Source organism: Canis lupus, chromosome 5, assembly GCF_011100685.1.
Source record: "Canis lupus familiaris isolate Mischka breed German Shepherd chromosome 5, alternate assembly UU_Cfam_GSD_1.0, whole genome shotgun sequence".
Lineage (NCBI taxonomy): Eukaryota > Metazoa > Chordata > Mammalia > Carnivora > Canidae > Canis > Canis lupus.
In genome coordinates, this window is record NC_049226.1 from 54846371 (window position 1) to 54959828 (window position 113458).

At 48.2% G+C, this 113458-nt stretch overlaps 3 protein-coding genes and 1 long non-coding RNA gene across 12 annotated transcripts; 2 read left to right on the forward strand and 2 right to left on the reverse strand.

Annotated features, from left to right (window-relative positions):
* Positions 1–10483: 10483 nt before the first annotated feature.
* Positions 10484–19489, forward strand: PARS2 (prolyl-tRNA synthetase 2, mitochondrial). 2 transcript variants are annotated; one of them, XM_038537436.1, is made up of 2 exons: positions 10484–10940; positions 14780–19489. In XM_038537436.1, exon 2 carries the CDS (start codon positions 14808–14810, stop codon positions 16233–16235), a length of 1428 nt encoding a protein of 475 aa, XP_038393364.1. In that variant the 5' UTR covers positions 10484–10940; positions 14780–14807; the 3' UTR covers positions 16236–19489. The 2 variants fall into 2 exon arrangements, with proteins under 2 accessions (XP_038393364.1, XP_038393365.1); XM_038537437.1 differs by lacking the exon at positions 10484–10940 and adding an exon at positions 10947–11145.
* Positions 19490–23732: 4243 nt separating this feature from the next.
* On the reverse strand, positions 23733–49000 carry TTC4 (tetratricopeptide repeat domain 4). 2 transcript variants are annotated; one of them, XM_038537438.1, is made up of 10 exons: positions 48841–48999; positions 47849–47966; positions 46708–46869; positions 43032–43109; positions 40973–41097; positions 31704–31790; positions 29566–29783; positions 28654–28735; positions 27227–27309; positions 23733–24905 (listed from the first exon to the last, which is right to left on the reverse strand). In XM_038537438.1, exons 1-10 carry the CDS (start codon positions 48949–48951, stop codon positions 24803–24805), a joined length of 1167 nt encoding a protein of 388 aa, XP_038393366.1. In that variant the 5' UTR covers positions 48952–48999; the 3' UTR covers positions 23733–24802. The 2 variants fall into 2 exon arrangements, with proteins under 2 accessions (XP_038393366.1, XP_038393367.1); XM_038537439.1 differs by lacking the exon at positions 46708–46869 and having other exon boundaries at positions 48841–49000.
* A 78-nt stretch (positions 49001–49078) lies between these two features.
* On the forward strand, positions 49079–61548 carry LOC119871883. Its single transcript, XR_005359757.1, has 3 exons — positions 49079–49194; positions 54969–55184; positions 60873–61548. It is a non-coding gene; the product is annotated as an uncharacterized LOC119871883 (long non-coding RNA).
* Positions 52287–107559, reverse strand: MROH7 (maestro heat like repeat family member 7). Of its 7 annotated transcripts, none has more exons than XM_038537441.1 (24): positions 107454–107559; positions 99296–99330; positions 97290–98595; positions 89867–89940; positions 86290–86373; positions 85059–85138; positions 84717–84846; positions 82765–82860; positions 82131–82235; positions 81782–81917; positions 79529–79641; positions 78969–79145; positions 78374–78528; positions 76023–76161; positions 72439–72629; positions 67488–67625; positions 66290–66428; positions 60996–61136; positions 59539–59718; positions 58815–59078; positions 58424–58546; positions 55506–55608; positions 53136–53198; positions 52287–52612 (listed from the first exon to the last, which is right to left on the reverse strand). In XM_038537441.1, the coding sequence occupies exons 3-24, from the start codon at positions 98518–98520 to the stop codon at positions 52368–52370; spliced, it is 4107 nt and encodes a 1368-aa protein (XP_038393369.1). In that variant the 5' UTR covers positions 98521–98595; positions 99296–99330; positions 107454–107559; the 3' UTR covers positions 52287–52367. The 7 variants fall into 7 exon arrangements, 6 of the variants coding, with proteins under 6 accessions (XP_038393369.1, XP_038393373.1, XP_038393370.1 ...); XM_038537445.1 differs by lacking the exon at positions 107454–107559 and adding an exon at positions 107256–107447 and having other exon boundaries at positions 58815–58970; positions 66314–66428; XM_038537442.1 differs by lacking the exon at positions 107454–107559 and adding an exon at positions 107256–107447 and having other exon boundaries at positions 66314–66428.
* Positions 107560–113458: the final 5899 nt, after the last annotated feature.

A 113458-nucleotide genomic window follows, 5' to 3' on the forward strand; every position in this document is an offset into this window, starting at 1 on the left:
TTGCCCTTGCCTTCAGGGAGTTCACAGTCTAGACCAGGCAGTGTGGGTTATGCAGGGCCTATGGGCCATACTGGGAACTTTGGAAGAACAATGGAAAGCTATTGGATGTTTCAGCTGGCAGTGCTGGCTACCCCTACACCTCCGCACCTGTCATACTCATCCTGAGTTAGTGGCCTTTCCCCAAGATGGCTGTCCCTGGGGCTTGGGACCCGGCCCTTGGCTGCACCTATTCGGCAAGTCACTGCTAAGACAGGGCATGGAAGTCCCCCCTGGAGGAGGCTAGTGGGCGGGTGATATTTGATTACAGCTTGACCCTGCAGAACACCTCTGTCCGCTAGGTGGCTGGGAGGACAACTGTCTGTCATATACTTGAAGCAGCGGGAGTTCCTTAGGGGAGCATCGCAGAGTAAAAGCCTTAATGACCCCATAATTGGAGCAATGAAGATGAATCACACCTCGTGCTGCTGGCCCACTCCTTCCTCTGGGTCTAGCAGCCAACACCGGGCAGCTAGAAATTCCCGCTTAGCCAGCGTGAGCAAGGCACCCTAAAGATCCTGAAAACGGGTAAGATTTTTTTTCAGTTCTGGGTTTCTAGAATCTCAGTGTTGGAAAGAACATTAGTCCTCACCTCTCCAGCATCTCCATCTAGATCGGAACTCCGGTCAGCAGTGAGTGTTCTGGAAGGATTTTCTGAACCATGTGCATGCCCCTGGAAGACAGGCAGCTCCCTATCTATTGAGGGAACTGTTCCATTTTTTGGCAGATGTAAGTCTTCGGAGCCTGTCCTGCTATTGAGTTGAGATCTTCTCTTCTGTAATTACTACTATGGCTGTCAGTTCGTCTCCAGGAGCCACACAGAACAGACCCTAATAAGCACGGTGAACTTGAACAAGTCACTCTCCTGTGGCCTCCACTCTCTCTTTCCCTGGTGGCGCCCATCGCCGCAGTGTTTAGGTTGTTCAGTGGGTGGCTGGCTACTCGGTCGGCGGGCAGGCCAGGCTCTGACCCGGCCTCCAGCTGCTGGCGCCCGGCCCCGAGCCTGCACGGAGCGGAGGCTGCAGCAGAATGCGGACGAGAACAGGGCTCCTGCTCATCCCTAACCAGGCCCCGAGGGAGCACCCTGTGCGGATAATGGTGGCTGGATGCCAAATGAAGTGAAATATCTCCTTTTCTCAGGCTGTTAACTTTTTTTCTTGTTTAAGGAAGGGGAGGATAATGATATTTAGCACTTTACAACTCAGCAGTAAAATGAGCAGATGGAAACAGATCCCCGGCATTGCGGGCGTGCTTCCAGCCCCGGCGGGGCTCTGTGGGGCCAACTCACTGGCAGGGCTTGCTGGTGGAGTTAGTGGACACCCTGACAGCCAGCTCCTTCCTGCCTCGGCTCCTCCCCGCAGGCAGCCACTCAGGCCTGCACCCTCTTCCACCTTCCCTGGGCCACCCTTCCTACCTCTCCAGTGCTGTGATGAGGAGGAGAGGCAGAGGATATTCTTGGCCACAGAGGTGAGCAAAAGCTCCCGTGAAGATGTGGAAAAGCTCCACCAGGTCTCTAGGTGGCCACAGAAGAACAATTTGAGCAGGGAAAGCTCCCCCAGAGAAGCCTAAGAAAGTTATCATCATCATCACCATCGAAACTACTTACTGAGAACGTGCCATGGGCCAGTCGTTCTGGCACACATCTCGCACGCCTCGCCCCAGTTAATCCCCACAAGCCCGTGAGCTGTGTATCAGCTCTGTCCCCTTTTTACAGATGAGGAAACTGAGGCTCCAGGAGGTTGGGTGACTTTCCCGAGGTCCCTCCACACTGCCTGGAATGTAGGCAGGCTAGAGAGTCCTAACGAATGGCTCTTTAACTCTTTGGAGCCTAGGTTATTCTCTCCTGTATCACATACGTTGCTCTATAAACTGAACACTTAAAAAAATCTGAACGCATTTTTCATGTTTATGTTTCCCAGTCAATAGCTCTGTGATGGAAGCGTGTTCTATTTTGGTGTGTAAATTGTTTCATTAAACTGCAGCTCCTCTGTGAGGTTTGTTTGTCATCCACAAAGTGAAAGAAACAAACAAAAACACCCCCACTGCTGTGGAGATCTATTGTTCCATCTGCCCAGCATCCTGCTCCGCCGGGGACATCACACCTTCTCTTCCTGGGCTACTGATGTCTCCTTCCCCACTCTGAGCAGTGGCAGAGAGCTGCCAATCATAATATGGACCCTCCACCCCCAAATGCTGACATGACCCAAGTTAAGCCAATTGGAGTCCTTCCGACACAGTGTTCCATCTGGATAAAAGGGACAGAAGACATTCTGTCTGCTGGAACAGCTATTAGCAAATGTCCCCATTAGGATTAAGCTTAGGGGATCCCTGGGTGGCGCAGCGGTTTAGCGCCTGCCTTTGGCCCAGGGCGCGATCCTGGAAACCCGGGATCGAATCCCACGTCGGGCTCCCAGTGCATGGAGCCTGCTTCTCCCTCTGCCTATGTCTCTGCCTCTCTCTCTCTCCCTCTCTCTCTCTCTCTGTGACTATCATAAATAAAAAAATAAAAAATTTAAATAAAAAAAAAAAAGGATTAAGCTTAGCCATGGAGACCAAAGACCTGAAGACAGTATCCTAAACAAGATGGCATGTATTTATCTTATAAGGCCAGCTCAAGTATCATCTCAGTGCCTGCTCATGTTCCCTCCTCCCCTCACCCCCCAAGTGCCTGCCAGAGTCATCCTACTGCATGCACCTGCCACCCTCCACCTGGCTGGACACACTGGATATTTGATGCTTCTGGGAGAAGCCTTCAACCAATGGGGAGTGGAAACTAAGGGAAAGTCCCCCAGCCTCATCAGCAGGGTTGGGGTGGGGGGACAGGATAGATCTGAGGGATGTTTCATAGACTCTCTGTGGTCCTGTTGGGACTGATGACCCATTGCCCACAGAAGGAAACTGCTAGTCCATTACCACACCCTGTATTCACTTCCAGCGCTTTCCATGCTCACTCCCTCCCCCACACCCATGCTTTCTGGGATCACCTCCCAAATAAACTGCTTGCCCCAGCATCCTTGACTCGAGGTCTGCTCTGGGGGGGATCCAACTTTAGATACCTTTGAAGTCCTTCCTCATCACAAGAGGAAGAGTCTACCATCACAGTATTCCCAGGGCACTTTCATTGTACCTCTAATGCAATACATCATGACCCATCTTGTTGTATTTATTAAGTATAAAATACAAAGGAATGTGCATTTACTGAGTACCACATATGTACCAGTCACTGTACCAGGTGTTTTGTGCTCCTCCATTCATTCATTCATTCATTCATTCATTCACTAATTCATTCATTCAACAAATATTTACTAAGCATTTCCAATGTGTCAGGCAATTATCTAGGCCAGAGGTTGCAAACTATGGCCCACAGGCCAGATCCAGGCCACTGCCTGTTTTTGTAAATAAAGTTTTATTGGAACACAGCCATGCTTATTTGTCCACTAGTCTCTATGGCTGCTTTCATGTTATAACAACAGAGTTGAGTGGTTGTGACAGAGATCACATGGCCTGTAAAGCATGAAATATTTACTGTCTGGGCCTTTATAGAAAAAGTTTGATGCCCATTGGTCTAGGCAAATAAACAAACAAACAAAAAAACTAAGTAAGACATTTACTATGTTAAATGGTGATAAATGCTGTGAAGAAAAAAAAAAGCAGAGAGAAAGAGGATCAGGAGTGATGGGGGAAGGGTTGGGGATTGCCATGAAAATTAGGGTGTCAGGAAGTCCTGGCTGTGAGTGACCTTGGAGGAAAGATCTGGAGGAGGAGAAGGAGTAAGCCACGTAGCCACATAGCCACGTAGATGTGGCAGGAAAGAGCTGCCAGGCTGGAGGAGTGGCAGAGAAGAGGGCCACACTGAAGTATTAATGATTGTTAATTCTACACTGAGTGCTATGTACCAGACACCCTCCCAGGGCTTCACAGACATAATCTCATTTAATTACTGAAAAGTCATCATCTTATTACACATTTAATCTTACAAAAGAATGTTCTGAATATACTTCTTTTTTTCAAATATTTTATTTATTTATTTGAGAGAGAGTGAACTCGAGCACAGCAGGGAAGGAGGGAGGCAGAGGGAGAAGAAGACTTCCCGCTGAGCAGGGAGCCCAACATGCGGTTCAATCTCAGCACCCCGGGACCATGACCTGAGCCAAAAGCAGACATTCAACCGACTGAGTCACCCAGGCACCTCTGAGTTTATTTCTATTACTAGTGTTCATCAAAACTTTCAGTTTACAAAGTTGTTCTACCATGTTGTTTGCTCGCTCTTCACAACACTTCAGAGAGGTTACTGACCCTATTGTATTATAGCCAAAGACCAGAAAGGTCAAGTCCTTTGCCCCACGTCACAGGGCCAGGAAGTTTCAGAGCTGGAAAGCAAACCCAGGCGCGTTTAGATGCGGTCTTCTTCTCTCTGAGCCTTCGAGAGGTACAAACTCACATCTAACCCAAACAGTGCACCGGAGAGAAAGGGCAAGGAGGACCTGTTGGAAGGAACTCAGTTCTCTCTTCCATCTGGATGACAGTGACCAGATAGCCTGCTGGAATCACACCCACACTCACAGGTCTGTGATCCTTTGCTCTGTCCTGGGGCACCTACACTGTGCCCAGGGCTTGAGCTGTGCCCAGTGCTCTGAGGAACTCACCCAAAGGACTTACTGGTTGACAGATTAACTACTGTTGGGATCTTGTTGTGTTGCATTTTGAACAAGGCATTCCCATGAATTGAGGGAATTATTTAGAAAGACATTAATCCGGCAAATAGGTATTGAGATTTACTCTGTGCAGAAAAGAGCAAAACCTCTTAGCACAGTAAGATGATTTACTGTGGCAGGGCTAGAAACGGACATGACCTGTGCCCCCCACCCTGGAGCTGGAGGTCTAGCAGTGGGCGGGAAAGATGACTTTTTTGTATGTGCTACACTGACCTAGTGTGTGCCAGACACTGTGCCAGCCACGACCCTTCATCATCAATAATAAGAGTAATAATAGCAAACACTACTGAACCCCGACTCCACGCTGGGCACTGCGCTGAGCCCTTTTCATCTTCATCAAACGCCAAGGGAAAGATGTCACTGTTCTTTAAAGGCTGGGGCATGTGAGCCTCAGGGAGGTTAAGTATCCTCCACAAGCACATGGTTAGTGAGTGGAAAAGTGAGGACTTCCACTCTGGTCTCTTTGCCCCACTGCGTGTGCACACCCGGCTATAATCCCAGAAAGGGAACAAACATAATTTTGAGGGGTCTCAAGAGAGGGAGAGTCCCTGCCAGTGGAGGTTTCAAGGAAGAGTCTCTAATAAGATGCCCTTGAGCCAGGCCCTGAAGAGCAGGCCTCCAGACAGAGGGTACCCAGCTGAAGAGAAATGGTCTGTTCGAGTGATCACTCCTACAAATTTGGTTATGGATCAAGACATATCTGATACTGATAAGTTGCCATTGGAGGCTATGAGTGTGGAGACCAGACTTTGCACCAAACAGACCTGGAGTTGATCCTTTCTCCCCCTTTTACCAGTTGTGTTGACCATGGACAAGCTAACCAATCTTTCCAAGCCTTGGCTGCCTCATCTGTAAAATGGACATAATAGTGATACTTATACCCTCATGAGACTATTGTGAGGATTAAATCAGGTATGGTGTAAAGTGTTTAATATTGCCCCTGGCTCATAACAAATACTCTAAAAATGTGAACGATGATGATGATTGATGATGATGATGATGATGATGAATGGCAGTCATACTCTTCAATTCCGAAGAATCTGGATAAAAAATGGGCCCACTGGGGCACCTGGGTGGCTCAGTCAGTTAAGTGTCCAACTCTTAATTTCAGCTCAGGTCATGATCTCAGGGTTGTGAGATGGAGCCCCACATCGGGTTCCGTGCTCAGCACAGAGTCTGCTTGAGATTCTCTCACTCCCTCTCCACTTACCTCTCCCCTCACTTGGCTGCACACTCTCACTTTCACTCTCAAAATAAATAAATGAAATATTTGAAAAATAAAAGGGGAGACCCAGCTTCTCAGCCCCCTTCTGGTCTCTAATGACCCTAGACTTAGGCACCAAACAAGTGAACAGGTAATTCACTCTGGGCCCAAGGAGAAGAGGCCCCTAAAGACAAAAGGGAATGGATCCTGGGCGGTTGCTGGAGACGAGAGTCTGAAGGAAAAACGCAGCAGCAGAATGAGGGTTCTCTCCTTATGGTGAGTGAGGGGAGCCATGGGGTCCCCGGAGTTGGAATGGATTGAAGGATGAGCCAGATGCTTTCCATTACATCTCTCACTGAACCATCTCAAAATATAGCCAGTGGTCCCTTGCTTTCTCTCTGATTAGACTATCTCCCCTATCATCCTGGGAAGCTCCTGGTATCCTTTAAGGTCCATTTCCATGTCCCCTCCTCCAAGAAGCCCTCCCTGATGCTACTCCCCTCCCCCATGCAGTATAGCTCTTGCTCTCCTCTCTTCACAACTTCTTACTACAGGATTATGGGACCATCAATTTGAGAGGTAGACTTTCCAGGCAATTATGAGCAACTTGAGGTCAGGAAGTTCACCATGAACTCTGACTTCACTTGTCCACTCAACACATATTCAGGGTCCCTCTGGCCAGACCATGGGCTCTGGATAAGAGAATGACTCAGTGTGTCCTTGCAGGGGGTCTGACCTGAGGAAGAGACAAATCATTCACTGATATATTAAAACAACAATTGGGGATTCCTGGATGACTCAGGGGTTTAGTGCCTGCCTTTGGCCCAGGGCACAGCCCTGGAGTCTCGGGATTGAGTCCCGCGTTGGGCTCCCTGTGTGGAGCCTGCTTCTCCCTCTGCCTGTGTCTCTGCCTCTCTGTGTGTCTCTCATGAATAAATAAAATCTTAAAAAAAAATAAAAAAAGAAAGCAACAATCAAAAAACAAATTATTTTGTTAATCCCCAACTGGGTCCAGGCCCTCAGGTCAAGGTTAAGGATACAGAAAAGTGCAAAACCTATGCCTGCCCTTAAGGAGCTCCCCGTCTGACCTATAGCCATTGGAAGCAACGTGTTAAGTGCAGGGTGTGTCTCCATGGCTGTGGAACACCGGTACAGGTGTGAGGTGTGGGATCCTTTTGCTTTTTTTTTTTTTTTTTTCCTATGATACTGAATGAATGAATTTTTTCTGTGGGCTCTCTTTTCCGTTTTATGGAACTTGTAGTGTTCTAATCACGAATGAACTCTGTAAATCAAATACCCAATAAATAACTGGTCGAGTAATTGACTGAAATGTCACACCAGAAATTGCTGTGGCAATAGTGCTGGATTCTGGGTCTCTACCACACCTGGACTTTCTCAGTGGGAGCAAATCTGCTCTGACCATGGCTGGATCAGGCTGCAAAACCTCCTGCAAACTCACACTAAAATGCAGCAGTTCTCGGCCTACCTCCCAAGGGGGTCGTAAGCATTAATTACTTACCATTGGTAAAGTGCTCTGAAGGTGTGGGGGTGTATAAACACTGCAAGTCATTAGGCCTCTCCACGCCACTATGCTCTACAGCCTGGGAACTGCTAATTGAGAAATAATTAACACCTCAGGGTGCAGAGGACGGATGCCTGGCGTTTCCAGGATTGGAAGGGATGTAATAACATGCATGGAAGCAGGAAGAAATATAAGGTTACAGGGGATCCTGCTACTGAAGATTATTCACCTCCTGCCTCCAGAGAGGAGACATGGGGCGCATTGCCTCAGTAAAACCTTTAGGACTGCACTCCTTGGGGAAAGCCTGGACTGCTGAGCTGCAGACGCCCAGTGACATTCTTAGACCAAAGGAGTTCAGGTCCAGCCCAGCTCTGCCTGGCCTCCTCGCTGGAGGGCAGATACCAGTCTTGGGGTTCACCCAAAGCTGTATTTTCTCCCACTGTAGGACCAAGGTGATGACAGGCATAGACACCGCCCCCTGCAATCCAATGCCCCAAACCAGGGTGTCCAATTCCTTTCCTCTAGAGCAGCAGGGCTAGCCCTGACTGCACATTAGGATCATCTGGGGAACTAGTGATGCTCAGGCCCACCCCAGATTGATACCCAGCATCTTGGGCCTGGGGGATTGGGACACAGGGTGAGTCCAGTACAGTTAAGGTTGAGAAAAACTGCTTTGGCCTGTGTGTCAAGCGCTGTTGGTAGCAGTGGGAAATAAAGATGTAAACGCTATGACACCCCCATGGCTCCCTCATACCAACTCATCATTTCCTGATTCCCTGCCCAAGTATCCTGGTCCCTCAGCCTGGCCATTCCACTCCACTCCCACCACCATTCTTGTCCTGGTAAACCCGACTCATTCTTCAGGCTCAGCTCATAGATCGCCTCCTCAGTGAAGTCCTCCTTCCCTACATTCCCACAGGGCTTTCAATGGCCCCCACTACACCACTGATCATACAATGTTGTTCCTGGCAGATTTTGGGGTCTGAGAGCTTCTTGGGGTCAGTGTCTTGCATTGGGTTTGGTACCTTTTAGGCACTGGATAGACTAGCTCCCTCCTCAGGACATATGTACTTGGTTCTCTGTGTCTAGAACATTCTTCCCCTATATATCTGCAAGGCTGTGTCACCTTGAGGTCTTTGCCAAAATGTCACATTCTAGATGAAGCTTTCCCTGATCATCCTATTTTAAAGTGCAACCACTCTGGCAGCCCCTGTGGCGTAGCGGTTTAGCGCCGCCTGCAGCCCAGGGTGTGATCCTGGAGACCTGGGATCGAGTACCACGTCGGGCTCCCTGCATGGAGCCTACTCCTCCCTCTGCCTGTGTCTCTGCCTCTCTCTCTAGCTGTGTCTCTATGAATAAATAAACTTTTTAAAAAATTGCAACCACTCTACATCCAGTCCATTCCCTTTTCATAGTTAATTTTTTTTCTATGCATGGATACTGATGGATTCTGTATTTAAAACTTTTGTATTTTGTTCACCACGGATTTTTACATTAATTTTGGGTTTTTTTAGATTAACTGCATAAAAATACTACTTTGGTTACTGAGTTCCTGGTCCCCTCCTAAATTTCACTGTATTAATTATATGGACTCTTTTCACTAGAATGTAAGAAAGCAGGGAACTTTGTTCTATTCCCAGTTTCTCCAAGTGGTTGGTATGTGGTAGCTAATCAAAAAAGTATTTTGAGGGATCCCTGGGTGGCTCAGCGGTTAAGCCACTACCTTTGGCTCAGGGCCTGATCCTGGAGTCCCGGGATTGAGTCTGATGTCGGGCTCCCCTGCATGGAGCCTGCTTCTCCTTCCTCTTCCTGTCTCTGCCTCTCTCTGTGTCTCCTATGAATAAATAAAATCTTTAAAAATTAAAATATATATATATATTTGGGAATGAACATTTGATTTAGTGTCTTAAAAACTGTCTTGGGCTTTGTAATGAAGGTATTTTTTTTTCTACTTAAAAATTTTAAATGGGGGGGGGGGGTTACCTGGGTGGCTCAGTGGTTGAGCGTCTGCCTTTGGCTCAGGTCATGCTCCCGGAGGCCCAGGATCAAGTCCCACGTCAGGCTCCCTGCAGGAAGCCTGCTTCTCCCTCTGCCTGTGTCCCTGCCTCTCTCATGAATAATTACATAAAATCTTTTAAAAAACATTTTTTTTTCTAATGGGGGTGCCCAGTGGCTCAGTCGGTCAAGCGTCTGCCTTCAGCTCTGATCACGACCGCAGAGTCCTGGGATGGAGCCCAGAATTGCATGGGGCTCCTCGCTGAGCAGGGAGTCAGCTTCTCCCTCTTGCTCTGTCGCTCCCGATTTGCGCTTTCTCTTGCTCGCACAGTCTCAAATAAATAAATAAAATCCTTAACAATTTTAAATGCATTTAAGTGGAAAGCCTGGGGCAGCCCCGGTGGCGCAGCGGTTTGGCGCCGCCTGCAGCCCGGGGCGTGATCCTGGAGTCCCGGGATCGAGTCCCACGTCGGGCTCCCTGCATGGAGCCTGCTCCTCCCTCTGCCTGTGTCTCTGCCTCTCCCTCTCTCTATGTGTGTCTATGAATAAATGAATAAAATCTTAAAAAAAAAGTGGAAAGCCTGTGAAGTCCCAGGGTAGATTCCGACCGGAAAGGCTCACTGCCGGCGGCCGTCCCACTCCAAGAGCGGGGCGCCACGCCACGCCACCCACGCCGCGCCAGGCTCTTACCATAGAGTTACACCTCCCCAAGTCCTAGAGGGGACTTCCGGAACGGTAATTTACTCCTCGCTGTCCCGGTCTATCTATGGTCGTGGAGGAGAGCGGGGCTCTAGCTCCCTCGCTCAACTTCCGGAAGGCCTGTCCCGCGCGCCTGGCTCCCCGTGGGAGCGGCTCTCTGATTGGCACGGCGGCCAGGAGGCGGGGCTTGGCACCCCGCTGGCGCAGGCGCGTTGGGCCGGCGCGGCGGGCGCGCGGGCGGGCGGCGTTGACTGCGGCCTGGGCTGGTGAGCTTGGGTGGCCGCGAGGATCGGGCGGGCCCGGTGGGGCCGGCGGGGTGGAGAGCGCGCTCGGGCTCGGGCTCGGCTGTGAGCGCGGAGACCGAGGACCGCGGGGGCGGCGCGTCCACGTGCATCCCGTCGCGGCTGTGCGGCGCGGTCGCAGTCGCCTGAACTCTCGGATAACAGCGCTTCCTGCGTGGAGGACCTCGGGCCTTGGGGGCCACGGCGTTCCTGGGAGCGCCAGCCCTGCAGGGACCCGCTGGGAGCGCGTGGGGGCCGGGCCGACGCCCCCTCCCCCCATCTTACGTGTGGGGAGACCGAGACCCCGAGACCGAAGTTGGTTGAGCAGGGCCAGCCGGCCAGTGAAGGCCGGGCCGCGTCGGGAGAACGAGGTCTGGGGCTCCTTTGCTGTCCCAGACGGACACCGTGGAAACCGGGAGGCGGGGAGCTCCTTCCCGTGCTCCTCTGCTCCTCTGCAGTGACCTGGCCTCCCCGAGCTTGCCTCTTGGGTGAGCTGCGCAGGAGGGCAATAGCTAGCACGGTGGCGCTCGCTCTGTACCAGGAGCCTCACGTACAGCTTTGCTGGTTGGATTGCAGGCCCGCGTCAAGTTCACCCTGCAAGAGGCCTGTGCCTCGAGCACCCGAGCAGCTGCTCCGTGAAAGTTTGTTGAATGAATGACTGAGTGACTCAGAGGCTCTTTGCCAGAGTCTGAGGTGCAGGACACATTAATTCCTTTTTTTTTTACTGGGGGCACCTGGGTGGTTCAGTGGTTGAGCATCTGCCTTCGGCTCAGATGGTCATCCCCGGGTCCTGGGATCGAGTCCCACATCGGGCTCCCTACGAGGAGCCTGCTTCTTCCTCTGCCTATGTCTCTGCCTGTGTGTCTCTCATGAATAAATAAATAAAACGTTTTTTTAAAAAAAGATTTTATCTCCTACAAGAGAATGCACATAAGCAGAGGGAGCAGGAGAGGGAGAAGCAGGCTCCCCACTGAGCAGGGAGCTGGGTGATGCGGGACTCCGTCCTACGACCCTGGGATCATGACCTGAGCCAAAAGCAAATGCTTAACGGATTGAGCCACCCAGATTGCCAGGTCCCCTGACACATTCATTCCTATACTGCTTTCAAGGTACTGTCTGTAGATAACCTTGAACATTTGAGACGAGTAATTTATTCCCCCATCTTTGTAAGCTGAGGGGTCTGAGGACAGGGACACATTGGGGGTGAGGACAGAAGGCTTAAGGCTTTTATTTAAACTACCTGGATAATTGCCGCATTGCACTCCTTCACTTTGCTTTTCATTCACTTTTGATCAGCAAGCGTTATTAGTAGTAGCCCAAATATTAGGCGTTGTGCTAGACCCTGAAATCTGACAATATAGAAAATATCATGAACTCCTCATTTGATGGAGGAATAGGACGGGAAGCATTGCTCACTCCCAGTGCCTGGGAACAGCAGTTTCTCAGAAAAGTTTTTGAAAATTATTCCGGTGCAGTAGACTATGAAGAGGTGGGGGCACAGAGAAGGAAGTGATCATCTCTGTTTCGAGGGGTTGGAGAAGCTTCTTGCGAAAAGGAGCCTTGAATGATGCAGCTGACTGGGGTGAAGCTGGCCTCTTCGGGAATGATGAGCAGTTTGGAGCATGTTAGGAGAGTGGTAGGATAAGAAGCTGGAAGAAGCTGGAAGTGTGTTAGAATCAAAATATGAAGAGGCTTCCTCTGGAAGTACCATTTCAAAAAAATTATGATGGGGAGCCATTAATGGGTTATAAGCAAGGGAGTGATTGGATTAGCTGTCTTTTTAGCTGTAATATAGAGACAGGACAGACGGGTTCAAGAGTCATTCAGTTCAGTCATTGATGGGCATGTATTGAGGATCAACTATGTGCAGGCATCATGTGGGATGTTACTTGGAATAAGACAGATATGGTTACTGCCCACGTGGAGTTTATAGTGCTTTTCCCAGAGTGGTCCCTGGGCCAACAGTAGCAGCATCACCTGGAAACGTGTTGGAATTACAGTTTCTCTGCCCACACCCCAGGCCCACTGAATCAGAAACTCTGGGGCTGAGGCCCCACAATCAATGTTTTAACAAGTCATCCAGGTGATTCTGTTGCTCACTTAAGTTTCACAACCACTGGGCTACTGTAATGGACCAAGCAGTTGTGAGGAGCTAACCCAGGGTAGAGGCAGTAAGAGCCAGAAAAGAGGGGGGTGGACTTGAGAGGAAGATCAAAGATGGGCTCATCTGCTTTAGGAGGAGTCAATGGTGAAGGAGTTTTTGGTGTGGGCCCCTGGCCTGAGGTGGGACCTGAAATGAGGGAGCCGGATGTGAACCATGTGTTCTTAACCTTCGGGGCCTGCACTTTTCCACTCAGGCACATTAGAGCTCTGTGGTAGTGCCTCCCAACCTGCCTCCGGCCACAGGCCACGTAGATGATAATATTTGTACCGTGCATGGGGGAAATGGGTGAGGCTGCCCGAGGTGGCAGGGGACCAGCCGGAGGCCTTGAAGCCACTGGGAAGCTATGGGGGGCCGCCCAGGGGTTCCCCAGAGCTGAGAGGAGTCAGCAACCCATTGCCAGCATACTGCAGGGCAGCCCTACTTCATGGGAGATGCTAAAAGGTAGCGGCGCTCGCTGAACTTGGCAATATAAATCAAGAACCTTAAAAGAGTTCATATGTGTTGACTCAGTGATTCCATTCCTGAGAATCTCTGCCAGATGTACAACAAACAAACAAAAGCCTTCTGTTCATTGTAGATTATATATAACAGAGAAAATGACAACTCTCTGTAGTAGGAGAATCATGTCTGATATGCTCAGTAGAATGTTGTACTGACATCAAGAATGTGAGCATTTTGTAGAATCCTAGAGAAACACATATGCTCATTCAGAAGACAGTGTCTAGGAAAGCCCTGCCCCATGCTGAGTGGCAAGCAAGTTAGATGTGGTCCTTGGCCGCACAGAGCTGAGTGTCCGGGGGCAGCAACCCGAGCGGTCACTCTGAAAGTGATCAGGCTCTGAGAGTATGGGCTGCTGTGGGAGAAGCTGGCCTTCTGGGCATGGGAGTGGGACCAGGAAGGCATCCTGGAGGACAGGATGGTGATCCCAAGACTGGGGGGATAAGTCGATGTTGGTATGCAAGGGGCACATGTGTTAAAGAGTGAGCATGGTACAGCTGGAGCGTAGAAAGGGCTATTGATGAGGCCAAGCCTCAGGGGGCCATCAGCCAGCTCGTGTGTGGAGAGGTTCAGAAGCTTAGACCTGATTCTAAGGGCCGCAGGAAGTCCCTCGTGGCTGCAGCATGGAGAATGGATTGGAGGAAGGCAGCGATGGAAGCTGGGGCCCAGGGTGGAGGCTGCTACAGTAGCCCAGGGGAGGGATGGTGGTGTGGAGGTGGGGAGGAGGGACAGACTGAACAGCAAGTGAAGGGGCAGGATGGCAGGGCTGAGAGGGTTGGTGCGTGTGGGCCATGAGGGGGCAGAGTGGATGAATCCAGGTTTCTGGTTTGGGCTTTTGGTGCCATTGAGAGTGATAGGCTGCACGGAGGGGACGGGGGTGGGGAAAGGGAGGAAGGTGCTAAGTGCCTTCCGGGTGCATCGTGTTCTCCAGGAGACAGTCGGATAGGTAGGTCTGGAGCTGGAGTGCAGATGTTGACTCAGGGTCGTGAGCGTGAGGCCTGACAAGGAGCGCTCTGAGGAGGAAAGAGGCATAGACACTTAAGGCAGGAGCGGGGTGGAAACATGGGCAAAGGACAGAGCTTGCAAAAGAGACAAGGGATCGTCAGCAGCAGTTGTGTCCAGGCTGAGGGATTCGAGTTGGTTTCCTTTTCTTTTTTACTTGTTTCTGTTTTTTTCCCAGTTTTCTGTAGTAACCATAGCAAACATTGATGGCACTCATAGAATGTGCCAGATACTATTCTAATAACTTTTTATAACTCTTCTAAATCCCCACAACGAGCCTACAAGATAAGTCCTGTTGAATTACCATTTTGCAGATGAAGAAACTGAGCACAGAGGGGTTAAGTCACACATCCTGGGCACAAGGGTGTAGAGTCGGCAAGAAGCCCACCTGGAGTCAAGGCTGCCTGACACCAGAGCCAGGGCCATCCCCAAGCTGTGGTGTCTCTCCCCAGTATGCTGTTATATTTTTATAAATGGGAAAGTACTGATTTTCTTTTAAACAAAGGTAGTACTTGAATCTGCTAGAAAATTAGAAATGAAAGGGTTCACATCTGCAAAATTGATGGCTGGCTTAGAAGTTTGTTGGGGTCCCGACTGAGCTGGCTCTGTGTCGGTGTCAGAACACAGTTAACGCGGATCTCTGCTCGGCTCATTTCTCTCCAGGCGCAACTGCCACTCTGTGCTAGATGTCATGGAAGGGCTGCTGTCAAGATGCAGAGCACTGCCCACCCTGGCCACCTGCAGCCACCAGCTCTCTGGGTATGTTCCTCACAGGTGTTACCACTGTGACCCCGAGAGAGGGAAGCGCTTGGTGTTATCCCGCATGTTCCAGCCCCAGAACCTTCGGGAAGACCAGGTGCTCTCTCTCGAGGGCAGATCTGACGACCTGACCTGTAAGAGCCAGCGGCTGATGCAGCAGGTAGGCCTCATCTACCCGGCAAGCCCCGGCTGTTATCACCTCCTGCCTTATACCGTGCGTGCCATGGAGAAGCTCCAGCGGGTGATAGACCAGGAGATGCAGGCCATCGGGGGGCAGAAGGTCAACATGCCCAGCCTCAGCCCAGCGGAGCTCTGGCGAGCCACCAACCGGTGGGACTTGATGGGCAAGGAGCTGCTAAGACTTAGAGACCGACATGGCAAGGAATACTGCTTAGGACCCACTCACGAGGAAGCTGTCACAGCCCTGGTCGCCTCCCAGAAGACACTGTCTTACAGGCAGCTCCCATTCCTGCTGTACCAGGTGACGAGGAAGTTTCGGGATGAGCCCCGGCCCCGCTTCGGTCTTCTTCGTGGCCGGGAGTTCTACATGAAGGACATGTACACCTTCGACTCCTCCCCAGAGGCTGCCCGGCAGACCTACGGCCTGGTGTGTGGGGCCTACAGTAGCCTGTTCCACAGGCTGGGGCTGCGGTGCATCAGGGTCCAGGCGGACGTGGGCAGCATTGGGGGCACTGCGTCCCATGAGTTCCAGCTGCCGGCCGACATCGGGGAGGACCGATTTGCAGTCTGTCCCAGCTGCGGCTTCTCGGCCAACATGGAGACACTGCGCTTGTCGCAGACCGACTGCCCGGCCTGCCAGAGCCCACTGACCGAAGCCAGAGGCATTGAGGTGGGGCACACCTTTTACCTGGGCACCAAGTACTCCTCCATTTTCAATGCTCAGTTCACTGACGCCCAAGGAAGACCGTGCCCGGCTGAGATGGGCTGCTATGGCCTGGGCGTGACTCGGATACTGGCTGCCGCCATTGAAGTGCTGTCCACGGAGGACTGCATTCGCTGGCCCGGCCTCCTGGCACCTTACCAGGTGTGCCTCATCCCCCCAAAGAAGGGCAGTAAGGAGGAGGTGGCCACTGAGCTCACAGGACACCTGTACGACCTTATTACAGAGGCAGTGCCGCAGCTCCGTGGGGAGGTGCTGCTCGACGACAGGACCCATCGAACCATTGGAAACAGACTGAAAGATGCCAACAAGTTTGGGTACCCCTTTGTGATCATTGCCGGCAAGAGGGCCCTGGAGGACCCTGCACATTTTGAAGTTTGGAGCCAGAACACAGGGGAGGTAGTCTTCCTCACCAGAGAAGGAGTCACGGAATTTCTGAGCCAAGTGCAGGTGGTCTGAAAGCCCCCGAGCCAGCCCCCCCCCATTCTGCAGCCTTGGCGTTCATATTAGTGCTGCCTTTTCCTGCACTCCCTTCCAGGGCCAGTCTCTCCAGAAACAAAGCAGCTCGCCGAAGATGGGAGCGTGTTAGGGAAACCGACTTTTATCCAGTCCTTTGTTCACACTATTTATATGTGAAGTCGGTGGTTCCATTCTCTGGACCGGCCATACTGCCACATAGCATTCCTCTAGTCCATTGTGAGGCTTCTGTTAGGAGGCAGAGGGGCAAGAAAGAGCTGCTCATCCTGGCCCTCAAGTGAGTCACTTCCCTTCTCTCTGCCGAGGTTCCCACTGGGGGATGGCAGTGGCCAGTGGCCAAGACCCTTCCAGATCCAGCAGTCTGACCCCTGGCCTCTTGCTGCATATGGTGTGGACAGTAGGCGCACCATCCCTCCTCCCCCTGGACACGTCCCTTCCCCTGCTGGGGCCTTGGACTCCCCATCTGTGGCATGAGAAGGTGGAACTAGATCCATAAGGTCCTTACAGCTATCACTGGCAGGTTCCACAAGAGGTTCAGGACAGGCAGATCTGGTTCCTCTCCTCCTCCAGAGTCTAAGCTACACGAAAGTTGATAGAATTAGCTAATGGCTCCAAAACCACCTCCAGAGAGCTGGCTCTATCCGGGCGGCTTAGCGCAGAGATGGTGTTATATTGATTGAATAAAGTCAGACTCCTGGGATGAGCCTTGCATGCTAAGGTGGAACGGTGGTAATGCCTGCCATTTTAGCCGGCAGCGGCTTCCTACCTGAGACTCTGCTTGCCTTTCTTTCTCTGTTATTTCTGCAGTCCACTCAAAAAAAAATACACCCCACCTATGCGGTGCTCCTGGACCTCTGCCTGCCCCTGCACTCTCCCGTTCCACTTTGATAGCATTGATTCTTGTCTGGCGCACACACAGCTCCTTGTTCAGTAGGCTCACCTCTTGTGGTTGACGGTCAGTTCCCTGAGGCCACCGTCCTAGGCCGATACCCAGCATACCGCACTTCTGGTCGCTGCCAGTTGTCCCACCTGCCGAACAGCTTCCTAGCGGCGTGTTATTGCTACGGCTGTTACTGCCCGAGTAGTGCATGCCTGAGCACACAGCAGCAGGTGTCCTGGTTAACAGGACGGGCCTCAGGCCTACCATTGGCTCTCTGGCCCAGCATTCAGGCCAGGACATGTGCATTCTAAGAGCAAGCCTAGAGAGGTAGGATTGTAAGTCAGGGGACCTTCCCCTCAGCTACACATTGGTCCCACACAGTTCTGCTTAGGGCCTGGAGTGTGGCCTGCGCATCGTGCAGTTTAAAGCTCCATAGATTATTCTAACGCGCACAGTCGACTCATGGTTCCCAGCATACTTCTGGGCGGCAGCTGACCCTGAGCTGCTTTGTAGCTGGGCATTTCTTTGAGTAATGCCCTCTGTACATCATCAGACTGATGGGAGCTTTCTGCTTTTCATGGTCTGCTCATTCATTTGTTGAGGGCCTGCTGCACACCACTGTGCTGTGAGGCATGTTCGTGTATCATGTTCAGACCTAATGCTCTGCAAGGTGGGTGCTCTTCTCCTTTTACAGATGAGGAACCTGAAGGTCCATTCAACAACTTCCTCGAGGATGCAGAGCTACTGAGCATCAGAGCTAGAATCCGAGTATTGACCAGCACAGCACCGTGCCATTCCTGTTAGGACTGCATGGCCTCTGCTCAGACAAAAGTGATTCCAGTAAATAAAACTGAATTATTTATATCTTATCTAGTCACGTCAGTCTCAGATAGATGAGAAATTAGAATTTGTGCGGATTGGTGCTTTAATATTTTTAAAAATTTAATTCTTATTGACGTATAGTTGGCACATAGGGTGACTTCAGTCTCAGGTATACACTGTAGTGACTCAAAAACTGTTATGCTGTGCTCACCACAAGGGTGGCTCCTATCTGTCACCATATGCTGTCACCGTACCATTGACTAAATTCCCTGTGCTGTGCGTGTTATCCCGGTGTCCTCTTCGTTCCATAACTGGAAGACTGTACCTCCCACTCCCCCTTTTTTAATGTTAAATTTGTGCTCCATAAGCTGATTTACGAAAGCTGGAAGGCTAGCCAAATGTAAGCACTTTTTAAAACCAGATTCCAGGAATAGAGAACCGATTAACTTTAAACTGTTCGTGAGTGTCCGAGGTACAAGATGATTTGAGGATGATACAGAATCCTGGAAGTTTAGGACAGGAGGACTCCTAGCCCGCCTGTCCACCCCTCATCTCACAGATGGGAAGCAGGCCTGGAGTGGGAATTAACCTGCCACATGGCATCTGGCTGGCGGAACACCAGATCGCAGGCCAAGCGCTGCATCCCCTACATCAGGCTACCTCCCGTCAGTCTTGTTGCATCAAGAGAGGACTGGCTGGATCAGCCTCTAAACTACAAAAGCCTTGTTGGTACTGTCCTTTATTTTCCAAGGGAGACAAATACAGGGAGTATAGCGATTGCCCAGCGGCATGCTGAGTTGAAACCCAAGTGTCCTGATTCCTAAGCCAGCATGTCTTCTAAGAAGCCAGGGGCAGAAGGATACGGTGGAAAGATCAGAGTCTGGAAGAAACATAATCCTAGACCCACCATTTACCAGGGATAGGATCTTACACAAATTCCTTGGCCTTTACGGGTCTCAGCTTCTTCATCTGTAAGACATGCTCATGGCAGGGCATCTCCCAGGGTAGTCTGGGGTTGCCTGAGCTTGCTTACATTAAGTAATTAACCCTGTGCTCCCAGGAGAACACCTTCATGCCAGCCGAGGTAGGCAATGGCACCACGGGGAGCTCAGGTTCCGCTAGTAACGTATTAAGATATGATGCTTTACAACCTTCCTGGGGAGTGCCTGGGGCCATAAGTGACGCCCGTGGAATGGCTCCATCTCCTTAGAGGAAAGACAGATATTCAAACTGTGTACCTTACTCTCTCCTGTCCGAATTTGCCGTTACCTCTTGCCATAAGTAGATGAAATGGGGACGCTGGCAAAATCACAGGTACAAGATGTATTATCATTTCTCATTCCTTGGGGAGATCTAGAAGCAACTGGCTGGGAAATATTTAACAGAATTAATACTTGGGGACAAAAGCTGTGCATATCAAAAACCATTGTATAAATCAAGCTTAGAATGTAAATCAAGGGCGCCCTTAATATTCTGTGTTTTAATGGAAGGAACACCTGCTGGGCTATCAATAAAGGCATTTTGCAGAAATCCATTGAAATTGTCATTTGCTTAACTCCTTGAGTACCAGGGAGCTTTACAGAGTTCCCAGCATCCATTTCTATGCCAAGATGCCAGAATGCTTTTTGGAATGGATGGCTATGCATCCAAGGGCATGTAAGGTTTTGTTCTAGAGTTAGGAAAAGTTTTATAATGTGGAAAATGGGAAACTTTTTATGATGTTATTGCACACTTAGGATATGCTTGAAAAAAAATCAAGATGCTGCACTTAATTGAAAACAAGGACCTAGGGGGGCAGCCCTGGTGGCGCAGCGGTTTAGCGCCGCCTGCAACCTGGGGTGTGATCCTGGAGACCCGGGATCGAGTCCCACATTGGGCTTCCTGCATGGAGCCTGCTTCTCCCTCTGCCTGTGTCTCTGCCTCTCTCTCGCTCTCTCTGACTGAATAAATAAATCTTATTAAAAAAAAAAAAAACAAGGACTTAGGGATCCCTGGGTGGCGCAGCAGTTTGGCGCCTGCCTTTGGCCCAGGGCGCGATCCTGGAGACTCGGGATCGAATCCCACATCGGGCTCCCGGTGCATGGAGCCTGCTTCTCCCTCTGCCTGTGTCTCTGCCTCTCTCTCTCTCTCTCTCTCATAAATCAATAAATTAAAAAAAAAAAATGAAAACAATGACTTCATAGTGATCCACGTGAGACATTGGAGTCCCACTGCCTAGGCCGCTTGATAGCTGTGCAACCTGGTGCGAGATGCTTCCTTGTGCTTTCTCTGCTTCCTCAGTAAGACAGAGACAACAGTGCCTGGCTCATAGCAGGGCAAGTGGCAGCTGCCCTCATACTAGGCCAGGTAGCCCTTCGCATGTAAGGGGGTGGGTAGAGGAGGGTGCGTGTGGGCCAGCAGAATTTAGTGCAGTGTTTCTCAAACAGGGGCCCCTGTTCAGATACCACTGTGGTACAGGGATGCTGTCCACTGCTACTAAGCCAGCTGCTCCGAAGGCTGCTAATGAGCTTCCATAGTTAAAGCCTAATTGCCCCTGGCTAAATAAAACTGTAGGGCTAGAAGAGCGAGGAGGAAGCACCTGCTGGTTAATGGTAACTGAAGTCCGGCCATTTGCAAGGGAAGAACTTGTTACCCAGGCTTACCCAGAAAGCTCGTGGGCTGACGGGGTGTCAAGTGCTATGGGGAGTCCGCTGCGGGCAGTCTGGCTCCACAGACTAGACTCTTCTAGCCAGGCAGTTTGCGGATGTTGCACGACACTGAATGCCAAGACTACCACAACATTGCCGTGAACAGGCAAGGGCCGCCAGGTCTCATGCCAGCTCCTCCAAGGTAGAGGCCCAGTCTTGCTACAGATAACTCCTGAAGGGCTTAGGGGAGTCGTGGATTCAAATTCTAGCTCTGCCTTTCACTAGCTAGCTAACTGGGTAAGTTACTTACCCTCTCTGTGCCACTTTCCTCTTCAGTAAAATGGTATGTAAACTACTTGCCTGCTGCCAGTGTCAGGCAGGGTAAGGACTTAGCCAGTCCACATAAAGCACCCTGGAACAGTCTAGCATATCCTGTGTTCATTGGATGGCAGCTGTTATTGCAGCCAGGCCATTTATGCGTTCCCTGGAATATGCCTTGCCTTTGTGTGCAAGGGGGGCGGGGGGCGGAAGGGAGGGGTCCTTCCAAAACCCACTCGCCACCCCTCCCGTCCCTCTCCAACTTCATGGCCCATATCCATCAAGTGTGAGGTCTTCCACCCTTAATCTGCTTAGAATTCATCACCCCTTCCTCTGTGCCATCAGTCAGTAATTAGTTGTACACCTGCTATGTGCTGAGCAGGTGCTTTGCTAGGTGCTAGCAGTACAAAAGTACACAGCTCAGGGACCTGACTCAGTTTGCAAAGTGGGAGGAATATCCAGTAAGCAGACAACTAAAATGCAGTGTGGCAGGTGTACAGGTGCGGGTGCCTCAGGATGTTTGAGTAGGGGGCCAGGAGGACTTCCTGGAGGAGGCAGCCAGGCCTGATTAAAGACTAGAGAGATGTTAAACAGGAGAGGGAGAAATAGTTGGGGGTAGAGGCAAGGGTGCACGTGAGAGTAAGAATGCTCCAGGCAGAGGGAGCAGAATGTGCAAAGGTCTGAAGCTAAGGGCATGGCATGATTGGAGAATGCAAAGTGGTGTAGATTGAGCACTTAGTTTGAGGCAAGCTGTTTGTGGGTATCATATAGATTAATTCATACAATACAGCACCTGCATGAGGTAGGTGCTATCATGCTGTTTGTGTTATACATGAGGAAACTGAGGCACAGTGCCTGAGTGCCTGGGGCCATCCGTTAGTGAGTTGCAGGGATGGAACTGAAGGCAAGGCAGCCTAGCTCCAGAGGTGAAACTCAAGGCACTGCACCTTCCTGCTCATAGCAGAACTGTGTCCAAGATGGCTGGGCTAAGGAGGTTGGAGAGAGGAAGCCACAGGGGTGGTTAGGGACCTGGAGGGACTTGAGTGCCATACCAGCAGTGCTGATGAGGGAAGGGGGAGCAGTTTCCAGTCCAGGTGAGATTTATGACATCTACTCAATAGTGTGACCTTGAGGGCAGAGGCTACCTGATGCACTTGGGCGGGTGCCAATTAGGTTAAATGTGTATAAAGCAAATGCAATAAAAGGAACACAGAAAAGGAGGGAGGTGGGTTCTGGAGTGAGCTGCGTGGGTTTAAATCCTGGCTCTGACATTCACTAGTGTTAAGACCTCGTGTCCCCATCTCCTATATAAAATTGGGCTCATAGGCCTGAGCACATGGCTGTCGTGATGAAGGGAAAGAATCCCGGTATGTGGTTTGCACAGCGCCAGAACTCCATGTTTCTCATCTGTAAAATGAGGCGGCAGATGGCTGAGTCTTTGAGGGAGCTCTGACTTGGTTCTGCTGGTGTCCCAAGTAGGGACAGGTCGCATGCCTCATGGGACCCACCTGCCTGCAGGGGAGAGCTGGGGTTTACACCCAGGCCAGTGGGACCCCTGCTCCTAACACCAGCTAAGCTCTAGCCCTGGCCTCCATGGCCAGCTCCTAAGTTTGCGCTCCACCCACTCCCCTGGAGGGAGACCACAGAGGATAACAGAGGTCAGAGGAGGCAGGGCCCATGGGCCAGGGAGGCCCGAAGCCTTCTTGGAGAAGGTGCAAGACAGGCAGCTGGGCTTGAGCCTGAAACGCCAATGCTAATGCTTATGTGTGTACAGATGAGTCCTCCAAACAGAACTGGTTTTTTTCATTAGTTCTTTCCTTCATTTGTCTATCCATTCATTAGCACACACACACTGAGCTCCCTGTGTGTCACACTCATTGTGTGTCAGGCCCGGGCACTAAGATAAATCTCCATCTGGCCTCTGCCCTTTGGAAGTTTTAGTGCAGTGTTTCTCAAACTAAGTATTATCGACACTTTGCCAGATAATTCTTTGTTGTGGGGGGCTGTCCTGTGCCCTCTAGGATATTTAGCAGAATCCCTGGCCTCTACCCACTAGATACCAGGAGATCCCACCAAGTTGTAAGAACCCAAAGTCTGTAGACATTAACAGGTGTCCCTTGAGGTGCAAGTCTTCCCTGTTGAGAATCACTGGTCTGATGTTACCATCCAGAAGTGCGATGGATAAGCCTGTGGTGTGTGGACTCAGTTTACAAATGGAGGCTCCACACACTCCTTCCTCACAGGCACAGCAAGTCAGCAGCTGCCAGGGTCCCAGCTGTGGTCTACGGACTGCCATGCTAAGTCACTCTCCTCCCTTTTCTGCTTCTGCCCACCCTAGCTGGACAGAGGGGCAGGGCCTGAAGCTGGCTGATAACCGGGTTTGCCAGAAACCCAAAGGAAGGACTGGGGGTAGGGATGAAGGTCCCAGAACTTGGTTTCTCAGGGGTGTCCAGGCAAGAGCGGGGTAAGCAGTCTGTTTCACAGATAAGTCAGGTGGCAAACTGGGACCTGCCCTGCCCCAGGACAGGGAGACTGCTGCCACACGGAGCCCTGCACTGCCTGCTAGAGTTGCTGCTGTTGGGCCTCTCACACAGAGTGCTGAGTCAGCAGCTGGGGAGAGAATGGCCTCAGTGTGGCCTAAGCCAGGGCAAGGGTGGAAGCTGGACTTCAGCTTCCCGGCCACATGCCACATGCAGGGACGCTGCATGGTTCTTTGTAAATATTCCACAGCAAATTGCCTTTCAAAGGCCGTTGATCTTAAGGATAGCAGCTGGTTTCAGTTTAATGATGTATTAGTTAGCATTGCTATAGTAACAACCCCCAAATCTCAGTATTTATGACTACAACAAACATTTATTTCTCATTCATGTTACAATCAATGGCTGCAGGCCAGCTCCCTCAGCCCTGCCCCAAGTGTCTTACCATTCTGGCACCCAGGCTGATGAAACAGCCACCAGCTGGGAAATATGTTCTCATGGCAGAAGGAAAAGAACATGAACTTACCACCCAATGCCCTCCAAACCTCTGTCTGGACATGTCCACCCACATCCCTCTGCCTGCCCTGGGGAATGGAGTGGGTGCTGCAAACAGTCCTGTGGCTACAGATAAGGATGTATACTAGCCTCTAGGAGCTGCAGCTGCAGACAAATATATAACCTAAGACAACTCAACTGCCAGATTTTTAAAAGGCACAAAAATCCTAAAATGTGAAAACTGGAGAGGAACTCAAGAGTCCACCATCCAAGTCTGTCAGTATACCCTACTGCACAGATCAAGAAAACTGGTAAACTTTTTAGGGGTTCTGCAGGAACCTGGTTTGTAGATCTTCATGGATGCAGAATGCAGGAGTCAGATTTCTTGACCTCTTCTCACTCCAAGGGTCTACAAGCTCCCCATAAAGTAAGCCTCTCTGCTTGTGAGATACCTGGAGGCTGGAGTCCCTCAGCCTGAATGTCTTAAAATTACATGTGTGGTTTGAGGGGTAGCTTTCCTGAGGCCTCTACCGCCACAAAGGTCCAGAACCAGGGCATTTGTCAGCATCCATAGGCCAGTACACTTCCTCAGGTCAGCTGCTGTGTACTCTAACATGGTCCCTTCAGGGATGGAGGCTGGTGGTAACACAGCTCACAGTGAGTCCAAGGATGTCATGACCAAGGTGCAGAGTTTTTTTTATCAACAAAGGAGAGTGAAGACCGGCTGGAGCACTGGCAACAATGACCAGAGAGACTGTAATGTAGTTCAGGGAAGTCAGCAGCTCTGACCCCCACCACGATGCATAGAAGGACTGTCCCCAGGGTGGGAGAAATAAAGTGTAAGTCTCAGCTGACTCAAGTACGCTGGATTCCAGGCAGAATAGAGTGAGGGAAGGAGCCAGGAGGCCTGGCTCCCATAGCCTGGCTTGGTCACTTTACCTGGTGCACCTTTCTCCCTTGGAGATAATTCCTACAAAAAGTAGAGGATCCTACACAGACCAAAAATGCTGGTGTCAGGGCTTTTACCAAGTACCTGTAGTGAAGACAACAGAAAAGAGTGGGTTAATTGAATTGCAGTCTTAATCATCCATGTACCTTCGCAACAACATTCAAGGTCCAGGTGAACCTCTGGACGCGAGTCAACATTAAAATGCAAGGTTAGCACATTTATTTGTTTATTTACATATCTGGGAAATTAGCATGACCCTCTCCCTCTTACGACCTAGCCAGAACATTTGGGCCAGTCCTCTAGCATCATGTATGCCTGTGGCTAAACACAGAATCAAACTATAAGAACACGTTTGCTTGCTTGCTTGCTTGCTTGCTTGCATTCATTCATTCATTCAACAGTGCATGCCCAGGGTAACTTGGGACCTGTGCTGAAAACAAAAACCATCATCCCTACTTTCAAGTCCTGAGGGGAAGGGGATAAATAACGACAGCAAAACAATCGCAGAAGCATTAGTGAGGTACAGCATTAGCCCAAAGGGCATGCTTCCCTCTATGGGAAAGGGGAATCAGGAAAAGCTTCCTGGAAAATGTCATGTCCATCTTGACTTTATTTAGAATACAGGTAGTGATGGGGCACGGGAGAACTAAAGTGAACTAAAGTGAGGAGGGGCAGATTGCATTTGCTGTTGTTGGGGCATAGAGCAAGCAGAGTAGGGTCTGGTGGGGAGTGGGGCAAGGCCTTGGCCTCCCAGATTGAGGGTTAGCATTACCCAATGTGTTTGGATCTGGAGACAGAGGGGCCTACATCTTTGCTCTACCCAGTTCAAGGTCTGAAGTTGCCAGAAACCTGTCCTGGGTAGCCTCTTGCCTATGCCAGTCATTTAAAACGTAAACATTTGGTTCCGTAGCTCAGGGGTTAGAGCACTGGTCTTGTAAAAAGTAAACATTTCCAACAGCATTTACATTTTCTGAGAAGCATGAAATTGGTTTTCCTTCACAGATCTGCTTTCTGTTTAGATTTCTCCCCCATTTTTTGGAGATGCAGAGAGTGGACCTTAGGTCTTTAAAGAACTGGTAATAATTTGCTAGTGGAAAAAATGAGTAGCTAAAAATGTGCCTATAAACTAGAAGGGAGTTTAGTGCCAGAAAATACTAAGAGAAGTCATCAATCATATCTGAAGAAATCTTCACCTCCTGCCTACCAAGCCAAAGCAGAAGCATCAAGACCAGCTGGACCCCCTACCAAATCAGTCACCACATCACCAATTCCCATCTGCAATCTTTCACCATCAACTAGTATATTTAAGACCTGTATACTACTCTAAATTTTACCTACACATCCTCTGTGGCTCTATATACCACTATCAGGATAAAGTATGCTCCTGAGCAGAGCATTCAAGGCCTTCATGCCAGCTCTCCAGCCTCTTTCCTACCCTGCCCAACCACCCTACGCCCAACACATCGGGCTCCTTTAGCCTAAATGGAAGAACATTTGCTTTGCTCAAAGCTTACGGAAAGATAGTCCAGGAGTCAACTTACAAATCTACCGAGGGTATTCCCTTACAGCCCAGGACTACCTCAAAGCTGAACAAAGAGACAAAAGCCAAATCCAACTGACTGCCATGGCTATTAGCAAAGATGCACTCTTACAACAAGACTGCCCTTTACAGTTAACAAAAGTATTTTGACTCTCTTGCTGGCTCTCAAATACCTGAGAAAAACGTAGGCAAGAATTAGTATTCCCATCCTCAAGATGAGGATACCTCCCCGGGGGTGGGGGGCAGTATGTGCTTATAGTCACACAGCCAGTAAATGATGGCATCTGACTTCACAAACCAGTATTCTTTCCATAAAATAGTTTCAGGGGACCCAGGCACAATGAGGAAGAGGAGTACCAACCCTGCTGTTCTCAGGTATAAAAGCCAGGCAGGGATCCCTGGGTGGCGCAGCGGTTTAGCGCCTGCCTTTGGCCCAGGGCGCGATCCTGGAGACCCGGGATCAAATCCCACATCGGGCTCCTGGTGCATGGAGCCTGCTTCTCCCTCTGCCTATGTCTCTGCCTCTCTCTCTCTGTATGACTGTCATAAGTAAATAAAAAATTAAAAAAAAAAAAGAAAAAAAATTAAAAGCCAGGCAGCTTGTCCCTGCTCAGACCAGCTCCATTCACTTCTCCCAGTCTGAGGGTACGCTGGCTACAGTGCACTGATCTCAGTCATACTGCAGTCTGTGTGGCCAATGACCTGGGCCAGGCCCCATGGTTGCCATCTCACAGTTGTGTGTCCAGGGCAGAAGGGAGAGGAGTATAAGGCCATCCATCAGCAGTGGGGTGAGAAGCTGGCTATTTCCCAGGGATGGTGCCTGAGCAGCTTCCCTGGTCTACTCAGCCTCATGAAAGTGGCTCACCTGGGGTGCTGGAGCACCTGTAGCAGGGTGCTCTTGGGAGGTACCCGGTAGAGTTCTGTCCCGTCTTCATCCTCAAAATAGACCTGCAAGAGTAATACAGGAGTGGGAATGAGACACAAATACAGGGCCCCAGAGCAATAGGCATGGTGAGGCCAAGTCTAGGGAAAAGCTAAAGAGATGGCAACTATTATTAGCTGAGTGACTCCTTTATAGAGTTGGGGGCTATAAAGCACTCAGTCCTCGCTCATAACAGTAAGAAAGGCATTATCAGCTCCATTTTCCAAAGATAGAACCAAAGCTCAGAGAAGGGAAATAACTCACCAGTGACACCCAGGTAGCAAACAGAGGAGCTAAAATTCAAGGCCTGTGAGCCTTTCCCTAGCAATTCAGACCCCTAGATGTAGGAAAGAAAACCATGGTGGCCATGGTGGCCCAAAGGAGAGGAAGAGGCCGAGGAGGATGAGAAGGATGTCCACAGAGGATGGCCCTACATGGGTGTCAAAGCCCCTGCAGTGTAAGGAAGATGTCTGTACAGGAGGGCTGGCAGGGAGTGTGGGGTGTCAGAACCCAACCAGTGGAGAGCAGCCTTGCTGGGAGCCCGACAGCCTAAGCCAAGTGATAAGGGCTACCTTGTAGGATAGATGAGGTGTCAGAGCCCATGTGGTAAGAAGGGTGTCCTTGTGTGAGGACAGTTGATACAGGGGCGTCTGAGAATTAGATGGTACTAGTGTATCAAAGCTAATTTCCTAATTTTGATAGCTGGTTGCGATTATAAAGGAAAATATCCTTGTTTGTAGGAAACCGACACTGTAGTTAGTATTCAGGGGCAATGGGACATCAATTGGACTCTTACTCTCAAATGGAAATTAGAAGACAAAGTCTTTGTTCTATGAGCTGTGATTTAGAAAAGGAAAACAAAGATCCTAACAATGGAATATTAGCCTTAAAAAGGAAAGAAATTTCTGACACAAGTTACAATATGGATGAACATCAGGCTCAATGAAATAAGCCAGACACAAAAGGACAAATGGTATGCAGCTCCACTTATAGAAGATTCCTAGAGTAGTCACATTCATAGAAGAGGTAGAATGGTGGTTGCCAAGGCCTGGAGGGAGAGGAGGATACAGGGTTACTGTTTCAGGGGTGTAGAGTTTCAGTCTGGGATGATGAAGTGGAGATAGATTGTGCAACCATCCCCACCACCATGTGGATGTACTTAATGCTAGGGAAGCAGGCACTTAAAAATGATTCAAACAGTAAATTTTATGTTCTATACAGTTTGACACAATTTTTTTTTAAAGGCAATAAAAACTTACCCCCCAACCAACTTCCCAGCAGAAAATAATAATAATGAAATTTTAAAAAAATTTTTTAATTTAAAAAAATTTTTTAAATCCCAACTAGGAACAAGGTAAAACATCTCTTACCTCTAAATTGTCAGGGCAGTATTTTCGTTCTAAGTCCCAAGAGGGCGTTTCACCAAACATCACCATTAGATGATCAATAAACCTAAGGACATAACATGTACTTTCTGGGTATCAATAACTCAAGATCTATTTTCCTACATCACAGTACCTGGACACCCATCCAGAAAGAGATTAAAAAAAATGTATAAAACATGAAATGTAGGCCTAAGCCATTGTGAGCCAAAACCCTCTGGCTTAAGCCAAAATGTGTATGTGTATTACTTGTCCTGTTATGACACAGTAATTTTCTTTAAACTGACTCAGACTCAACATTCCTTACATTCAGTCACATTTAAAGCATTAGCCCTATGAGATCACAAATTAAAATTGCTAGTTAGGGCAGCCCCGGTGGCTTAGCGGTTTAGTGCCGCCTACAGCTCAGGGCGTGATCCTGGAGACCCTGGATCAAGTCCCACGTCAGGCTCCCTGCATGGAGCCTGCTTCTCCCTCTGCCTCTCTTTCTCTCCTCTCTGTGTATTCTCATGAATAAATAAATAAAATCTTTAAAAAAATCATGGAAAAAAAATAAAATTGCTAGTTATATCTTTTCTAATAAATACACAATTACTCTGCATATACTACCTAGAATGACTTCATATCTTACCACAGACAAGTATCAGTGCACAAACAATATTGTGGTGCTCTACTTACTAACCTAGTCAGGATGATGATGGGACTTGTATCTGTCACTGCAAAGCTAGTTATATAGTTAGTGAAGGGAGAAATCAGCTCCAGGATAGAGATTATGCCAAACCAGACCATTAACCCTCTATTTCCCTCCCTCCTCAATTAAACATCCACTTGTTCCTCCTGCCAAGATAGCAAGGAAAGAGCATGCCAGCAAGAACAGGGGGCTCTTGGGCAAATAAGTACCTGGAGTCCTCGTGAAAAGCAGAGATGAAATCCGATTGGGCATGTTCCGGGTATAGAAAGAGCACGGGCCAGCTTAACCTGCCCTGCTCATCTACATTCAGCCTGGCTCCATAGGGGTTGTCTGAGCTGAGCCCATCCAGGAAAATCTCACCTAGACCTTCTGAGTCTGAATCTTCATCCTGACCGACAGCTTCAGAGACTAGCCTGATGTTCCTAGCCTGGATTAAAAACAGAAATACACACACACAAACCTTCAACAGCAAGGAAACCACCAACCTGTGAGTCCCCCAAGGGCCAGCTCTATACAATTCCTCTTCATTACCCCTGAGGCCTAGCACAGCAGGGATAACTCATCTTCAGCAGGCATCTATCACATGCTGGACCCTGTGTCAACAGAGACAAGCTAGACATGGTTCCTGCCCTCAAGACTTGGCTCATGGTCTAGTGGGCAAAGAGCTATGGGGATAAGTACAACACGAGGTAAGAAGTGGAGCTACAGAAGTACAAACCACTGATAATTAATTCAATTAATTGGGGGCTGAAGATGACTTCAGAATGCTGGGCCCTAAGCAATGATTATGAAAGGCAGAGAAGTTGGCGGGGGCGGTGGAAGGGCAGTCCATCCCCAAGGAACAATATATGCAAAGGCACAGAAAAGAATATATATTTTGTGTGCTGGTTTAGCTAGGTCATGGAATACTAAAAATAATGCACATTGACCTATCTTGACTATCTCATGGAAATAAAGATAAATCAAAGGTCTGAATAGAAGAGCTGCCCCTTTATATATGTGTGTGAAGGCTAGCAATCAAAATTATCGCAAAATAGATTTTGCAATCAAAAGTACTTTTTTTTTTTTTAAGACTTTATTTGAGAGAGATCACAAGCAGGAGAGAAGGGCAGAGGGAGAAACAGACGTCATGCTGAGCAGAAAGCCTGATCCGAGACTCGATCCCCAGGACCCTGAGATCATGATCTGAGCCGGAAGGCAGACTGAGCCACCCAGGCACCCCAAAATTACTTTTGATATCCCCTAAATAGGGTTGGCAAACTTTTCCTTAAAGGGTCATACAGAAATATTTTAGGCTTTGTGAGCCAAATGGTCTCTGTTGAAATTAACTACTCAACTGCCACTACAGCGTGAAAATAACCACAAGTAACACATAAACAAAGAGGCAGGGCTGTAATCCACTGGTTGCAGTCTCCTGACCCCTGCTTTAAACTGTTGGTAAAATACAGTTCTGTGTATACGACTGTTGGAGTAATTTGTACATTCACTGAAGCCTGAGATGCAGGGTCAGACTAAAGAGGGAGCCAAAATCAAGTCTGTATGTAAATGTCTGGGCATTCCAATATTCTACATTTTAGAAAATGACCAAATCCCTCACTGTGAATGAGGATTAGCTAGAGAATCTGGAGTATTCCAACCTGTTTAATCTGTTAACAGGTGTTAACAGATTGCTTGCTATGGGAGGAACTAGTGGAATGCATGTTAGTAAAGTTCTCAAAGTCAACAAGTAATTTAAATGGTGTATAATTTAACTCAACAAAGAATGACACCTAGAGCCTAGTCCACAATCTCAAGGCAAGTGTCCTCTCCTATGTGAAGACCAAGCAAGCCAAAGCTCCACAGATGACTTGCTGGGTATCCAGGTAAAAACAAGATTTGGGTCAGAATACATCCATTTAAAATGCACAGAAGAAAGGACAGGGTTGAATTTGTTGTTAGGGTTAAAGAAGCAACATCCTAAAATTCAGACTTTCTCAGGATACAGTGGCTAACAGCAAGGACCTGGCTCTGATACACATTAGCTGTGTGAGGTTTCTTCACCTCCCCAAGACCATTATCACCATCTAGTAAATCAGGACACTAGAAGATCTACCTCAGAAGGCCACTGCAAATATTAAATAATGCTTAACCCACAGCAGCTGTTCAGTGTAGCTTACCTGAGATCAACATATGTACACAAGCAGGAAAATGGACTGAACCCAGGGGCTCTGACTCCAGAGCCCCTTCAGCATACTGCTTCACCGAAGCAGAGAGAAAATGAACAAATTCATTCAGGTAAAGGATCCCAACAAGCTTGAGGATTAGTGGATTTAACAAGACCATATGGGCCTGAGGTTTGAGAACTCACCTTGATGGCCTGGAGTAGAGCCTCGTTCTCATTCTGCTCCTTCTTTTCTTTCAGCTTTGCTTTCCTGATATCCCTCTGCTCAGTTCTCTAAAAATTAAATCCAGATCCATCAGCTCTAGGGAGCTTGCTTCCTCTTCTGTCACTCCAGCCTGCATCTTACTATCTCCAGTATCTGTCTAACCCAGTCTCCTGTGTCAAGCAGTATCAGTGGCCTGATTCAATTCAATTAATATTTTAAAAGCACATGTCTGGTGCCAGGACAGGTGGCAGCAGAAATTTTAAAATCTACAGTTCCCATACCCACGGAGCTCACAGTCTACTGAGGGGGGACAACAAGTGAAATGTCGGTTCGGCATTACCCAGGCAATGTGAGTCCAGTGCTGTGAAACACAGAGTGATGTCTTCTTTCCCACCAAGGAGGTTTAGAAGGACACAAAACATCCTCCCAGATGATGGAGAAAGAGCATTCTCGGTAGAGGGACTGACATCAGGGTCTATGGGGTATTTCAACTTATCTGGGATGGCTGGAATATAGGAAGCATTGGAAAAACCCAGGACAAGAACTCATCAGAGGCTTTGCCCTTTGCCTGATTATAATCCATGAGAGAAAATCATGAGTCTACTTAATCTGACAGAAGTATAATTTAGATTTCCTTTCCTGCAAATCTGCCCCAAACCAGCTGATTCTGCTTTTTTCCTCAGGATCGTAGATTAACAGAAGTCAGCAAATTTTTCTGTAAAGGGCCAGATATTAGTATTTTAGGCTTTGCAGACCACGTATGCTCTCTGTCACATATTATCTACTTTTGTTAGTTGTTTGTAACTCTTCAAAAATGTGAAAAACATCTCTAGTTCACAGAATGCAGAAAAACAGGCCACAGGTTGGATTCTGCCTGGGGTCAGTTTGCTGACCTGATCTAAAATAGAGTACCAACCATCCCTCATCCTCTCCACAAAAGCCCCACAACAAGTTAACACAGATCTTTTTTTTTTTTCTTGTGAACATAGTCTACCCTTTCAGGGAGAAAAGGGCTGATAACTCTTGTCCATTCCTTCTCCAATATAGTCTGCCAACAGAGCTGCAAAGCTCCTTTCTACTGTTAGGAAGTCTGAGTGCACCATCCAGAGTCCTCCACCCCACAGATACCACTAAAAACTATGTCCAATTCTGCTTTCACAGTTGAGCTACCTCCAACCACTGTCTGGTCCATATTAGAGAATGATCAAGGATGATGCAGACTCTGTCCCATGTTTTTACTCTGATTTACAGGATACATGTGAGTGATGTGGCTTATGAAGTCTCGTATGGAGTCTTGCCAGCTACATAAAGTAAAATGACCACCAGGTCAGAGGAGCCCTGAACTGTGGAGTTTGCTGCACTTTAATTAAAAAAAAAAAAAAAAAAAAAAGTCAACTTTGTTGAGGTAATAATTTACTATTTTAAGTGTATAGTTCAATGAGTTTAGACAAAGATATACCTTGAGTACCCAACACCTCAATAAGACAGACATTTCTATCCCCTAGAAAGTTTCCTCATGCCCCTTTGCTGTCAGTCTTCCTCCCATCCCATTACCAAGTAATATTCCATTGTATGAGTATCACATTTTGCTTCTCTCCTTCCTGTTGCTGGACACAAGAGTGGTTTCTGGATTACTATGAATAAAACAGGCTGTGACCATTCTTAGACAAGTCTTTTTATGAGCGTGTTTTCATTTCTCTTAGGTAAACACCTCAGAGTGCAACTGCTGGGTCACAGGATAGGTGTATGAAACTGCAAAACTGATTTCCAAAGTAGTTGTACCATTTTATATCCCACTGGCAGTGGATCAGAGCTTCAGGTGCTCCACCTCTTCACCAACACTTGGTATTGTCTGTCTCGTGAACTGGAATCCCACTGAGGTTTAATTTGCTTTTCCCCAATAACTGATACTGTGCATATTTTCACATGCTTATCGTAAATCTTCTTTTCAGAAGTGCCTGTCATTTTTAACATTTATTTCTTTCAGAGAGAGAGAGAGAGAGAGTAAACAAGCAGGGGGAAGAGAAGAGGGAGTGAGAGAATCCTCCAGCAGACTCCATCCACACTGAGCACAGAGCCCATTGCAGGCCTCGATCCCGGACACTGATATCATGACCTGAGCCAGAAACAAGAGTCGGATTTTTTTTTTTTTTTTAAGATTTTATTTATTCATTCATGAGAGACACAGAGAGAGAGAGGCTGAGACACAGGCAGAGGGAAAAGCAGGCCCCATGCAGGAAGCCCGACGCGGGACTTGATCCTGGGACTCCAGGACCACGCCCTGGGCTGAAGGCAGGCACTAAACCGCTGAGCCATCCAGGGATCCCCAACAAGAGTCAGATGTTTAAACTGACTGAGCCACGAGCCACTCAGGCACCCTGCCTGTTTGTTTCTTTTGCCATATTTAACATTTTTTCAGAGTGAATACATTTCTTTATGTATTCTGGATATAGATGCAATTACAAATATTTTCTCCAATTCCATGGCTTGCCTTTTACTTCTAACAAGTTTTTTAGTTTTGACTAAGTCCTATAACAATAGTTATGAAACAAAATTTATCTTTACCAATAATCCTGTTTTTTATGGCTTATACATATTTTTAATTTTTTGAGGTAAAATTCACATGACATATTAACCATTTTAAAATACACAATTCATTGGCATTTCATATATTCACTGTACTGTGCCTCTATCTAAAAAAAAAAAAAAAAATCACCTGTCTAAAACCATCACCTCCTCCATTTAGGTCTGTGATTCATTTTGTATATAGTATGAGGTTGGGGTCCATATTCATGCTTGTCATGTGGATATGCAAAACACTATTCCTTCCCCCCATGAATGGTCTGGGCACCCTTGTTGGGAATCAATTGTCTATAGATGTGAGGATTTATTTTCTAGCTCTCAATTCTATTACACTGATCTATAAATCTATCCCGTTCTGCCAGTACCATAATGTCTTGATTACTATAGCTCTGTAGTAAGATTTGAAATTAGGAAGTAAAAAAAAAAAAAAAAAAAAAAATATTAGGAAGTATAAGTCCTCTAACTTTAAATTTTTTTTAAGGGACCCTTGGGTAGCTCAGCGGTTGAGATCTATCTGCCTTCAGCCCAAGGCATGATCCCAGACCTGGGATCGAGTCTCAAGCCTGCTTCTCCCTCTGCCTATCTCTGTATCTCTCATGAATGAATAAAACCTTAAAAAAATTTTTTTCTTATGGTTTTGGCTATTCTGGGTCCCTTGAATTTACATATGAATATTAGAATCAGTTGGTCAATATTTTGCAAAGCAGCCAATTGGAAATTTGCTGCAGGCGGAGTGGAATCTGTACACCAATTTGGGGAGCACTGTCACCTTTACAATATTAACATCTGATCAGTGGATGTCTTCCCATTTTTTTTTTTTAGATTGAATCTCTTTAAACAATGTATTTTCAAATAAGATTTCTGCTACTTCTGTTAAATTTATGTCTAAGTATTTTATTCTTTTTAATGCTATTGTAAATAGAATTGTTTTCATATTTGGAACATTCTCCAAGTCTATAGAATTGGGTTTTGTATATTACTGTATCCTACCAGCTTACTGATCTGTATTAGTTCTAATAGCTTTTTTAGTGGATTCCTTAGGATTTTCTATATACAAGATCATATGATTTGCAACTAAAGAGTTGTACTTTTCCTCTACAATTTTTTTTAAAGATTTTATTTATTTATTCATGATAGTCACACACAGAGAGGGGAGGAGAGAGAGAGAGAGAGAGAGAGAGAGGCAGAGACATAGGCAGAGGGAGAAGCAGGCTCCATGCAGGGAGCCCGATGTGGGATTCGATCCCGGGTCTCCAGGATCGCGCCCTGGGCCAAAGGCAGGCGCTAAACCGCTGTGCCACCCAGGGATCCCTTCCTCTACAATTCTGAAGGATAGGTTTGCCGGGTATAGAATTCTTAGTTGATAGTCTTTCTTTCAGCACTCTGAATGTCAACCCATGGCCCTTTGGCTTCTATGGCTTCTGATGAAAAATCAGCTGTTACCTTTTTGTGTGTGTGTGTGGGGGGGGGGGTAGGGCAGAGGGAGAGAGCAAGAGAATTTCTTAAGCAGGCTCCACACCCAGCACGGAACCTTTGACAAGGGGCTCAATCTCACAACCCTGAGATCATGAGCTGAGCCAAAATCAAAGGTTGGATGCTCAACCAATTGACCCACCTACGCACCCTCTCAGGAGTCACTTTTATTGAGGATCTCATATGTGAAAGGTCTCTTCTCTCTTGATGCTTTTAATATTTTCATGTTGACTTCAACAGTTTGTTTATGATGTGTCTGGGTGTAGATTTCTTCAAGTATATCCTACTTGGAGTTTGTTAAACTTCGTGGAAGAGTAAATTACTTTTTTTTTTTAAATCAAATCTGGGAAGTTTTCAGTTATTATCTCTTATATTCTTTTGTCTCTTTTTCCTTCTCTTCTCCTGGGGACTCCCATGTCTATGACAATATATTGATGGCACTCTATAGGTCCCTCAGTCTATCTTTATGGTTTTTTTTTAAAGACTTATTTATTTAACTTTAAAGGGGGTGATGGGCAGAGAGAGGGACAGGAAGAGAATCTCAAGCAGAATCTCCACTGAGTATAGACAGGGCTCAATCCCACAATCCTGAGATCATTACCTGAGCTGAAATCAAGAGACACCGAAACTGAACTGAGCCACCCAGACACCCCTCTCTTAATGTTTATTCTTCTTTCTGGTCCTCACACTGGGTAATCACATTTGACCTATCTTCACAGTTCTACTCTTGGGCCCATATGTGAACTTTTCACTTCAATTATTATACTTTTCAACTACAGAATTTCTATTTGATTCTTTTTCATAATTTATTGATAGTCTCTATTTGGTAAGACATTTTGTTCATATATATATATATATATATATATATATATATATAAATTTTTTTCCTTTTTTTTTTTTTTACTTCTTCAGACATTGCTTTCTTTCTTCCTAGAACATATTTCAAAGTCTGGTTTAAAGACTTTGTCTTGTAAATCTCACATTTGGGCTTCTTCGGGGACATTTTCTATTCATTTTTTTCCTGCCTATGGGCGGCCATACTTTCTTATTTCTTTGCACGTCTTGTAATTTTGTATTGAAAACCCGACATTTAAAATAATACTATGTGGCAACTCTGGAAACTGGATTCTCTCTCTCTTTCCTCTGCAGTATTTGATATTGCTGTCATTGTTTACTTTTCTGAAATAATTCTGTAAAGCCTGTATTTGAGGGACACCTGGGTGGCTCAGTAGTTGAGCATCTGCCTTTGACTCAGTTATCCTGGGGTCCTGGGATTGAGTTCCGCGTCAGGCTCCCCATGTGGAGCCTGCTTCTCCCTCTGCCTATGTCTCTGCCTCTCTCTCATGAATAAATAAATAAAATCTAAAAAAAAAAAAAAAAAAAAAAAGCCTGTATTTGGTTTTACGTGACCACTAAAGTCCTTAGTTACTTAGTTTAGTGATCAGCTAATGATTGGACAGATTTCCCTTAATGCCTAAAGCCAAAAAGTCTCCCACTCTTTTGCTGAAGGGCACATGCAGATTGTGGCACACTTTCAACACTCACCCACAATTTACAGTTCAGCCTCAGCCTTAACTTACTGCTTTCACAGAACCTCCAAGTCAGACAGAGGTAAGAGCTTAGGGCCTTCTTTGATCCTTCCTAAGCACATGCATAGCTCTGGACACACATGTGACATTGTAGATCTCCAGGAGTATGTTGGAGCTTTTTAAAGCCCCTGCAGAATCTCAATCCCCAGCTTTTCCTTTTAAATATTCTGGTAAACTGGGTGGCTCAGCGGTTGAGTGTCTGCCTTTGGCTCAGGGAGTGATCCTGAGGTCCAGGGATCAAGTCCCACATCGGGCTCCCTGTAAGGAGCCTGCTTCTCCCTCTGCCTACATCTCTGCCTCTCTCTGTGTCTCTCATGAATAAACAAAATCTTTTTAAAAATAAATAAATAAATATTCTGGTAAGCCTACTATTTATCCTAGTATCCACTATCTTAGGCAGCTACAATCTTAAATAATTGCTTCTAATTGTTTTTTGACACATCCCTCCTTCCCAGCACCCCTAAAAAGCTCTCCATACTGGGATAGCTCCAAGATTCATCTGCTTCCAAACAAAATCTGCTTCATGGGATCCCTGGGTGGCGCAGCGGTTTGGCGCCTGCCTTTGGCCCAGGGCGCAATCCTGGAGACCCAGGATCGAATCCCACATCGGGCTCCCGGTGCATGGAGCCTGCTTCTCCCTCTGCCTGTGTCTCTGCGCCCCTCTCTCTCTCTGTGTGTGACTATCATAAATAAATAAAAATTAAAAAAAAAAAATCTGCTTCATGAGTATGGTCTTCAAGATCACTAAGACGGTCAAATAATGACAGTTCTCTGGGAATGGGGCTTTGAGCAAGCTCTGACCCTATCTGCTTCTTCTGGTGGCTGCTGGGCTGCTCATTTTAACCATGAGTCTTTCAAGGCTACTGTGGAACCAGGGAGGGAGGAGATGGGAATAGGGAAGTTAAAATGTCATGAAGTTCGCTGTACTTAAGAGGTTCAGCAATTTTTCTTGAATAAACACTCCCCAGATTGCTACAAGCCTTTGTTTTTTAAAGATTTTTATTTACTCATTCATTCATTCATTCGAGACACAGAGAGAGAGGCAGAGACACCAGCAGAAGGAGTAGCAGGCTCCATACAAGGAGCCTGACACAGGACTTGATCCCGGGACTCCAGGATCACACCCTGGGCCGAAGGCACGTGCTAAACTGCTGAGCCACCCAGGGACCCCACCCTGCTACAAGCCTTTGGCTCATTTCAGAGCTCTAAAAAAAAAAGTTGACTCTGATCATTTTCACCAGTTTTCCATAGACTTTCTATAGAAGCAAAGAATTTTAGCAGATCTTTATTTGGCTATTTTTGCTGATGCCACTTCTCTTTGTTGATTTATCTACTTGTTCTATCAATTACTGAGAGAGGGAGGTTGACATCTATCCCTATTTGTAGATTTGTCTCCCTCCATTTTTTTGCTTCTTACATTTGGAGTTCTGTTATTGGATACATGCATATTTATAATTACTAAATCTTCTCGATAAGCTGACCCTTTTATCATTTAACAAAACCATGATTTATTTCTGGTAATATTCATTGCCTTGATGGCTGTTTTGAGATCCATCACTTACAAAAGCCAAGCATGTAGGAATCCAGAGTCAACTTATACACAGATATAGAATAATCCCAATGCTCAGCAAGCAATGTCACCCACACCCAATGTCAGGCTTTTGGGCCCTGAAATCTCCCTTTAACTGTGCTTTGCCACAGGACCTGCAAGCTTTCATTTAGGTCCACTAAGGGTTTTTCTGAGGATTAGCTTGGCTATGTCCTTCCACAGTAGCACTCTACACATTCTCTCTTATGCACATCCTGTTTAGAAATTCTGGCCCAAACCCCGTTACCTAGCCTCAGAATTCTGTTACTGAGCCATGTCAGCCAACAGATACCTTTTCTTTTCTTTTTTTTTTTTTTTTAACCACTTGATATGACCAGAATGACTTCTGACTAAAACCTACCCCTTTGCAGGGAGAGCTGAAGGCTCTCTTGGCACTGAAAATTTCCCCTTCCATAGTATAAGCAATGAAGACAGAACTAGATGAAGAATCAGGAGACCTGAAGTCTCGAAGTCTAGTTCTAGACATGTGAGGCGGTACTGCATAGGGACTAAGCGTATAGATTCTAGAGCCAGACTGCTTGATTACTGATGCCCAGCTTCATCACAGCTGTGTGACTCAGGCAGCTTCCTGATCTCTCTGTGCTTTAGCTACCTCACTACTGAATGGTGAATTAGAACAGTTCCTACCTTATAGGGCTGTTGTACGGTTTAAATGAATTCATGTAAGTAAAAAACTTTAAATAGCACCTGGAAGATATACACAGTAAGTGCTATCTAAATACCGGACATTATTTTTTGGTAATGATGGTATATTATCATCATTGTCACTATTGTGTACATTTCATCATCAAGTTACAGGCGTCTTGAAGCTGGGAGTTACACAATACTATAAAGAAGCTTAAGAGTTTAAATGTTTTTTTTCTTTTCAAAGATTATTTAAGAGAGAGAGAGCATGCACACAAGTAGGGGGAAGGGCAGGGGTTGAGGGAGAGAAGCAGACTCCCTGCTGAGCAGGGAGCCTGACACGGGACTAGACCCCAGAACTCTGAGATCATGACTGGAGCCGAAATCAAGAGTCAGATGCTTGACTGAGCCACCAAGGCACACCTGTTTAAATGTTTAACTGTTCATTGCCCTCCTCTTTTTCAAGAGCTTTACATAGTGTACAAACTATATTATGGCAGTTTTATGCCATTTCTTATTCAAATCCTAACAGCCACAAATTAACTCCTTATAAGTCAAGAAATGTGCTAACAATACACACCAGACATTCTCATTTAATCCTCATAAAAACCTGAGTTTTTATAACATAACATATATTATGTTAACTATTTTATATTTATTTTATGCTATTTAATAGTAATATAACAACTTATATGATAACTATTTTCAAAGAGGGGACTGAGTTTCAGAATTATCAAGAACTTGCCCATGGTTATGCTTTCTCCTATCTGGAATGTTCTCCACTCCCCACCCCCAACCCTCCAGTCAAGTAAACTCTTGCTCAGTCTTCAAGAGATTATACCAAGCATCACCACTTTCAGCAAACCTTATCTACTATTCCCAATCGCTGCCCTTCCCTTATCCAGGCCCAAGTTAGATACTACTACTTATATATACTATATATTCCTGCTTGCCTCTGTCACATTATAATACTTATTTACTTCTTTGTGTCCTCCAGAGTTCCAAAAGTAGGGAATAGTTTTGGGTTTTGTTTTTAAAGAAGAAAAAGTTTACAATGACCCAAAAGACACAATCTTAGAAATATTAACTAATGCTAAGTAGGGACACCTGGGTGGCTCAGTGGTTGGGCAGCTGCCTTTGGCTCAGGTCGTGATCCTGGGATCGACTCCCTAGTTGGGCTCCCCGCTCAACAGGGAGTCTGCTTCTCTCCCTTTCCCCCTGCCCTTCCCCCTACTTATGTGCATGCTTTGTCTATGTCTCTCCCTCTCTCTCTCTTTCTGTCTCTCATGAATAAATAAATAAATCTTTAAAAAAATAATAATAATTAATGCTAAGTAACAAATACCAACTGGCTACTGATTCTGCAACCAACCTTCAACTTGTCTGCTTTAGCCCTCATTTCCAGCAGCTTCTTCTCTCTGGCATCTATCTGTAGCCCTTCATCACACCAGTTCACAGCCTCAGCAAAGTTTTTCAGTTCCAGATGGCATAAGGCACCTGTAAAACCCAGAACCCTTAGAAAAGGTGGACAATATGCATGGAAAGAGCTGTCCTTGAACAGCAACCAACACCCCACGCACCCAACCACCACCACCACCAAACTCCACCAGCTACCTACCAGCCAGCATTCTGAAGGGAAAATAGTTGATTAAAGCCCTTTGTACTGCATTCCCCAGACAAGGAATATTGTTTTTATCTTCGATCAGAAAGATCTCTAGGGCCCATTCAACATAAAACTCCTGTTAAGTCTCCCTGGTATTAAGGGCTTTTAAAGTAGGGAAGGGTGCAATGTAATGGCAAAGAGCACAGTCTCTGGAATCAGACAGATCTGGGCTGGAAATCTGGCTCTGTTGTTTAGCAACTAGACATTAGACAAAATACTGAGCATCTCTAAGCTTCAGGTTCCTCATCTGCAAATCAGAATAAAGTCCATCTCAGATGGTATTTTAAATAGAGATAGAGAGCAGAATTGACCTTAGCCATTCATCAAAAGTGTCAAGACCAAAGACATTAGGTCTCTTCTAAAATTGTTCTTTTTTTTTTTTTATAAATTGTTCCTAATAGCTTCTAGGTTAAGCCACCTCTCCTCTCACGTTTGTTCTTCTCCAGTTGGCCTCTTTAGACTTTCCACAGAATTTCCAAATATCAGAACTGTAAAGGCTTAGATGTCAACAGAATCCAACTTCATCTTCCAGAGATGAGCAAACTGACACTCACAGTGGGTGTCTTGCCAAGGTCACATGCTGAGGTATAACTGACAATTCAAGATTTACAGGGATCCCTGGGTGGCGCAGCGGTTTGGCGCCTGCCTTTGGCCCAGGGCGCGATCCTGGAGACCTGGGATCGAATCCCACATCGGGCTCCCGGTGCATGGAGCCTGCTTCTCCCTCTGCCTGTGTCTCTGCCTCTCTCTCTCTCTGTGACTATCATAAATAAATAAAAAATAAAAAATAAATAAAAAATAAAAGATTTATAGACTCCTGGGATCCCTGGGTGGTGCAGCGGTTTGGCGCCTGCCTTTGGCCCAGGGTGCGATCCTGGAGACCCGGGATCGAATCCTGCATCGGGCTCCCGGTGCATGGAGCCTGCTTCTCCCTCTGCCTGTGTCTCTGTCTCTCTCTCTCTCTCTCTCTCTGTGACTATCATAAAAAAAAAAAAAAAGATTTACAGACTCCAGTTTTTGCCAATTTCACAGGACTACACTAAATTTACTTGCCAATATTTGAATAGTACCTTCTTTCCCTACAGCTGAGGGAGATGGATCTATGTATACCAACCGCTAACTATGCATATCTAAAGATGCATAACTTTGATAAAGCATTTGGCTTATGATAAAGCAGTCAATCCATGGGAATATAAGGAAGATTAATATGTGATGAATAAATTAAAGTTTACAAAGCACCTCTGAGCTTCTCAAAGAAACGGTAAAATATAAAAGTAATACAAGCAGTATTATTACATAGAAAGGTCAGACCACAAAAGAAAATATAATCTGGGAACATCTCAGCATCAGAGTTATCAGCAAAGGTCCCATAACTTATCTCTTAATTAACATGACATTTGAAGATCTCGCCTTTCAAACAGCTAATTTGAAAAAAAAATTAGAATATGGCTTTGGAACTGCTTTATTTTAATTAATTTTATTACTCATTTAAAATGAGGAGTTTCAATTTCTCTACAAATTCTTTTCTTCTTTTTTTTTCTCTACAAATTCTTAAACCATAAAGGATATTATTCTCTGGAAAATTCTATTGAAAATGGCATGTTGCTATTGATAAGGACTGGGAACTTAATATTAAGATTGCAAAAATAAGGTGACTTCATTAGTATCTTAGCACCTTAATATCAAAGCTTAAAATGTGTCAACTTTTGGTGCAGTGAGTGCCAACTTTTCCATAAGGACAATCCTACTGTAGTTCTACAATACTTACCTCTTACTATTGCTTTGAGGTGGCAGGGTTTTAGCTTTCTGGCAGCTTTCACATCATTGAGAGCAGAACGAAAATTGCCTAATAGGCACCATATAGAAGAGAAAACAAAATTGAGATCAGAATATTTGCAAAATTTCATGTGTAAAAATATAGACATTCTTGTACAGTGAGTCATAGAATATCTATAACACTGGAAACCCACAGAACAACTATAAATGGGTAGTAGCAAGCTCATGAAAAGATGCTTAACATCACTAGTGACCGAAGAGATTAAAATTAACATGGAGGGCAGCCCCTGTGGTGCAGCGGTTTGCATGGAGCCTACTTCTCCCTCTGCCTGTGTCTCTGCCTCTCTCTCTCTGTGTCTCTATGAACAAATAAATAAGATATTAAAGAAAAGAAAGTTCTTTCTTAAAAAAAAAAATTAACATGGAACTGGTAAAAATTAAAAACAGGTAATATCCACCTGGGTGAAAGCAGGGAAAAAGGGCACTCCTAAGGGTAAATTAGAGAGCAAATTAGCATGCACTTGTGTGTATACTGACCCAACAATATTCTTCTAAGAACTTATCCTTAAAAAAAACTGGACAGGGATGCCTGGGTGGCTCAGCGGTTGAGCATCTAACTTTGGCTCAGGGCGTGATCCTGGAGTCCCGCAATCGAATCCCACATTGGGCTCCCTGCATGGAGCCTGCTTCTCCCTCTGCCTATGTCTCTGCCTCTCTCTGTGTCTCTCATGAATAAATAAATAAAATCTTAAAAATATACTTAGACAACTGTGCAAGGATAAATGTAAGAGTATGTTAACTGCAGCATTAAATTGTGAATTGTGAAACACTTGATGATACCCTAAATATCCCCAATGTAGTAATGATTAAATAAACTACGTAAATCCACACTACTAAATATTATGCAGCCATTAAAAAGAATAAGATAGATCTGCACATAAAAGGCACGATAGGGTGCTTGTGCTACATTGTTTTAACTGGTTGTTCTGTATTTATAATGTCAGTGTGTAAAATACCAATATATTTGTATAAAACAAACCAATCTAAATATACAGACATATGTACACACACATATGTAAGTGCACTTTTAAAAAAGTATGCAATCATACACACTGTTATCCAAACTGAGAGGGTATGTGGTAGAACTTCCCTATCTAGTTTATACTATAAATATTACTTAACAGTTTAGTATTTACCTATTATTTTCACTTCTAAAAATCTAGCACAAGGGTCAGCAAAACTTTTCTGTAAAAGGCCACACAGTAAATATTTTAGGCTTTACAGTCCATATATGGTCTGTTATACATTCTTGTTTTATAATCCTTTAAAAATATAAAAAACATTTTTAGCTCACAGGAGGCCAGGGATCCAGATGTGGCCTGTGAGCCATAGTTTGCCAAATCTGGCTTCAACCTTAACAATAATCAGAATTAGTGGGGAAACTTTATCACTAACTGTGTTCATTACTGCATTATTTTTAAAAACCTAAAAGCAGCTGTATACTCAATAATAGCAAAAACAGTAAAGCCAACTGTGTAAACACTGGTTATGTCCAAATGATGCAACTTTATGTAGCTATTAAAATAGTACTCAAATATTTTTAATGACAGGTGAAATTGACTACATTATAAAATTAAGTGAAAAGAACTGAATACAAAATTGGAAAAACAGAATGATGGTAATGATGGGAAAAAAATGTATATAAAAGAGATCTAAAGACTTCTGGTTAAGGGTGCTAGACTGAACATAGGATTTAACTCAACCTCCACTACTCTCCCCCTTCCTCCCAAAAATGTTATAAACCCAGAGAGAAGAAAAGTAAGAACACAGAGCACATTTTAAAGCTAGAAAACAAAGGAACAATGGCTAAATGACTTAACAGCCCTAAGAAAACGGAATTCTAACCCAGCAGAGGGAAAGCCCCAATGCTGCCAAGTTGTACTGCAGAACCTAAAGTACCCAGGACTAAGGAACTGACAGTACCAGGGGACTGTGGGTAAAGGTGTCTTCCATTCAGTGCACTTTGAATCAACCTGATTCTGCATACTAATCCTAGTACTGTGTACCCTTACAGAGTTCAGTTTACTTAATTTACTATACTTTACTATGGTATCTTACTCTGCTGACTAGGAATAAAGCTGTTAACCTTGCCTACCTTACATAGCTGCTATGAGGTCAAGAGGGATAATAAATGTGAAAGTGCTCTGAAAACTATACCAGTGAGATCTCATTTAAGGAATGGCTGTGATTTTTTTTTTAAGATTTTATTTATTTATTCATGAGAGAGGGAAAGAGAGGCAGAGATACAGGCAGAGGGAGAAGAAGAGGGAACCCGATGTGGGACTCGATCCCAGACCCCCAGGGATCACGCCCTGGGCTGAAGGCAGGGGCTAAACTACTGAGCCACCCAAGGATCCCCATGAATGCCTGTGATTATTATGCCTCTGCTCCTCTAGCATCACACACAGTTTTCTTCTTACAAGGTACTTCTTTTGGTCTTATTAGCCCTGCACATAACAATCTTTAAGTTCCCCCAAAGAAAGGAACTATGTAGCTATTGTTCACAGTGCAAGGCCTAGCACACAGTAGACGCTTTATATATATTTACTGATTGAATGAGGAAATGAATCCAACTCCTTCAGGGAAAGGCCAGATCTTACTCATCTCTGCCATGCCAGGGCCTAACACAGAACAAGAACTCAAAGTTTGTCTGCTGAATGAAAAAATGTATTCCTCTAGAAGTCAGAAAAATGGGTTTCTCGTCCAGCTTCTTGCACTAATCAGAGGATCCTTCTCTGGGCCTAAGCAAAATGAGGGGGTTGACCACTCTTACTATTTAGAATATTATAATGGAACATGCTAAAGGAGACAACAGTTGGGGCAAACTACAGTAACAGAGAGACTCTGCTTAAATGTTGATGAATCCCAGCAAAGCTTATTCTCTACCAGCCCCTCAGAGGCCCCAGGTCTCTTTAAACTCTGTGATAATAAACATGGGTCTAACATGACCAAGACTGGTCATGAGCAATAATGCCTCCCAGTAATCAGTGTTTCCCAAAGTCACATCTGCAGAATAGTCCTACATGTTAATAAGTGTTACTTAAAAAGGGAGCTTACAAAACTTAAGAATCATAGGGTAAGGTTCTTTGCTGTAGGTCATCTCAACATCTTTAACATACTAATGTGCACTGATTGCCAACAAAGCAGCAGCACTTTCCAATTTTACTTGTCCAAAGAATATCTTTCACTTCAAGGGTTCTACAGAGTACTCTTTGAAAAAAATTCTCCCTTTAAGATAGTTACTCCTACATAAATATATCTATTGCTTAAATCCTTCTAGCAACCTGAAGAAGAGGATAAAAGGCCAGAAACAAAAACACATTGAGAGAGAAACATTTAGGCTAAAACAAAAAAGTCCCAGATCATACCAACTCACATATTAAGGTATGTCACTCATTTGGTTCAGATAAGAAGAATTATACAATATATCTGCTTTCCCTTTTCACCAAGTCTACCTGCAAGATCAGAGTTCAATTAGAGTAATTGGAGAACTAACTTTCTGGTTAAGTTAGGCTCTTCATCTGACACTCAAACTCTGCACTAGCCATTATAATGGCTTTTACCATACATTAGTTCTTTAGAAAGCACTAAATAATGGAATAAATTACCTAGATAGTACTGTGCTGCTGCCCGGTTGGTATAAAGGACAGCATTCATATCAGGGTCTGAGCATTTCTTCTTTAATCCTTCGGTGTATGAAATCACTGCCTTTTTATACTCTTTTTCTTTAAAGTAGTCATTGCCCTCATCCTTATAGGTTTTGGCCTGTTCTGCAAAGAAAAGAATAAATAATCACTGTTTCCTATTTCTGTAAAGGCAAAAATTAAAAATAAAATTAAAATATTAAAAATATTAATATTAAAAATATTCTAAATCACATATTAGATATGATAAACCAAATAGAAGAAACCAGTAAAGCAAGCTCAAAAATAAATCCTATAAAACTGGGTATCAACATGAAGAAACAAAGTCATGTGTAGTTAATGCTACAATCCATCCCAAGTATCTTACAGGGTAGATAATTAGATGCTTGCCCAAAAAAAAAAAAAAAAAAAAAAAAAAAGAATAAAGGAAAAGCGTGTACTTATCCTACCTCTGGAAGAACTTTTTTTTTTTATTTACTGAAGAAATGGGGGGAAGTTATCTTCTGTTTTTGCTTTATGTTTTATCCCTGGAATACCGATTCCCCTATCCTCACCCTATTGGAGTCTATAAAATTGTTAAGAATCAGGGATCCCTGGGTGGCGCAGCGGTTTGGCGCCTGCCTTTGGCCCAGGGCGCGATCCTGGAGACCCGGGATCGAATCCCACGTCGGGCTCCCGGTGCGTGGAGCCTGCTTCTCCCTCTGCCTATGTCTCTGCCTCTCTCTCTCTCTGTGACTATCATAAATAAATTAAAAAAAAAAAATTGTTAAGAATCAGTCCAAGATTCCAATCCACTGTGAGCCCACTCCCTATGTCCCCCTCCTCAGTGCTCCCACAGCACCTAGTACACGGCTATGCGTTGGCACTTCTCACACACACAGGACAATCTGGCTATCCACTGGAGCGTGAGACCTTTGAGGACAATCTTATTCATCTCCTTACCCCCAAAGCCTAGCATCTAGTAGGTATTGGGGGGAGAAGGTACATGTGGAATAGTGACAAGCTAGCCCAGGGTAACTGTTTCTTGTTATCAGAAACTTTCCGACTCACTCTTTCCCTCAATTCAATGGAGACACAAAGCAAATACTAGACTCATGTAAGATACCTTCTGGAGACCGCTCTTCGTCGAAAATCATTGACTGGAGGCAAGCCAAGTCAGGGTTCGCACTGGGATCAATTTCAGATGGCGCTTTCTTCATAAACAGGGGGACCTTTTCAAATTCCTGGAGGTGAAGAATGAACTTTAAGAATACGATTTTCCACAGAGACCCACTTCCCCATGTCTGTATCAAAATGCTCTTACTCATCAGGATTTGCGGACCATGATTATCTACCTCGCTTCCCCACCCAGGCCTCAGTTTCCCCAGTGTAAGATGGGAGCGCAGGGTAAGGATCGCTAACGAAATCCTTTCGGTTCTCACATTCTTACAAGGGCGGTGGGGACCACCATTAATTAGGCGCTCCCGTGTTCCCGGCACCTTACACCCACCCCCACCCCTGATCCCTTCATCTTCGCCGCAATCCTACAAGGCTGTAGCTATAGTTACAGGGAAATCGTACACATGAGGGGACCGGCTCAGAAAAGTTAAGTAACTACGTGGAGGAGTCCCTCGTCTGCCTGACTAAAACCCGGACCCCCAGATGTACTGGCTGCTGAAGACCGCCCTCCAGACCCCGAGGCAGATTTTCTAAGGCTCCCACCCAGTGGAGACCACCCAACCGCTGGCGGGGCCGGAGGGGCGGGAGGGGAGGGGGCGAGGGTGCGGGGGGCCTGGGGTGCGGGGGGCCGGACGGTCCAGGAGGCCTAGGGGTGCGGGGGGGTCCGTGGTGCAGGGGCTCGGGGGTACGGGGGGCCCTAGGGGTGCAGGGGCTCGGGGGTGCGGGGGACCTGGGGTGCAGGGGCTCGGGGATGTGGGGTCCTGGGGTGCGCAGAGCCGGAGGTGCGGGGGGCCTGGGCTGCAGGGGCTCGGGGGTGCGCGGAGCCGGGGGTGCGGGGGTTCGGGGGTGCGGGTGGCCGGCGGTCCGGGAGGCGCCTGCTCGCCAGCCCCGGGGTCCGGACGACGCCCCGACACTCGCGTGCGTCCCCGGGCCGCCCACCTCCTCCCACTGGTCCTCGTGGAAGCCGCCACGGTACGGCTGGCTCTGGAACTTTTCCAGGAACGAGTCCATGGCATCTTCGCCGGCGGCGCCAGGCTCCGGCCGCTCCATGGCGGCCGCTCGGCGCTCCCGCCGCGTTCCGGGCCACTTCCGGCGGGCAGCGCGGGCGCCCTTCCGTCAGTCCTCCGGGCCGCGCCAGCCCGCGCGCCTCGGGTTCCGCCCCTCCCCTGCGCCGGCCGCAGCCCCGCCCCCGAGTGCGCTGGGGCGGGTGGAGGAGGAGCTCAGCGCCCCCGCGGCGTTCCCGTCTGACGGCGCTCCCTCGTGTGCTCACTCAGCACGTTTCCTACGCTCCTGGTGCGTTCACTGTGGTGGTCGCTGGGTAGACTGCTCTGGGCCAAGCAGATCAAACCCCTGCTCCCCGGGAGCTGCTGAGACACTGGGGAGACGCAGGAAACAAGATGTCAGAGGTTGGCAGGTGCTAGCAGGAGCTATCGGGGAAAAGTTATTTTTTTAAAGACTTTAAGAGAGAGAGAGCCGGTATGCAGGGGGAGTGGCAAAGGCAGAGGGAGAGACAGACTCCACCCTAAGCAGGGAGCCAGATGGGGCTCATCTCAGGACCCTGAGGTCATGACCTGAACTGAAATCTAGGGTTGGAGGCCCAGGGCAGCCCCGGTGGCTCAGCGGTTGAGCGTCTGCCTTGAGCCCTGGGTGTGATCCTGGGGTCCTGGGATCGAGTCCCACGTTGGGCTCCCTGCATGGACCCTGCTTCTCTCTCTGCCTCTCTGTGTCTCTCATGAATAAAATCATTTTAAAATATTTTTAAAAAGCAGCTGGAGGCCCAACTAACTGAGCCACCCAGGTGTCTCTATGGGTGTGGGGTGTTAAGCTGGGTGTACATGCATTCAAACAGAGGAGGGGTCCCACGGTGGCCAGAGCCTGTCTGGGAAGAGTATTCTCTATGGAGGGGGCTGGCAGTGCTCAGCCCCAGGGAGGGGATCTGGGGATGGTGGGGGTGCTGGAGCAGAATGAGAAAGAAGGTGATGAGTAGGTGAGGTGGGAGGGATGATGGGTAGTGATTCTGAGGACTTGGGTCTTCCTCAGGGTGCAGTGGTACCTTCTAAAGAATTTCAAGGAAAGGGGCTATCTGATCAGACATGCCTATTTCTGAGGTTAACCACTCCCTACCGGCCCCAGCTGAGATGGAAACAAGATCTCCAGGCCAGGTGCACCTTCCTGCAGCCATAGGTTCCCCCAGGAGATGGCTGCTGAGGCCCTGCGATGAGTGCTATAGCCTCAGGGAGCCACCGCCTGTTTTAGAAGGAAAGGTGGACAGGCAGCAGACCAATCTAAACCATCTTTCACGAGTCTGCACAGTAAAGGTACAGAAGGGGCTCAGCTGAGACTTCACAGACCCATGTTCTCTGCAGCAATGAGGAAGGTCTCCCCAGATGGGTGGGGACGGGAGGGGAGTTGAGCGTTTTAGGCAGTGGGAATCTCCGTGCAGAGGGGCATGGAGGTGTGCAAGAGCCTGGCATGCTGGGTACCACAAGAGTCAACAGGAAAGACCAGCAAGATGAATGGGGGCCAGAGGGCAGTCAGGCCTTTATCTTGTAGCCCTTTATCTAGCAGAGGATAGTGATCAGGTGATAGACCTAAGGGCAAATTTGTCTTAGGAAGGCCTGGGTTGCCAAGTGAAGGATTGATGGGGGCAGGCTGGATTGAGAGATTGACAAGGCTGCAGAGAAGAGATGGCAGGCCCAGCAGGGGAGAAGGCAGGCTTGGTCATTATCTGATCCCAGGGCGAGAGGGACAGCAGGGCTAAGGATGATGTACGTGAGCCTTCCAGGGCCATGCCTGTGTCTTTCCCCTTGGGGTCATTGGCCAGTTACTGAGACTGTCAGCCTCTATTGTGCTTTGAAGCCACCTAGACCCAGAATGGGGTAGCTGTCCTTTGTCAAGGCCAGCCCAGACCTGGGTTCTGGCCAATGAAAGCAGCAGTGTCTTTGGTTAGAAAGTGCTCAGATGTGGGAGTTGGGAGAGCTTTGGAACCCACACTTCTACTAATTCTCTCATGTGACCTTGGACAAGGCCCACTCACCTTCGAGCCCTGTCTTCATCTGTAGAATGTGGGCAGTGAAGCCGGCCTGCCTTCTCCATAACTCCACGTGGCTATTGTGAGACTCCAAGGAGGCCCATGTTTGTGAACCTTCTTGGCAATGGAAAAGGTTATGTGCCAAGACCACCCCCTTTCCTGCTGTTAGGCCCAGAATCCAGCTCCAAGATGTGTGCTCAGATCACGGCATACATAAACCTAGTATGACTGAATAGTGACAGATTTGTGTCCAGAAGGGCTGTACCCAACCGCCCTCCCACCAGCCGTGCCTCTAGGGTTTCTGTATCATCTAGAGGAAGGAGCTTTCTAAAGCCAATGTTTCCCCACATCTCTCCCCTGCTTAACACCACAGTATGCCTTCACACTGCTCCCTGAAGCCTCCCTCCTTCACACAGCCTCCAAGGCCGCAGTGACTGGCCCTGGCCCTGATACTCCCAACACACACACTCTAAGATCCCCTGAACCTACCTATCAGCAGCTGGTCCTCAATCCCATGTGCCCTGCTGTCCTGTGTACAAGCCCACCATGTGATCATCTTTCGAACCCCTCTAGTCAGGGGGTCTTGTCTCTGGCAATCCTTCCCTGACACCCCAACTCCCAGCTGGCTTATGTACATCCTTTGGACTTCACAGCTCCCGTGAGTCCCTTCATCAGAGCACTGGGCTGTTGGTGTCTTTACATGTCTCTGACACTTCTATCAGACCAAAGCATCTCAACCTCAGCACTTTTGACCATTTGGGATGGATAATTCTTCTCTGCAGGGCTGTCTGTGCACTGTAGGATGTTTGCAGCATCTCTGGGCTCTACCCAACAACCACAAATGTCTCCAGATATTGCCAAGTGTTCCCTGCAGATCAAAATCACCCCTTTTGAAAACCACTCCATCAGACTACGAATTACTAGGGCCTGGGACTGGTCCTGTTCTCCTGCACCCAGAGCAGGCCTGGCCCAAGTTAGGTGCTCATTGAATGTTACCTGAATAAGAGACAGACAATATCTGAGCAGAGACCCAAGAGGTCAGGGTTCCGGGATATGTGTATGTCATGGGGCCAGAGAGTCTCCTTTTCCTTCCCCTACACCCCAATCGTCATCCCCTCTTGTTCTTCTGCCCTCCCTGTGGGGGAGGGGACACTGAGGCATGCAGGAGACTTGCTCTGTGGCCTTAAGGAAGCCACTTCATGTCTCCGAGCCTTGGCTTTCCAACCTATAAAATGTGGATGAAGCAGCCTGTGTGAGACTGTAACCATTGGCCGAGTCCACAGTGAAGGTCATGCTCATCTCAGATGTGTGTGACACAGAGCAGTGGCGCCTCCCAGGAGGAAACACTCAGGGGGAGAGGTAAGCCACGTGGCATTTATAGGGGGCATGGCTGTGGCCGTGGCCGCCCCTGAGGAGGGCTGGGGGCTCAGGGACATCACTGCTTCAAGGACATCTTCCAGGAACCCAGCAGCTGCATGATCCAGGAGCGCCGCTGGTGGGAAGTGGGCAGGTTCTCACAGCTAGGGCTCCAGCGGTGCGTGGGGACCGGGTCACACACCCACGAGTCCCCGTGCGGCAGCGGCCAGGAGTTCCGCCAGCAGCTGGCCAGGATGTGGTCCTGGGCCTGGGCTGCATAGATGCACACCAATGCTTCTGGGTCGTGTCTCAGGTCTTCCAGAGCTGGGTCATGGGGAGGGGAAAGGCCACTTTTTAAGACCAGGCCCCCACATGAATCTCACAGCTCATCCCTCCTTCTCATTTCCGTGCCTTGGCTTAGGCACTCTGCTTAGTATCCCCTCATCTCACCTTCCTTCCTCCCAGCTCTTCAAACTGTGCCTGCCTTTTGAAGCCTGAATCACAACCTGCCTCCTCCAGGAAGCCTTCTTGGACTGCCCCAGCCTCATGCTCCCATTAGTTTTCCCAGTTACAAAATTAATCTGCCTCCAGTAAGAGTCTGAACTACTGGCCCTGCACTAAATGGTTTGGGGCTTGTTTTCTAGCCTGGTTCCCTAGACTGTAACCTCCCCTGGGCTGGGGCGGTGTATGCTGTCTTGGTGACCCCTTAACCCTACTCGCTGTGGATAAAGACTAGCGCAGCTGGACTGAGCTGAAGCCACTTGCCTTCTGTCCCCTGTCACCTGCTCTGAGCCCACTCATCCTCTCACTGGCCCCTGAGATCTCAAAGATGTAGGATATGACTTACCTGCTTTCACTTCGTTCAGACGGTCTTCTGTCATTATGCTCTCCATGCAAGGGACCAGGGACCCTTGAGAGTAATCCAAGAGGTGAGTGCCTCCACCTCCTGACCCCGACCCCCGCCCACAGACCAGACCTCCTAAGAGAAGCTCTCCCATCCAACTTGAGTCTCAAGAATGAGAACATTGAAGGAGAACTTCCTTTTGACCCTGGGACAGGTTCCCCAAGAGGGGTCCCAGGAGACGTTGGCAGGCCCAGAGGGCAGGGATGGTGCCAGGACAGGGACAGGATCTCGGCTACAGCTGACTGTGACAGTGTGGCCATTGGTGGTCCGAGGCTGGCCCTTAATGTCCTCATCTGAGACTTGGGGAGGTGTTGCCCTAACTGCCCCCAAAGTTGGAGCAGCATTAATATGAAGGACATGGAGTGCTTCATGTACCTTTCAGGCAGGTGGTTGATGGGCCCCTGGAGGGCCTGAGACTCTGCTCCTCTACCACACTCAGCCCTCCCCTGCTCCACGCCTGCATGCCTGGCTCCCAAAGCACCTGCAGGTCCTTGAACCCACCAGGCCAGACATCTCTCCTATTGTGAGGCCCTTCCCACATTTCTCTCCCTCACTCATTCTATTTATCCTTGACTATTCAGCTTAACATATTACTTCTCCAGGAAATCCTTCCTGACCCTACGCCCACACTAGGTTAGGTGCCTCTCTGGGTTCCTAGAGTGTCTGAGTTTCTCCTTCTGTATATACTGTGATGTACTTTGTGACTTATGAATATCTCCCAGACCCAGGGTCTCAAGCTTAGCTCCACTTGGGGTGGGAAAGTGGGGAGGGCAGTCTCTGAGGATCTTAAATCACAAGCACAATTGTCTGCATGGATGCATTTTTCTAGGGAAAGTGTTCATAACTTTCTTCAGGATTTCATAAACCCACAAGAGTTTAGAAGTCACTGCACCAGGCCTGGGGTTGTGCTGGGGGTGGATGTGTCCTCTCCTCTGCCTGGTTTCCCCAGCACAGGCCCCTGGCACAGAGAACAGACTCAAGTGTTAAACACGAACACTTTTAGATATGATTAATTTGGAGCAAGATTTATAAATGTCCACATCTAGGAGATAATGTCACTCTGTGTGAGAAGCTACCTCTGAGCAGGCCCCCTGCCCCCCACAGTCTGAGGGATGCCCCCAGCCCTGGGCATTGCTTCTCTGTCCCTGCCTGGAGCATGTTAACAGCACATACACCCCCACCCCAGCCCTACGCCAGATATCCACATCACCTCCAGAAGACTTCTCTGTTTCTCTACACTAGACATGGTACCTGACACAGAGTGGAGCATCAAGCAGCATTTGCTAACTGAACCAGTGAATGGGTGTGTGGGTGACTGGACTGATGCAAACCACAAATGAATCGGGGAAAGGAACTAAAAGAAGCATCACTTTTCAAAGTGGGGGATGGAGGGATCCCTGGGTGGCTCAGCGGTTTAACGCCTGCCTTTGACACAGGGCATGGTCCTGGGGTCCTGCAATTGAGTCCCACATCGGGCTCCCAGCATGGAGCCTGCTTCTCTCCTTGCCTGTGTCTCTGCCTCTGTGTGTGTGTGTGTGTGTGTCTTTCATGAATAAATGGATAAAATCTTAAAAAAAAAAAAAAACTAGGGGATGGGAATGTCATCCTCTCCAAGCTTCTTTTCAGTGGGGTCTCCTAGTCCTGGTTAAGAGTGTGTGGTTGTTAGGGGAGGAGAGGGGAGTAGCCGAGAGGAGACATTCCCACATGCCATCAGAAGGGTCTGGGATGGAGTAAGGGATTCTGACTGACTGAGGATTCTAGTTGTTTTTCCCCCAGAAAGGCAGAGGTTGAAATTACGGGAAATATGGAGTGAGCACCATGAGCACCTTGAGGGAGCACCTCGACTGGCCAGGCTTCGCATTTTTAAAAAATATTCTCCTCTGACCTGTGAAACAGGAGCTAATCCCCATTTTACAGGAGTAAATAACTCCGTGGAGCTGAGATTCTACTTCACTCTACTGCACAGCTTGGCCCCTCCTCGCACAGTCAATGGTAGGCTCCCACTGGGCCTGGACCCATGCTGCACTGGGGCTTGGGGGCGGGAAGCAGCGATTCCGCTGTGTACAGTTGCCAAGGCTGTGACCTGCACAAGGACTTCAGGCTGGATCCACCTTGGGGCCCACTTCCCAAGCAGGTTTCTTAAAGGAGGGAAGACCTTTCCAATTTGAACTGCTACTATCTGCTGGCCAAACCTCATACCCAAGGGGAGGTGTTTCCCAGGCGCCCGAAGGACTGGCAGCTTCCTTCCAAGGGGAGGAAGCAAAATGGACAGGAGGCAGAGTCCCAGCAGCAAAACTAGTTTTGATAGGTTACCTATGAACATGACTGAGTACTTCCGGAGGGAGGCCCGGGAATTCTTGGCATACTCCAGGCTCTGGCTGAGGAATGTGAAGGCGCTGTCCTGGTGGGTAGTCACCTGAGACAAAGAGAAAGCCCAAGAGTGCTGGGCCCTCCTCAGAGGTACTAACTGCCCATCCACCCTTCCCAGAACTAGGAACTGTGACCCCGTAAGGCAGCCAAGCCCTGGCCCCTTGCCTCCTAAACTTCTCTGCCACCCATCCTGGCCTCTCTGCCTGAGGCCCCCAGAGCCCTGGCTTCTTCTTCTCTTTGCAGATTGTAACAATCCTTTCCATGGTCTTCCTGCCTTGGGTGCATCCCCTGCCAGGCCACCCCCTGCTGCTGCTCAAAGGAAAGTTCTAAAATAAAAAGTCTGGCCAAGTCAGAATGGACATGGTATGCAAGGGACATGATAGATAAGGAGTCAGCTCTGATCAGGGTGAAGAATTCAAGTTACAGAGCAGTGAAGAATAAACTGGAGAGTTAGAGAGGTCTTAAAATTCCTTAAGAGCCAGACAGGAATAAGGCTTACTTATGCATTGGAAAATAGGAAGCCAGGAGTCCTTTCTTGATAGAGCAATGACAAAGCAATGTTTGGGGCAACATAGTCTGACAGTGGTGTTCAGGATGGGTTTGATCAAGGAAAAACTAGGACACAGGCATTGTTGAGGCAAATAAAGAAGAATCTGATATGATTACTCTCCAGTTGACAATCTGCACGTCAGTGAGTAAACTCTAGTCCTGGCATCAAAGCCCTCATGATCATGCTCCTCAGCCTCAGTTTCTACCAATGGCTCTACCTCTATGCACACTGAGCTCCAGTGCCAGGATGTGGCCTGGCTCTCTCCAGATCTGTGCCTGGTACAAGTAATTGCTCCTGATGGGCCTGCCCATCCCTCTCTTCTTGATCTGATGCATCTCTCATCCCTTGAGGCTCAGCTCAGAAGCTACCTCCTCTCTGAAGCCTTTCTCAACTCTTGGATAGAGCTGCTCTCACCATGCTGCATGTTCCTACAGCTCTTGTCATGTCACCTATGACATTGCACTCTGATTATTTATACCTATCTCCCCCACAGGATCCAGAGCTCCCCCAAGAGAAGGGGCCAGCTCACTCAGCTCAGAGTCCTCAGTATCCTGGACAAAGCTTGGTGTGGCAGAGATGCCCAGAAAGCATTGGATGGATGGATGGATGGATGGATGGATGGATGGATGGGTTACTGCCCCCTCCTTAAAGCTAAAGCTAGAAGTTGACCTTCACATGAGCAAACCTGTTGATGCTGGAAAGAGCAGAAACAGAAAATCTAGAGGGGTCTAACGCAGACATCACAAGCCGGCAGCCCACAAACCACAAGTCATTGGCGGAGCAATGACCAGCACAGTGTTTTCAACAAGCTAAATTGATTGCTAATTAATGTCTTATGAAAATCTGGGTTTGTGGCTTTTCTTGTGAAAGCAGAGGACCCTCTCATGCTTTTAACAGGGCCTGGGCCCTTTTAGGTTGACACAGGTCCCACCACTTCCACATCACCCGTGATTATCCTCCGCCCAGTCCCTGGTCACTGTAGGTATTTCAATTAGTGCCCTGGCCAAATGCCTCCTCTGGGCCTCTTCTACTGTCTGTGAAATGATGGTAATAATACTAGACCCCAGAGTGCAGAGGTCTTAAGTATTACTGATAAATGGTAGTGGCCAGCCCCTCTTCTGAATCCTAGGAACAATCTGTTACCTTGCATATTTTCATGAGATTGGTGTTGTGAGTGCTGGCATGCCCCACCCAGATCTCCCTCCAGTGGGAAGGATTAGTCCCCTAACGCTGGGGACTGCCTCCGAGGAACAGAACTGCTGGCCCAAAGTCAAGTCCCTTCCCAGGGTGGCTGGCATCCAGTAACAAGTGGACATGGGTTTGTCGACCCCAATGCTGCACCCTAATAAACCCCCTACATGCTAATCCCTGTCTTTGAGTTTGCATCCTGAGGAGGCTGTGACAGCAGGGGAGGTAGAGGGGACTAGGTGGCAAACCTTCTAGCATGCGTGCCATGGCATGTTGGTGGCCTGCTCCTACCCCAGGATGCCCTCAGGTGTTACCTGGAAAGAGGAGTTTGGTGGTTAAATAAGTTTGGGAAACCATGGATTCAACAGCCACGGAACATCTCAGCATAGAACATTTCAGAGCCTTTAATGAGCTGGTGGCCTTGAAAATCCCCAGGAGGAAGATGGTGAGGCAGTGTTTCCCAAACTTATTCATCTTAGAACCCCTTTTCTCCTCTGTGGGGCATTTCCTGTGGGATGGGTGTCTCAGAGAATTCAGCCTGGGAATTGCTAATGCAGAAAAGGGAACTAATAAAGCTCTTAAAGCAGGGCTGTGACACAGACAGACTCATGTTTGTGGCTCTAGTGGCCCAAGTAGGGATGGGATGGGATGGGGAAAGATGAAATTCAAGGCAGAGAGAGCCAGGGAGTGGATGGATCCACGGCCCGCCTGGGAGACATTAGTGCCCTAAACTAAGGGCAGGGACATTGAGGACAGGGGGGGAAGCAGACGCAGAAATGGTTAGGATATTTAAGATTGATTGAACGTGGAAGGTGAGGGAGATAGAGACTCAGATAATTCTAGGTTTCTGCTTTGGGCATCTAGAGGGACAGAGCAGAATTGAAATGGGAAGGCCATAAGCTGAAGTGCGTGTGGTTCAGCAGGAAGGTGTCCAGTAAGCCACTGGAGAGGGACACTAGAAGTGAGAAGCTAGAAATGCAGATGAACGTTCAGGACCCATCAATGTGTTGGTAGCAGTGGAATTGCCAGTCAGGATGCTTGTGCAAGAAGGAAGAGAAAGGGGGAAAGCATCGCCCACTTCCAACACACTCCCGGGAACCACTGCAGTTTCAAAAGCACTCACAAGGTACTTGCATATCTTGGCCACCGTCTGCTGCTGGTTGTCCCAGGACTTCCGGCTATAAGCTCTTTTCGGCAATTCCCATGCCATGAAGCAAGAACAGTGGAACAGGGTCTTCATACATTTCTGGAGGCCAACAGGAAGAGAGTACAAGAGCTGGGGAATTCCAGGACAGCCGGAACATATTCCAGGGGAGAAAAAGTTTCATGAAACTGAATTTGGGAAAAATCAGTTCCTATTTGAAATGCACAAGTGACGTTGTTCCCTCTGAGCAGGGATTCGGACACGACTGCCTTTGGCAAACAGGCTTGTCCATAACAGATTGCCGGTGACGCTGGCTTGGTTTCCATAAAGTGAGGCTCGGCCACAGGGCCCGGCGCCTGCACACACTCACCTGGCTCACCTTGGCGTTGCCCTCTTGCATGGTCAGCAGCAAGGGCACCAAGGTGCTGATCAGCTGCTCCTCCATGGCTGGGGTGCGGGGCGACCGCAGCTTCTGGACCACCTTGCCGTACAGGTTGATGCAGGAGGAGCGCACATCCTCTCGTGACTGGGGCAGATCCAGAGGCTGAGGCATGCTCTCTCCTCCAGGAGGCTGCCTCTGGGCCCCCCATGGAGGCACACAGCCTTCCTTCCACTCACTGGGGGGGAGGGGGGCCTCCAGGCACAAGAGGCACAGAGATGGAGCAGAGAAGAGGCCACGTGGTGGGGTGACCTCGGGCCAGTGTCCCCCCTCACTGGAGCCTAGGTCCAGAGCTCTGCCCATTTTTCCCAGCCAGGTAAACCCTGCTCACCTAAAAGGTGCCTTAATGCCAAGTGGAAAAATGCCCCCCCCCCGCCCCCCACCGGACCCAGCTAAAAATGTGTGCCCCCTCTAGGTGGTCGGTTGCAATGAGGTAAGTGTCCGGGGAACCTTGATTACAAAAGGATCCTTCTCTGTGCAAACCACTTACAAAAAGACACACGCCAGTTGGAACAAAGCGTCCTTTCCCCTGGGCTGACTGAGCTCAGCCCTGCCTCGGTGGGCCACGGGAGCTATGACAGCCCCCAGAGTAGTGAAGAGCCACCCTCCATAGGCTGCCCCCCACCCCCACTCCCACCCCCATGAGATCCCTTACATCGCTGAAGTGTGGCAGCAGGATCTGCAGCATCTCCACATAGACCGAGCTGTCCGTCAGCTTCCGGTCCTGCCCCTTCAAGATGGTCTTGAGGTTGTGGGCGGCCTCCACCACCAGCAGCCCATCCATGCTCTTCAGCCCCTTCACCATGGAGGGCAGGAGGGCCTGCACCTTGGCAGTCTATTGGGCAGGACCATTTGGGATGTGGGCTTCTACCTGATGGCAGGGCCCGACAGGTGGGAGCCCCAGCTTCTGATTCACTGAGATGAACTTGGGGCAGGTACCACCTCCAGGCCCTTGGTTATGCCGTCCCACCTGCCTGGAATGTCTTCACTCAAGCTCTTGCTGTCCCCAAAGTCCTCTTTGGCCTCACTAACACCTTCCTGGTCTGGATACCTGAGAACCTGAGGCCCTTGGCTGCCACCCCCCTGTTGGCACCAGGTAGATGACCTGCATTGTTAGTTAGCTTTCTGAGTCTACATCCTGCCCTTGTCCCTCTATGCCAGGAGCTGCAACGGTGTCTGGTAGGGGAACACAAAGCACTTTTAAAATGTTAATATGGGGATGGCTGGGTGGCTCAGCAGTTGAGCATCTGCCTTTGGCTCAGGGTGTGATTCTGGGGTTCTGGGCTTGAGTCCCGCATCAGGTTTCCTGCATGGAGCCTGCTTTTCCCTCTGCCTATGTCTCTGCCTCTCTCTCTGTCTCTCATGAATAAATAAATAAAATCTTTAAAAAACTGTTAAGATGCACCAACAATCTGGGCCTCAGTTTCCTAATCTGTAAAATAGGAATAATTACTGCCATCCCCAACCCCTCGTATACATACTGCCTTCTGGGTTATTGTGCAAAAATTGGATTAGAAACTATTTCAAAAAGAATAAAGTCTGGGGCACCTAAATGGCTCAGTCGGTTAAGTGTCTGCCTTCTGCTCGGGTCTTTTTTTTTTATATTTTATTTATTTATTCATGAGACACACACAGAGAGGCAGAGACACAGGCAGAGGGAGAAGCAGGCTCCCTACGGGGAGCCTGATGCAGGACTCAATCCCACGACCCAGGGATCACGACCTGAGCAAAAGGCAGACACTTAACCACTGAGTCACCCAAGTGCCCCATTCTGCTTGGGTCTTGATCACAGGGTCCTGGAATTGAGCCCTTTGTCGGCCTCCAACACTCAGTGGGGAGCCTGCTTCTCCTTTTCCTTCTCTCTCTGCACCTCCCCCTGCTTGTGCTCTCTCTCTCTCTCTCTCTCTTTCTCTGAAATAAATAAAATCTTGAAAAAAAAAAAAAAGAAGAAAGTATATAGGGATTTATAAAAGGCTATCCTCTTTGCAGATGGGGCAGCCGAGGCAGAGACAGAAACGGATTCCAACATCCTAGAGTCTGTGATGGCCAAGCTCCCTCCTTCCTCCAGCTCCAGGCCTGGCTGGGCCAGGCTCTCCTCTGCCCTCTGCTCACCTTCTCAGTCCTGCGGGCCAAGATGACCAGGCCTCGGATGCACAGCACCTTCATGATGGGTTCCTGGTGGTTCAGGCCTTCTGCCATCCGCCCCAGAGAGTACTCCTCTGGGATCCGCCGCACCTGCTCCATCTGAAGGAGCTGAGGGAATAGCGGTAATTACTCCCTGAGCCGAGGGACAGGGCAACCCCCCACACACACACCCCCTCCCCAGTCTCCCCAGGCACTAGGAGTACGTGCTGGATGGCCAGGGGCTGAGTGTGGGACCTGAATGATGGCTATCTGGTTAGTGCCGTCCAAGGCAAGCCACAGGCCTAAGTTTAAGTTTCCTAGGAGCCACATTAAAAAAGAAAAAAAAAAAAAAGGTGAAATTAATGTCAGTAATTGTCAGTAATGCATCTTATTCGACCCCATATATCCAAAGTATTATCATTTTGCTATGTAATCAAATTAAAAATTATTGATATATTTTATTTACACTCTATAAAAATTTTTTTTGAACCAAGTCTGAAACGTGGTGTGAATTTTAAACTTACAACACATTTCAGTTCAGACAGACACATCTCAGAGGCTGAATAGGCCCCACGTGGCTAGTGGCTCTCATGTCCCATGGCACTGCTCTAGTTGGTGACAGCCCCTGGCTCCTGCCTCCCCAGCCATCAGCGTGGGTGGTGCTGAAGGCTGTCCTCTCCACCTGGCTTCCCTCTGCCCACTGTTCTCGATGAGCTCTGCCCAGGACTTTAACTGCTGTCCCCAGGCATGTGACACCCAAGTCACCATCTCTCGTCTGTGCCGCTGTCCAGAGCTTCTCAATCAGAAAACCAACAGTGGGCCAGACATGTCCACCTGATGTCCGTCAGCACCTCACAGCAAGGCTGAATGTGTCACTGTCCAGCTCAGAGCCTCCATGCCACCCTCACCCCACTTTTCACCATTGGGCCCTGCTTGCCTCTGGGGCCTCATTCACTCCATGCCCACCCTACACCCCAGCCAGCTTCTCCCCAAGTGGCCCATTGTTTGTGGAATGCCCCAGGCTGTTTTGTCCTTTCTGTGCTGGCAGGGTTCTCACCTCCACTCCAGCCCCTACTCACTGCCTGGCTCCCTCTAAAACTCGGCCCCCCTTGAAGCCGTGTTTGACAACGCCCCTAGGCCTCACCCAGGTGGACTGCCCCCTTCTCTGGGCCCCTGGGAGCCCTGACCACGAAAACCTGAGTGCCCCTATCTGCTCATGTGTCTGCCTCCTCCATCCCACTGGGGCTTCCTTGAAGACACACGCTGAGCATTTCTCCCAGGGCCCCTGTGACCCGACACAAGCTCTGGGGTAGAGATATGCTTATGGAACACTTTTGGTGCATGAGTTCAGGCCCAATGTGAAATTTGGTTCCTTTCCTCCTTAGACTTGCCCTTCGTCCTATGCTCCCATGGCTGGGTTTAGCACCACCAGCTCCCCCCACACCCCATTGTCCTAGCCAAACCAGGCATCACCCCATCCCCTTCCCCTTCCCACCACCTTCCACCCACGACAACCAACTGGTTTTTAGTTCTTGCCTGGTCATCCTCATAAACACTTCTCCTATCTGTGTGGTCTTACCTCTAGTGTGACTGTTGAGACCCCGTGTGGGTATGATGAGGAGAAAGAGCTGGGGAGAAGGGCAGGGGGTGGCCCAGAGGGGGAGGAGGCAGTAGAGGAGGGGCTCCACCCTCGGCCCATCCTCCACCCATCATACAACTGATACTCGGGCCTGCTCTGCACCAGGCTACACACTAGAGATGCAGAAAAGAGTACTGATGATAAATAATAATAGTGGGATCCCTGGGTGGCTCAGTGGTTTAGAGCCTGCGTTTGGCCCAGGGTGTGATCCTGGGGTCCCGGGATTGAGTCCTGTGTCGGGCTCCCTGCCTGGAGCCTGTTTCTCCCTCTGCCTGTGTCTCTGCCTCTCTCTCTCTCTCTCTCTCTCTCTCTGTGTGTGTGTGTGTGTGTCTCATGAATAAATAAATAAAACCTTTTAAAAAAGAAAAAAAGAAATAATAATAGCAACATAGCTGACTCACAGACAGTATTTCCTAGGTGCAGACACTATCCTAAGAGCTTTACATGAACTCATTTAATCCTCATCAAAACCCTAGGGGAGCCTGGATGGCTCAGTCAGCTAAGTGTCTGACTTCTGATTTCAGCTCAGATCATGATCTCAGGATCGTGGGATTGAGCCCTGTGTCAGGCTCCATATTTAGCAGGAAGTCTCCTGGAGATTCTCTCTCTCCCTCTCCCTCTGCCCCCCGCGCCCCACACATACACACAGGCACTCTCTCTCTCTCACTCTCTCTTTAAAATAAATAAATCTTTAAGAAAATCCTATGAGGTGGGCAATTCATTATCCCCACATTACAAGTGAGGAAACTGAGACACGGCGGGTTCCGGGACTTGCCAAGATCACACAGCTCCCTTGAGTTCACCTGGCTTTGGGAGAAGCAGCACACACATAGACAATCACAGCACAGGCAGCTGGGGAAGCCTGGGTGGGCAGGATATGCGAGCTATGTCAACGTACCACAGTGAATGTTGGGGAGTGGCTCTGGCCAAGAGTAGTCCCCCTCTTCTGAGGAGTGGGAGAGGGACTGAAGCTGGCTGAGGACACTGCTGCAGGGAGGAGGGCCACTGCTCAGAGTTCCAGGGGAACGTTGAGCAGTGGCCCTAAGGTTAAGCCTAGCGCCCCTGACCTTGTAGTGGACATGGGAACCTCCTCTGGGGTCTGCAAGGTGCAACCTCCACTGTCTCCCCCAAGAACCACTTAGAGAGAAGTGGGCGAGCAGAAATGAGGATCCAGGGACACTTGGGTGGCTCAGTCGGTTAAGCGTCTGTCTTTGGCTCAGCTCATGATTCCAGGGTCCTGGGATCGAGCTCTGCATCGAGCTCCCTGCTCAGCGAGAGTCTGCTTCTCTCTCTGCCTCTGCCCCCTGCCCCTGCTTGTGCTCTCTCTCTCTCTCACTCTCTCAAATAAATAAATAAAATCTTAAAAAAAGGAGAGAAAAGAAAAGAAGATCCAGTCAAGCACACCTAGCCAGAGTCTCTCTGGATCCCTTGAGCTGTGTGGTGGGATCTTGAAGCAGCCTTGTTTTCAGCACCACTGTGCAAATCCAGGGGTGACATGTGAAAGAGGTCAGCACAGTGTTTGGGATATCTCAGGTCCTCTAGAAACTGAACATTACCTTTCCCTCACCAGGTCCATCAAGGAAATTAGAACCTGGCAGAGCTGGGGCCAGAACCTAGGACGCCTGACCCCAAGACCCAAGCTTGTCCTCCTGGAGGTGACACCTTCTACTGGTCCTAGCAGGGCCGGGCCAAGTGTTCCTCTGGGCAACTCACTCATCCATCCAATCCTTACTTCTTAGGGAGCTTTCAGGGCTGGGGATGTAATGCAAACACGACTGTGAGTCCCTCACAGTCCCTCCTCTGCAGACTCACAGTCCATCTAGCGAGGCAGGAGAGACGCAGGAAATGCCCAGAGGGCCTTGCTGCCTCCTGTCCATCTCCCGGACTTTACTCACCTGTCAAGGCCTAGCTCAGATGGCACCTCCTCCAGGAAGCCTTCCTTAACCTTCCACTTTCTGAGCAGAAAGTGAGCCTCCTACCTCTGAACCCCACACTGCAGCCCCTGATGATAGCGCAGACCCGGGCATGACAACCAGCAGGTCAGGAGAGACGGGAAGGGTGGTTGTTGGGAGAGTGGGTTTTACAAGCATCCAGCGACAGATGAATGGATAAACCAAGTGTGGTGTTTACATACAAGGGAATATTATTCAGCCTTAAAAAAAACATGTAATTCTGAGCCCTGTTAACTTCACGCATGAGCCTCGAAGACATAATGTTGAGAGAAATAAGCCAGACACAAAAGGACAAATATTGTATGATTCCACTTAAGTGGATTCCACTTACGTGAAGCCTACAATGGCCAAGTTCATAGCGACAGAGTAAAAAGTTGGTTGCCAGGGGCTGGGGAGGCAGAACAGGAGGTTGTGTTTATTTTTATTTTATTTTATTTTTTTGGGAGGTTGTGTTTAATGAATACAGTTTCAGTTTGAGACAGAAGCTGCACTCGGGAAGGAAGATGAGCAGTTCTGTGGATGGTGCTGCTGGCTGCACGTAGTGTGCGGGTACGTCATACCCCTGGGATGTCCACGTAAACATGGCGAAAAGGGTAACTTATTTTTAATGATTTTATTTATTTGAGAGACAGAGAGAGAGAGAGAGAGAGAGAGAGAGGGAGAGAGAGAAGGGAGGAGGGAGGAGGACAAGCAGACTGCACACTAGGCGCAGAGCCTGACACGGGGCTCAACCCCAGGACCCCGAGATCATGACCTGAGCCAAAACCAAGAGCTGGACATTCAACTGACTGAGCCCCCCAGGTGCCCCTAAAATGGTTAACTTTTATGTTATATATATTTTACCAGATTTTTTTCTAAACTAAAGAGAGGGAGGGAGGGAGGGAGAAATTGGGTTTGAGAACCCAGGAGTCTGGGTTTGTATTCTGAGTCTGCCCCTTACAAGTTGCATGGTGTTGGAAAATTGACTCAAATCTGTGCCTCAGTTTCCTCCTCTAAAATGGGGGATGAAATAGCATCTGCATCATGGGATTTTTATGAGGATTCAATGAATCAAAATGTGTAAAACTCTAAGAATTTGCCTGGAAGATGGTAAGTGCTCAGTAAATGTTAGCTATTATCGCTGGTGGGTCTCCTCTTCTGGCTCTGACCCTAACCAACCTCCTGAGTCATTCTTCCCAGCACCTTGCCTAGTACTCTCCATGCACTCAACTCAGCTTACATGTCGCTTCCTCCAGGAAGCCCTCCATGATGCTACCACCACCACCACCACCACCACCACCACCACCTCAAGTTTCCTGTTCTACCGCAGCCTAGACTGCTCCCATCAGAACACAGGTCACTCCCTGGCACCCCATGTTATAACTAGGGTGTCCTCTGGCTTCCCTGACACACTGAGAATTCCCTGAGGACTGGGCATAGTCGATTTCATATTTGTATCACCAACCTTACATCTCTAATCTGGTGCTCGGCACAAGGCAGTGCCCAGCCAAGGCTGGGGGTTGCCCGGGCATGGAGGGGAGTCTGGAAGGAGTGGAGACAGGAGGAGCAAAGGGAGACCCTATGAGGTCTGTATGTTCTAGAGCACCCAGGCCCATGAAACTCTCCATTCTTAAGTACTGTTTGCACAGGAGAAATGACCAGGAATATAAACTGAGGCCCATGCTCCAGGGCCTGGGGAGGAGGAGCCTCACCCCGTGCCTGCTGCCCCTCGGTACCTCCACAAAGAAGGCGGTGGCAGTGATCTTGTGCTTTTCGTCGCCTCTCTCCAGGAGTGGGATGAGCAGGTACAGGATGCGGCATAGCTCCTGGCAGGAGTAGTGCACCATGGCCCTGGGAGTGAGGAAGGGTGAGCAGTCCCCTCAGGCTCTCCTGCCCCAGGGGACCTGCTGGGGAAGGGGGGGTCTGATCTGACACTCTAACCTCTGAGCAAGGCAGGGGCACCTGGGGTCCTGGGTTCCCAGGATTTCCCACCTGGAGAGGATCTCAGAGGCCATCTAGTTTAACTGCTTTATTTTACAGACGGGGAACCTGAGGCTCAGAGTGGGAAAGCTTGCCCAGGAGCACAGAGCGTATAGCTCTTTGTATGGTGCCTAGAGCATAGTAGGTGCTCAGTAAATACAATTGTATCCTGAGATCCCTGCAGGAGCCACATTGTCGAAATCGAGGTCCCCCTTCCCGACCCTACAGGAGGCTGTGTATAGTGGCAAAGGGAAGAGCCCCGGTCTGGGTCAGCAGGTCATCTCCCAGCACTGCCTCTTCCTGGCTGTGTGACCTTTCGTACATAGCTGTCCCTCTCTGGACCTTGGTTGGCATCCTGCTGTGCTGGTAACCTTTGCTCCACCAGTCAGCAAAATGCAGTGGAAGCTAACCTGTGCTGAGCCCTTCCCATATACCAGGAGCTGTTCAAAGTATTTCAACCCTTATCCTAAACCCTGGAGATGGCTCCTATTATTATTTCCACATGAGCAGGACAGGGCGGAGGGTGGGGGGAAACTGAGACCCAGAGAGGGACAGGAACTGGCCCTGAGTCACACAGCTGAGAGGTGGTGAGCTGGGATTCAGACCCAGGCAGCCCAGCTCCAGGGCCACACTGTAAACTACTCACTACACCACCACGTCCGTATTAGTATAGGAACTAAGTCCTAATGCAGCGAGAAAAGGTGCTTCATATGTAAGCTGAGTGCTCTGCGGTTGCCAGGCACTGTTATGGCCTGTGAGCGTCCACAGAGCGTGTCCACCCACCGAGCTGAACGCTACCCCCCCCCCCCCACTTAGAGGAGGTGATGGGCCGAGGCAAAGGTCTTGCCCAGAGACAGGTGCAAACCCGAGTCTCTCCCTTGCTGACGACTCTCCCTCCCCCTACCTCTGCCCCCGCAGCCCCAGCCTCACCTTGCCAGCAGGGACACTCCTCGGTGGTGGTTCTCCGCCTGCCCCATGAGCTCCCAGCCGCCCTGGTCCTCCAGAAAGGTGGCCTCATACGAACAGCCCATCCTCAGCAGCAGGGTTTTCACCACTTTGACCACCCAGCTGCCAAGACAAGGGGGCTGAGACCTCATGGCCCTGGCTTCCGTGGGCCGGGCCTCCCTCCAGCCGGCCTCTCCCATCATCAGCTCCAATCTGGCCACACAAGTTTCTCTGGGCCTTGCTGATCATTAGGTAGTAGTCACCAGTGTACCCCCAAAAAGCGGCTTTTTAATAAGTTTTTAAAACTTATTAGCTTTGAGAGAGTAAACAGAAGCAAAATTCCCCCAAATGGTGCTTTACCCTCCCTTTTCTTCTGAGCCTCTTTCCTGGAGGGAGGGGTCAGAGCCAGGTGTCCCCAGCAGCCCCCCAGCCCCTGGGCTTGCCTCTCTCTCCCCTCCTCTTCCCTTCATACTCCTGACAGGGCAGCTCCCTGCAGGGCAGCCCCCCCACCCCCACTCACTTGTACAAAATCTCCTGTTGGCCTGAGTCCTTTACCCTCTCAGGGCACTTAAGGAGGGATCCCCCAACCTGGATACACAACAGCAACCCCGGGGGGCAGTGCGGGTGGGAGGTAGGGGGAGCTTTCACAACCCATGGATTCATGAGGCTGGGAACCAGAGCTTCGGGTCAGCTTGAGCAGCCTTGCTGTGAAGGAGCAAAAAGGGGGGACAGCTACCAGCTGATGCCCTGCTGTGTCCTCGGCACAGTGCCGGGTGTCCACAGGTGTGTGTGTGTGTGTGTGTGTGTGTGTGTGTCTTTCATGAATAAATAAATAAAAATATTTTTAAAAATAAAATAAAATGAAATGAAAATGGACAGAGGTGCCTGGGTGGCTCAGTGGTTGAGCGGCTGCCTTTGGCTCAGGTCATGATCCCGGGGTCCTGGGATCAAGTTCCGCATCAGGCTGCCTGCAGGAAGCCTGCTTCTCCTTCTGCCTATGTCTCTGCCTCTCTGTGTTTTTCATGAATAAATAAATAAAATATTTTAAAAACTGGGCAATGTGTGAAATGAAGCTTACATTTAAACAAAGTTTTCTAGAAATGTAAGCCCTCGTTTAAAGAGTTTATAACGTATGGACGTGCCTCAGGAGATACTGAGAGTTGGTGGTTCTCGTGATTCAAGACAAAGCATCAAAGCATTTTAGAGATCAGGTGATGTTCAGGAATTTGCTTTTAATTTTCATGTCTTGGGTTTTGTAATGACTACTGATTCAGTGTGAAAATTCAAGTTTCTACTGAGGCCAGGGCTTTCAGAACCATGCAAGCTTTGCGCTGATTCTTTGAGACGTGTGCTGTCAGTTACAGTCCTGAACCAGCAAAGTCACACACACACACACACACACACACACACACACACACACACAAACACAGGAAGGGAGAGAGGGAGGCAGGCTCCAGGTGTTACCCAACCTAAGAGCCTGGGGCTCGCCCTCCCCAGCCGTCCCTTCCCCCACCTTCTTCCCTCACCCCCAAAACTCCAAGCACTGGCTGAACAGCAAAGCAGAGATTTATGCATTTTCATTTGGAGGAGGAAGATTCGACCTTCCAGTCAAACACCAGCACCTTTAACCAAGACCAAATGAGCCTCCTACATATGTTCTCCTCCGTGACTTGACCACCCTCCCCTCCGAGTGTGTCCCCATCTCTAGGAGCAGCTGGTCACCTGCTCTCTGCCTGCCATGGGGACAGCTCTGAGCTCAGGAATTCCACAGGGAAGGAAGTGACTTCAGGGTTTCAGACAGTCGCAGCTTTTACCCAGACCCCGGTTTGTACCAGGCGGGGAACTCAGAATCAGGCCAACGCTTTTGGACACAGCACCACATCATAGTTACATCACTGCTCTCTTCCCCCGTTTCCTTGATCAGGCTCCAAATTTTTACAAAAATGACTCTACCCATCTTCCTTCCTCCCCACCCACTCCCAAAGACCCCAAATGAGGTCTGTGCTGCTTTGTAAGAAGGCAGAGGTGACACTGCCGGTAAGAAGGCTGTGGGTGGTGGTGCAGGTCTTTTGGGTCCCTCAAACACCCACTCTGCGAGCTCCACCTTTCTAGAAGTTCCCCAGCTTTTCCCAGCAAAGTGGAGCAAGTGTTGCCAGTCCTCCTCTCGCGGGATGGGGGGCCAATGACCCAACACAGAGCTGCACCAAAGCCCAAGGCTGCCGCAGAGCACAGAAGCTGCACTGCACAGGTGGACACTGGGCTCTCTCCAGCTCCCTCACCCAGGCCTAACTCAGGGGGTCTTGGGAGCGGAAAGATCACGCCCTTTATCCCTCAACCGTTGAGGACTTTGCCACCTCGTGTTCCTCTTGCTCCTCCTCTAGCACCTTCTCTGCTCTCCCCGAACCCACCAGCTCTCTGAGCCAAGGGTGCCACCCTCCTGAGTGCCAGGTGCTCAGACTCTTGGCACGTGGTGTCCCGCTGTGATGTGGGGTCCTATTCGGTCCTTACAACACACCTGTGTGGGGGACGCCTGGGTGGCTCAGTGGTTGAGCATCTGCCTTAGGCTCAAGGCATGATCCTGGTGTCCTGGGATCGAGTCCCACAGGGAGCCTGCATCTCACTTGGCCTGTGTCTCTGCCTCTCTCTGTCTCTAATGAATAAACAAATAAAATCTTAAAAAACAAAACAAAAAAGAACCCTGGGGCAGGAATCACTTGCCCCATTTCATGGGCAAGAACACCAAGCTGCCAAGAGGTTAAAGTGGTTTAGCCAACATACAAAGCCTAAATAAATGATGGGACCAGCACTCAAACCCAAGATGTTCTGACCTTAAGCCCAGCTATGCAACTGCTTGCCCTCAGTGCCTCAAAGTGTACCCCTCTGAGCACACAACAGAAGCCAAAGAAGGGAGCAGCCCAGGTGGCTCAGCGGTTTAGCGCCGCCTTCAGCCCAGGGCATGATCCTGGAGACCCGGGATCAAGTCCCACATTGGGCTCCCTGCTTGGAGCCTGCTTCTCCCTCTGCCTGTGTCTCTGACTCTCTGTGTGTGTCTCTCATGAACAAATAAATAAAATCTCTGAAAAAAAAAAAAAGCCAAAGAAGGAAAGACTGCTAAACTCAACTACACGCAAATTTAAACCTTCTGAACAGCCAAAGATCAGAAAATAGTTACCAGTTAAGTGACAAACTGGAATACAAGTAACAAAGAGTTAATGTCCTTAATATATAAAATGCTCTTACTAATTAACAAGAAGGGACGCCTAAGTGGCTCAGTGGTTGAGTATCTGCCTTTGGCTTAGGATGTGATCCCAGGGTCCTGGGATCGAGCCCTGCATTGAGTTCCATGCAGGGAGCCTGCTTCTCCCTCTGCCTCGCTCTCTGTGTCTCTCGTGAATAAGTAAATAAAATCTTAAAAATTAACAAGAAAAATTCCCAATAGTCCTATATAAAATTGGGCAAACGATGCTCATAGAAAAGGAAACACAGTGGCACTGGGTGGCTCAGCTGGTTAAGGGACCAACTCTTGGTTTGGCTCAGGTCATGATCTCAGGGCCCTGAGGTGGAGCCCCGCACTGGGCTCTGTGCTCAGTGGGGAGTCTGCTTGGGATTCTCTCCATCTCCCTCTGCCCCTCCTTGCTACCACTCATGTGCATGCATGCTCTCTCTCTCTCTCCCTCTCTCTCAAATAAATAAAATCTTAAAAAAAAAAAAAGGAAACACAAATGACATTTCAACCTCAACTTCACTCATAATAAAAGAAATACAAACTAAAATGACAGCATTTCTTTTTTCAACTTTCAGATCAGCAAAGATATAAACACCTTCTGTTCCATCATGCTGGCAAAGGTGTAGGAGACAGCCATTCTCACATCTTACTGGACGCAGTGACCTCTGGGGGGCAGAGGGGCGTGTGGCAAACTGGGTGCTTTAGGGGGTACTCCATTTTCCCCTTCATCACTCACTGGTCAAGAGCACTTTCTGCCACATATCCCTGTCTCCCCTTGAGATTGAAATGCAGAAACTCATCGATGTGCCCATTCTACATTCAGGAACTTGTCCTACATGTACAAGCATGTGTGTGCGTAAAGACATATCAATTAACTCATTGCAGTATTGTCCATAATGGCAAAGGGGGCTGCAAAGTACCTAAACCAAGAGGATCCTGGTTAAAAATGATGGTATATTGGAATATCATGTGGATGTTAAAAATAACGAGGCAGCTCTATGTGTATGTTCTCCTATGATATAGTTAGTATAAGCTGAAAGCAAGAGTGCATAACTGCAAATTACACTACTATTGGTGTAAAAATAAAAATATAAATGTGTGCTTATCTCTACATAAACCACTTGTAGAAGGGTATGAAAGAACCTGGCTCTTCTGGAGGAGGCTCAGTGGGTAAGGAGAGGAAAGGAGACTCACTTTTAATGTCTTTTGAGATTTTTACCCATGTACATCTATTACCTGTACTGGTTAATAATTAAAAATAAAATGGCAAGGGGTGCCTGGGTGGCTCAGTCACTTAAGTGTCCAACTCTTAATCTCAGCTCAGGTCATGATCTCAGGGTTGTGAGTTCAAGCCCTGTGTGGAGTCCACTTAAAAAATAAAATAAAATAAAAATAATAAAATAAAATGATGGGCCTTGGATACAAAGCTAATACAAATAATATCTCTAGGGAGGGAGGAGGAAATATGAAATTGTGAGCTCCTTGGGGGAAGGCTGACTCTTTGCTCCCATCCAGCACCAGGCAGGTCTGACACACGCAACACTGCAGGTGCTCCCCAACAGCTGTTGAGCAAATTATCAGCTCTCTTGAAAGTGTGCTTCTGTTTCCTCTTTTAGTCCCAAAGCTAATTTCTACCGATGGATTGCCCAAAAGACTTTAGGAAGGGCCTTGCTAGGTGGCCCTTCCCCAGCCAGGGACAACAGGACATACCGCACGGGGACGAAGACAGAAGGCTGAGTGTCCTTCTTGGTATCCTTGCGGAAAGCCATGCGGCCTGGCAGGTTGAGGCCGATGTGATAATGGACCTGAATGAGCAGGGCCAGGAGAAGCTGGGGGTAGATGCGCCTCACGCGGCCCACGCAGCTGTTGACCGACAGGAGCTCACACAGGCCGCTGGCTGCCTGGGGACAGAGGGGAGGCTGGCAGGAGGCTCCTGGGGGGGCCTGGACTGCTTCTCTAGCAGGTCGGACCTAGGTCTTTGCTCTTCTCTGGCTCAAATTAGTAGAGCCCAGATCTCTACACCCCCCACCACACCCCAACTCCTGGCTTTCTGGGTGAGCCCCACACCAAAACAACAGCCTGTCTCTTGGGTGTTGACAGAGCCCTGAAAGAATGGGGTGGAGGGCTCCTCTCATATCTCATGAGGTAGACTCTTGATCCCATTGTGCAGCTGAGGGGACATGCTCAGAGGGGTGAAGGCACTTACTCATGGTCACCTAGCCCTTGGGAGTAGAGCTAGGACTGGAACCCAGGCTTTCAGACACCAACTGCCTCATATCCTGCCTCTTCCTCATTCATAACACAGGCTCAGAGACCATGGTGGGGCACCAGCTAGCTGTCCCTTCACTTTGGGCCATTAAACCAGGCCTCCCTCACTCCCTCCCCCTGTGCCCAGCAACTGAGAAACAAATGCCAGCCTTGAGTGGGAGCCAGGGAGGCCCAGTCCTGGACTCTGTCACTCCATACCTACTGATCACACCCTACCCTTTCTATCCATGATTCCCCACACCAGACCTCCAAAATCCTGGGAACCTGGCTTTGTTGGCATTTGACCCATGACGCTCCCTGGGACCCGACTGGCACTCACAGTAGAACTGCTCCACCTGCCATCCAGCTCTGGTGCTGGCCTGGGCCTGCCTCTCGCTCAGCCCACCAAGGCCTCCCTAACTGGCAGGAGGACAATGCTGGGGCGGGAGTGGGGGAGGTGACGGGTGGGGGTCACAAAATCAAAGGGCTCATTCTGGCCCCACTACTCTCTGGCCCTCTTTGGCCTCAGATTCTTTCATCCTCTGTCAGGCGGGGTCAGTGGTCTTCTTCCCACCAGCCTCACAGGTGTGGTGGAGAGTGAATGAGGGGAGAGATGAGAAGTGACCAAGATCGGTGCCCCCCACTGCTGGCGTAAAGGAAAGGTATTTGATTGTGAAGTGACAAGAGCATGTGGCATGTTCCCAGGGAGATAAGTGACAATGCCGTCTGGATGCGAGCAATGAATGGTAGCTATTTGTACTTTACAGCTTAGGAAGCCCTTTCACACACACTATTTCACTCTACTGAAAAGGGAAAATAAACAAGGCAGGACTTATTACCACCCATTTTGCAGATCAAAATTCGAAGGCTAGAGAAGAAGTGATTGACCAAGGTGATATAGTGAGGCAGGGGCAGAGCTAAGATAAACCTCTTGGACTCAAAGCCTTCACAACAGATCAAAGATAATGACTGGGATCCCTGGGTGGCGCAGCGGTTTAGCGCCTGCCTTTGGCCCAGGGCGCGATCCTGGAGATCCGGGATCGAATCCCACGTCGGGCTCCCGGTGCATGGAGCCTGCTTCTCCCTCTGCCTGTGTCTCTGCCTCTCTCTCTCTCTCTGTGTGACTATCATAAATTAAAAAAAAAAAAAACAAAGATAATGACTGTATCCAGAGAACGCGGTTTGTGCGATAGTCTCTAGTGGTGGGCCATAGGGCTCCGCTCTTGGCTCAGTCTTGCTCAAGTGGTTTATCAACACCATGAGATAAAAATTAGTCTGGGCTCTATCCATGCTCAAACTATGCTTGAACAAAAAAAGCACAAATGAGTGACCCAAGAATACACAAACACATACTGATTGAGAGGAGAGGATGAATGACCAAATCAGGGAAGGAATGGATGCTCATGCTTTATTTATAGAACTTGGCACTAGGAGAGAGAGGCAGAGAGACCCAGTGGCGAAGCACAGGATTCAGAGGTAGGTGATCTGGGCTTGAGCCATGGTGCCACCATTCACTAGCTCTGTGACCTTGGCTAAGACCTACGATGTGACTAAGCAACAGTGTCCCCCTCTGTAAAGGGGAAATACCACCCATACCTCCTTCGCTTTCCTCCCCCCAAATGTCTTACTTTTTGCTAATCTCCAGAATTCATGAGTGTGCCTGGTACATAGTCAGTGCTCAACTAATGTTGTTGAATAAATAAATCAGTCCAACAACAACAAAAAATTGAGCATCTCTATCTGCCAGGTACACATTAGGTATAGGGGATAGCATGGTGAGTAAAACAGGTCCAGGCACTGAATTCATGGATCTCACAGATTACTCAAAAAACCCCACACATTACTGTCAAATCAAATCACAACTGGGGCCAACTCCTCCAAGATAATGTATGTGAAGCAAAGTGTAATATGCACAGATATGATCATGTCAGGGAGATAAGGGAGGGCTTTCTTGAGGAGGTGATGCTTCAGTTGAGAGCTAAGGCATGACTAGAAGTTAGGTTAGCGGAGAGCTGTTCAGGAGAGGGAACAGCATGCGCAAAGGCCCTGTAACAGAAATAGCATACTATGTATGAATTTCTGACAAAGAACAAGGCTGGAGGGACGCCTGGGTGGCTCAGTGGTTGAGCGTCTGCCTTTGGCTTAGGTTGTGATCCTGGGGTCCTGGGATTGAGTCCTGCATCAGGCTCCCTGCAGGGAGACTGTTTCTCCCTCTGCCTGTGTCTCTGCCTCTCTCTGCCTCTCATGAATGAATGAATGAATGAATGAATAAATAAATAAATATTTTTTTGAAAAATAGAACAAGGCTGGAGCCATGCACGTAAGAGGGACCATGGAGTGTGGTTAAGGCCGGAGAGGGGCACAAGGCCTTGCAACACAAGTAGGAATACTGTGTTATTTTCAAGGGCAATGGGAAGCCATTGAGGGGATTGAGAAGAGCAGATGCGCATTTTCAAAGACTTTTTGGCTGCAGTACAGATTGAAGGGCCTGGAGTGGAAGCAGGGAGACGAGCAGGGGTATTATCCAGCTGGCTAGAACCAGAGCGACAATGACAGAGGCAGAAAGAAATCTGTCCCTCCACCCAGCTACCTTCCTGCAGTCAGAGACCCCTTTCCCTCTGTGTTCCCAGGACTGAGCTTGGAGCCTGGTGATGAGCATGTAAAAATTTTAGGTCACTAAATGAATGAATGAGTTACCTCATTTTATCTTCACAACCAGCACATGAGGCAAATTTCCTCATTATCATTTCCATTTACTGATGCAGGGATTGAGCTTCAGCGAGGCGAAGTGACTTGCTCAGGTCCCCAACTAGTAACATAGCCATGCCAGTTCTCAGACCCAGGTCTGGGAGCCCACCTCCCAGGCCACTGCCATCCCCGTAGGCAGCAGCACGGTGCCGTCCAGGGGGTCACGAACAGAGCCTGAACACAGAGGTGCCCAAGCTACACAACTAGCTCCTGGCAGAGCCGGGGACCAGAAGCTGGGTGCACTGAGCTGGCAGGAGGGGAGGAGCGGGGAGCACAGGGTAGGCCAGGCAGGTCCTCACCGCTAGGGGCACGATGGAGGCCCGGCCCTTCTTGGTGAAGGGTTTCTCCTTCAGACTGGTGAGGAGTAGGTCCAGGAGATCTCGGACATCACAGCTGGGCTTGCGCAGTATCAGCTGCCTCCACATCTCTGCACCATTGCTGGGAGGTCAGGGGTGGAGATGGTGATTGGGGACCAGGGCGCTGGGCCCACCCTGCCTCCCAGTGGTTTGGGGAAGGAGAAGGGAAGATGCCATCAATATGGCATCCATGGGTGTGACAGTGAGGAATGGCCCAGAAAACACACTCTTTAAGAGGCAGGGGGCAAGCAATGATTGAAAACCCTGTTTCCCAGGTATCAGGCCAGGTGCTTTATACACAATCTATTCAATAAATATGGAGCATCTGCTGTACACCAGCCACTAGACAAGGCTCTAGGCATATAGATACGAACAAGACAGGCAAGATACTCCAGTTCACCGGATTCTCAAAAGACCCTCAAGGTGGGTTGTCATTCCAATTTTACAGATGCAGAGTTGAGGCTCAGAGAGGTGAGATCATTAGTCTATGACATCGCAGCTAATGAGCTACAGAGTCAGGAAGTGACCGGGTCTGGTGCCTTCAGAGCCTGAGGTCGTTCCTTTGTGCCAGGAGGTCCCTTGGGGCCTGGACCTTCCGTTTGTCGCATAGTATCAAGGAGTCCCTGCTCCAGTCCCCTCACAAGGCAGGGGAAAGCCTCCGGGCCAGCCGGCACCAGCCTGTGGGCGCTCCTATCTATTGTGGAGAGCTGAAAGCACTGACAGGCCTGGGGTGCACTAAAGGGTTAACAGAGCCCTGTTCCCCTCTGCATGAGCATTTGAACCTCCCATTAACTTCCTAGCTCTGTTCCCCTGGAAACCCGATAAAGATAGTATGTCAACTATGTTGCTAGGCAACATTGCTTATGGTAAAAATGACCCAAGTAGTAAATTGCATCTGGGCTGGGAGGAACTATAAATTAACTATGAGAACCCATGAGGACGCTGTAGCATTGAGCTTCCCAGGGTGCACTGACTCTTGGGACTCCTCTCATCCCCGTGGAGACCCCAGAGGCAAAGTCTGGAGATCTTTTGTAAGAGGTAGCAGTTCTTATGAACCATTTCAGCCAGGGCAGCCCCTACCTTTTTACTGGGGAGGCCCAAGAGTCCAGTTTATAAGCCCAGAGGAAAGACTAGGGTGAGGCATGTGAGGCATCCAGGGTACAAGATGGAAGGAGCCAGTCTCTCTGGGGCTCATGCAAGCACCGGCAAGGCACCTGAGCACCAGGCGTCCTTACATTCTGTCCCGGCTCTGTCTGGCCTGCTGCACAGGCTGCTGCGAGGACTCCTGGGAGGAGGAGCCCCTGAGTGTCCTATATCTGTCCTATATCCTGAGTGTCAGGTGTGGTCCTGCCAGTCTTGTGAGTCTGAAGGATTGCTGATCCCCAGAAGAAACCCTTGGGGAGGTGTGGGTAGGGGGGCGGGTAGTGTGGCCAGAAGAGGTGAAAATCTTCCAGGTGGGAGGTCGGGGACATGTCACCCAGGCCCTCACTTTCCCACCCGATCTCCCTGGCCTCTAGGAATGACACCAATCATCCCTACTAGAAGCACACCTCACCCCACAGATCGGCACAATTCTGCGTGAACTATCATACAACGATCTTAAAGTGTGGGTCACAGGCTTCCTGCCTCGTTCTGTTCATTCAAAGGTGTGCGAGTGTTTTCTGGACTGGGAGGTTGGAGCAGTCAGTCTGATCTCTCTGGTCCAGTCCCCTCTGCCCATCAGACCATGAGCTCCCTGAAGGCAGAGAGAGGGAGCATCCTACTGGACAGTCCAGGCTGGGCAGGCACCCGGCTCAGCTGGTGACCTTACCTGTCACAACCAGCCATCAGGGGTGGGAGTCATGCAGGGAGCATGTCCCGCTTTTGCCTATGGGGGAACACTGAAGCCCAGGGAGAGCAAGTAAACTACCCAAGACCACACAGCAGCTAGAGGCAGAGTCAGCACCAACACTCAGGCCTCCTTTCTATGGCATCCTTAGAGCGCTGGGCTTGGAGTTGGTCAAATCTCAGTTTGGGTCCTCATCCTGTTGCTTGCTCACTGGGGCCTGAGGACAAGGAACTGCCCCTCAGTTTCCCCATCTGTAAAGTGGGATCATTGTACTAAGAAGAGATGTTACTGCTCTCCACAGTGCCTCAAAAGTGCTCCACAATTGTCATAAGCACCACAGACCACATAGAAAAGGGTTCAGCTGGGAAGGCAAGGCCTTCCCTGAATGGAAGGACAGGTACCCAGCCCAGGATGGGGGTTGCTCCAACCCTCTAAGATGTGGTGGCAGGAGCCCCCCAGTTGGTACCTGTCCAGCGGTAGAGGGCATGTGAGCAGGGCCACAACCACCTCGGTCATGAAGGAGCTGGCCAGGAGGGAGACGGGCAGCAGGGCCACCTCACGGGCCCGTGGCTCCTGGATGTGGCTCAGCTGCACATAGATGCCCTGCATGATTTCTGGGATCTGGGGCAGAGCCAGAGCAGTCGTGAGCAGCAGGCAGATGTCCGGTTGGAAGGTCAAGGCAGGCATGGGGAGAGTAGGGAGACAGGAGGAGAAAGGGGGTGGGGGTGACAGGATAGAGAGGCCAGGGAGGGGAGAGAAAAAAAGAGAAAGAGAGAGAGGAGGGCACCAGGAGAGAGAAGGGGAGGGGGGGAGCAGCGCACCTGCTCCTTCCCTGGGAGAGCCAGTTGTCCTCACTGCCCTCCCCACCCCCACCAGATCAGTAAGTGAGTTCTTTCTCACCCGCAAGGGGGGCACCTAGAACTCACACACCACCCCTGCCTTGCCCCCCGTGCCTAGGGGTTCCAGTTCCCCCCACCCTGCCACTGCCAGGCGGCAGGTCCCAAGGGATGAGCAGGCCCCATGAGGTCTCCGGCTCAGACCCTGCCCCCAGGGAGCCTTACCACCTCCAGCACCCTGTGGCGGTACCATTCCAGCACGGAGCTGAGCGTGACCTCCGAGGCCAGCTGCATCATCTCCCCAGAGTCCTTCCCCCGGGTCTCTGAGCTGCCTTTCAAGCCTTCCAGGGCTGCGAGCAACAGGTCCTTTACCTGCTGGGGTCCCAGGAAGTCTCCGAATTCCTGAAACAAAAGCACAGAGATACTGACACCTGGACGGACCCTAAGGGAGCCACACACACACACACACACACACACACACACACAGCCACCACCAGATCCACACAGAAGTCGGCAGGGCCAGGCATGTGTACTCTGTGGGTGTCCAACACGGTGGGGAGGAGCTACAGAAGAAGGGGAGACATGCATCCTGCCCCCAGAGTGGGATAATGTGCTTCTGGGCACAGAGCAGAGGAGGAAGGGGCACTCGGGGTGGGCCCATGTGGTTGGGGAAAGCTTCCTTAAAGGGGACATGAGCCTGGAAAGATGGAAGTGGGGAGAAGAGATTGGGGTGGGCCCTCCCCATTCCCAGGAAGGCCCAGAGCTGGTGGGCAGCCGGCAGTCACCGCGATCACACGCAGAATGTTCTGGCATGGGCTGACAGGGTTGTAGGGCCCCAGGAATCGCTTGTTGCTCTCATACAGCTCCTCCTTATTGGTCTCTTCCTTATCTCTGGTTCCTGCAAGAAAGAAGCCTCAGTGAGGCCCAACCACTCTATTTTTTTTTTTTTTTTTTTACTTTTTGTTAAACATGGAGGTAGGACACAAATCCTAGAAAACCAGCTTGACAAATTTTTACATAGAGAACACATCCAGGTAGCCAGGACCCAGGTCAGGAAGCAGAACATAATGGGTACCCTAGAAGCTCCTCTTGGTTCTCTTTAGTCCCCTGCCCCCTCCCTCACCTGGGGCAACTACCGTTCTGACCCCTAAACCCATAGGTTAGATTTCTTGCTATTGGACTTAACGTAGTATGTTCTCCTGTGTGCCTGCCTCTCCCTCAACATCCTGCGGGTAAGATTTATCCATGCTGTCGCAAGTCACGTTAGCTCATTGGTACGTGGTGCTGCGTCATTTTCTGTGGTGTGAATACACTACCATTTATTTCTCTCTTATTTCTTTTCTTTTTTTTTTAAGACTTTATTGATTTACTCATGAGAGACACAGAGAGAGAGAGAGGCAGAGACACAGGCAGAGGGAGAAGCAGGCTCCACGCAGGGAGCCCCATGTGGGACTCGATCCCGGGTCTCCAGGATCACGCCCTGGGCTGAAGGCAGCACTAAACCGCTGACCCACCCGGGCTGCCCTCTCTATTTCTGATGGACATTTGGGTCATTTTTAAAAAGCTATCGGTGCTGCTAAGAACATTCTGGTATGTCTTGCCAATGCCTTTCAGGAAATGTATGCACACATTTGTTAGGTACACGGTCAGGAGTGTACTTGCAGGGTCCTAAGGTAGGCATAGGTCCGGCCTCAGGAGATGCTGCCAAACGGTTTTGCAGGCTGCAGGTGGGCCCAATGATATGCCCACCAGCAATGCAGGAGAGTTCCAGAGGCTTCACGTCCCATCAGTGAGCTGTCAGTTTGATTCTCACTGTTCTGGTGGGTGTGTGGTGATACCTCTTTTAAACTGCAATGTCCCTACCCTGGTAGTCCCAAGCCTCTTTTTCTGATTTGTGTTCTTTAGTGCTCATCATTATCTGACTTCACTATATGTATTGCTTGTTTATTTTGTTCACTGTCTCTTGACAACAAGAAGGTAAACCCAACAGGGAGGGTTATTTAACTTCATTGCAGTGTTTTCAGTAATTAGCATAGATCTGGAACATGGTGGCTTCATATTTTCTGTTGAAGGAAACCTATTTCAGGCTCATTTCCTAAGGCCTTACTGCAGCCTGGCCTGGGTCCTCCCTGGATTCCCCCCAGAGTACGCAGGGCATCTACACAAGGAAGGGCTGTCGAAGCAGAGGGACCATATGGACCAAGTGTGTGGATCATTTGTAAAGGAAAGAAGCTTGAGACCTGGAATCAGATAGACCCAAGTTCAAAGCCTAGCTTTGCTGCTCCCTATACTCAGGGGACCCCCACAAACCACCTCATCCTTGAGAATTTAACAGTGTGGGGCTGGGGTCACCAGATAAAATATAGGATACCCAGTTAAATGTGATTTCAGATTGCCAGGTCACTCTGCCCCCAGAGCCAGGGAAGCTTAAACAACATGCCAAAGGCCCGTGGGCAGGGTTGGGACCATGGGGAAAGGAAGGAGGCAGGAAGCTGCTGAGACTGCACACCTCTAGGTACGATGCCAGTGCCTGGGTCAGCCCATTTCATACCACCAGCTCCCTAAAGCAGGATCTGAGGTGCTTCTCCCACCTACAGGCTGTAGCCACTCCAGATTCTAACATGGGACCTGTCCTTTGTTCATTCATTGAATAAATATTCACCCACCATGTGCCCAGCCCAGGGCTAGCCCTTGGGAATGCATGGTGACTATGACATGGACTTGCCCTGCTCTCAGCACACTGGGCCATCACGCCTAGGTGTGCATGGTGCCGTCATAGGAATGTGACACTTAGAGTCAGATAACACTTGGAAGGAAGAAGAGGGGATCAGATACAAGGACTGCTTAAATCAAAATAGGGCTGTTTGTAGCCTCCCTCTGGTCCTGTGGGGACTGAGGCTTCACACCGGCTTCCGCAGACCCCATCAGACCCTGTGCTGGTCTCCATCTACCTGTGCCTTGCTGCCAAGGTTCTGGTCAATTCCCAGGCTGAGCACCTGCTCGGAAGCCCTGCCTGAGAGGCACCCCAAAGGGCTTACGTTTTTGGAGCTCCAGGATGGTGTAGAGGATGATGATGCCGTCCAGAGCCTCCCGGCCAATCTCCTCATCAGGATCCCCGATGCGAAGGATGAGCCTCCCCAGCAGAAGCCCCAGCGCCGGGAACCCCGAGGACATCTGTTTGTGTCATAACTTCAGGGACTGGGTCTTAGAAATTCAATAATCTTATACAGCAATTAGTGAACAGAGCTGGATGGTCGGGCCCTGAGAGCAGAGCCCTCTGAGGATGACAAGGGCCACCTGGGAATCTCTGGGCAGATGCACCAGCTCCCTTACAGCCAACAAGACTCTCCCTCCTCAGAGTGTCCTCCCCTCCCAGGGACCACTCACAAAGAAAGGCAGGGTCAGAAGTGTGTGATTCAACACAGAGACATTGCTGTTCACGGCCCGTGCTCGCTCATGGGCCTTCCCGGAGTTCATCCAGGGCCCCAGGGGCTGCAAGGACAAGGGGGAGACTCAGAGCTCCAGGCTGGAGGCCACCCTCTGCCGCCTGAGTGGGCCGGTCAGCCTTTACCGGTCAGCAGGAAGCTGCCAGGGCACAAAGGCAACCGTCCACAGCCCTCTCCTCCTTCTCCTCCGCCTCCTCCTCCTCCTGGGGCAGAGGGAGCCCTGGGGTCCAGGAGCTGAGGCTAAGACCAGAAGACCAGAGGGAGAACGAAGGTCAGCGAGGAGAGAGATGATAGATGGCGAGTCACGAGGATAGAGGAGAGAGAGAGACAGGGATGAGAACGGAGAAGGCAAAGCTATGGGGACAGCTAGAGCCAGAACACCGCAGGGGGCGGGGGGGCGGACAGGGAGAGAGCCAAGGGGCAGGAGTTTGGAACAGGACCTGTAGTAGGGACCCTGGGGGGGGGGGGGAGCACTGGCCCAAGATGACATCCTGAAGTCAAACTGCTCCTTCTGGACCCAGCCCCCCACTGCTCCTCTTTTCCCCTCTGTCCCTTTGCTCCTCCCACCCCCACACCTCCAAGATGCTCTTCAGCCCAGCAGGAGTGGGGTCCTCAACAAAGAGGGCGTTGAGCAGGGTCTGCAGGGCATCCAGGGTCTGCTGGTAAAGCTTCTGTGGGCAGGAGGAGGACCAGCTGCTAGGGGGCTGCTGGAGCGGACCTGGCCCCAGCAACCCCGTACCCGCACCCTGCTCTGGGTCAGGGGAGGAGGGACACTCAGACTGCTTTCTGGCCCCACCTGAGAGACTAACTTAAGGTATGATATTGGACACTTTGCTCTCTCACCATGGGTTATAGTTTCCTTATCAACAAATTGGTGGGGGCACCTGGGTGTGCAGTCGGTTAAGCATCGGACTCTGGTTTCGGCTCAGGTCGTGATCCCAGGGTCCTGGGATCGAGCCCTGCATGGGGCTCCACGCTTAGCATAGTCTGCTTGAGGATTCTCTCTCCCTCTGACCCTCACTTCTCTCTCCAATGAGAAAAACATTTTTCCAAAGTCACACAACGTGTTGAGGAACAAATGAGAGGATGGGTGGGAAATGCGGCTAGAACTGTAGGAGCCAGGTAAACGGGAGGGCCAGCCTCACTTTTATTATTGTCTCTGGGAAGTTCTGTGATGGCTACTCCTAGACCCAAATAGATTTTCCAGTGGCCCCTCCAGGGAGCCACGTCTCCCCCGCCTGGGTTCCCTTTCTCTTGGCCACACCATAGTCCCAGAATTGTCTTAGGAAGCTGTAGGCTGAAGAGGGGGTTTGAGCCCCTCTGTCCCCTGCCTCAATTCCATCTGCCAGCTCCTCACGTCTGTCTGTCCCCCAGGTTGTCTTTGTCCGGGCTTCCTGGTCTGTGCACACCCAGGTTACACCACCACTACTAAGCCACCCACCTGCCAACTACCTCCCTCCTCCTTCTGGCCCATCGCTGTGCAGCACTGCCCTCTGCTGTCCGGGCCTGGAACTGCAGGAGGGCTGCCTGCACTTCCCATGACCAGAGTGTCGTCCTCGTCGTCGTCCCCCCCCCCCCCCCCACACACACACCCGGGCCGCCTTTGGGTCTTGTCCCTCAGGACACAGAGCCCTCAAGCTGCCCTCAAGGGTGGCCTGGTCACCACTGCATTCTAGCTTTGCTTCCCAGCACTCTTGCCTCCGGCCATGCTGCCCCCTTGTCATCCTTGGAGTCACCATGTTCTCCCCGTCCTCAGGCCACTGTACAGGTGGTTCCCTTGCCGGGCATGCCCTTCCTTCTGCTACTCCCCCTCCGAGCTAACTAGCTCTTCTTTAACCTGTCAGCTACAGCCCCATGACCCCTGACCCCCACCTAGGCCAGGACATCCATTCTAGGCTCTTAGTAGCACCAAGTACTCCTTGCTTGCAACCCTTACCATTGCTGCAATTTTGCATTTATTCGTATGATTCTTTGACAATGTCTAGCTCCCCGCTGCCTTCCCTCTACTGTATCCCCCACCCCCTGGTACTTCTGGAGTGGGCATTGTGTTTGCTGAATGAAAGGATGAAGGAATGCACCTCCCTCTTGGCTGAAACTCCTCTCCTTGAGTCTCCCTCACTGACCCAACTTCCTACACTAAGGTCACCTCTACCCACTTCTCCTGGGACAGCCCTGCACAGGTTGGAAGATGCTTACATGAGCCCCTTGAGGTTCTACGCTCACCCCAGCTCACGTGGTCTTCAGCCCTCCTCCTCCCAATCCCGGCCACCTCCGAGGGCCAGGCCAACACATGCTCACATCCCTCGCTCAGGGCAGGACCCAGGAGTGGACAGAGCACCCCAAATGAGCAATCCCTTATTCCAAAGATTCACTCATTCACCAAATATTTATCAAGTGCCTGCTCAGGCCAGGAGCTTGCATAGGAGGGTGAAGATTCGCATCCAACTCCTAGAAGGCTCTTTCTCTCCCCTCTGAGAGCTCAGAAATGCACCCTAGTCTAAGGATGTGGGGAGCCCCAAGGACTCACCTGTATGGCCTCAGCCTTGGCCTCGTCCTTCTCCTGCATGGCCTGCACCGATGGAAGGGAGAACACGCTCTTCACACACGTGTCCACCAGCTCTGACCGTTCTTGCCATCCCAGGATGGGCTGGGTGTGACTGGCAGAGAGAGAAAGACAGGCCAGCGGTGAGGGAGGGGGGTAGGGAGGGGCTCTATGGCCCCGGAGGAGGGAAGTGGGTGTGGAGCACAGGGCCTGGGGAAAGGCAAAGGCACAGGAGAGGGTTGGGTACAGAGGCCAGGCCCCAGGAGAGACAGGTGGAGCCCAGGGAAGGGGGCAAGGGGCAGGGGGTTGGGGAAGGGCTGTGGACACCTCAGCTGGGTCAGGGTCTCCATGGCCTGCCAGCGGACGGTGCTCGAGAGGGAATCCAGTGGCTCTTCCTGGATCTGCCTCTGGATGGGGGGACCACGGGGGGCTGATGAGGGGGGTGAGGCCATGCAAACCCCCAGGATGGGGGCCACTGTTCAGCATAGGGAACAAGCTGTGACAGCCCCCATCCTGGACAGAACCGTGCAGGGCCTCTGTGGGGAGAGTCAGCTCTCTGCTCAATTCCCATCCTGAGCCCAGTTCAAGGCCACCACAAACATCCCGCACCCCAACCAGCTGCACCCTACACACAAGGCCCAGCAAGAACTGCTTTGGCAGCCTCGTGGTCAGGAGGCACACTTAAGCCAGATACTGGCCTGAAGCAGAAAACACCATGAATGGCTCTTGAAGGGGGTCCACTTGAATTCCTTTAAAAACATCCAAGGAGCAGCTGGCTGGCTCAGTCAGTTAAGTGTCTGACTGGCTCAGGTCATGATCTCAGGGTCCTGGGATGGAGCCCCACATGGGGCTCCATGCTCAGTAGGGAGTCTGCTTGTCTCTCTCCCTCTCCCTTCCCCCAGCTTGTGCACTAGCTGGTTTTTTCTCTCTCTCTCTTTCTCTCTGTCTTTCCCTCAAATAGATAAATAAAATCTTTAAAAAATAAAATAAAAATGACCTAATTACTTCTCACTTTTGATCTAGCCTCTACATACAATAGGTGCTCAATTAATGTCAATGAAATGAAGTTATCCAAGGCAAGGCTTTTATCTTTAAGGGACCCAAAGCTAAATATAATTTTGAGGATTTCAGTGGTGCAAACCATTCCAGTGGATGACTGAGAAGTGAAGTCATTGCAAAACAATGAGGGAAACTCTTGAATGTTTCCCACCAGGAGGAATTTCTGGGAAAAGAATGTATTAAATAATAATGACTGCTCCCAGGGGCCTAGGGCCCTACAGCAGTCTAACCACTGGGTGGTGTCCTCCCAACAAGCCAGCTGGTGCACAGGCATTACCTCAGGTGCTGATGAGATGACAAGAGCCAGGCTCAGAGAAGGAAAGTAGCTTGCTGAGCTCCCTCAGGGAGGTGGAGGGCAGTCAGAGGTGGGCTGAGCCTCAAATCCAAGCATCCTGCCTTCTCCTCAGTCCTCCACCTCAAGCCTTGTCTCACCAGTTTGTGGACTGGGACTCCCACCTCCACCCACCCAACGCCACAGACCCGTGCGGGGTTCCCACACCATCATCTTTTTCATCATGGTCTTCTTCTCTCCTTCTGCTTCTAGCACATCCTGGCACTTCTGGAGGGTGATGACATTCTCCACCTTGGAGACAGCAGGGTGAGAACCACACTGACCGCCACCCTCAGGGGCTGCCCGCACACCCCCACCAGCTACCGTGCACCTGTCCCCGGCTGCCAGCCCCCGGCACTGGTTCCAGAGAAATGCGAACCCACGGGGACCCTTGGGGTGGGGTGCAGATTTGGGAAGGCTGTGGATAATCCCCGAAGGGCAGCATTTGGGGGAGGACTAGATTTCAGGCTCTGCAAAGTACTCTCCCTCTCTTGGGGGAGAAGGGGTAGGAGCTGATGGGATGGAAGAGGTGCTGAGGCCTCCAGTTGGAATTGCACCATTATAATACCCCTTAAAGGTTTCTAGTACCTACTCTCTTTTTATAAGATTTTATTTATTGGGCAGCCCGGGTGGCTCAGTGGTTTAGCACAGCTTTCAGCCCAGGGCAAGATCCTGGAGACCCAGGATCGAGTCCCACATCAGGCTCCCTGCATGGAGCCTGCTTCTCCCTCTGCCTGTGTCTCTGCCTCTCTCTCTCTCTCTCTCTCTCTCATGAATAAATAAATAAAATCTTTATAAAAAAAGATTTTATTTATTTATTTGAGGGAGAGACAGAGAGAGAGAGAGTAGGGGGAGGGGCAAAGGGAGGAGGACAAGCAGGCTCCCCTCTGAGCAGGGAGCCCAATGTGGGGACTCGATCCCAGGACCCTGAGACCATAACCTGAGCCAAAGGCAAACGTGTAATCAGCTGCGCCACGCAGGTGCCACTCTCATATCCACTCTTAAGGGCACATCCTAGTCAGAGCAAGGCATTCCGCCACCTGAGAGAGGAAATACCTTTACCAATGTCCAATTAATCTATGAGTTCTCATTATCTCAAGGTAAAAGAAGAAAAAATGATGAAATAGATGAACTAATTCCATATAGTGAAAAAAACAAAACAAGTGAACCTGACGGGCAGTGTGGTGGGTGAGACATGCCACATGTTCTTGGCCACTGCCACCAAGAGGACAGAGAGCCCTTGAACCAGGGCTCACCTTCCCAGTTGCTTGGACCAATAGAATCCCATGAAGTGATGACGTGCCAATTCCTGGCCTAGCCCTTAAGGCAACTGGCAGCCTTTTCCTTCTGGAACCCAGACACCACACTACAAGGAAACCCAGCTAGACATGGAATGATGGCACCATGTGGAAGATGAGGGTCATCTTCGATGTTCCAGCCCCTGCTCCTGTCTACAGCAAGAGACCACAAGAGCCACCTTGCTGAGCCCAGACAATTTCAGAGTTCTCATACAATCCAGTAATTCCACTTCTGGGTATTTAGCTGGAGAAAAGAAAAACACTCACTCTAAAAGATGTGTGCACCAGTACGTTGATTGCGCGTTATTTACAATAGCCAAGATATGGAAGCAATCTGAGTGTCTATCAATAGATGAATGGATAAAGAAGGTATGTGAGATTTTATATACAGACACACACAGTGGAATGTTAGCCATAAAAAAGAATGAGATCTGGCCCTTTTGCACCAACATGGATACACCTAGAGGCTATAGTGCTCAGTGAAATAAGTCAGACAAAGACAAATACCATATGATTTCACTTATATGTGAAATCTAAAAAACAAAACAAAACACAAACAGATTCATAGATACAGAAAACATTCTGGTGGTTGCCAGAGGGGAGGGGGCTGGGAGCTGGGTGAAATAGAAGAAGGGGGTTAAAAGGTACAAACTTCCCATTATAAGATAATTAGGACACAAGGATGCAACGTACAGCATAGGTGCATAGTGACAGATGGTAGCTAGACAGATGGTAGCTACATTTATCCTGATGATCACTTGGTAATAATGTACCTAAATGTTGAACTGCTACATTGTACACCTGAAACTAATATAATACTTATTCACTTATAACATGGTATAAATTAAATTAAACAGAAATTAAAATTTCAAAAATTAAACAAAAATTAAATTTTCAAAAATTTCAGTATCATGAGAAATTGGGCCCCTTGGTCCTTATTTCCCCATCAGAGTGAGCTTTTAGACCACTAAGTTTTGGGGTGGTTTGCTACGTAACAACTGGTATCTTAAACTGCCAAAGTGATGATAGAGGGTAGCTAGTAGACTGAATGGTCATGGAAGACCTCTCAGAAGAGTCGATATTTGGGCTGAGTCTTCAATGACAAGAAAGAGGTAACCATAAAAAATAAAAAATAAAAAAAAAAACCTATTCTTTCTGCCCACAGGTCTTGTCCCTATGCTATTAAAAAAACAAAAAACAAAAAAACATGTTTTTGCACTGAAGAAAAAGTAAAAGAGGTAACCATGTGAAGAACTAGGGGAAGGTCCGCCTATCTCTCCAAACTAGAATGCTACTTCATTGTTGTATTTCTACTGCCTGAAATGATCCCTTGCATGTAGTAGGGACTCAACAAAATTTGTTGAATGACTGCAGTAATAAACCCTATTTGTTGTAGGCACCTTGCTCAGTGCTGTGCATACGTTAACACAGACCTTATTCAAACTTTATTATGCCCATTTTGTAGCTAAGAAGAAATTTCCTGGCAGAAAAGACAAGTGCAAAGGCCCTGGGGCAGGAAGGAGCATGGCACGTGTAAGAAGCAGAGAAAGGCCACTTGGCAAGAGCAAGGTGGACAGCCAGAGGGATGTCATGGGCTGGTATGCTCCCAAAATGCAAGACCTCTTATTAGTCCTGTCACTCTCTCCCCATGCCCCACCCTGGGACACCCCAGGGACTGGAGCAGCCTGAGAGCAGGACCTCCCTCCTGCATGGCCTGGCTTGGGTGAATCCCACCTCCAGGCTCTGTCCACCAGCCAGTCTCCCCCACAGCAAGTGTATTCGCACTCATGTCCACTAGCCTGTCCAGTAGGCCCCTACTGGCCCTCACCAAGTCCTACAGGTGCCAGCTTTCTCTGGTCTCCCAAGGCAACACCTGGTTTGGGACTATGTCCTGAAAAGGGCCATTTACTGCCTTTCTTCATCTTTAAGAGATCCTCTCACAATTGATTCAGTTACTTAAAAATCTTTATTGAGCACCTATGATGTACTTCAGTCTAGATGCTGGGAACAGAGCTGTGAATAAAACAGACTAAAATCCCTGATTTAGGGGCATCTGGGTGGCTCAGTCAGTTAAGCATCTGCCTTTGGTTCAGGTCATGATCTCAGGTCAGCATCCTGGGATCAAGCCCCGTCTGGCTCCCTGCTCAGAAGAGAGTCTGCTTCTCCCTCTCCCTCTGTCCCTCCCCCCACTGGTATGCTCTCTCTCTCCCTCTAATAAATCTTAAAAAAAAAAAAAAATCCCTGGTTTATGGAGGATGCATTCCAGTGTGAGAGGCTAACAACAACAACAAAAAAAAACAAGATGAACTAGTAAAGTATAGTGTACACCAGCTGGTGATGAGTCCCAAGGAGAAGAGAAGAGCTGGGCAGAGATACAGGGAGCAATGGGACTGGAGGGGGGGGGGGCATCCCAGGAAAGTCAGCTGGGGGTGGGGCAGGAAGCATACCAGAGCCATCTTGCTGTCTTTGTCTCTCTTCCCTGGCACCTTCACCAAACAGGAGGCCACTTCATCGAAGGCTCCTGAATGTCATAGTTTCAAGGAGGAAACAAGAAGGAAGGTAAAGATGTGGGTATAGAGCTGGTGCCTCAGTCCTGTTTCCCCTCCCCCACAGGGCCCCTCCAGTCCTTATTCCCCTAGCAGCCACACTGAGCTCTCTTCCCTGAAAACCTTCAGTGGCGCCCTATCCACTGAGCATAAAGCCACCATTCTCGTCAATGCCCTTAAGTCCCTACCGGATCAGTGTCCCCTGGCCCTCTCCCCCGGGGGCTACCTCCTGCTACACTCCTCTCACCATGCTCTGGCCACATTGTCTGCCTTTGGCGCAGGGCAACCTGCCCCCTCATCAGGGCCTTTGCACAGGTGATCTCCTCCACCTGGGCCACTCTGCTACCACACCCCACTGCCCAGCTAGGGCTCCCCTTCTTCATATCTTCACTTGCCTGCCACTCCTCAGAAAGGCCTCCTAGATCTTCAGGGTAAAGGAGGCTTTCAGTACAACCCTCTTGAGCATCATCCTACTCTTTTCTTTCAGCTGTTATCACAATGTGTAATTAAACTCTGATTTGTTATAGTAGATACCTGTTTTGTCAGCCCTAGATTTCCTCATCGTTCTTCTAAAGAAAGAGGCCCTTCTCCCCTGTGGGCTACCCTTTCCACGTAGCTAGGTGAAGCCCATCCATCACCCCTTCTTCAGATAGGGGTGGGCCTGGAACCCAAGCATGGCCAATAAAAGCATCCCATGCCTCCAGCCCCGGTGATTGGCCCAGAGATGGGCACTTGGCTGAACAGGACCAACAGAACTCTTTATTCAAGAGCACTGAGGGGAACCCAAAAGAGAATGGGTCTCTCTCCTTCTGAAGGCCTGTGAGTGCCCGGAACTTGGTTCAGGGCCACCTCAGCCACCAGAGGCTTCTGGAGGATGGAGCCAATAGATAGAAGCAGAGACACCAATAGTAGTTAACATGGCTTGCTCCAGTTATCTTGTCTTCTGGGTGGGTACCATTTTCCACTAGAAGGAACAAATCTCCTTGGAGAAGTGGCTGAGTCTGGGATTTGGGCAGAAAAGTATAGAATAAGCCTGAGATATCTTGTACTGGAAAGCTAGGAAGAGAGCTCAAAGAATGATGGGGACATGTCAAAGGAACACAAAGCTTACTTGAAGGGATCCCACTGGTCAAATTGGGGATGATTTGAGTATCACAATAAATAACGGTAGCAACAGATTATAATTCATTGAATAACCTAAGAAATCATGAGTCTATACTAACATAAACAAGTACATGAATAAATTGAAAGTTTGATGAGGAATGAAATATTTACATAGTTTTGAAGTACCTCTCCACAAAACATTTTTTTTTTTAAGATTTTATTTCTTTATTCATGAGAGACACACAGAGAGAGGCAGAGACATAGGCAGAGGGAGAAAGAGGTTCCCTGTGGGGAACCTGACACAGGACTCAATCCCAGGACCCCAGGATCACGCCCCGAGCCAAAGGCAGCCACTCAACCACTGAGGCACCCAGGTGACCCTCCACATAACATTTATTACAAATGGCGGTGGTGCTACTGGGATCTACTGGGTTGAGTCCAGGGATACATCTTACAATGCTAGCAGCTGGCTCCCCTGTCCAAACCCACATCCACACAACAAAGAGTTATCTAACACAAAATGTCAGTACTGCCAAGGTTGGGAGATCTTGCCTCAGGAGAAGAGTATTGAATGGAAAAGGTCACAAGGGAGGGTTCTCGGCTGCTGGCAAAGATCTGTGTCTTGATCTGTGTGGTAGTTACCAGCATGTATACATATGTAAATACTAATCAAGCTGTACTTGAGATTAGTTGTACACTTTACATATTTCATTGATACGTGTTATGTATCTTGACAAAGTTTTTAAGAGGCTAATACAATTTGAAAACATGTTGTCTTTAAAAATGCAAATGGACAAGGCCCGCCTGGGTGGCTCAGTTGGTTGGCCGTTGACTCTTCAGTAGTAATCCTAGGATCCTGGGATGCCCCACCTCAGCCTCCATGCTCTGGGGCAGTCTGCTTGTACTGCTTCCTCTGCTCCTCCCTCAGCCTGCACCCACGTGTGCATGCTCTCTCTGTCTCAAATAAGTGAATAAATAAATATCTTTAAAAATGGAAATAGACAAAATGTTCCTTTTAAAAAGTAAAGATTGGGGGCACCTGGCTGACTTGGAGGAACATGCAATTCTTGATCTCAGGATCATGAATTCAAGCCCCACATGGAGTATAGAGATTACTTAAATAAAGAAAACGTTAAAAAATAATAATAAAAAGCAAAGATTGACATTAAATAGCCAAAATAATCTTGAAAAAAAAAAGTTAGTGGACTCACACTTCCGGATTTCAAAACTTACTGCAAAGCTATAATAATCAAGACAGTGTGGTTTTAGCATAAGGACAGACATATAGACCAATGGAATAAAATAGAAAGCACAGAAATAAACCCTTATATATGTGGTCAGTTGATTTTTGACAAGGGTGCCAAGACCATTCAATGGGGAAAAAGAATGCAAAAGAATGAAGTTGGGCCCCTACCTAACACTATATATGAAAATGACTCGAAGACTAAGCTTAAAAGCTAAAACTATAAAACTCTTCAAAGAAAGTATAGGAGGAAACCTTCATGAGATTGGATATGGCAATAATTTCATGAATATGACACCAAAAGAGGGCAGCCCGGGTGGCTCAGTGGTTTAGCGCCGCCTTCAGCCCAGGGCCTGATCCTGGAGACCCCGGATCAAGTCCCACATGGAGCCTGCTTCTCTCTCTGCCTGTCTCTGCCTCTCTCTCTCTCTCTCTCTCTCTCTGTGTCTTTCATGAATAAATAAAATCTTTAAAAAAAAAAGATCTTCTATAAAAAAATATGACACTAAAGAAAAGACAATAAAAGAAAAAATAAAATCGGACTTTATCAAAATTTAAAATTTGGGGGTACCCTTGAGTGGCTCAGTGGTTGAGCATCTGCCTTTGGCTCAGGGTATGATCCCAGGGTCCCGGGATTGAGTCCCTCATCGGGCTCCCTGCATAGAGCCAGCTTCTCCCTCTGCCTATGTCTCTGCCTCTCTCTCTGTGTCTCTCATTAATAAATAAAATATTTTTTACAATTTAAAATTTTTGTGCATCAAAAACAGTATTGGAGAGCCTAAGTGGCTCAGTTAAGTGTCGGACTCTTGATTTCTGCTTGAGTCATGATTGCAGAGTCGTGGGTGGCTCAGAGCTCAGCTGAGTCTGCTTTTCCCTCTCCCTCCTCTTCCCCCTCTCATACTCATGCAAGCATGCACTTGCTCTCTCTTAAATAAATAAATCTTAAAAAAAAAAAAAAACACTATCAAGAGAACGAAAAGACAGCTCACAGAATAGGAAAGAATATTTGCAAATCATATATCTGATAAGGAATTAGTAGCCAGAATATATAAAGAACTTCTAAAACTCAACAACAACAAAAAACAAACCACCAAATTTGAAAATGGGCAAAGGACTTGATTATACATCACATCTCTCCAAAGAAGATTGTTGTGCCCAAGATTGCGAATCCGAGAAACCACCAAGGAGCCAACACCGATGCAAGTGCACGAGGGTTTATTAGCAAGCTCGAGCTTGGGTCCAAGTATACCCAACACGGCGGAGCAGGGACTTGGACCTCAAAGTGGGTTACAGCTGGGTTTTTTATAGGCTGGTCTAGGGGATTTTCAGAAGGGGTGGAAGAATTTCTCCAAGTTCTGTTTACATTTTGATGTGGGGCTTTCAAGGGCATTGAGCTCTGTTCTCATTCTAATATGAGACTTTCTACCATGGGCGTGGGCTCTGTTGTCTTTCTGAAATGGGATTACCTGCCGAGGACGTTGAGGACATTCTGCAGTTTTTCCCATAAAGTTCAGCTCTTATTCACAGGGGCCTAAGATGGCTGTACTTGTCCTAATGCTAAACTTCAGGTGGGATAGCCTTAATTTTTCTCGGCCTCCACAAAGATACAACAGCCAATAAGCACATGAAGGGATGTTCAATATCGGTCATCATTAGGGAAATGTAAATCAAAGCTATGAAGAGATACCACTTTATAGCCTTTAGGATGTCTATTGTAAAAACATTTTCAGGACACCTGGGTGGCTCAGCAGTTAAGCATCTGCCTTTGGCTCAGGGCGTGATCCTGGAGTCCCGGGATCCAGTCCCATATCGGGCTCCCTGCATGGAGCCTGCTTCTCCCTCTGCCTATGTCTCTGCCTCTATCTCTCTGTGTCTCTCATGCATAAATAAATAAAATCTTAAAATATATGTGTATATATATTCAAAAAGAGAAAAATAACAAGTGTTGGCAAGGAGAGATTAATAGTGCAGAAATTAGAACTCTTGTATATTGGTAGTAGAAATGCAAAATAGTACAGCTGCTCTGGGAAATCGTTTAGCAGTTCCTCCAAAAGCTAAATATAGAAATACTAGATGATCCAGCAATTCCACTCCTAGGTATATATCTAAAGGAATTGAAAATAAGAATTCAAACGGGCACTTGCAATTTATAATAGCAGCATCATTCACAATAGCCAAAAAGTGGAAACAACCCAAGTGTCCATCCATGGGTAGATGGGCAAATAAAATGTGGTACACATACTGGAATTTTATTCAACCATAAAAAGAAATGAAGTACTGATACATGCAACAGCAGAAATGAACATTATGGTAAACAAAATGAACCAGACACAAAAGGTCAAATATAACATAATTCCACTTCCGTGCTATATCTAGAGTAGGTAAATTCAAGGAGAAAAAAAGGCAGATTAGAATTTAGCAGAACCTGGAGAGAGAGGGGTTAGGGGGGCTATTGCTTTATGGTATGAGCTTCTATTTGGAGTGATGAAAAAGTCTGGGAACTAAATAGTGGTGATGGTTGTACAATACTGTGAGTGTGACTATGCCATTGAATCACACACTTAGGGATCCCTGGGTGGCGCAGCGGTTTGGCGCCTGCCTTTGGCCCAGGGCGCGATCCTGGAGACCCGGGATCAAATCCCACATCGGGCTCCCGGTGCATGGAGCCTGCTTCTCCCTCTGCTTGTGTCTCTGCCTCTCTCTCTCTCTCTGTGACTATCATAAATAAATAAAAAAAAGAATTAAAAAAAAAAAAAAAAAAAAAGTTTTGAATCACACACTTAAACACAGATTTGCCATATGACCTAGCAATCCTACTCCTAGGTATGTACCAAAGAGATATGAAGACATATCCATATAAAAATTTATACATGGATGTTCATAGTAGTAGTATTCAAAATAGCCAGAAGGTAGAAACAACCCAAATATCTATCAACTGTTGAATAGATAAACAAAATGCGGAATGTTATTCAGTCATAAAAAGGAAAGAAGTCCTGATCCGCAATACAACATAAACTTCGAGAACCTTATGCTAAGTAGAAGCAACCAGTCACAAAGGACCACATATAAAAAAAAAACAAAAGACCACATATTGTATGATTCCATTTATATGAAATGTCCAAAGTAGAAAAATCTATAGACACAGAAAGTAGATTAGTGATTGACTGGGGTAGGGGGTCATGGGTTGAGGATGACATCTAAGGGGTATAGGGCTTCTTTTTGGGGTGATGAAAATGTTCTAAAATAGACTGTAGTGATGGCTGCATAACACTGTGTATATTTTTAAAGCATTAAATTTTATACTTTAAGTGGATAAATTTTATGGTTCTGTACATTTCAATACAGCTGCTTAAAGAAAAAACCAACTTGCATAAAATTCTTCTATATCATCAGCATCACCAGCACAAAATTAGAATTGTATTAGAAGATAAGATATGCTTCGTGATGGTAATAAAAACTACAAGGTATCTAGGAATTAACCTACCAAAAAAAAAGCACTGGACCTTTATGGAGAATTTTTTAAATTCTAGCAAAGAATATATCCTATAAAAGGAAAACTTGAATAGATGGATAAATTAAGAATATTCCAATAAAGTCTTTTTTTAAGATTTTATTTATTTATTCATGAGAGAGAGAGAGAGAGAGGCAGAGACACAGGCAGAGGGAGAAGCAGGCTCCATGCAGGGAGCCCGACGTGGGACTCGATCCCGGGTTGACAGGATCACGCCCCGGGCCAAAGGCAGGCGCTAAACTTCTGAGCCACCCAGGAATCCCCCAATAAAGACTTTTTGAGGACTTAAGACAAATATGTTCTAAAATGCATATTTGGAAAAAATAAAATAAAATAAAATGCACATGGAAGGGGCTCCTGGCTGGCTCAGTGGATGGAGCATGTGACTCTTAGTTTCAGGGTTGTAAGTTTGAGCTCCACATTGGGTGTAGAGATTACCTAAAAATAAAATCTTTTGGGATCCCTGGGTGGCTCAGCGGTTTAGTGCCTGCCTTTGGCCCAGGACACGATCCTGGAGTCCCAGGATGAGTCCCACGTCCGGCTCCCGGCATGGAGCCTGCTTCTCCCTCCTCCTGTGTTCTCTGCCTCTCTCTCTCTCTCTCTCTCTCATAAATAAATAAATAAATAAATAAATAAATAAATAAATAAATAAATCTTAAAAATAAATAAAATAAAATCTTTAAAAGTTTTTTTTTCTTTTGAAATAAAATGTATATGGAAGAAAGAGGGTCTACTAATACACTTCAGGACACAGTGTGGATGCTATTGTCCTCAGAATAATTCTAAAAACATCAAAGAGGAATTCTCACCCTACCAGATACATACTGCACCTCTGAAAACACAGGTTTACAAAGCCATGGTCTATTTTTAAAAATCACAATATGGAATTGGTGTATGAACAAACAAAAAATATCTGGAGATATAAATGACTGGAAAAAGATGTCTACAACATCAAAAATTGATAAGGGATTAATTCACAGAACTCCTGCATATCCCAGGTAAGTGAGGAGCAGGCTCCAGACAGGACTTCAAGGCTTCACCCAAGTGAGGATGTCAAACACTCAACAGAGGCTGGCTGAGCCTAGAACCTGCCTGCTCCACTGGTCAGATTTGAACCTGAGAAGCCAGGCCTGAAATCTAACTGGAGAGAAAGAGACGTACATTTTGAAAGAAATGTATAGTTATGTGACTCATAATTTAGACATAATAAAATCGTTATGATATGGAGATATTTCAGTTAGGGAAATTGAAGCTCAGAGAGATTAGGTAGATTGTCCCAAGTCACAGAGCAAGCAGAGGCTGAGCACTAGATTGCTTGTGTATACTAATATTTTGCATCCTGTCCATTGTATGCTGTTCCTTCCTCTCCCCTCTTCCTTTCTCTAGCCTCCCTGTCCTACGAGTCTGAATACAAAATTCTTCCAGGGTAGCGCCCTCTCTAGGGTTGTCACCCTTGCTGTACTCACCCTCTGGGATGCTTTGGAAGGCTGTGGTGTCCTTGTCTGTGATGTTACAGGTGGGGAACCCCAGCGGAAACTGGCCCGTCTCAGGGCTGACCATCTCGCCCCAACTCTCCAGATTCTCATCCAAGGGTATGGCATGGATGCTGTTGTCCTCAGAATAATCCTGCTGGCTGCTCAATGTCAGGGTGGAGGTGTCACTGAAGATAAGGCTGGAGCCAAGACTGAGAGTCTCATTGGAGGCCAAGATCAGGGTCATGCATGAGGGTGGAGAAAGGGTGGAATTGGGTCCATGGGTACTAGAGTGCAGGCTGATACCGTCACTGGAGCCAGGAATTAGGGTCAAGCATGAGGCCTGAGTGATGGTCATGTTCAAGTCAGACCTGGGATTACAATTTGAAGCCACATTGATGGTTCCCTTGGAACTCGTGTTCCAGGCTGCACCAAAGGCTCCTTTTGAGACAGACCTGGAGATCTTATGTGAAACCACAGTGATGGTCTCATTGGTATCTGGGATCAGGGTCCCAACAGAACCTGAAGCTGCATGTAGGTCCAGCTTGGAGGTGTTTCTTGAGCCCACACCAAGTATTTGGCTGGAATCCCGGTCCAGAGAGGAGTTTGAGGCAGGAATAAGGAGTGCTTTCGAGCCTGGCCTGGAGACACACTGGCCCACAACCAGGGCTTCTCTTGAATAGGGCCTTATAAATGGATTTGCCTCAGACCTGGAAGGGTTGGAGTTACTCTGACCCAAATCAGCAATCTTGCCTGAGAGTGAGTTGAAAGCCTCCTCAGCATCAGGCCCAGAATGACTCCCTGAACCCAGAGCATGGGCCTCAGTAGCGCTGGGGCTCAGAACGAGGTTTGAGGCTGGACCTAGGGCCCTCTGCAAGTTAGGCTTCAAGATGTGATTTGAACTCAGGCCCAAGGCTTCACCAGAGTGAGGAGTGATGATCTGGAGGGAGGCAGGGCCCACAGTCTGGCTGTCATCAGGGCTGGGGGTGTTACCAGATGCCAGGCCAGGGGCCTCCTCTGGGACAGGACTCAGAGTTGGATTGAGGTCTGGAACAAGAACTGAGCCAGGATTCAGGGCTGGGTTTATAAGGGGAACAAAGTTCATGTCCAGGTGGGGCCCAGAGATGGTGCTGGAGCTGAAATCTGGGGCCTCGGTGAAGCTGAGATCAGGTGTCGTCTTTGAGCTTTCACAGAGGACCAGACTAGCCTCTGGGCTCAGGGCCATGCCTGGCCTGGTGGTCTCTCAGTGCCACAGCTCCCTTCTCTCCAATAGCCAACTGTTGAGCTCCCCACAAGGCTCCTGAGCGGGAAAAAGGCAAACTCAGTCATGCTTCACCTTTTAAGTCATGCTTAAAACTTTTCCATGGTTCCCCACTATCCCCGGGATGAAAGCCCTTGCATGACTTCCAGGTCTTTCGTGACTGCGCCCAGCTCACCTGTCCAGCCCCATCTACACAGCTGTTCCCTCGAGCTCTCGGGCCAGCCATATCCCCTGGGTTTCTCTGACCACGCCATGCTTCCTCTCAACTCTTCAACAATGCGATTCCCTTGGCTTGGAACCTCCTCCCACTGTCCTTTGCCAAGCCCACTCCTCCCAGCAAAATATTCATCCTACTTTACTCCCCATTTAATGGTCTAGCCGCTGGGAGAGGTGGCAAGAACTATGCGTAGCTTAGTCCCTGGGACATCCCCAACCTCCAGCACCCAGTGGGAAGCCTGTAAATACTAGACAAAGGTAGAAAAGGGGAAGGAGGACGCTCCTTAGGGGTTGCCCTACTTCCAGTCTAAATTTCTAGAACTACCCACTGCCCTGGACAGTTTGCCTCTTCTGGATGAGGAGGCTACATAAAGGAGACCCTGGAGCAGTACTCAAAACCAGAGCCTGCCTCACCACAGCAATCTGATTGCAGAGTGAGCCCCCCAGCCGCCCCCCCACCACAACCCTACCCATCTTTCACACTTGGGCTCCTCTCCCTGTGGGAATCACTGGGACGGCTTACCTGCATTCATGGTGTTCTTAAGCAGGAGTGGGCCTCTGGAGGAGACACAGAAGACCAAGTCAGGTAACATGTGTTTTTGTAATGCTTCCTGAGCAAAGTCCACAGACCAGACACGCACATCTGCTAACCATATTGCCTCACACACACACACACACACACACACACACACACACAGAGTCCTGAAGTTAGATATTATTGCTGCATTATATACTTAAGGAATTGAAGGTCAAAGAAAGGAATGTCATCCACCCTACTGACCCTCAGGGAAGCCAAGACCATCTCTTTATGCTACTCATCCACCTGAACTCCTCCTCCAAGGCTTTCCACTGTCTTCAGGACAGTATCCCCAATCCTTAGCAACCTAAGAGGACTTTCTGTGTCTGGACTTAACACTCCTCTCACCTGTCTAGCCTGTCCAAACTCCCTTCCCCACTCCATTCCACCACCTCTCAACTCTTTAGTGTTTCTCCAAAGAACCAGGCTCTGGGTTAAGTCTGGGTCTTCCAGAAGTTGGGCATACCCTTCTCCAGATTCCTTCCCTGCTAGTTATTTCTTCTTCACTCACTCATTTATTTCATTTCATCACTTATTTATTATTCATTAATACACTAACTCATTCACTAAATCATTTACCCATTCCACAAACTTTGCTGTACATCTTTATAGCTCAGCTTTGGAAAGACCATAGATTTGGAGTCATATGGTTCTGGATTCCATCCCAGTTCAACTTCTTACTAGTCTGAGTGAGCTTGGGCAAGAGACCTTTTCCCCTCTGGCCCTCCTCCAGCTCATCTCTAACATGGGAAGCATAAAACCTGCCACCCACAGTGGTTGTGGCTTCAGTGCCTAGCACTAAAAATATGGCCTACTGAAGGCCCTCTCTAAATGATAGCCACTCTTCTGTTACTCCTTGCCAGGCGCTGCAGGCAGAAAGGAATAAGGTGCTCAGAGCCCAGTGGGAGCTGCCCTCATTCCAAGCAAACAGATCATGTACAGCTTTGCATCCTGCCTCAGAAGCAGGGAATGTCCACTTACCATCAGCACCAGAGGTGACTTGACCTGGAAGCTAATGAAATTTAAAACTCCGGGACTCCTTGCCTACACAATCCCTTTCTAAGGATACCATAATTTTGTATTCATAATTCTGTCTTCTTTTATTTAAAGAAGAGCCTAAAAAAGTCTTCAGACTCGAAAAAACCCCTAGATCTTTCCTTCATGACCCTCCCACTTGTGTGTGTGTGTGTGTGTGTGTGTGCGCGCGCGCGTGCAGGCATATACACACACCCCATAGTTATCAAAGAGAGGCATTTTCAACCTGGAAAAATATGCCTTGGATGCAGCCTCTGAGGCTTCATGTAGGATTTTGGAAGGTCTACGTGGTTCGGGCTGTGGAAGAGAACAATCTCTACCCCTCTGACATAGCAGATGCACAATATCAGGTCACTGGGCAGAAAGCTACAGGTCTCAACCCTGGCTGACCCTCCCTCTTCCCTGAGAAAAAACAGATTTCTCCCACTTTTCTCCTGTTCCCTCATGCTCTTCTTTCATCCTGCAACAGACAGGCAAGGCTTCCGAGCTGCCTGCCAGTGACTGGGACAGCCCATATCTTATCCTCCACCAAAGGGACATTCTGCATTGGGAAGAGTGGTGGTTGTCGAGGGGCTTGGATGGGACACAGGGGAGCCAACAGGGCTCATTACTGACTCAATAGTTACCAGCTACCTATTGGCCTTTGCTTCCCAGGCCCTGGAGTCCCAAAGAGGGAGGGCGAAGAACAGCCATAAAACAGCAAGTTAATCCTAAGACTGAGAGAACCACTGACTGATTTCCATCTCCTCTCCTCAGTGAGCCCTTCCAGGCCTTGAGCAGGGGTTGTGGGAGCTCTTGGGAGGTGTAATTATCATTGGATCTTCCAGTGCCTCGTTGACAACACATTTATTGGCCCAGAATATGTTAAGTACTTGTAAGCATGTGATCACACTACCCTGACAAACACACATCCGACATTGGAACACTTTATACCTAGAGAATCCAAAACAGAACTTGCTATCTTTCCCCTAAGTCAGACCTTCCTATTCTCTTCCATTTCTACTAACTGGCACTACTATGTAAGCTAGAAATGATATCATCCTCTACTCTCTTTCCTACTTGCTCCATCCAATTTGGGCTGAGTTTTGCCACCGATGGCTCCAGAAAAGCTCCCAAATATCTCCCCATATCTCAATCATCACTGCCAGACCCTAGCACAGATCTCATTGCCTAAGACACCTGTGTTTAGAGACTGCTCCCAACAAACCAATTTCCAAATTGAGCTGCAAATATCCTCCTTTAAAATTGCATTCAACAGTGTGGCACTGACATAAGGATAGACATACAGGCAAATAGAATAGAACTGCGAGTCCAGAAATAAACCTATGTGTACCCATGGTCAATTAATTTCTTACCAGGATGCCAATTCCATTCAATGGAGGTAAAATAGTCTCTTCAACAAATGGTTTCAACATGCAAAAAAAATGACATTGGATTCCATACCTCACACTATATACAAAAATTAACTCAAAAAAGATTAAAGACCTAAATCTAAAAGCCGAAATTATAAAATTCTTACACAAAAACAGGGGTGAATTTTCACAACCTTAGATTTGACCACGGTTTCTTAGATATGACATCAAAAGCACAAGCAACAAAAAGAAAAAATAAGTTAGGCATCATCAAAATTTAAAACTTGTGTACCAAAAGACACTGTCAAGAGGTGAAAAGAGGGATGCCTGGGTGGCTCAGTGGTTGAGCATCTGCCTTCAGCTCAGGGCGTGATCCTGGAGTCCCAGGATCAAGTCCCACATTGGGCTCCCTGCATGGAGCTTGCTTCTCCCTCTGCCTGTGTCTCTGCCTCTCTCTCTCTCTCTCTCTCTCTCTCTCTCTTTGTGTGTGTGTGTGTCTGTCTCTAATGAATAAATAAATAAAATCTTAAAAAAAAAAAAAGAGGTGAAAAGACAGCCTACAGAATGGGAGAAAATATTCGTAAGTCATATATCTGATAAGTCCCATACCCAGAACATATATATAAAGAACTTTTGGGGACACCTGGGTGGTTCAGTGGTTGAGCATCTGCCTTTGGCTCAGGTGGTGATCCCAGAGTCCAGGGATCGAGTCCCGCACTAGGCTCCTCAACGGGAGCCTGCTTCTCCCTCTGCCTATGTCTCTGCCTCTCTCTGTGTGTGTCTCTCATGAATAAATAAATAAAATCTTAAAAAAAAAAAGTAGACCGGGATCCCTGGGTGGCGCAGTGGTTTGGCGCCTGCCTTTGGCCCAGGGCATGATCCTGGAGACCCGGGATCGAATCCCACATCGGGCTCCCGGTGCATGGAGCCTGCTTCTCCCTCTGCCTGTGTCTCTGCCTCTCTCTCTCTCTGTGACTATCATAAATAAATAAAAATTAAAAAATAAAATAAAATAAAATAAAGTAGAAAGGAAAGAAAGAAAGAAAGAAAGAAGAAAGAGAGAAGAAAGAAAGAAAGAAAGAAAGAAAGAAAGAAAGAAAGAAAGAAAGAAAGAAAGAAAGAAAGAGTTGACAGGGAGATCTTTTTTTTAAAGATTTTATTTTAGGGAAGCCCTGGTGGCTCAGCAGTTTAGCGCAGCCTACAGCCCAGGGTGTGATCCTGGAGACCCAGGATCGAGTCCCATGTCGGGCTCCCTGCATGGAGCCTGCTTCTCTCTCTGCCTCTCTCTCTCTCTCTCTGTGTATCTCTCATGAATAAATAAATAAAATCTTTAAAAAAATAAAGATTTTATTTTAAAGATTTTATATATTATATTATATTATATTATATTATATATATATATATATTTTTTTTTTTTAAGTAAGCTCCATGCCCAGTGTGGAGCCCAATGTCAAGTTTGAACCCACAACCTAAGATCGAGATCTAAACTGAGATTAACAGTTGGTTGCTAACTGAGCCACCCAGACGCCCTTAAAAAACTCTCAAAACTCTACAACAAAAAGGCAAGAAATCAAATTTTAAAATGGGCAAATAAGACTTGAATACGATATTTTTCCAAAGAAGATACACAAAAATTTAACAAGCACACAAAAATATGCTCAACATCATTAACCCTTAGGAAGATACAAATCAAATCCACAATGAGACATTATTTTATACTCATTATTATTTTTTAAATGGAAAATAACAAGGAGCACCTGCTGGCTCAGTCGGCAGAGCATGTGACTCTTGATCTCAGGGTCATGAGTTTGAGGCCCACATTGGGCATAGAGATCACTTTTAAAACAAAAAGTTGAAAAGTTTTTCAAAAAAAGAAAAGAACAAGTGTTGGCAAAGAAAGATATAGAAAATTGACACCCTCAAACAGTGTTAATAAGGATATAAAATGGTGTAGTGTCTGTAAAAACAACGTGGTAGTATAAGAAGTCAAACAGAATCACCAAATGATCCAGCAATTCCACTCCTAGCTACATACTCAAAAGAGTTGAAAATGGATGTTCCAATAAAAACTTGCAAAAAAAAAAAAAAAAGGTTTACAGTAGCACATTCACAAAAGTCAAAGGTGAAAACAACTTAAATGTTCGTGAACTGGTGGATGGATATCCATGAAATGAAATGTTATTCAGCCACAAAAAAGAATCACTTGCTGATATTTGTTAAGGACAAACTGAAAATATCATGCAAAGTGAAAGAAGTTGGACACAAAGGCCACATATTGGATGATTCCATTTATATGAAATATCTAAAATAATCAAATCTCAAGAGACTCAAAGCAGATTAAGGCAGATAGAGGTTGCCAGGGACCGGGGAAAGAAGAGAATGGGAAGTGACTGCTTGCTGCGTACAGGCTTACTTTTGGGAGTGACAAAAATGGGAACAAGATAATGACTGTGATTACGCAACACTGTGAAGGTACTATTTGCCACTAACAGTGAGTTTTATGCTATGATTATTGTGCCACAATTTTTTAATGCATGTACCAGGCAAGAAGGTGTAGACTCACTTTTCCCTGATCTTTCCTTCCAGGGACAACTAAATATCCTGGAAATGATTCAACTGACAGCCATAAAAGGACTCTGAAAGCTAGGAAGAAGGCAGTGGATTAGCTAGGAACGTCAGGACTTGAGGGATCACACTGAGTGCGTTCCCCAGCGTTTTCTTTTTATCTTCCATATATCCCAGACTGGGCACCAGATAGGCCTGCCACACATCTGTCAAGAGCATGTGTGTAAATACACACATACAAAGGGAAAAAAGCCTGCTCCCTCTGGCTAAAGGACCAGAAAAAGGGAAGCCCAATGAGGTGGACCCCCAATGGGGAGCTCTAATCCTCTTTCCGTAACAGAGGGACCAGCAGGCCAATCCACCTGCAGGCACAGTGCCAGCAGAGCCCTGCATCTCTGGGCTCTCCATCCAGTGGCAGAGAATTTACCAGGTCCCACAGCTCCTGGCCTCTCAGTGACAATAGGTGGCCAAGGGAAGCACTGTCTTGCCCTTGCAGGCAGTACCACCAAGAATGAACAAAAGCTCCAGCAGTGCCAGAAGAGCCAAGCCATCCCAAGGCTCTGACTCCCAAGGCTCCGCTATCATTGGAACTACAGTCCATAAAATAGTCCAGAACCTACACTGTACATCTTGACAGGCTGATTGCCAGCTAAAATAGATTTAAGTAGGATCAAAAGTCTCTTAACGTAATGTCCAAGATGTCAAGGATATATCAAAAAATTATCCATCATACCAAAAGCTAGGAAAATCTCATTTGGGAAAAGATAACTAATGCCAATACTGAGTGAATCAGAGATCAGAGTTTGCAATAACGATTTTAAAGCAGTCGTTGTGAAAATGCTTCAACAGGCAATTACTGACCTTCCTGAAACAAATGAAAAACTAGAAAATCTCAGCAAAGGAATAGAAGTTATAAAAAATTTAATTATTGAAATCAAAATAGAAATTATTTAAAGACACAACTGAAAAAAATTTTAAGTTGCTAGACCAGCCCAATAATAGAGTGGAGGTGACAGAGAACAGAATCAGTCAGCTAGGGACGCCTAGGTGGCTCAGCAGTTGAGCGCCTGCCTTCAGCCCAGGACATGATCTTGAAATTCCGAGATCGAGTCCCACATCGGGCTTCCTGCCTGGAGCCTGCTTCTCTCTCTGCCTATGTCTCTGCCTCTCTCTCTCTCTCTCTCTCTCTCTGTCTCTCATGAATAAATAAATAAAATCTTTAAAAAAATCAGTGAGCTAAGGACAGATCAATAAAATTTACTTAATTTGAACAGAGAGAATGGACTAAAAAAAAGTGAACAGAGCCTCAGGGGCTGTGATACAATATAAAATATCTAACACCCTTAGAGTTCCAGAGGAAGAGAGAGTACTGAAAACATTCAAAGAAGTAATAGCTGGAAACGACCCAAATTTAGTGAAAGACATAAAGATGTCAACTGTGTCTAAATCTGGCAACACTATGCCTAAAGAATGAAGGGGAAATAAAGATATTCTCAGACAAAGAAAAAATGCATACCGATCCAACTATTCCATTCCCCTGTAGCACCCCTCTGTGACTCCTCATGGGTTTTCAAATGATGGGGTGTAGCTAAAGTTTTTTTTTTCTTATTTTTTTTTATAAGACAGATTTCTGGGCTTCCACTGTGCACCTCTGAGGGGGCTGAGAAATTAGACATTTATCAAGTTCTCCCCCTTTCACTCCACCCCAAAGTAATTATCACATAACTGATGGGTAGGCCACTGGTCTACAGGCATCCTGGTCTACAGCATGGTGGCTGTGTTGCTTTTACTAAGAGCCTCAGGCCACAGCGGGCCTTGATCTCTCTAGCACCAACCATTCCCTTCCCCACTCCCACACGTGAACCACTCTCAACTTCTCAGATGTGTTGGCCTCCTTTTTGACTTGGGGCCTTTGTAAATATTCCTTCCTCTTCCTGTAAACTTCTCCATTTAAATCTCCATCACTTTCCCTGGCTATCATGTAACATTTTAGATGCCAGTTCAGGTGTCCCTTCCTCCAGGAAGTCTTCCTGGGACCCTCAAATGTGGGTGGAAGTGCTCTCTGCACGTGCTAACTCTGTCCTAGAGGATCACTCTGTTCATTTTATGTCTTCTCTCTAAGAAATGGGCTTAGTCAGTCTCTGCCTATCTTGTTACCCCTGTTTTCCTAGCACATGGCACAGGGCCTAGCACACAGGGGAGGTTCAGAAACATTCATGGAGTGGGGGATGGACGGATCGATGACAACTCTTCAAGATAGGTATCATTATCCTCACTTACTGGCATGTTAATTCAGACTATTTGGGAATCCAAAATAATGTTTGTAAAGCCCCAGGAAACGGTAGTCAGAATCCATACCAGATCCTCTCAATTTTGCTTTTCCTGCAATTTGATATTTCTGAGCCATGAATCACTCAATGAAGCCGTATCTTCCTGTTTCTCATTCCCTAATCCCATTTCCACTTAGGCCCCTACCCTAGGAGTTGGTAAAGTCCAACGAAAACAACCTAAATGTCCTGATGCCCAGTTATAATGCACAAATCCAGGACTTTGTGGGCAGCTAGACCCGAATTTGGAACCACTCGGTCTCTCAACAGTGGTGTGAACATGGGCAGTAACCTCGCCATGCTGAGCGTCAGTCTTCATATTCAATCCATAAGATTAGTGTAGGAGAAAAAATGGATAATGCACATAGGATCATAACACCTGAGCCCCAGTAGTCCCCCAGTAAATGCTCGTCCTCATCACCCCTTTCTCCCTCTGGGTGAGGGTAGGGTAGGGGGAACTTGAAATAAAGACCCAGCCTGGCTTCCAGTTTCTCTGCCTTCTTCCGTCCCATGCCCACCAGTCTATGGCATTCTCTCCTGGGTCTTCTCACCTCCCCCAGCTCCCACCCACGGTGTTCTCAGATCAAGCCTAAACTCTTTCTCCATGAGCCAAGTTCAATGTGTTACCTCCACCTGGGGCATCCACGTGGTAACAGAAAATTCAGCCTTAAGTCAAAAGTATGAAGTCCTAACTGTGGAATTACAGCCAGAGGGGGGAAGACTTCTCCCCAGTGGGGGCTGGAGTCAAGGTGGTAACTGCCTTGTAGAGGCTGGGGAGGCTGCCCCCACCCCCTGGGACTTTCCCAGAGCCACCCCTCAGCTTACCTAGTCTCCCCCCAGCCCAGGCTGGTGTTGCGGTCTTTGTGAGGTCACCGTGACTTAGGAGTCCCCGGCCAATGAGGCCCCACCTCTTGCCGACAGGGTAGCTAGAGGCAGGGAGGTAATCCTTTCAAGGAAGGACCCTCCACCACAGCCGAGAAATGACCTTACTCAGTTGAAGTCCAAGTTCCTTGCCCAGCTTTCAAGCCTCCCCATCAAAGCCCCTCACCGTACAACCTAAGTTCTTGTTTATCTCGGGGTAACAGCCTGGTTCTGAAGAAAGTTACAGGCAGGGGGTGCAGCGACAGAGCGGGCCCTGCAGGGTCGCGGGCTGTGTATGGAAGGCCTTGGCAGCAGGCAGCCCGTGTGGAGGAAACGGAGAGCCACGGAGGGAAGAGCCTGGCCCAAGGTCATGGGTGTCCCTTATCTTTTCCCTGCTCCACCCTCTGCCTCCTCACCCGGGGCGCAGATAAAGTGCAGAGCAGGGCAGGAATGAGGAGGGCCCGGCCGCCCGGAATCCAGACCCTGAAACCTAGATTCCCAGATAAGGAATTGAAGACTCTACTATCTACTCAGAAGACACTCGTAACAAGTGAGAAGTAAGCCGATTAAGATTACCAGTGACTCCACTGAAAAACCCGCTGGGCATGGTTTACAGCGCTGTAGCGAACCTCTCCACTAAGCTGTGTTCTGGGTTACCCCGCTCATTAAATCCCACCTGGATGAGCAGCCCGGGTGGCTCAGTGGTTTAGTGCTGCCTTCAGCCCAGGGCAGGATCCTGGAGACCCGGGATCGAGTCCCACGTTGGGCTCCCTGCATGGAGCCTGCTTCTCCCTCTGCCTGTGTCTTTGCCTCTCTCTTTCCCTGTGTCTCTCATGAATAAATAAATAAAATATTTTTTAAAAAATTAAAAAAAAATAAATCCCACTTGGAAATCTGCCTCAGCCCCCAAGGTCCCCACCCCAGGCGCCTCCGGGCACTCAACAGTGAAATCTCTCCTGTCCAGTCCACCTCAGTCCCCCTTCTCTGCCCCCACCCCTCTGCCTCCCGCTCTGCCAGCTCCAGGCTCTGTACCGCACCCCCACCCCTCCGCACCCTCACCTGGGGCAGGGGGAGGAGGCCATCTAGAGCTCCGTCCCACTTGCCTCTTCCACCAACCAACCAACATGGCCAAGTTTTCTTTCTCAACAAAATCCTCCTTGGGCAGGAGCTCCTGTCTTGTCCCAGTAGCCCCTCACTCGCTCTCCAGCTGCCGTGACAAGCCTCTCCCAAGAACCCACTCTTGAGTTAGGGACACATGGGGCTCGGCGGGGCTAGGCAGGGGGCCGTGGAAGAAGGCCCACAAAACTCCCAAAGATGCCGAGGGTAAAGAAACCAGAGATATGGAAACAAACCAGACCACCCTGCCCTAGGTGTGGGCGGGAAGCGGGTCTTTTTTAACAACAGTCATCTGTCACCAACAGAGCATAACTAGTCCTTATTCAATGGTGATATCAATAGATAGGGTTAAAAGGGTTTAGGTTCCCTGGTTGGCTTTCAAAAACAGACCGACCCTACAAGCCCCCGAGGGCAACCCTGTCGGGACCCCTCTCACTTCCGAGAACTTTCTCTGTATCTTTGCTTAATAAACTTCTGTGGCTTCACTCATGCTCCTGCGTCCTCGGAGATTCCTTCTTCGACTCCGTGAGACAAGACCCAAGCTCTCCCGCATCACCCTGACGCCCCTAGCCTCATGCCCCCCCAATTAACCAAACGTCCTTCCAATGTTGTCCCCAAATCTGTCCCGTCCCTCCAACCCCACACCCTCCACTCTGGCTGGGGTCCTTATCACCAGGAGCCCAGAGGGAGCCCAGATTTGGGCCAATCATTGAAATACTGGCCCGCAGGGAAGCGCCCCCTCCTGCGCTAGCCACCACTGTGTGGCTGCAAGGGAGCCCCCCTGACCTCATTCCCACGTCTTCAGCGTCTCCCTCTGCCCACAGGTCACGTCCAGGCCGTCTGGCGCCGAGGCCCCTCCACAGCCTGCTCCTGCCTCTGCCTGTTTCTGCTGCCTTTTGATTTTGTTCATTCCTACTGGAACCCCATACGCACACGGGCAACCGCACGGATCTGCCAATTCTGATGAATTCTCTTCAAGTGAGTGCAGCATGCAGCCAGCGCCCAGACCTAGAAATAGACATTGCCAGGACCCCAGAGACCTTTCAGTCACCATCCCCCATCAAGGACAACCACTAACCCCACTTCTAGCACCATCGTTTAGATTTGCCTGTTACTGGACTTCGTTAAGTGGAATTATACAGCGCACACTCTTGTTTCCAGCTTTCTTGGTTGAGCATGGTTTGTGAGACGTCACAGATTTTTGCATGTGGTAGCTTCTCCTTCCAAATACTGGCTCCCTTCTGGTCTCTTCCTGCTTTTTATCTCTTTCCAGAATGTTCAGGTAGTTGTTTTTGGTTTTTCTTTTTAAGTTTTTTTCTATTTTTTTTTTTTTTAATTAAGTAAGCTGTATGGCCAACGTGGAATTTGAACTCACACTCTGAAATCAAGAGTCTCATGCTCCACTGAGTGAGCCAGCCGGGTTCCCCCAGGAAATTGTTTTTTTATTTTGTCCAGAGAAGGATTCCTGGGAGGCCCAGGGGTTGACAGGCTGCCTTTAGCTCAGGGCGTGATCCTGGAGTCCTGGGTTCGAGTACCACATTGGGCTTCCTGCGTGGAGCCTGCTTCCCCCTCTGCCTGTGTCTCTGCCTTTCTCTCTCTCTCTCTCTCTCTCTCTCTCTCTCTCTCTCCCTCTCTCTCTCTTTCTCTGTGTGTGTCTCTCATGAATAAATAAATAAAATATTTTTTAAAAATCAAAATATATATACTTTGTCCAGAGTTTGCAGCTGTTATCTCTAGGAGGGTTGATCTGAAGGAGCCACATTGCCATTACTAGAACTGGAATCTCTCCTTTTAAATTTTTTTCTTATTTTTCTTTTTTTTCTTACTTGCTTTAGGATTTCTGAATTGCTTGCCTTCTCTTACTCTGCTGTTCTCTTCTACTTGCATGGAAGTTACATAGTCCATGTCTTAAGGTCTTTAGGGTTACACTGGCCATTTTTTTTAAGATTTTATTTATTTATTCACGACAGACATAGAGAGAGAGAGAGAGAGAGAGGCAGAGATACAGGCAGAGGGAGAAGCAGGCTCCATGCCAGGAGCCTGAGGTGGGACTCGATCCCCGGACTCGATCCCGGGACTCCAGGATCGCGCCCTGGGCCAAAGGCAGGTACCAAACCGCTGAGCCACCCAGGGATCCCCTGGCCATTTGAACATGCATATTTGCTGGCAAAGTCTAAAATTAAGTAATAGTGTTATCTGCCTTTGGAAAACCAACAAATGAAAACCGAAAGGACCTTATAAGAGTTTCAGTTCAGTCAGCCACCTGCCAACTTCTACACTATTGTTATTCTTTATTTTAGCTTATTTTTGTTTTTTACACCCTACCAATTAGACATTATCGTTTTATGTGATCCATGTTTGTTTAGGTTTGACCAATATCTTGGATGACTATTTTTGAAGCTGAATCTCAGACCCATTATCTGGGATCAATTTCCTTCTGCTTGAAGAATAGTCTTTCTCAGGGAGTCTGAGTGGCTCAGTTACTTAAGTGTCTGATTAGCCTTTATCTTTCCTTAGTAAGAGTTTGTCAGTGATGAGCTCTTCTAGTTTTTGCTTGGAAAAAAAAAAAAAAGAACACTTCATTTTATCCTTTCTTGAAACTCTTTTCACCGGATGTAGAATTCTAGGGTATCTGTTATTTTATTTGAGCACAGCAATGGTAATATTAATATTTCACTGCTTCCTGGCTCTCATTGATGCTTTGAGAAGTCAGTTTGCCAGCTTTTTGGGGCTGATCAACCTATTATTTCTGGCAGCTTCTGAGATCTTTGACCTTGATGTTCTGCCAATTTTTCTATGACATATGTAGTTATGGGTTGCTTTTTATTTTATTTTTTCCAAGTTGAGATTCGTTGTGATTCGTAAATCTGGAGGTTGTTGGTCAATCACTTAGAAGTGTTTCCACAAATATAAGAAAATAACTGCCTTTCTCTCATTCTTTCTCAGTTCTTCTACAAGTCTGATTACACATATGCTTGCCCTTCTCTCTGTCTTAACGTTTCAAACTTCCCCATCTCTGATTTTTGGATAGATCTTGTCTCATTCTCAAATCAGCTGTGTCTAAACTATGTTAAGTCTTCCCATTAAATTTTTTATTTTAATTGTATTTTTCATTTCTGGAAGTTCTGTTTTGCTCCCTCTCAAATCTACTTGGTCATTCTGTATAGTCTACTGTTGTTTGTTTATATTTTCAAGCTAGCTTTTATTTCTTTAAACATATCATTTTATTCTCTTTGTGGTGGTTTTTACTTCTAAAGACTTCATTGGTCTGATTCTGCTATTTGCCTTTCTGTCAGTTTTCACTCATGGGACCTTGTTTTCTTAAGTGTTTTGGGGTCGTGGACTATGAGCTGTTCATTTTCCTTAACTCTTTGCCTGGGAATTCCTAAAGTCCTGCTTGAAGCCATGTTCCTCTTGAAAAGACTTGTTTTTGCTTCTGCTAGTCACCTTGGGGCACCTCTGGCTAACTTAAACTAAATTATACCATTTAGAAATTTTGGACCACTTAGGCAGTATGAATTTGGACCAAGGACCAGTATGAGGGATAGCCTGTGTTTAATAATTTTCAGAGGAATTTTTTAAGTAGGATCCATGCCCAACATGGGACTTGAACGCATGATCCCAAGATCAAGAGTTGCCTGCTCTACCTACTGAGCCAGCCAGGTGCCCCCACAGAAATTTTTTTAACCCACAAGTACCAATATCAAAACTGGCAAGTGGGTTTATTTCTCTGTAACCCTCACTAAGGGTGCAGCATTTAGATTCCATTTTCATGAAGGTGTATCTAGAATCCCCACTTTGGAGGGGGCCCTGGGCTTTACGCCTTGTCACCTCAATCTGTACAGCCACCAGAATGGAGGCTCAGCGTCACCAGAGTTTGGCAAAATTCCTCAGGACAGAAGTCAGCCTGACAGTCACTTATCCCTCAGAGCTCCTGCTTGCATGTTATTTTTCAGTCTTTTCTTACATTAGCTGAGAGATGCACTTTAAGAGATTATTATATTTTATTCAGCATTTAAATTGTTTTCCCTGGGGGTTTGTCCAGTGTGTCTAGTCCATTGTACCACTGGAAATATTCCCCAGTATCCTCTCCTCCCGTTTCTTCCTGCACAATTGCTGCTGTAGCAACACAGTGGTTTCTCCAAACTTGCAGTAATGATTCTTGCCTCTGTGCCTTTTCTCATGGTGTTCCCTCCATCTAGAATCTTCTTTCCATCCCACTCTGTTGCTCAGAACTGGGTTTGCCTCTTGGTGTTGAGCCAAAAGACACAGCCAAGCCCAAGAATAGGAAAAGGAAGGGTTTTACCTACAAGAAAAGGAACATCCTGGGGGTCTTCCCCAAAGCAGTGTCCTCTCAAGTAACAAAATTGGGGGAGTTTTAAGCTAAGATGCACAGTATTCATGAAGGGACTTGTGTAATGGGGAATACAGCATGGAACTGGGGCAAAAGTTACGTGATGGTGACTAAGCCCGGGTCAAATCTCGAGGCCTTCCTTGCAAGGGTCAACATTATTGATTCTCTGGCTCCAATGTGGGTCTGGTGTCTCAGGGTTCAGAGGGGCTGAGATCCTGCAGAGATAACTCAGAATGTGTAGCAAGTCAATCTTCACTTCTGAATATGATAGGGCAATGTTCTGGGCTGTTTTTTCTTACATTCTTTCACAAGATGGCTGAGGGCCTAAGATGACTTCTCTTATGTCAGGAAAGCTATGCTTATCTTTCTTTTTCTGGGAACTCCTACCTCTTTCTGCTTTCAATTCCTCCTCACTTCACCTGTAAACTCCTACCTATCTGTCAAAACCCTATAGGTATCATCTTCAGGAGGTCCTCCACGATGCCCTCCCCATAGCAGG

Coding starts and splice junctions, on each gene's coding strand:
- MROH7 (XM_038537441.1), bottom strand. CDS start 98,520: ATGGCCCTGAGCCCAGAGGCTAGTCTGGTCCTCTGTGAAAGCTCAAAG. Junction 86,374..89,866: donor AAGACAGCAAGATGGCTCTG/GTATGCTTCCTG, acceptor GCTGTCTCCAAG/GTGGAGAATGTCATCACCCT. Junction 52,613..53,135: donor TCTGAACGAAGTGAAAGCAG/GTAAGTCATATC, acceptor CCCATGACCCAG/CTCTGGAAGACCTGAGACAC.
- TTC4 (XM_038537438.1), bottom strand. CDS start 48,951: ATGGAGCGGCCGGAGCCTGGCGCCGCCGGCGAAGATGCCATGGACTCG. Junction 29,784..31,703: donor CTCTACTCCAGGCCATCAAG/GTGAGTTCTCAA, acceptor TTTTTAATCCAG/GCTAGGAACATCAGGCTAGT. Junction 27,310..28,653: donor ACTGCCCTGACAATTTAGAG/GTAAGAGATGTT, acceptor TTACTCTTGCAG/GTCTATTTTGAGGATGAAGA.
- PARS2 (XM_038537436.1), top strand. CDS start 14,808: ATGGAAGGGCTGCTGTCAAGATGCAGAGCACTGCCCACCCTGGCCACC.